Below are 141,114 nucleotides of genomic sequence, written 5' to 3'. Positions count from 1 at the left end.
TGCAATCTCCTCCCTGGCTTCCCAGAGAATCCTAGGATAAATCCCATCTGGCCCAGGGGACTTATCTATTTTCACACTTTCCAAAATTGCTAACACCTCCTCCTTGTGAACCTGAATCCCATCTAGCCTAGTAATTTGAATCTCAGTATTCTCCTCGACAACATTTTCTTTCTCTACTGTAAATACTGACGAAAAATATTCATTTAACGCTTCCCCTATCTCCTCTGATTCCACACACAACTTCCCACTACTATCCTTGATTGGCCCTAATCTCACTCTTGTCATTCTTTTATTCCTGATATACCGACAGAAAGCCTTAGGGTTTTCCTTGATCCTATCCGCCAATGACTTCTCGTGTCCTCACCTTGCTTTTCCTAGCTCTCCCTTCAGATCCTTCCTGGCTAGCTTGTAATTCTCAAGCGCCCTAACTGAGCCTTCACGTCTCATCCTAACATAAGCCTTCTTCTTCCTCTTGACAAGCGCTTCAACTTCTTTAGTAAACCACGGCTCCCTCGCTCAACAACTTCCTCCCTGCCAGACAGGTACATACTTATCAAGGACACGCAGTAGCTGCTCCTGGAATAAACTCCGCATTTCGATTGTGCCCATCCCCTGAAGTTTCCTTCCCCATCCTACACATCCTAAATCTTGCCTAATCGCATCATAATTTCCTATCGCCCAGCTATAATTCTTGCCCTGCGGTATATACTTGTCCCTGCCCATCGCTGAGGTAAACCTAACCGAATTGTGATCACTATCACCAAAGTGCTCACCTACATCTAAATCTAACAGCTGGCCGGGTTCATTACCCAGTACCAAATCCAATGTGGCATCGCCCCTGGTTGGCCTGTCTACATACTGTGTCAGAAAACCCTCCTGCACACACTGGACAAAAACTGACCCATCTAAAGTACTCGAACTATAGTATTTCCAGTCAATATTTGGAAAGTTAAAGTCCCCCATAACAACTGCCCTGTTACTCTCGCTCCTGTCGAGAATCATCTTCACTACCCTTTCCTCTACATCTCTGGAACTATTCGGAGGTCCATAGGAAACTCCCAACAGGGTGACCTCTCCTCTCCCGTTTCTAACCTCGGCCCATACTACCTCAGTAGACGTGTCCTTAAAGGTCCTTTCTGCCTCCGTGATACTCTCCTTGATTAACAATGCCACCCCCTCCTTTTACCATATTTTCTGTTCTTACTGAAACATCTAAATCCCAGAACCTGCAACATCCATTCCTGCCCCTGCTCTACCCATGTCTCCAAAATGGCCACAACATCGAGATCCCAGGTACCAACCCATGCTGCAAGCTCACCCACCTTATTCTGGATGCTCCTGGCGTTGAAGTAGACAAACTTTAAACCAAGTTCTTGCTTGCCAGTGCCCTCTTGCGTCCTTGTAACCTTATCCTTGACCTCACTACTCTCAACATATTGTGCACTGGAACTACAATTTAGGTTCCCATTCCCCTGCTGAATTAGTTTAAACCCCCTGAAGAGCAGTAGCAAAGCTTTCCCCCAGGATATTGGTACCCCTCTGGTTCAGGTGAAGACCATCCTGTTTGTAGAGGTCCCACCTACCCCAGAAAGAGCCCCAATTATCCAGGAAACCAAAACCCTCCCTCCTGCACCATCCCTGCAGCCACGTGTTCAACTCCTCTCTCTCCCTATTCCTCGCTTCGCTGTCACGTGGCACTGGCAACAACCCAGAGATAACAACTCTGTTTGTTCTCGCTCTAAGCTTCCACCCTAGCTCCCTAAATTTCTGTCTTAAATCCCCATCTCTCTTGCTACCTATGTCGTTGGTGCCTATGTGGACCACGACTTGGGGCTGCTCCCCCTCCCCATTAAGGATCCCAAAAACACGATCCGAGACATCACGAACCCTGGCACCTGGGAGGCAACATGCCAACCGTGAGTCTCTCTCGTTCCCACAGAACCTCCTTTCTGTTCCCCTAACTATGGAGTCCCCAATGACTAATGTTCTGCTCCTCTTCCCCCTTCCCTTCTGAGCAACAGGGACAGACTCTGTGCCAGATATCTGTACCCCATTGCTTACCCCTGGTAAGTCGTCCCCCGCAACAGTATCCAAAAAGGTATACCTGTTGTTGAGGGAAACGGCCACAGGGGATCCCTGCACTGCCTGCTGGTTCCCTCTCCTTCCCCTGACGGTAACCCATCTACCTACTTCTTTTACCTGAGGTGTGACTACCTCCCCATAACTCCTCTCAATAACCTCCTCTGTTACAGACAGAGCAAGTAAGTAGTCTCAGTTGCAGACAGAGCAAGTAAGTAGTCTCAGTTACAGACAGAGCAAGTCAGTAATCTCAGTTACAGACAGAGCAAGTAAGTAGTGTCAGTTACAGTCAGAGCAAGTAAGTAGTCACAGTTACAGACACAGCAAGTAAGTAATCTCAGTTACAGACAGAGCAAGTAAGTAGTCTCAGTTACAGACAGAGCAAGTAAGCAGTCTCAGTTACAGGGATAGCAAGTAATTAATCTCAGTTACAGACAGAGCAAGTAAGTAGTCTTTGTTGCAGACAAAGCAAGTAAGTAGTCTCAGTTACAGAGCTAGCAAGTAAGTAGTCTCAGTTGCAGACAGAGCAAGTAAGTAGTCTCAGTTACAGACATAGCAAGTAATTAGTCTCAGTTACAGACAGAGCAAGTAAGTAGACTCAGTTACAGACAGAACATGCAAGTAGTCTCAGTTGCAGACAGAGCAAGTAAGTACTCTCAGCTACAGACAGCGCAAGTAAGTAGTCTCAGCTACAGACAGAGCAAGTAAGCAGTCTCAGTTACAGACAGAGCAAGTATCTAGGCTCAGTTACAGACAAAGCAAGTCAGTAGTCTCAGTTACAGACAGAGCAAGTAAGTAGTCTCAGTTACAGACAGAGCAATAATTAGACTCAGTTACAGAGATAACAAGTAAGTACTCTCAGTTACAGACAGAGCAAGTAAGTAGTCTAAGTTACAGAAAGAGCAAGTAAGTAGTCTCAGTTACAGACAGAGCAGGTAAGTAGTCTCAGTTACAGAAATAGCAAGTAAGTAGTCACAGTTACAGACAGAGCAAGTAAGTAGTCTCAGTTACAGACAGAGCAAGTAAGAAGTCTCAGTTACAGTCAGAGCAAGTGAGTAGTCTAAGTTACAGTCAGAGTAAGTAAGTAGTCTCAGTTACAGTCAGAGCAAGAAATTAGACTCAGTTACAGGCAGAGCAAGTAAGTAATCTCAGTTACCGCCAGAGCAATTAAGCAGTCTCAGTTACAGTCAGAGCAAGTAAGTAGGCTCAGTTCCAGTCAGAGCCAGTACGTAGTCTCAGTTGCAGTCAGAGCAAGTAAGTAGACTCAGTTACAGGCAGAGCACGTAAGTAATCTCAGTTACAGACAGAGCAAGTAAGTAATCTCAGTTACAGTCAGAGCAAGTAAGTAATCTCAGTTACAGTCAGAGCAAGTACGTAGTCTCAGTTACAGTCAGAGCAAGTAAGTAGACACAGTTACAGGCAGAGCAAGTAAGTAGGCTCAGTTCCAGTCAGAGCAAGTAAGTAGTCTCAGTTGCAGTCAGATCAAGTAAGTAGACTCAGTTACAGGCAGAGCACGTAAGTAATCTCAGTTACAGACAGAGCAAGTAAGTAATCTCAGTTACAGTCAGAGCAAGTAAGTAATCTCAGTTACAGTCAGAGCAAGTAAGTAGTCTCAGTTACAGTCAGAGCAAGTAAGTAGACACAGTTACAGGCAGAGCAAGTAAGTAATCTCAGTTACAGACAGAGCAAGTAAGTAATCTCAGTTACAGTCAGAGCAAGTAAGTAATCTCAGTTACAGTCAGAGCAAGTACGTAGTCTCAGTTACAGTCAGAGCAAGTAAGTAGACAAAGTTACAGGCAGAGCAAGTAAATAATATCAGTTACAGACAGAGCAAGTAAGTGGTCTCAGTTACAGTCAGAGCAAGTAAGTTGGCTCAGTTACAGAGATAACAAGTAAGCAGTCCCAGTTACAGACAGAGCAAGTAAGTTGTCTCAGTTACAGACAGAGCAAGTAAGTAGTCTCAGTTACAGACAGAGCAGGTATGTAGTCTCAGTTACAGACATAGCAAGCATGTAGTCTCAGTTACAGAACGAGCAAGTAAGTAGTCTCAGTTACAGACAGAGCAAGTAAGTAGTCTCAGTTACAGTCAGAACAAGTAAGTCGTCTCAGATAAAGACAGAGCACGTAATGAGTCTCAGTTACAGGGATAGCAAGTAAATAGTCTCAGTTACAGACAGAGCAAGTAAGTAATCTCAGTTACAGACAGAGCAATTAAGTAGTCTCAGTTACAGCCAGAGCAAGTAAGTAGTCTCAGTTTCAGACAGAGCAATTAAGTAGTCTCAGTTACAGACATAGCAGGTAAGAAGTCTCAGTTACAGAAATAGCAAGTAAGAAGTCTCAGTTACAGACATAGCAAGTAAGAAGTCTCAGTTATAGACATATCAAGTAAGTAGTCTCAGTTCCACACAGAGCAAGTAAGTATTCTCAGTTACAGACAGAGAAAGTAAGTCGTCTCAGTTGCAGTGATAGCAAGTAAGTAGTCTCAGTTTCAGACAGAGCAAGTAAGTAGGCTCAGTTTCAGACAGAGCAAGTAAGTAGTCTCAGCTTCAGACAGAGCAAGTGAGTAGTCTCAGTTACAGACAGAGCAAGTAAGCAGTCTCTGTTACAGGGATAGCAAGTAATTAATCTCAGTTACAGACAGAGCAAGTAAGTAGTCTTTGTTACAGACAAAGCAAGTAAGTAGTCTCAGTTACAGAGCTAGCAAGTAAGTAGTCTCAGTTGCAGACAAAGCAAGTAAGAAGTCTCAGTTACAGAGATAGCAAGTAATTAGTCTCAGTTACAGACGGAGCACGTAAGTAGACTCAGTTACAGACAGAACATGCAAGTAGTCTCAGTTACAGACAGAGCAAGTAAGTACTCTCAGCTACAGACAGCGCAAGTAAGTAGTCTCAGCTACAGACAGAGCAAGTAAGCAGTCTCAGTTACAGACAGAGCAAGTATCTAGTCTCAGTTACAAACAAAGCAAGTCAGTAGTCTCAGTTACAGACAGAGCAAGTAAGTAGTCTCAGTTACAGACAGAGCAATAATTAGACTCAGTTACAGAGATAACAAGTAAGTACTCTCAGTTACAGACAGAGCAAGTAAGTAGTCTAAGTTACAGAAAGAGCAAGTAAGTAGTCTCAGTTACAGACAGAGCAGGTAAGTAGTCTCAGTTACAGAAATAGCAAGTAAGTAGTCACAGTTACAGACAGAGCAAGTAAGTAGTCTCAGTTACAGACAGAGCAAGTAAGAAGTCTCAGTTACAGTCAGAGCAAGTGAGTAGTCTAAGTTACAGTCAGAGTAAGTAAGTAGTCTCAGTTACAGTCAGAGCAAGAAATTAGACTCAGTTACAGGCAGAGCAAGTAAGTAATCTCAGTTACCGCCAGAGCAATTAAGCAGTCTCAGTTACAGTCAGAGCAAGTAAGTAGGCTCAGTTCCAGTCAGAGCAAGTAAGTAGTCTCAGTTGCAGTCAGAGCAAGTAAGTAGACTCAGTTACAGGCAGAGCACGTAAGTAATCTCAGTTACAGACAGAGCAAGTAAGTAATCTCAGTTACAGTCAGAGCAAGTAAGTAATCTCAGTTACAGTCAGAGCAAGTACGTAGTCTCAGTTACAGTCAGAGCAAGTAAGTAGACACAGTTACAGGCAGAGCAAGTAAGTAGGCTCAGTTCCAGTCAGAGCAAGTAAGTAGTCTCAGTTGCAGTCAGAGCAAGTAAGTAGATTCAGTTACAGGCAGAGCACGTAAGTAATCTCAGTTACAGACAGAGCAAGTAAGTAATCTCAGTTACAGTCAGAGCAAGTAAGTAATCTCAGTTACAGTCAGAGCAAGTAAGTAGTCTCAGTTACAGTCAGAGCAAGTAAGTAGACACAGTTACAGGCAGAGCAAGTAAGTAATCTCAGTTACAGACAGAGCAAGTAAGTAATCTCAGTTACAGTCAGAGCAAGTAAGTAATCTCAGTTACAGTCAGAGCAAGTACGTAGTCTCAGTTACAGTCAGAGCAAGTAAGTAGACACAGTTGCAGGCAGAGCAAGTAAATAATATCAGTTACAGACAGAGCAAGTAAGTGGTCTCAGTTACAGTCAGAGCAAGTAAGTTGGCTCAGTTACAGAGATAACAAGTAAGCAGTCCCAGTTACAGACAGAGCAAGTAAGTAGTCTCAGTTACAGACAGAGCAAGTAAGTAGTCTCAGTTACAGACAGAGCAGGTATGTAGTCTCAGTTACAGACATAGCAAGCATGTAGTCTCAGTTACAGAACGAGCAAGTAAGTAGTCTCAGTTACAGACAGAGCAAGTAAGTAGTCTCAGTTACAGTCAGAACAAGTAAGTCGTCTCAGATAAAGACAGAGCAAGTAATGAGTCTCAGTTACAGGGATAGCAAGTAAATAGTCTCAGTTACAGACAGAGCAAGTAAGTAATCTCAGTTACAGACAGAGCAATTAAGTAGTCTCAGTTACAGCCAGAGCAAGTAAGTAGTCTCAGTTTCAGACAGAGCAATTAAGTAGTCTCAGTTACAGACATAGCAAGTAAGAAGTCTCAGTTACAGAAATAGCAAGTAAGAAGTCTCAGTTACAGACATAGCAAATAAGAAGTCTCAGTTATAGACATATCAAGTAAGTAGTCTCAGTTCCAGACAGAGCAAGTAAGTAGTCTCAGTTACAGACAGAGAAAGTAAGTAGTCTCAGTTGCAGTGATAGCAAGTAAGTAGTCTCAGTTTCAGACAGAGCAAGTAAGTAGGCTCAGTTTCAGACAGAGCAAGTAAGTAGTCTCAGCTTCAGACAGAGCAAGTGAGTAGTCTCAGTTACAGACAGAGCAAGTAAGCAGTCTCTGTTACAGGGATAGCAAGTAATTAATCTCAGTTACAGACAGAGCAAGTAAGTAGTCTTTGTTACAGACAAAGCAAGTAAGTAGTCTCAGTTACAGAGCTAGCAAGTAAGTAGTCTCAGTTGCAGACAAAGCATGTAAGAAGTCTCAGTTACAGACATAGCAAGTAATTAGTCTCAGTTACAGACAGAGCAAGTAAGTACTCTCAGCTACAGACAGCGCAAGTAAGTAGTCTCAGCTACAGACAGAGCAAGTAAGCAGTCTCAGTTACAGACAGAGCAAGTATCTAGTCTCAGTTACAAACAAAGCAAGTCAGTAGTCTCAGTTACAGACAGAGCAAGTAAGTAGTCTCAGTTACAGACAGAGCAATAATTAGACTCAGTTACAGAGATAACAAGTAAGTACTCTCAGTTACAGACAGAGCAAGTAAGTAGTCTAAGTTACAGAAAGAGCAAGTAAGTAGTCTCAGTTACAGACAGAGCAGGTAAGTAGTCTCAGTTACAGAAATAGCAAGTAAGTAGTCACAGTTACAGACAGAGCAAGTGAGTAGTCTCAGTTACAGACAGAGCAAGTAAGAAGTCTCAGTTACAGTCAGAGCAAGTGAGTAGTCTAAGTTACAGTCAGAGTAAGTAACTAGTCTCAGTTACAGTCAGAGCAAGAAATTAGACTCAGTTACAGGCAGAGCAAGTAAGTAATCTCAGTTACCGCCAGAGCAATTAAGCAGTCTCAGTTACAGTCAGAGCAAGTAAGTAGGCTCAGTTCCAGTCAGAGCAAGTAAGTAGTCTCAGTTGCAGTCAGAGCAAGTAAGTAGACTCAGTTACAGGCAGAGCACGTAAGTAATCTCAGTTACAGACAGAGCAAGTAAGTAATCTCAGTTACAGTCAGAGCAAGTAAGTAATCTCAGTTACAGTCAGAGCAAGTACGTAGTCTCAGTTACAGTCAGAGCAAGTAAGTAGACACAGTTACAGGCAGAGCAAGTAAGTAATCTCAGTTACAGACAGAGCAAGTAAGTAGTCTCAGTTACAGTCAGAGCAAGTAAGTTGGCTCAGTTACAGAGATAACAAGTAAGCAGTCCCAGTTACAGAAATAGCAAGTAAGACGTCTCAGTTACAGACATAGCAAGTAAGAAGTCTCAGTTACAGCCAGAGCAAGTAAGTAGTCTCAGTTTCAGACAGAGCAATTAAGTAGTCTCAGTTACAGACATAGCAAGTAAGAAGTCTCAGTTACAGAAATAGCAAGTAAGACGTCTCAGTTACAGACATAGCAAGTAAGAAGTCTCAGTTATAGACATATCAAGTAAGTAGTCTCAGTTCCAGACAGGGCAAGTAAGTAGTCTCAGTTACAGACAGAGAAAGTAAGTAGTCTCAGTTGCAGTGATAGCAAGTAAGTAGTCTCAGTTTCAGACGGAGCAGGTAAGTAGGCTCAGTTTCAGACAGAGCAAGTAAGTAGTCTCAGTTACAGTCAGAGCAAGTACGTAGTCTCAGTTACAGTCAGAGCAAGTAAGTAGACACAGTTACAGGCAGAGCAATTAAATAATCTCAGTTACAGACAGAGCAAGTAAGTGGTCTCAGTTACAGTCAGAGCAAGTAAGTTGGCTCAGTTACAGAGATAACAAGTAAGCAGTCCCAGTTACAGACAGAGCAAGTAAGTAGTCTCAGTTACAGACAGAGCAAGTAAGTAGTCTCAGTTACAGACAGAGCAAGTAAGTGGTCTCAGTTACAGACAGAGCAATTAACTAGTCTCAGTTACAGACAGAGCAAGTAAGTAGTCTCAGTTACAGATAGAGCAAGTAAGTAGTCTCAGTTACAGACATAGCAAATAGGTAGTCTCAGTTACAGAGGTAGCAAGTAAGTAGTCTCAGTTACAGATAGAGCAAGTAAGTAGTCTCAGTTACAGACATAGCAAATAGGTAGTCTCAGTTACAGAGGTAGCAAGTAAGTAGTCTCAGTTACAGACATAGCAAATAGGTAGTCTCAGTTACAGAGGTAGCAAGTAAGTAGTCTCAGATAAAGACATAGCAAGTAAGTAGTCTCAGTTACAGACAGAGCCAGTAAGTAGTCTCAGTTACAGACAGAGCAAGTAAGTAGTCTCAGTTACTGACAGAGCAATTAACTCGTCTCAGTTACAGACAGAGCAAGAAAGTAGTCTCAGTTACAGACAGAGCAAGTAAGTAGTCTCAGATTCAGACAGAGCAAGTAAGTAGTCTCAGTTTCAGACAGAGCAAGTAAGTTGTCTCAGTTGCAGACAGAGCAAGTAAGTAGTCTCAGTTACAGACAGAGCAAGTAGCTTCAGTTACAGACATAGCAAGTAAGTCGTCTCAGTTACAGACAGAGCATGTAAGCAGTCTCAGTTTCAGGGATACCAAGTAAGTAATCTCAGTAACAGACAGAGCAATTAAGTAGTCTCATTTACAGTGAGAGCAAGTAAGTAAGCTCAGTTACAGAGATAACAAGTAAGTAGTCTCAGTTTCAGACAGAGCAAGTAAGCAGTCTCAGTTACAGACAGAGCAAGTAAGTAGTCTCAGTTAGAGACAGAGCAATAATTAGACTCAGTTACAGAGATCACAAGTAAGTACTCTCAGTTACAGACAGAGCAAGTAAGTAGTCTAAGTTACAGAAAGAGCAAGTAAGTAGTCTCAGTTACAGACAGAGCAGGTAAGTAGTCTCAGTTACAGAAATAGCAAGTTAGTAGTCACAGTTACAGACAGAGCAAGTAAGTAGTCTCAGTTACAGACAGAGCAAGTAAGAAGTCTCAGTTACAGACAGAGCAAGTGAGTAGTCTAAGTTACAGTCAGAGTAAGTAAGTAGTCTCAGTTACAGTCAGAGCAAGAAATTAGATTCAGTTACAGGCAGAGCAAGTAAGTAATCTCAGTTACCGCCAGAGCAATTAAGCAGTCTCAGTTACAGTCAGAGCAAGTTAGTAGGCTCAGTTCCAGTCAGAGCAAGTAAGTAGTCTCAGTTGCAGTCAGAGCAAGTAAGTAGACTCAGTTACAGGCAGAGCACGTAAGTAATCTCAGTTACAGACAGAGCAAGTAAGTAATCTCAGTTACAGTCAGAGCAAGTAAGTAATCTCAGTTACAGTCAGAGCAAGTACGTAGTCTCAGTTACAGTCAGAGCAAGTAAGTAGACACAGTTACAGGCAGAGCAAGTAAGTAATCTCAGTTACAGACAGAGCAAGTAAGTAGTCTCAGTTACAGTCAGAGCAAGTAAGTTGGCTCAGTTACAGAGATAACAAGTAAGCAGTCCCAGTTACAGACAGAGCAAGTAAGTAGTCTCAGTTACAGACAGAGCAAGTAAGTAGTCTCAGTTACAGACAGAGCAGGTATGTAGTCTCAGTTACAGACATAGCAAGCATGTAGTCTCAGTTACAGAACGAGCAAGTAAGTAGTCTCAGTTACAGACAGAGCAAGTAAGTAGTCTCAGTTACAGTCAGAACAAGTAAGTCGCCTCAGATAAAGACAGAGCAAGTAATGAGTCTCAGTTACAGGGATAGCAAGTAAATAGTCTCAGTTACAGACAGAGCAAGTAAGTAATCTCAGTTACAGACAGAGCAATTAAGTAGTCTCAGTTACAGCTAGAGCAAGTAAGTAGTCTCAGTTCCAGACAGAGCAATTAAGTAGTCTCAGTTACAGACATAGCAAATAAGAAGTCTCAGTTACAGAAATAGCAAGTAAGAAGTCTCAGTTACAGACATAGCAAGTAAGAAGTCTCAGTTATAGACATATCAAGTAAGTAGTCTCAGTTCCAGACAGAGCAAGTAAGTAGTCTCAGTTACAGACAGAGAAAGTAAGTAGTCTCAGTTGCAGTGATAGCAAGTAAGTAGTCTCAGTTTCAGACAGAGCAAGTAAGTAGGCTCAGTTTCAGACAGAGCAAGTAAGTAGTCTCAGCTTCAGACAGAGCAAGTAAGTAGTCTCAGTTACAGACAGAGCAAGTAAGCAGTCTCTGTTTCAGACAGAGCTAGTAAGTAGTCTTAGTTACAGACAGATCAAGTAAGTAGTCTCAGTTACAGAGTTAGCAAGTAAGTAGTCTCAGTTGCAGACAGAGCAAGTAAGTAGTCTCAGTTACAGACAGAGCAAGTAAGTAGTCTCAGTTACAGACAGAGCAATTAAGTAGTCTCAGTTACAGACAGAGCAAGTAAGTAGACTCATTTAAGGACACAGCAAGTCAGCAGCCTCAGTTACAGAGATAGCAAGTAAGTAGTCTCAGTTATAGACATATCAAGTAAGTAGTCTCAGTTACAGACAGAGCAAGTAAGTAGTCTCAGTTACAGACAGAGAAAGTAAGTAGGCTCAGTTGCAGTGATAGCAAGTAAGTAGTATCAGTTTCAGACAGAGGAAGTAAGTAGGCTCAGTTTCAGACAGAACAAGTAAGTATTCTCAGTTTCAGACGGAGCAAGTAAGTAGTCTCAGTTACAGACAGAGCAAGTAAGTAGTCTCAGTGTCAGTCAGAGCAAGTACGTAGTCTTAGTTACAGACATAGCAAGTAAGTAGTCTCAGTTACAGACAGAGCAAGTAAGCAGTCTCTGTTTCAGACAGAGCAAGTAAGTAGTCTTAGTTACAGACAGAGCAAGTAAGTAGTCTCAGTTACAGAGTTAGCAAGTAAGTAGTCTCAGTTGCAGACAGAGCAAGTAAGTAGTCTCAGTTACAGACAGAGCAAGTAAGTAGTCTCAGTTACAGACAGAGCAATTAAGTAGTCTCAGTTACAGACAGAGCAAGTAAGTAGACTCATTTAAGGACACAGCAAGTCAGCAGCCTCAGTTACAGAGATAGCAAGTAAGTAGTCTCAGTTATAGACATATCAAGTAAGTAGTCTCAGTTACAGACAGAGCAAGTAAGTAGTCTCAGTTACAGACAGAGAAAGTAAGTAGTCTCAGTTGCAGTGATAGCAAGTAAGTAGTATCAGTTTCAGACAGAGGAAGTAAGTAGGCTCAGTTTCAGACAGAACAAGTAAGTATTCTCAGTTTCAGACGGAGCAAGTAAGTAGTCTCAGTTACAGACAGAGCAAATAAGTAGTCTCAGTGTCAGACAGAGCAAGTACGTAGTCTTAGTTACAGACATAGCAAGTAAGTAGTCTCAGTTACAGACGGAGCAAGTAAGTAGTCCCAGTTACAGACAGAGCAATTAAGCAGTCTCAGTTGCAGACAGAGCAAGTAAGTAGTATCATTTACGGACACAGCAAGTCAGTCGCCTCAGTTACAGAGATAGCAAGTAAGTCTCAGTCACAGACAGAGCAAGTAATTAGACTCAGTTACAGGCGAAGCAAGTAAGTAGTCTCAGTTGCAGAGGTAGAAAGTAAGTTGTCTCAGTCACAGACAGAGCAAGTAAGTAGTCACAGTTACAGACAGAGCAAGTAAGTAGTCTCAGTTACAGGGATAGCAAGTAAGTAGTCTCAGTTACAGACAGAGCAAATAGGTAATCTCAGTTGCAGACAGAGCAAGTAAGGTGCCTCAGTTGCAGAGATAGCAATTAAGTATTCTCAGTTACAGGCAGAGCAAGTAATTAGTCTCAGTTGCAGACAGAGCAATTCCGTTGTCTCAGTTACAGAGATAGCAAGTAAGTAGTCTCAGTTACAGACAGAGCAGGTAAGTAGTCTCAGTTAGAGACATTGCAAGTAAGTAGTCGCAATTACAGACAGAGCAATTAAGTAGTCTCAGTTGCAGACAGAGCAATTAAGAAGTCTCAGCTACAGACAGAGCATGTCAGTAGTCTCAGTTACAGACAGAGCAAGTAAGTAGTCTCAGCTGCAGAGAGAGCAATTAAGTTGTCTGAGTTACAGACAGAGCAAGTAATTAGTCTCAGCTACAGACAGAGCAAGTATGTAGTCTTAGTTACAGACAGAGCAAGTAAGTAGTCTCAGTTACAGAGAGAGCACGTAAGTAGTCTCAGTTGTAGACAGAGTAAGTAAGTAGTCTCAGTTACAGACCGAGCAAGCAAGTAGTCTCAGTTGCAGACATTGCAAGTAAGTAGTCTCAGTTACAGACACAGCAAGTAAGTACTCTCAGTTACAGACAGAGCAAGTAAGTAGTCTGAGTTACAGACAGTGCAATTAAGTAGACTCAGTTACAGACAGAGCAAGTAAGTAGACGCAGTGGCAGAGATAGCAATTAAGCAGTCTCAGTTAAAGACAGAGAAAGTAAGTAGTCTCAGTTAAAGGCAGAGCAATTACGTAGTCTCAGTTACAGAGATAGCAAGTAAGTAGTCTCAGTTACAGGCAGAGCAGGTAAGTAGTCTCAGTTCGAGACATAGCAAGTAATTAGTCTCAGTTACAGACAGAGCAATTAAGTCGTCTCAGTTGCAGACAGAGCAAGTAAGTAGTCTCAGCTACAGACAGAGCAAGTAAGTAGTCTCAGTTACAGAGAGACCAAGTAATTAGTCTCAGCTACAGACAGAGCAAGTAAGTAGTCTCAGTTACAGACAGAGCAAGTAAGTAGTCTCATTTACAGATGAGCAAGGAAGTTTTCTCAGTTACAGACAGAGTAAGTAAGTAGTATCAGTTACAGACAGAGCAAGTAAGTAGTCTTAGTTACAGACATAGCAAGTAAGTAGTCTCAGTTACAGAGATAGCAAGTAAGTAATCAAAGTTGCAGACAGAGCAAATCAGTAGTCTCAGTTTCAGACAGAGCAAGTAAGTAGGCTCAGTTTCAGACAGAGCAAGTAAGTGGTCTCAGTTTCAGACAGTTCAAGTAAGTAGTCTCAGTTACAGACAGAGCAAGTAAGTAGTCTCAGTTTCAGACAGAGCAAGTAAGTAATCTTAGTTACAGACATAGCAAGTAAGTAGTCTCAGTTACAGAGATAGCAAGTAAGTAGTCTCAGTTGCAGACATAGCAAGTAAGTAGTCTCAGTTACAGACATAGCAGTAAGTAGTCTCAGTTACAGACAGAGCAACTAAGTAGTCTCAGTTACAGACAGAGCAATTAAGTAGTCTCTGTTACAGACAGAGCAAGTAAGCAGTCTCATTTACGGACACAGCAAGTCAGTAGCCTCAGTTAAAGAGATAGCAAATAAGTAGTCTCTGTCACAGACATCGCAAGTAAGTAGTCTCCGTTACAGACAGAGCAAGTAAGTAGTCTCAGTTAAAGACAGAGCAGGTAAGTAGTCTCAGTTACAGACAGAGCAAGTAAGTAGTCTCAGTTACAGTCAGAGCAAGTAAGTCGTCTCAGTTACAGGCAGAGCAAGTAAGTAGTCTCACTTACAGGCATAGCAAGTAAGTAGTCTCAGTTATAGACATATCAAGTAAGTAGTCTCAGTTAAAGACAGAGCAAGTAAGTAGTCTCAGTTACAGACACAGAAAGAAAGTCGTCTCAGCTACAGACAGAGCAAGTAAGCAGTCTCAGTTACAGGGATAACAAGTAAGTAGTCTCAGTTACAGACAGATCAAGTAAGTAGACTCAGTTACAGACACAGCAAGAAAGTCGTCTCAATTACAGACAGAGCAAGTAAGCAGTCTCAGTTACAGGGATAGCAAGTAAGTAGTCTCAGTTACAGACAGAGCAGGTAAGTAGTCTCCGTTAGAGACATAGCAAGTAAGTAGACTCAGTTACAGACACAGCAAGAACGTCGTCTCAGTTACAGACAGAGCAAGTAAGCAGTCTCAGTTACAGGGATAGCAAGTAAGTAGTCTCAGTTACAGACAGAGCAGGTAAGTAGTCTCCGTGAGAGACATAGCAAGTAAGTTGTCTCAGTTACAGACAGAGCAATTAAGTATTCTCAGTTGCAGACAGAGCAAGTAAGCAGTCTCAGTTACAGACAGAGCATGTAAGTTGTCTCAGTTACAGACAGAGCAAGAAAGTAGTCTCAGCGACAGACAGAGCAAGTAAGTAGTCTCAGTGACAGACAGAGCAAGCAAGTAGTCTCAGTTGCAGACATAGCAAGTTAGTAGTCTCAGTTACAGACACAGCAAGTCAGTACACTCAGTTACAGACAGAGCAAGTAAGTAGTCTCAGTTACAGACAGAGCAATTAAGTAGACTCAGTTACAGACATAGCAAGTAAGTAGTCTCAGTTACAGACAGAGCAATTAAGTAGTCTCAGTTACAGTCAGAGCCAGTAAGTAGGCTCAGTTACAGAGATAACAAGTAAGTAGTTTCAGTTACAGACAGCGGAAGTAAGTAGTCTCAGTTACAGACAGAGCAAGTAAGTAGTCTCAGTTACAGACAGAGCAGGTATGTACTATCAGTTACTGACAGAGCAGGTAAGTAGTCTCAGTTACAGACAGAGCACGTAAGTAGTCTCAGTTACAGTCAGAGCAGGTAAGTAGGCTCAGTTACAGACAGAGCAAGTAAGTAGTCTCAGTTACAGACACAGCAAGGAATTCGTCTCAGTTACAGACAGTGCAAGGAAGCATTCTCAGTTACAGGGATAGGAAGTAAGTAGTCTCAGTTACAGACAGAGCAAGTAAGTAGACTCAGTTACAGACATAGCAATTAAGTAGTCTCAGTTACAGACCTTGCAATTAAGTAGTCTCAGTTACAGACAGAGCAAGTAAGTAGTCTCAGTTACAGTCAGATCAAGTAAGTCGTCTCAGTTACAGACAGAGCAAGTAAGTAGTCTCAGTTACAGAGATAGCACGTAAGTAGTCTCAGTTACAGACAGATCAAGTAAGTAATCTCAGTTACCGACAGAGCAATAAAGTAGTCTCAGTTACAGACATAGCAAGTAAGTAGTCTCAGTTACAGACAGAGCAAGTAAGTAGCCTCAGTTACAGACATAGCAAGTAGTAGTCGCAGTTACAGAGATAGCAAGTAAGAAGTCTCAGTTACAGACATAGCAAGTAAGTCGTCTCAGTTACAGACAGAGCAAGTAAGTAGTCTCAGTTACAGGGATAGCAAGTAAGTAGTCTCAGTTATAGACATATCAAGTAAGTAGTCTCAGTTTCAGACAGAGCAAGTAATTAGGCTCAGTTTCAGACAGAGCACGCAAGTAGTCTCAGTTACAGACATAGCAAGTAAGTAGTCTCAGTTACAGACAGAGCAAGTAAGTAGTCTCAGTTACAGACAGAGCAAGTAAGTAGTCTCTGTTTCAGACAGAGTAAGTAAGTAGACCCAGTTACAGAGATAGCAAGTAAGTAGTCTCAGTTGCAGACAGAGCAAGTAAGTAGTCTCAGTTACAGACATAGCAACTAAGTAGTCTCAGTTACAGACAGGGCAAGTAAGTAGTCTCAGTTACAGACAGAGCAATTAAGTAGTCTCTGTTACAGACAGAGCAAGTAAGTAGTCTCAGTTACGGACACAGCAAGTCAGTAGCCTCAGTTACAGAGATAGAAAGTAATTTGTCTGAGTCACAGACAGAGCAAGTAAGTAGTCTCAGTTACAGACAGAGCAAGTAAGTAATCTCAGTTACAGACAGAGCAAGTAAGTAGTGTCAGTTACAGTCAGAGCAAGTAACTAGTCTCAGTTACAGACATAGCAAGTACGTAGTCTCAGTTACAGACAGAGTAAGTAAGTAGTATCAGTTACAGACAGAGCAAGTAAGTAGTCTTAGTTACAGACATAGCAAGTAAGTAGTCTCAGTTACAGAGATAGCAAGTAAGTAATCAAAGTTGCAGACAGAGCAAGTCAGTAGTCTCAGTTTCAGACAGAGCAAGTAAGTAGGCTCAGTTTCAGACAGAGCAAGTAAGTGGTCTCAGTTTCAGACAGTTCAAGTAAGTAGTCTCAGTTACAGACAGAGCAAGTAAGTAGTCTCAGTTTCAGACAGAGCAAGTAAGTAATCTTAGTTACAGACATAGCAAGTAAGTAGTCTCAGTTACAGAGATAGCAAGTAAGTAATCAAAGTTGCAGACAGAGCAAGTCAGTAGTCTCAGTTTTAGACAGAGCAAGTAAGTAGGCTCAGTTTCAGACAGAGCAAGTAAGTGGTCTCAGTTTCAGACAGTTCAAGTAAGTAGTCTCAGTTACAGACAGAGCAAGTAAGTAGTCTCAGTTTCAGACAGAGCAAGTAAGTAATCTTAGTTACAGACATAGCAAGTAAGTAGTCTCAGTTACAGAGATAGCAAGTAAGTAGTCTCAGTTGCAGACAGAGCAAGTAAGTAGTCTCAGTTACAGACATAGCAGTAAGTAGTCTCAGTTACAGACAGAGCAACTAAGTAGTCTCAGTTACAGACAGAGCAATTAAGTAGTCTCTGTTACAGACAGAGCAAGTAAGTAGTCTCATTTACGGACACAGCAAGTCAGTAGCCTCAGTTAAAGAGATAGCAAATAAGTAGTCTCTGTCACAGACATCGCAAGTAAGTAGTCTCCGTTACAGACAGAGCAAGTAAGTAGTCTCAGTTAAAGACAGAGCAGGTAAGTAGTCTCAGTTACAGACAGAGCAAGTAAGTAGTCTCAGTTACAGTCAGAGCAAGTAAGTCGTCTCAGTTACAGGCAGAGCAAGTAAGTAGTCTCACTTACAGGCATAGCAAGTAAGTAGTCTCAGTTATAGACATATCAAGTAAGTAGTCTCAGTTAAAGACAGAGCAAGTAAGTAGTCTCAGTTACAGACACAGAAAGAAAGTCGTCTCAGCTACAGACAGAGCAAGTAAGCAGTCTCAGTTACAGGGATAACAAGTAAGTAGTCTCAGTTACAGACAGATCAAGTAAGTAGACTCAGTTACAGACACAGCAAGAAAGTCGTCTCAATTACAGACAGAGCAAGTAAGCAGTCTCAGTTACAGGGATAGCAAGTAAGTAGTCTCAGTTACAGACAGAGCAGGTAAGTAGTCTCCGTTAGAGACATAGCAAGTAAGTAGACTCAGTTACAGACACAGCAAGAACGTCGTCTCAGTTACAGACAGAGCAAGTAAGCAGTCTCAGTTACAGGGATAGCAAGTAAGTAGTCTCAGTTACAGACAGAGCAGGTAATTAGTCTCCGTGAGAGACATAGCAAGTAAGTTGTCTCAGTTACAGACAGAGCAATTAAGTATTCTCAGTTGCAGACAGAGCAAGTAAGCAGTCTCAGTTACAGACAGAGCATGTAAGTTGTCTCAGTTACAGACAGAGCAAGAAAGTAGTCTCAGCGACAGACAGAGCAAGTAAGTAGTCTCAGTGACAGACAGAGCAAGTAATTAGTCTCAGCTACAGACAGAGCAAGTAAGTAGTCTCAGTTATAGACAGAGCAAGCAAGTAGTCTCAGTTGCAGACATAGCAAGTTAGTAGTCTCAGTTACAGACACAGCAAGTCAGTACACTCAGTTACAGACAGAGCAAGTAAGTAGTCTCAGTTACAGACAGAGCAATTAAGTAGACTCAGTTACAGACAGAGCAAGTGAGTAATCTCAGTTACAGACAGAGCAATTAAGTAGTCTCAGTTACAGTCAGAGCCAGTAAGTAGGCTCAGTTACAGAGATAACAAGTAAGTAGTTTCAGTTACAGACAGCGGAAGTAAGTAGTCTCAGTTACAGACAGAGCAAGTAAGTAGTCTCAGTTACAGACAGAGCAGGTATGTACTATCAGTTACTGACAGAGCAGGTAAGTAGTCTCAGTTACAGGCAGAGCACGTAAGTAGTCTCAGTTACAGTCAGAGCAGGTAAGTAGGCTCAGTTACAGACAGAGCAAGTAAGTAGTCTCAGTTACAGACACAGCAAGGAATTCGTCTCAGTTACAGACAGTGCAAGGAAGCATTCTCAGTTACAGGGATAGGAAGTAAGTAGTCTCAGTTACAGACAGAGCAAGTAAGTAGACTCAGTTACAGACATAGCAATTAAGTAGTCTCAGTTACAGACATTGCAATTAAGTAGTCTCAGTTACAGACAGAGCAAGTAAGTAGTCTCAGTTACAGTCAGATCAAGTAAGTCGTCTCAGTTACAGACAGAGCAAGTAAGTAGTCTCAGTTACAGAGATAGCACGTAAGTAGTCTCAGTTACAGACAGATCAAGTAAGTAATCTCAGTTACCGACAGAGCAATTAAGTAGTCTCAGTTACAGACATAGCAAGTAAGTAGTCTCAGTTACAGACAGAGCAAGTAAGTAGCCTCAGTTACAGACATAGCAAGTAGTAGTCGTAGTTACAGAGATAGCAAGTAAGAAGTCTCAGTTACAGACATAGCAAGTAAGTCGTCTCAGTTACAGACAGAGCAAGTAAGTAGTCTCAGTTACAGGGATAGCAAGTAAGTAGTCTCAGTTATAGACATATCAAGTAAGTAGTCTCAGTTTCAGACAGAGCAAGTAATTAGGCTCAGTTTCAGACAGAGCACGTAAGTAGTCTCAGTTACAGACATAGCAAGTAAGTAGTCTCAGTTACAGACAGAGCAAGTAAGTAGTCTCAGTTACAGACAGAGCAAGTAAGTAGTCTCAGTTTCAGACAGAGTAAGTAAGTAGACCCAGTTACAGAGATAGCAAGTAAGTAGTCTCAGTTGCAGACAGAGCAAGTAAGTAGTCTCAGTTACAGACATAGCAACTAAGTAGTCTCAGTTACAGACAGGGCAAGTAAGTAGTCTCAGTTACAGACAGAGCAATTAAGTAGTCTCAGTTACAGACAGAGCAAGTAAGTAGTCTCAGTTACGGACACAGCAAGTCAGTAGCCTCAGTTACAGAGATAGCAAGTAAGTAGTCTCAGTCAGAGAAAGAGCAAGTACGTAGTCTCAGTTCCAGGCAGAGCAAGTAAGTAGTCTCAGTTACAGAGATAGAAAGTAATTTGTCTGAGTCACAGACAGAGCAAGTAAGTAGTCTCAGTTACTGACAAAGCAATTAACTCGTCTCAGTTACGGACAGAGCAAGAAGGTAGTCTCAGTTACAGACCGAACAAGTAAGTAGTCTCAGTTTCAGACAGAGCACGTAAGTAGTCTCAGTTTCAGACAGAGCAAGTAAGTAGTCTCAGTGGCAGACAGAGCAAGTAAGTAGTCTCAGTTACAGACATAGCAAGTAAGTAGTCTCAGTTACAGACAGAGCAAGTAAGTACTCTCAGTTACAGACAGAGCAAGTAAGTAGTCTCAGTTTCAGACAGAGTAAGTAAGTAGTCTCAGTTTCAGAAAGAGCAAGTAAGTAGTCTCAGTTTCAGACATAGCAAGTAAGTAGTCTCAGGTACAGACATAGCAAGTAAGTAGACCCAGTTACAGAGATAGCAAGAAGGTAGTCTCAGTTACAGACATAGCAACTAAGTAGTCTCAGTTACAGACAGGGCAAGTAAGTAGTCTCAGCGGCAGACAGAGCAAGTAAGTAGTCTCAGTTACAGACATAGCAAGTAAGTAGTCTCAGTTACAGACAGAGCAAGTAAGTAGTCTCAGTTACAGACAGAGCAAGTAAGTAGTCTCAGTTTCAGACAGAGTAAGTAAGTAGTCTCAGTTTCAGACAGAGCAAGTAAGTAGTCTCAGTTTCAGACATAGCAAGTAAGTAGTCTCAGGTACAGACACAGCAAGTAAGTAGACCCAGTTACAGAGATAGCAAGTAAGTAGTCTCAGTTGCAGACAGAGCAAGTAAGTAGTCTCAGTTACAGACATAGCAACTAAGTAGTCTCAGTTACAGACAGGGCCAGTAAGTAGTCTCAGTTACAGACAGAGCAATTAAGTAGTCTCAGTTACAGACAGAGCAAGTAAGTAGTCTCAGTTAAGGACACAGCAAGTCAGTAGCCTCAGTTACAGAGATAGCAAGTAAGTAGTCTCAGTCAGAGAAAGAGCAAGTACGTAGTCTCAGTTCCAGGCAGAGCAAGTAAGTAGTCTCAGTTACAGAGATAGAAAGTAATTTGTCTGAGTCACAGACAGAGCAAGTAAGTAGTCTCAGTTACTGACAGAGCAATTAACTCGTCTCAGTTACGGACAGAGCAAGAAGGTAGTCTCAGTTACAGACCGAGCAAGTAAGTAGTCTCAGTTTCAGACAGAGCACGTAAGTAGTCTCAGTTTCAGACAGAGCAAGTAAGTAGTCTCAGTGGCAGACAGAGCAAGTAAGTAGTCTCAGTTACAGACATAGCAAGTAAGTAGTCTCAGTTACAGACAGAGCAAGTAAGTAGTCTCAGTTACAGACAGAGCAAGTAAGTAGTCTCAGTTTCAGTCAGAGTAAGTAAGTAGTCTCAGTTTCAGACAGAGCAAGTAAGTAGTCTCAGTTTCAGACATAGCAAGTAAGTAGTCACAGGTACAGACATAGCAAGTAAGTAGACCCAGTTACAGAGATAGCAAGTAAGTAGTCTCAGTTGCAGACAGAGCAAGTAAGTAGTCTCAGTTACAGACATAGCAACTAAGTAGTCTCAGTTACAGACAGGGCAAGTAAGTAGTCTCAGTTACAGACAGAGCAATTAAGTAGTCTCAGTTACAGACAGAGCAAGTAAGTAGTCTCAGATACGGACACAGCAAGTCAGTAGCCTCAGTTACAGAGATAGCAAGTAAGTAGTCTCAGTCAGAGAAAGAGCAAGTACGTAGTCTCAGTTCCAGGCAGAGCAAGTAAGTAGTCTCAGTTACAGAGATAGAAATTAATTTGTCTGAGTCACAGACAGAGCAAGTAAGTAGTCTCAGTTACAGACAGAGCAAGTAAGCAGTCTCAGTTACAGGGATAGCAAGTAAGTAGTCTCAGTTACAGACAGAGCAAGTAAGTAATCTCAGTTGCAGACAGAGCAAGTCAGTAGTCTCAGTTACAGAGATAGCAATTAAGTAGTCTCTGTTGCAGACGTAGCATGTAAGTAGTCTCAGTTACAGACAGAGCAAGTAATTAGTCTCAGTTACAGACAGAGCAATTAAGTAGTCTCAGTTGCAGACAGAGGAATTAAGTAGTCTCAGTTGCAGACAGAGCAGATAAGTAGTCTCAGTTACAGACAGAGCATGTAAGTAGTCTCAGTTACAGACAGTGCAAGTAAGTGGTCTCAGCTGCAGACAGAGCAAGTAAGTGGTCTCAGTTACAGACAGAGCAAGTAATTAGTCTCAGCTACAGACAGAGCAACTAAGTAGTCTCAGTTACAGACAGAGCAAGTAAGTAGTCTCAGTTACAGACAGAGTTAGTAAGTAGTCTCAGTTACAGACAGAGCAAGCAAGTAGTCTCAGTTGCAGACGTAGCAAGTAAGTAGTGTCAGTTACAGATACAGCAAGTCAGTAATCTCAGTTACAGAGAGAGCAAGTAAGTAGTCTCAGGTACAGACAGAGCAATTAAGTAGACTCAGTTACAGACAGAGCAAGTAAGTAATCTCAGTTACAGACAGAGCAAGTAAGTGATCTCAGTTGCAGACAGAGCAAGTAAGTAGTCTCAGTTACAGAGATAGCAATTAAGTAGTCTCAGTTACAGACAGAGCAAGTAAGTTGTCTCTGTTACAGACAGAGCAATTACGTAGTCTCAGTTACAGAGATAGCATGTCAGTAGTCTCAGTTAAAGACAGAGCAGGTAAGTAGTCTCAGTTACAGACAGAGCAAGTAAGTAGTCTCAGCAACAGACAGAGCAAGTAAGTAGTCTCAGTTACAGACAGAGCAAGTAATTAGTTTCAGCTACAGACAGAGCAAGTATGTATTCTCAGTTACAGACAGAGCAAGTAAGTAGTCTCATTTACAGACAGAGCAAGTAAGTAGTCGCAGTTACAGACAGAGCAATCAAGTAGTCTCAGTTGCAGACATAGCAAGTAAGTAGCCTCAGTTACAGACACATCAAATCAGTACTCTCAGTTACAGACAGAGCAAGTAAGTAGTCTCAGTTACAGACAGAGCAATTAAGTAGACTCAGTTACAGACAGAGCAAGTAAGTAATCTCAGTTACAGACAGAGCAATTAAGTAGTCTCAGTTACAGTCAGAGCCAGTAAGTAGGCTCAGTAACAGAGATAGCAATTAAGTAGTCTCAGTTACAGACACAGCAAGGAAGTTCAATCAGTTACAGACAGAGCAATTATGTAGTCTCAGTTACAGAGATAGCAGGTAAGTAGTCTCAGTTACAGACACAGCAAGTCATTACTCTCAGTAACAGACAGAGCAAGTAAGTAGTCTCAGTTACAGACAGAGCAATTAAGTAGTCTCAGTTACAGAGAGAGCATGTAACTTGTCTCAGTTACAGACAGAGCATGTAATTAGTCTCAGCTACAGACAGAGCAAGCAAGTAGTCTCAGTTACAGACAGAGCAAGTCATTACTCTCAGTTACAGACAGAGCAAGTAATAAGTCTCAGCTACAGACAGAGCAAGCAAGTAGTCTCTGTTACAGACAGAGCAAGTAAGTAGTCTCAGTCACAGACATCGCAAGTAAGTAGTCTCCGTTACAGACAGAGCAAGTAAGTAGTCTCAGTTAAAGACAGAGCAGGTAAGTAGTCTCAGTTACAGACAGAGCAAGTAAGTAGTCTCAGTTACAGTCAGAGCAAGTAATTCGTCTCAGTTACAGGCAGAGCAAGTAAGTAGTCTCAGTTACAGGCATAGCAAGTAAGTAGTCTCAGTTATAGACAGAGCAAGTAAGTAGTCTCAGTTACAGACAGAGAAAGTAAGTAGTCTCAGTTGCAGTGATAGCAAGTAAGGAATATCAGTTTCAGACAGAGGAAGTAAGTAGGCTCAGTTTCAGACAGAACAAGTAAGTAGTCTCAGTTACAGACACAGCAAGAAAGTCGTCTCAGTTACAGACAGAGCAAGTAAGCAGTCTCAGTTACAGGGATAACAAGTAAGTATTCTCAGTTACAGACTGAGCAAGTAAGTAGACTCAGTTACAGACACAGCAAGAAAGTCGTCTCAGTTACAGACAGAGCAAGTAAGCAGTCTCAGTAACAGGGATAGCAAGTAAGTAGTCGCAGTAACAGACAGAGCAAGTAAGTAATCTCAGTTACAGACAGAGCAAGTAAGTAATCTCAGTTACAGACAGAGCAATTAAGTAGTCTCAGTTGCTGTCCGAACAAGTAAGTAGTGTCATTTACAGACATAGCAAGTAAGTAGTCTCAGTTACAGACATAGAAAGTAAGTAGTCTCAGTTACAGACAGAGCTAGTAAGTAGTCTCAGCTACAGACAGAGCAAGTAAGTAGTCTCAGTTACAGTCAGAGCAAGTAAGTCGTCTCAGTTACAGACAGAGCAAGTTAGCTGTCTCAGTTACAGGGATAGCAAGTAAGTAGTCTCTGTTACAGAGATAGCAAGTAAGTAGTGTCAGTTACAGACAGAGCAGGCAAGTAGTCTCCGTTAGAGACATAGCAAATAAGTAGTCTCAGTTACAGACAGAGCATTTAAGTATTCTCAGTAGCAGACAGAGCAAGTAAGCAGTCTCAGTTACAGACAGAGCATGTAAGTTGTCTCAGTTACAGACAGAGCAAGAAAGTAGTCTCAGCTACAGACAGAGCAAGTAAGTAGTCTCAGTGATAGACAGAGCAAGTAATTAGTCTCAGCTACAGACAGAGCAAGTAAGTCGTCTCAGTTACAGACAGAGCAAGCAAGTAGTCTCAGTTGCAGACATAGCAAGTTAGTAGTCTCAGTTACAGACACAGCAAGTCAGTACACTCAGTAACAGACAGAGCAAGTAAGTAGTCTCAGTTGCAGTGATAGCAAGTAAGGAATATCAGTTTCAGACAGAGGAAGTAAGTAGGCTCAGTTTCAGACAGAACAAGTAAGTAGTCTCAGTTACAGACACAGCAAGAAACTCGTCTCAGTTACAGACAGAGCAAGTAAGCAGTCTCAGTTACAGGGATAACAAGTAAGTAGTCTCAGTTACAGACAGAGCAAGTAAGTAGACTCAGTTACAGACACAGCAAGAAAGTCGTCTCAGTTACAGACAGAGCAAGTAAGCAGTCTCAGTTACAGGGATAGCAAGTAAGTAGTCTCAGTTACAGACAGAGCAAGTAAGTAATCTCAGTTACAGACAGAGCAAGTAAGTAGTCTCAGTTACAGACAGAGCAATTAAGTAGTCTCAGTTACAGACAGAGCAAGTAAGTAGTCTCAGTTACAGGGATAGCAAGTAAGTAGTCTCAGGTACAGACAGAGCAAGTAAGTAATCTCAGTTGCAGACAGAGCAAGTCAGTAGTCTCAGTTACAGAGATAGCAATTAAGTACTCTCTGTTGCAGACAGAGCATGTAAGTAATCTCAGTTACAGACAGAGCAAGTAATTAGTCTCAGTTACAGACAGAGCAATTAAGTAGTCTCAGTTGCAGACAGAGCAATTAAGTAGTCTCAGTTGCAGACAGAGCAGATAAGTAGTCTCAGTTACAGACAGAGCATGTAAGGAGTCTCAGTTACAGACAGAGCAAGTAAGTTGTCTCAGCTACAGACAGAGCAAGTAAGTGGTCTCAGTTACAGACAGAGCAAGTAATTAGTCTCAGCTACAGACAGAGCAAGTAAGTAGTCTCAGTTACAGACAGAGCAAGTAAGTGGTCTCAGTTACAGACAGAGCAAGTAAGTAGTCTCAGTTACAGACAGAGCAAGCAAGTAGTCTCAGTAGCAGACGTAGCAAGTAAGTAGTGTCAGTTACAGATACAGCAAGTCAGTAATCTCAGTTACAGACAGAGCAAGTAAGTAGTCTCAGTTACAGACAGAGCAATTAAGTAGACTCAGTTACAGACAGAGCAAGTAAGTAATCTCAGTTACAGACAGAGCAAGTAAGTAATCTCAGTTGCAGACAGAGCAAGTAAGTAGTCTCAGTTACAGAGATAGCAATTAAGTAGTCTCAGTTACAGACAGAGCAAGTAAGTAGTCTCAGTTACAGACAGAGCAATTAAGTACTCTCTGTTGCAGACAGAGCATGTAAGTAGTCTCAGTTACAGACAGAGCAAGTAATTAGTCTCAGTTACAGACAGAGCAATTAAGTAGTCTCAGTTGCAGACAGAGCAATTAAGTAGTCTCAGTAGCAGACGTAGCAAGTAAGTAGTGTCAGTTACAGATACAGCAAGTCAGTAATCTCAGTTACAGACAGAGCAAGTAAGTAGTCTCAGTTACAGACAGAGCAATTAAGTAGACTCAGTTACAGACAGAGCAAGTAAGTAATCTCAGTTACAGACAGAGCATGTAAGGAGTCTCAGTTACAGACAGAGCAAGTAAGTTGTCTCAGCTACAGACAGAGCAAGTAAGTGGTCTCAGTTACAGACAGAGCAAGTAATTAGTCTCAGCTACAGACAGAGCAAGTAAGTAGTCTCAGTTACAGACAGAGCAAGTAAGTGGTCTCAGTTACAGACAGAGCAAGTAAGTAGTCTCAGTTACAGACAGAGCAAGCAAGTAGTCTCAGTAGCAGACGTAGCAAGTAAGCAGTGTCAGTTACAGATGCAGCAAGTCAGTAATCTCAGTTACAGACAGAGCAAGTAAGTAGTCTCAGTTACAGACAGAGCAATTAAGTAGACTCAGTTACAGACAGAGCAAGTAAGTAATCTCAGTTACAGACAGAGCAAGTAAGTAATCTCAGTTACAGACAGAGCAATTACGTAGTCTCAGTTACAGAGATAGCAAGTAAGTAGTCTCAGTTAAAGACAGAGCAGGTAAGTAGTCTCAGTTACAGACAGAGCAAGTAAGTAGTCTCAGCAACAGACAGAGCAAGTAAGTAGTCTCAGTTACAGACAGAGCAAGTAATTAGTTTCAGCTACAGACAGAGCAAGTAAGTATTCTCAGTTACAGACAGAGCAAGTAAGTAGTCTCATTTACAGACAGAGCAAGTAAGTAGTCTCAGTTACAGACAGAGCAATCAAGTAGTCTCAGTTGCAGACATAGCAAGTAAGTAGCCTCAGTTACAGACACAGCAAGTCAGTACTCTCAGTTACAGACAGAGCAAGTAAGTAGTCTCAGTTACAGACAGAGCAATTAAGTAGACTCAGTTACAGACAGAGCAAGTAAGTAATCTCAGTTACAGACAGAGCAATTACGTAGTCTCAGTTACAGTCAGAGCCAGTAAGTAGGCTCAGTAACTGAGATAGCAATTAAGTAGTCTCAGTTACAGACACAGCAAGGATGTTCAATCAGTTACAGACAGAGCAATTATGTAGTCTCAGTTACAGAGATAGCAGGTAAGTAGTCTCAGTTACAGACACAGCAAGTCATTACTCTCAGTTACAGACAGAGCAAGTATGTAGTCTCAGTTACAGACAGAGCAATTAAGTAGTCTCAGTTACAGAGAGAGCATGTAAGTTGTCTCAGTTACAGACAGAGCAAGTAATTAGTCTCAGCTACAGACAGAGCAAGCAAGTAGTCTCAGTTACAGACAGAGCAAGTAAGTTGTCTCATTTACAGACAGAGCAAGTAATTAGTCTCAGCTACAGACAGAACAAGTAAGTAGTCTCAGTTACAGACAGAGCAAGTAGGTTGTCTCATTTACAGACAGAGCAAGGAAGTAGTCTCAGTTACAGACAGAGCAAGTAGGTTGTCTCATTTACAGACAGAGCAAGTAAGTAATCTCAGTTACAGACAGAGCACGTAAGTAGTCTTAGTTACAGTCAGAGCAAGTGATTAGGCTCAGTTACAGACAGAGCAAGGAAGTAGTCTCAGTTACAGACACAGCAAGTAAGTCGTCTCAGTTACAGACAGAGCAAGGAAGCAGTCTCAGTTACAGGGATAGCAAGTAAGTAGTCTCAGTTACACACAGAGCAAGTAAGTAATCTCAGTTACAGACAGAGCAAGTACGTCGTCTCAGTTGCTGACATAGCAGTGAAGTAGTCTCAGTTACAGACATAGCAAGTAAGTAGTCTCAGTTACAGACAGAGCAAGTAAGTAGTCTCAGTTACAGACAGAGCAAGTAAGTAGTCTCAGTAACAGTCAGAGCAAGTAAGTCGTCTCAGTTACAGACAGAGCAAGTAAGTAGTCTCAGTTACAGGGATAGCAGGTAAGTAGTCTCAGTTACAGACAGAGCAAGTAAGTAAACTCAGTTACAGACAGAGCAATTAAGTAGTCTCAGTTACAGACAGAGCAAGTAAGTAGTCTCAGTTACAGACAGAGCAAGTAAGTAGCCTCAGTTACAGGGATAGCAAGTACGTAGTCTCAGTTACAGAGATAGCAAGTAAGAACTCTCAGTTACAGACAAAGCAAGTAAGTAGTCCAGTTATAGACATATCAAGTAAGTAGTCTCAGTTACAGATAGAGCAGGTAAGTAGTCTCAGTTACAGACATAGCAAGTAAGTAGTCTCAGTTACAGAGATAGCAGGTAAGAAGTCTCAGTTCCAGACATAGCAAGTAAGTAGTCTCAGTTATAGACATATCAAGTAAGTAGTCACAGTTTGAGACAGAGCAAGTAAGTAGGCTCAGTTTTAGACAGAGCAAGTAAGTAGTCTCAGTTTCAGACAGAGCAACTAAGTAGTCTCAGTTGCAGACAGAGCAAGTAAGTAGTCTCAGTTACAGACACAGCAATTAAGTAGTCTCAGTTACAGACAGGGCAAGTAAGTAGTCTCAGTTACAGACAGAGCAATTAAGTAGTCTCAGTTACAGACAGAGCAAGTAAGTAGTCTCAGTTACGGACACAGCACGTTAGGAGCATCAGTTACAGAGAGAGCAAGTAAGTAGTCTCAGTCACAGACAGAGCAAGTAAGCAGTCTCAGTTCCAGGCAGAGCAAGTAAGTAGTCTCAGTTGCAGAGATAGAAAGTAATTTTTCTCAGTCACAGACAGAGCAAGTAAGTAGTCTCAGTTACAGACAGAGCAAGTAAGTAGTCTCAGTAACAGTCAGAGCAAGTAAGTCGTCTCAGTTACAGACAGAGCAAGTAAGTAGTCTCAGTTACAGGGATAGCAGGTAAGTAGTCTCAGTTACAGACAGAGCAAGTAAGTAAACTCAGTTACAGACAGAGCAATTAAGTAGTCTCAGTTACAGACAGAGCAAGTAAGTAGTCTCAGTTACAGACAGAGCAAGTAAGTAGCCTCAGTTACAGGGATAGCAAGTACGTAGTCTCAGTTACAGAGATAGCAAGTAAGAACTCTCAGTTACAGACAAAGCAAGTAAGTAGTCCAGTTATAGACATATCAAGTAAGTAGTCTCAGTTACAGATAGAGCAGGTAAGTAGTCTCAGTTACAGACATAGCAAGTAAGTAGTCCAGTTATAGACATATCAAGTAAGTAGTCTCAGTTACAGATAGAGCAGGTAAGTAGTCTCAGTTACAGACATAGCAAGTAAGTAGTCTCAGTTAAAGAGATAGCAGGTAAGAAGTCTCAGTTCCAGACATAGCAAGTAAGTAGTCTCAGTTATAGACATATCAAGTAAGTAGTCACAGTTTGAGACAGAGCAAGTAAGTAGGCTCAGTTTTAGACAGAGCAAGTAAGTAGTCTCAGTTTCAGACAGAGCAAGTAAGTAGTCTCAGTTGCAGACAGAGCAAGTAAGTAGTCTCAGTTACAGACACAGCAATTAAGTAGTCTCAGTTACAGACAGGGCAAGTAAGTAGTCTCAGTTCCAGACAGAGCCATTAAGTAGTCTCAGTTACAGACAGAGCAAGTAAGTAGTCTCAGTTACGGACACAGCACGTTAGGAGCATCAGTTACAGAGAGAGCAAGTAAGTAGTCTCAGTCACAGACAGAGCAAGTAAGCAGTCTCAGTTACAGGCAGAGCAAGTAAGTAGTCTCAGTTACAGAGATAGAAAGTAATTTGTCTCAGTCACAGACAGAGCAAGTAAGTAGTCTCAGTTACAGACAGAGCAAGTAAGTAGTCTCAGTTACAGGGATAGCAAGTAAGTAGTCTCAGTTACAGACAGAGCAAGTAAGTAATCTCAGTTGCAGACAGAGGAAGTCAGTAGTCTCAGTTACAGAGATAGCAATTAAGTAGACTCTGTTGCAGACAGAGCAAGTAAGTAGTCTCAGTTACAGACAGAGCAAGTAATTATTCTCAGTTACAGTCAGAGCAATTAAGTAGTCTCAGTTGCAGACAGAGCAATTAAGTAGTCTCAGTTGCAGACAGAGCAGGTAAGTAGTCTCAGTTACAGACAGAGCATGTAAGTAGTCTCAGTTACAGACAGAGCAAATAAGTGGCCTCAGCTACAGACAGAGCAATTAAGTGGTCTCAGTTACAGACAGAGCAAGTAATTAGTCTCAGCTACAGACAGAGCAAGTAAGTTGTCTCAGTTACAGACAGAGCAAGTAAGTAGTCTCAATTACAGACCGAGCAAGTAAGTAGTCTCAGTTACAGACAGAGCAAGCAAGTAGTCTCAGTTGCAGACGTAGCAAGTAAGTAGTCTCAGTTACAGACACAGCAAGTCAGTACTCTCAGTTACAGACAGAGCAAGTAAGTAGTCTCAGTTACAGACAGAGCAATTAAGTAGTCTCAGTTACAGACAGAGCAAGTAAGTAGTCTCAGTTACAGACAGAGTTAGTAAGTAGTCTCAGTTACAGACAGAGCAAGCAAGTAGTCTCAGTTGCAGACGTAGCAAGTAAGTAGTCTCAGTTACAGACACAGCAATTCAGTACTCTCAGTTACAGACAGAGCAAGTAAGTAGTCTCAGTTACAGACAGAGCAATTAAGTAGACTCAGTTACAGACAGAACAAGTAAGTAATCTTAATTACAGACAGAGCAAGTAAGTAATCTCAGTTGCAGACAGAGCAAGTAAGTAGTCTCAGTTACAGAGATAGCAATTAATTAGTCTCAGTTACAGACAGAGCAAGTAAGTAGTCTCAGTTACAGTCAGAGCAATTACGTAACGTCAGTTACAGAGATAGCAAGTATGTAGTCTCAGTTAAAGACAGAGCAGGTAAGTAGTCTCAGTTGCAGACAGAGCAATGAAGTAGTCTCAGTTACAGACAGAGCAAGTAAGTACTCTCAGTTACAGACAGAGCAGGTAAGTAGTCTCCGTTAGAGACATAGCAAATAAGTAGTCTCAGTAACAGACAGAGCAATTAAGTATTCTCAGTTGCATGCAGAGCAAGTAAGCAGTCTCAGTTACAGACAGAGCATGTAAGTTGTCTCAGTTACAGACAGAGCAAGAAAGTAGTCTCAGCTACAGACAGAGCAAGTAAGCAGTCTCAGTGACAGACAGAGCAAGTAATTAGTCTCAGCTACAGACAGAGCAAGTAAGTAGTCTCAGTTACAGACAGAGCAAGCAAGTAGTCTCAGTTGCAGACATAGCAAGTTAGTAGTCTCAGTTACAGACACAGCAAGTCAGTACACTCAGTTACAGACAGAGCAAGTAAGTAGACTCAGTTACAGACAGAGCAATTAAGTAGACTCAGTTACAGACAGAGCAAGTAAGTAACCTCAGTTACAGACAGAACAATTAAGTAGTCTCAGTTACAGTCAGAGCCAGTAAGTAGGCTCAGTTACAGAGACAACAAGTAAGTAGTTTCAGTTACAGACAGCGGAAGTAAGTAGTCTCAGTTACAGACAGAGCAAGCAAGTAGTCTCAGTTACAGACAGAGCAAGTATGTACTATCAGTTACAGACAGAGCAGGTAAGTAGTCTCAGTTACAGACAGAGCAAGTAAGTAGTCTCAGTTACAGTCAGAGCAATTACGTAATGTCAGTTACAGAGATAGCAAGTATGTAGTCTCAGTTAAAGACAGAGCAGGTAAGTAGTCTCAGTTGCAGACAGAGCAAGTAAGTAGTCTCAGTTACAGACACAGCAAGTAAGTAGTCTCAGTTACAGACAGAGCAGGTAAGTAGTCTCCGTTAGAGACATAGCAAATAAGTAGTCTCAGTTACAGACAGAGCAATTAAGTATTCTCAGTTGCATGCAGAGCAAGTAAGCAGTCTCAGTTACAGACAGAGCATGTAAGTTGTCTCAGTTACAGACAGAGCAAGAAAGTAGTCTCAGCTACAGACAGAGCAAGTAAGCAGTCTCAGTGACAGACAGAGCAAGTAATTAGTCTCAGCTACAGACAGAGCAAGTAAGTAGTCTCAGTTACAGACAGAGCAAGCAAGTAGTCCCAGTTGCAGACATAGCAAGTTAGTAGTCTCAGTTACAGACACAGCAAGTCAGTACACTCAGTTACAGACAGAGCAAGTAAGTAGACTCAGTTACAGACAGAGCAATTAAGTAGACTCAGTTACAGACAGAGCAAGTAAGTAACCTCAGTTACAGACAGAGCAATTAAGTAGTCTCAGTTACAGTCAGAGCCAGTAAGTAGGCTCAGTTACAGAGACAACAAGTAAGTAGTTTCAGTTACAGACAGCGGAAGTAAGTAGTCTCAGTTACAGACAGAGCAAGTAAGTAGTCTCAGTTACAGACAGAGCAAGTATGTACTATCAGTTACAGACAGAGCAGGTAAGTAGTCTCAGTTACAGACAGAGCACGTAAGTAGTCTCAGTTACAGTCAGAGCAGGTAAGTAGGCTCAGTTACAGACAGGGCAAGTAAGTAGTCTCAGTTACAGACACAGCAAGGAATTCGTCTCAGTTACAGACAGAGCAAGTAAGTTGTCTCAGTTACAGACAGAGCAAGTAAGTAGTCTCAATTACAGACCGAGCAAGTAAGTAGTCTCAGTTACAGACAGAGCAAGCAAGTAGTCTCAGTTGCAGACGTAGCAAGTAAGTAGTCTCAGTTACAGACACAGCAAGTCAGTACTCTCAGTTACAGACAGAGCAAGTAAGTAGTCTCAGTTACAGACAGAGCAATTAAGTAGTCTCAGTTACAGACAGAGCAAGTAAGTAGTCTCAGTTACAGACAGAGTTAGTAAGTAGTCTCAGTTACAGACAGAGCAAGCAAGTAGTCTCAGTTGCAGACGTAGCAAGTAAGTAGTCTCAGTTACAGACACAGCAATTCAGTACTCTCAGTTACAGACAGAGCAAGTAAGTAGTCTCAGTTACAGACAGAGCAATTAAGTAGACTCAGTTACAGACAGAACAAGTAAGTAATCTTAATTACAGACAGAGCAAGTAAGTAATCTCAGTTGCAGACAGAGCAAGTAAGTAGTCTCAGTTACAGAGATAGCAATTAATTAGTCTCAGTTACAGACAGAGCAAGTAAGTAGTCTCAGTTACAGTCAGAGCAATTACGTAACGTCAGTTACAGAGATAGCAAGTATGTAGTCTCAGTTAAAGACAGAGCAGGTAAGTAGTCTCAGTTGCAGACAGAGCAATGAAGTAGTCTCAGTTACAGACAGAGCAAGTAAGTACTCTCAGTTACAGACAGAGCAGGTAAGTAGTCTCCGTTAGAGACATAGCAAATAAGTAGTCTCAGTAACAGACAGAGCAATTAAGTATTCTCAGTTGCATGCAGAGCAAGTAAGCAGTCTCAGTTACAGACAGAGCATGTAAGTTGTCTCAGTTACAGACAGAGCAAGAAAGTAGTCTCAGCTACAGACAGAGCAAGTAAGCAGTCTCAGTGACAGACAGAGCAAGTAATTAGTCTCAGCTACAGACAGAGCAAGTAAGTAGTCTCAGTTACAGACAGAGCAAGCAAGTAGTCTCAGTTGCAGACATAGCAAGTTAGTAGTCTCAGTTACAGACACAGCAAGTCAGTACACTCAGTTACAGACAGAGCAAGTAAGTAGACTCAGTTACAGACAGAGCAATTAAGTAGACTCAGTTACAGACAGAGCAAGTAAGTAACCTCAGTTACAGACAGAACAATTAAGTAGTCTCAGTTACAGTCAGAGCCAGTAAGTAGGCTCAGTTACAGAGACAACAAGTAAGTAGTTTCAGTTACAGACAGCGGAAGTAAGTAGTCTCAGTTACAGACAGAGCAAGCAAGTAGTCTCAGTTACAGACAGAGCAAGTATGTACTATCAGTTACAGACAGAGCAGGTAAGTAGTCTCAGTTACAGACAGAGCAAGTAAGTAGTCTCAGTTACAGTCAGAGCAATTACGTAATGTCAGTTACAGAGATAGCAAGTATGTAGTCTCAGTTAAAGACAGAGCAGGTAAGTAGTCTCAGTTGCAGACAGAGCAAGTAAGTAGTCTCAGTTACAGACACAGCAAGTAAGTAGTCTCAGTTACAGACAGAGCAGGTAAGTAGTCTCCGTTAGAGACATAGCAAATAAGTAGTCTCAGTTACAGACAGAGCAATTAAGTATTCTCAGTTGCATGCAGAGCAAGTAAGCAGTCTCAGTTACAGACAGAGCATGTAAGTTGTCTCAGTTACAGACAGAGCAAGAAAGTAGTCTCAGCTACAGACAGAGCAAGTAAGCAGTCTCAGTGACAGACAGAGCAAGTAATTAGTCTCAGCTACAGACAGAGCAAGTAAGTAGTCTCAGTTACAGACAGAGCAAGCAAGTAGTCCCAGTTGCAGACATAGCAAGTTAGTAGTCTCAGTTACAGACACAGCAAGTCAGTACACTCAGTTACAGACAGAGCAAGTAAGTAGACTCAGTTACAGACAGAGCAATTAAGTAGACTCAGTTACAGACAGAGCAAGTAAGTAACCTCAGTTACAGACAGAGCAATTAAGTAGTCTCAGTTACAGTCAGAGCCAGTAAGTAGGCTCAGTTACAGAGACAACAAGTAAGTAGTTTCAGTTACAGACAGCGGAAGTAAGTAGTCTCAGTTACAGACAGAGCAAGTAAGTAGTCTCAGTTACAGACAGAGCAAGTATGTACTATCAGTTACAGACAGAGCAGGTAAGTAGTCTCAGTTACAGACAGAGCACGTAAGTAGTCTCAGTTACAGTCAGAGCAGGTAAGTAGGCTCAGTTACAGACAGGGCAAGTAAGTAGTCTCAGTTACAGACACAGCAAGGAATTCGTCTCAGTTACAGACAGTGCAAGGAAGCAGTCTCAGGTACAGGGATAGGAAGTAAGTAGTCTCAGTTACAGACAGAGCAAGTAAGTAGACTCAGTTACAGACAGAGCAATTAAGTAGTCTCAGTTACAGACAGAGCAATTAAGTAGTCTCAGTTACAGACAGAGCAAGTAAGTAGTCTCAGTTACAGTCAGAGCAAGTAAGTCGTCTCAGTTACAGACAGAGCAAGTAAGTAGTCTCAGTTACAGAGATAGCACGTAAGTAGTCTCAGTTACAGACAGATGAAGTAAGTAATCTCAGTTACAGACAGAGCAATTAAGTAGTCTCAGTTACAGACATAGCAAGTAAGTAGACTCAGTTACAGACACAGCAAGTAAGTCGCCTCAGTTACAGACATAGCAAGTAAGTAGTCGCAGTTACAGAGATAGCATGTAAGAAGTCTCAGTTACAGACATAGCAAGTAAGTCGTCTCAGTTACAGACAGAGCAAGTAAGTAGTCTCAGTTACAGACAGAGCAAGTATGTACTATCAGTTACAGACAGAGCAGGTAAGTAGTCTCAGTTACAGACAGAGCACGTAAGTAGTCTCAGTTACAGTCAGAGCAGGTAAGTAGGCTCAGTTACAGACAGGGCAAGTAAGTAGTCTCAGTTACAGACACAGCAAGGAATTCGTCTCAGTTACAGACAGTGCAAGGAAGCAGTCTCAGTTACAGGGATAGGAAGTAAGTAGTCTCAGTTACAGACAGAGCAAGTAAGTAGACTCAGTTACAGACAGAGCAATTAAGTAGTCTCAGTTACAGACAGAGCAATTAATTAGTCTCAGTTACAGACAGAGCAAGTAAGTAGTCTCAGTTACAGTCAGAGCAAGTAAGTCGTCTCAGTTACAGACAGAGCAAGTAAGTAGTCTCAGTTACAGAGATAGCACGTAAGTAGTCTCAGTTACAGACAGATGAAGTAAGTAATCTCAGTTACAGACAGAGCAATTAAGTAGTCTCAGTTACAGACATAGCAAGTAAGTAGACTCAGTTACAGTCACAGCAAGTAAGTCGCCTCAGTTACAGACATAGCAAGTAAGTAGTCGCAGTTACAGAGATAGCAAGTAAGAAGTCTCAGTTACAGACATAGCAAGTAAGTCGTCTCAGTTACAGACAGAGCAAGTAAGTAGTCTCAGTTACAGACAGAGCAAGTATGTACTATCAGTTACAGACAGAGCAGGTAAGTAGTCTCAGTTACAGACAGAGCACGTAAGTAGTCTCAGTTACAGTCAGAGCAGGTAAGTAGGCTCAGTTACAGACACAGCAAGGAATTCGTCTCAGTTCCAGACAGTGCAAGGAAGCAGTCTCAGTTACAGGGATAGGAAGTAAGTAGTCTCAGTTACAGACAGAGCAAGTAAGTAGACTCAGTTACAGACAGAGCAATTAAGTAGTCTCAGTTACAGACAGAGCAATTAATTAGTCTCAGTTACAGACAGAGCAAGTAAGTAGTCTCAGTTACAGTCAGAGCAAGTAAGTCGTCTCAGTTACAGACAGAGCAAGTAAGTAGTCTCAGTTACAGAGATAGCACGTAAGTAGTCTCAGTTACAGACAGATGAAGTAAGTAATCTCAGTTACAGACAGAGCAATTAAGTAGTCTCAGTTACAGACATAGCAAGTAAGTAGACTCAGTTACAGACACAGCAAGTAAGTCGCCTCAGTTACAGACATAGCAAGTAAGAAGTCTCAGTTACAGACATAGCAAGTAAGTCGTCTCAGTTACAGACAGAGCAAGTAAGTAGTCTCAGTTACAGGGATAGCAAGTAAGTAGTCTCAGTTATAGACATATCAAGTAAGTAGTCTCAGTTTCAGACAGAGCAAGTAATTAGGCTTTCTTTCAGACAGAGCACGTAAGTAGTCTCAGTTTCAGACAGAGCAAGTAAGTTATCTCAGTGGCAGACAGAGCAAGTAAGTAGTCTCAGTTACAGACATAGCAAGTAAGTAGTCCAGTTACAGACAGAGCAAGTAAGTAGTCTCAGTTACAGTCAGAGCAAGTAAGTAGTCTCAGTTTCAGACAGAGTAAGTAAGTAGTCTCAGTTTCAGACAGAGCAAGTAAGTAGTCTCAGTTTCAGACATAGCAAGTAAGTAGTCTCAGGTACAGACATAGCAAGTAAGTAGTCCCTGTTACAGAGATAGCAAGTAAGTAGTCTCAGTTGCAGACAGAGTAAGTAAGTCGTCTCAGTTACAGACATAGCAACTAAGTAGTCTCAGGTACAGACATAGCAAGTAAGTAGTCCCAGTTACAGAGATAGCAAGTAAGTAGTCTCAGTTGCAGACAGAGCAAGTAAGTCGTCTCAGTTACAGACATGGTAACTAAGTAGTCTCAGTTACAGAGATAGCAAGTAAGTAGTCTCAGTCACAGAAAGAGCAAGTACGTAGTCTCAGTTCCAGGCAGAGCAAGTAAGTAGTCTCAGTTACAGAGATAGCAATTAAGTAGTCTCTCTTGCAGACAGAGCAAGTAAGTAGTCTCAGTTACAGACAGAGCAAGTAAGTAGTCTCAGTTACAGGGATAGCAAGTAAGTAGTCTCAGTTACAGACAGAGCAAGTAAGTAATCTCAGTTGCAGACAGAGCAAGTCAGTAGTCTCAGTTACAGAGATAGCAATTAAGTACTCTCTGTTGCAGACAGAGCATGTAAGTAGTCTCAGTTACAGACAGAGCAAGTAATTAGTCTCAGTTACAGACAGAGCAATTAAGTAGTCTCAGTTGCAGACAGAGCAATTAAGTAGTCTCAGTTGCAGACAGAGCAGATAAGTCGTCTCAGTTACAGACAGAGCATGTAAGGAGTCTCAGTTACAGACAGAGCAAGTAAGTGGTCTAGGCTACAGACAGAGCAAGTAAGTGGTCTCAGTTACATACAGAGCAAGTAATTAGTCTCAGCTACAGACAGAGCAAGTAAGTAGTCTCAGTTACAGACAGAGCAATTAAGTAGTCTCAGTTACAGACAGAGCAAGTAAGTAGTCTCAGTTACAGACAGAGCAAGTAAGTAGTCTCAGTTACAGGGATAGCAAGTAAGTAGTCTCAGTTATAGACCTATCAAGTAAGTAGTCTCAGTTTCAGACAGAGCAAGTAATTAGGCTCACTTTCAGACAGAGCACGTAAGTAGTCTCAGTTTCAGACAGAGCAAGTAAGTAGTCTCAGTGGCAGACAGAGCAAGTAAGTAGTCTCAGTTACAGACATAGCAAATAAGTAGTCCAGTTACAGACAGAGCAAGTAAGTAGTCTCAGTTACAGTCAGAGCAAGTAAGTAGTCTCAGTTTCAGACAGAGTAAGTAAGTAGTCTCAGTTTCAGACAGAGCAAGTAAGTAGTCTCAGTTTCAGACATAGCAAGTAAGTAGTCTCAGGTACAGACATAGCAAGTAAGTAGTCCCAGTTACAGAGATAGCAAGTAAGTAGTCTCAGTTGCAGACAGAGCAAGTAAGTCGTCTCAGTTACAGACATAGCAACTAAGTAGTCTCAGGTACAGACATAGCAAATAAGTAGTCCCAGTTACAGAGATAGCAAGTAAGTAGTCTCAGTTGCAGACAGAGCAAGTAAGTCGTCTCAGTTACAGACATAGCAACTAAGTAGTCTCAGTTACAGAGATAGCAAGTAAGTAGTCTCAGTCACAGAAAGAGCAAGTACGTAGTCTCAGTTCCAGGCAGAGCAAGTAAGTAGTCTCAGTTACAGAGATAGCAATTAAGTAGTCTCTGTTGCAGACGGAGCAAGTAAGCAGTCTCAGTTACAGACAGAGCAAGTAAGTAGTCTCAGTTACAGGGATAGCAAGTAAGTAGTCTCAGTTACAGACAGAGCAAGTAAGTAATCTCAGTTGCAGACAGAGCAAGTCAGTAGTCTCAGTTACAGAGATAGCAATTAAGTACTCTCTGTTGCAGACAGAGCATGTAAGTAGTCTCAGTTACAGACAGAGCAAGTAATTAGTCTCAGTTACAGACCGAGCAGTTAAGTAGTCTCAGTTGCAGACAGAGCAATTAAGTAGTCTCAGGTGCAGACAGAGCAGATAAGTCGTCTCAGTTACAGACAGAGCATGTAAGGAGTCTCAGTTACAGACAGAGCAAGTAAGTCGTCTCAGCTACAGACAGAGCAAGTAAGTGGTCTCAGTTACAGACAGAGCAAGTAATTAGTCTCAGCTACAGACAGAGCAAGTAAGTAGTCTCAGTTACAGACAGAGCAAGTAAGTAGTCTCTGTTACAGACAGAGCAAGTAATTTGTCTCAGTTACAGACAGAGTTAGTAAGTAGTCTCAGTTACAGACAGAGCAAGCAAGTAGTCTCAGTAGCAGACGTAGCAAGTAAGTAGTGTCAGTTACAGATACAGCAAGTCAGTAATCGCAGTTACAGACAGAGCAAGTAAGTAGTCTCAGTTACAGACAGAGCAATTAAGTAGACTCAGTTACAGACAGAGCAAGTAAGTAATCTCAGTTACAGACAGAGCAAGTAAGTAATCTCAGTTGCAGACAGAGCAAGTAAGTTGTCTCAGTTACAGAGATAGCAATTAAGTAGTCTCAGTTACAGACAGAGCAAGTAAGTAGTCTCAGTTACAGACAGAGCAATTACGTAGTCTCAGTTACAGAGATTGCAAGTAAGTAGTCTCAGTTAAAGACAGAGCAGATAAGTAGTCTCAGTTCCAGACAGAGCAAGTAAGTAGTCTCAGTTTCAGACAGAGCAAGTAAGTAGTCTCAGTTTCAGACATAGCAAGTAAGTAGTCTCAGGTACAGACATAGCAAGTAAGTAGTCCCAGTTACAGAGATAGCAAGTAAGTAGTCTCAGTTGCAGACAGAGCAAGTAAGTCGTCTCAGTTACAGACATAGCAACTAAGTAGTCTCAGGTACAGACATAGCAAATAAGTAGTCCCAGTTACAGAGATAGCAAGTAAGTAGTCTCAGTTGCAGACAGAGCAAGTAAGTCGTCTCAGTTACAGACATAGCAACTAAGTAGTCTCAGTTACAGAGATAGCAAGTAAGTAGTCTCAGTCACAGAAAGAGCAAGTACGTAGTCTCAGTTCCAGGCAGAGCAAGTAAGTAGTCTCAGTTACAGAGATAGCAATTAAGTAGTCTCTGTTGCAGACGGAGCAAGTAAGTAGTCTCAGTTACAGACAGAGCAAGTAAGTAGTCTCAGTTACAGGGATAGCAAGTAAGTAGTCTCAGTTACAGACAGAGCAAGTAAGTAATCTCAGTTGCAGACAGAGCAAGTCAGTAGTCTCAGTTACAGAGATAGCAATTAAGTACTCTCTGTTGCAGACAGAGCATGTAAGTAGTCTCAGTTACAGACAGAGCAAGTAATTAGTCTCAGTTACAGACCGAGCAGTTAAGTAGTCTCAGTTGCAGACAGAGCAATTAAGTAGTCTCAGTTGCAGACAGAGCAGATAAGTCGTCTCAGTTACAGACAGAGCATGTAAGGAGTCTCAGTTACAGACAGAGCAAGTAAGTCGTCTCAGCTACAGACAGAGCAAGTAAGTGGTCTCAGTTACAGACAGAGCAAGTAATTAGTCTCAGCTACAGACAGAGCAAGTAAGTAGTCTCAGTTACAGACAGAGCAAGTAAGTAGTCTCTGTTACAGACAGAGCAAGTAATTAGTCTCAGTTACAGACAGAGTTAGTAAGTAGTCTCAGTTACAGACAGAGCAAGCAAGTAGTCTCAGTAGCAGACGTAGCAAGTAAGTAGTGTCAGTTACAGATACAGCAAGTCAGTAATCTCAGTTACAGACAGAGCAAGTAAGTAGTCTCAGTTACAGACAGAGCAATTAAGTAGACTCAGTTACAGACAGAGCAAGTAAGTAATCTCAGTTACAGACAGAGCAAGTAAGTAATCTCAGTTGCAGACAGAGCAAGTAAGTTGTCTCAGTTACAGAGATAGCAATTAAGTAGTCTCAGTTACAGACAGAGCAAGTAAGTAGTCTCAGTTACAGACAGAGCAATTACGTAGTCTCAGTTACAGAGATAGCAAGTAAGTAGTCTCAGTTAAAGACAGAGCAGGTAAGTAGTCTCAGTTCCAGACAGAGCAAGTAAGTAGTCTCAGCAACAGACAGAGCAAGTAAGTAGTCTCAGTTACAGACAGAGCAAGTAATTAGTTTCAGCTACAGACAGAGCAAGTAAGTATTCTCAGTTACAGACAGAGCAAGTAACTAGTCTCATTTACAGACAGAGCAAGTAAGTAGTCTCAGTTACAGACAGAGCAATTAAGTAGACTCAGTTACAGACAGAGCAAGTAAGTAATCTCAGTTACAGACAGAGCAATTAAGTAGTCTCAGTTACAGTCAGAGCCAGTAAGTAGGCTCAGTAACAGAGATAGCAATTAAGTAGTCTCAGTTACAGACACAGCAAGGAAGTTCAATCAGTTACAGACAGAGCAATTATGTAGTCTCAGTTACAGAGATAGCAGGTAAGTAGTCTCAGTTACAGACACAGCAAGTCATTACTCTCAGTTACAGACAGAGCAAGTATGTAGTCTCAGTTACAGACAGAGCAATTAAGTAGTCTCAGTTACAGAGAGAGCATGTAAGTTGTCTCAGTTCCAGACAGAGCAAGTAATTAGTCTCAGCTACAGACAGAGCAAGCAAGTAGTCTCAGTTACAGACAGTGCAAGGAAGCAGTCTCAGGTACAGGGATAGGAAGTAAGTAGTCTCAGTTACAGACAGAGCAAGTAAGTAGACTCAGTTACAGACAGAGCAATTAAGTAGTCTCAGTTACAGACAGAGCAATTAAGTAGTCTCAGTTACAGACAGAGCAAGTAAGTAGTCTCAGTTACAGTCAGAGCAAGTAAGTCGTCTCAGTTACAGACAGAGCAAGTAAGTAGTCTCAGTTACAGAGATAGCACGTAAGTAGTCTCACTTACAGACAGATGAAGTAAGTAATCTCAGTTACAGACAGAGCAATTAAGTAGACTCAGTTACAGACATAGCAAGTAAGTAGACTCAGTTACAGACAAAGCAAGTAAGTCGCCTCAGTTTCAGACATAGCATGTAAGTAGTCGCAGTTACAGAGATAGCAAGTAAGAAGTCTCAGTTACAGACATAGCAAGTAAGTCGTCTCAGTTACAGACAGAGCAAGTAAGTAGTCTCAGTTACAGACAGAGCAAGTATGTACTATCAGTTACAGACAGAGCAGGTAAGTAGTCTCAGTTACAGACAGAGCACGTAAGTAGTCTCAGTTACAGTCAGAGCAGGTAAGTAGGCTCAGTTACAGACAGGGCAAGTAAGTAGTCTCAGTTACAGACACAGCAAGGAATTCGTCTCAGTTACAGACAGTGCAAGGAAGCAGTCTCAGTTACAGGGATAGGAAGTAAGTAGTCTCAGTTACAGACAGAGCAAGTAAGTAGACTCAGTTACAGACAGAGCAATTAAGTAGTCTCAGTTACAGACAGAGCAATTAAGTAGTCTCAGTTACAGACAGAGCAAGTAAGTAGTCTCAGTTACAGTCAGAGCAAGTAAGTCGTCTCAGTTACAGACAGAGCAAGTAAGTAGTCTCAGTTACAGAGATAGCACGTAAGTAGTCTCAGTTACAGACAGATGAAGTAAGTAATCTCAGTTACAGACAGAGCAATTAAGTAGTCTCAGTTACAGACATAGCAAGTAAGTAGACTCAGTTACAGACACAGCAAGTAAGTCGCCTCAGTTACAGACATAGCAAGTAAGTAGTCGCAGTTACAGAGATAGCAAGTAAGTCGTCTCAGTTACAGACAGAGCAAGTAAGTAGTCTCAGTTACAGGGATAGCAAGTAAGTAGTCTCAGTTATAGACATATGAAGTAAGTAGTCTCAGTTTCAGACAGAGCAAGTAATTAGGCTTTCTTTCAGACAGAGCACGTAAGTAGTCTCAGTTTCAGACAGAGCAAGTAAGTTATCTCTGTGGCAGACAGAGCAAGTAAGTAGTCTCAGTTACAGACATAGCAAGTAAGTAGTCCAGTTACAGACAGAGCAAGTAAGTAGTCTCAGTTACAGTCAGAGCAAGTAAGTAGTCTCAGTTTCAGACAGAGTAAGTAAGTAGTCTCAGTTTCAGACAGAGCAAGTAAGTAGTCTCAGTTTCAGACATAGCAAGTAAGTAGTCTCAGGTACAGACATAGCAAGTAAGTAGTCCCAGTTACAGAGATAGCAAGTAAGTAGTCTCAGTTGCAGACAGAGCAAGTAAGTCGTCTCAGTTACAGACATAGCAACTAAGTAGTCTCAGGTACAGACATAGCAAGTAATTAGTCCCAGTTACAGAGATAGCAAGTAAGTAGTCTCAGTTGCAGACAGAGCAAGTAAGTCGTCTCAGTTACAGACATGGTAACTAAGTAGTCTCAGTTACAGAGATAGCAAGTAAGTAGTCTCAGTCACAGAAAGAGCAAGTACGTAGTCTCAGTTCCAGGCAGAGCAAGTAAGTAGTCTCAGTTACAGAGATAGCAATTAAGTAGTCTCTGTTGCAGACAGAGCAAGTAAGTAGTCTCAGTTACAGACAGAGCAAGTAAGTAGTCTCAGTTACAGGGATAGCAAGTAAGTAGTCTCAGTTACAGACAGAGCAAGTAAGTAATCTCAGTTGCAGACAGAGCAAGTCAGTAGTCTCAGTTACAGAGATAGCAATTAAGTACTCTCAGTTGCAGACAGAGCATGTAATTAGTCTCAGTTACAGACAGAGCAATTAAGTAGTCTCAGTTGCAGACAGAGCAATTAAGTAGTCTCAGTTGCAGACAGAGCAGATAAGTCGTCTCAGTTACAGACAGAGCATGTAAGGAATCTCAGTTACAGACAGAGCAAGTAAGTGGTCTCAGCTACAGACAGAGCAAGTAAGTGGTCTCAGTTACAGACAGAGCAAGTAATTAGTCTCAGCTACAGACAGAGCAAGTAAGTAGTCTCAGTTACAGACAGAGCAAGTAAGTAGTCTCAGTTACAGACAGAGCAAGTAAGTAGTCTCAGTTACAGACAGAGCAAGTAAGTAGTCTCAGTTACAGGGATAGCAAGTAAGTAGTCTCAGTTATAGACATATCAAGTAAGTAGTCTCAGTTTCAGACAGAGCAAGTAATTAGGCTCACTTTAAGACAGAGCACGTAAGTAGTCTCAGTTTCAGACAGAGCAAGTAAGTAGTCTCAGTGGCAGACAGAGCAAGTAAGTAGTCTCAGTTACAGACATAGCAAGTAAGTAGTCCAGTTACAGACAGAGCAAGTAAGTAGTCTCAGTTACAGTCAGAGCAAGTAAGTAGTCTCAGTTTCAGACAGAGTAAGTAAGTAGTCTCAGTTTCAGACAGAGCAAGTAAGTAGTCTCAGTTTCAGACATAGCAAGTAAGTAGTCTCAGGTACAGACATAGCAAGTAAGTAGTCCCAGTTACAGAGATAGCAAGTAAGTCGTCTCAGTTGCAGACAGAGCAAGTAAGTCGTCTCAGTTACAGACATAGCAAGTAAGTAGTCTCAGGTACAGACATAGCAAGTAAGTAGTCCCAGTTACAGAGATAGCAAGTAAGTCGTCTCAGTTGCAGACAGAGCAAGTAAGTCGTCTCAGTTACAGACATAGCAACTAAGTAGTCTCAGTTACAGACATAGCAAGTAAGTAGACTCAGTTACAGACACAGCAAGTAATTCGCTTCAGTTACAGACATAGCAAGTAAGTAGTCGCAGTTACAGAGATAGCAAGTAAGTCGTCTCAGTTACAGACAGAGCAAGTAAGTAGTCTCAGTTACAGGGATAGCAAGTAAGTAGTCTCAGTTCTAGACATATCAAGTAAGTAGTCTCAGTTTCAGACAGAGCAAGTAATTAGGCTTTCTTTCAGACAGACCACGTAAGTAGTCTCAGTTTCAGACAGAGCAAGTAAGTTATCTCAGTGGCAGACAGAGCAAGTAAGTTGTCTCAGTTACAGACATAGCAAGTAAGTAGTCCAGTTACAGACAGAGCAAGTAAGTAGTCTCAGTTACAGTCAGAGCAAGTAAGTAGTCTCAGTTTCAGACAGAGTAAGTAAGTAGTCTCAGTTTCAGACAGAGCAAGTAAGTAGTCTCAGTTTCAGACATAGCAAGTAAGTAGTCTCAGGTACAGACATAGCAAGTAAGTAGTCCCAGTTACAGAGATAGCAAGTAAGTAGTCTCAGTTGCAGACAGAGCAAGTAAGTCGTCTCAGTTACAGACATAGCAACTAAGTAGTCTCAGGTACAGACATAGCAAGTAAGTAGTCCCAGTTACAGAGATAGCAAGTAAGTAGTCTCAGTTGCAGACAGAGCAAGTAAGTCGTCTCAGTTACAGACATGGTAACTAAGTAGTCTCAGTTACAGAGATAGCAAGTAAGTAGTCTCAGTCACAGAAAGAGCAAGTACGTAGTCTCAGTTCCAGGCAGAGCAAGTAAGTAGTCTCAGTTACAGAGATAGCAATTAAGTAGTCTCTGTTGCAGACAGAGCAAGTAAGTAGTCTCAGTTACAGACAGAGCAAGTAAGTAGTCTCAGTTACAGGGATAGCAAGTAAGTAGTCTCAGTTACAGACAGAGCAAGTAAGTAATCTCAGTTGCAGACAGAGCAAGTCAGTAGTCTCAGTTACAGAGATAGCAATTAAGTACTCTCTGTTGCAGACAGAGCATGTAAGTAGTCTCAGTTACAGACAGAGCAAGTAATTAGTCTCAGTTACAGACAGAGCAATTAAGTAGTCTCAGTTGCAGACAGAGCAATTAAGTAGTCTCAGTTGCAGACAGAGCAGATAAGTCGTCTCAGTTACAGACAGAGCATGTAAGGAATCTCAGTTACAGACAGAGCAAGTAAGTGGTCTCAGCTACAGACAGAGCAAGTAAGTGGTCTCAGTTACAGACAGAGCAAGTAATTAGTCTCAGCTACAGACAGAGCAAGTAAGTAGTCTCAGTTACAGACAGAGCAAGTAAGTAGTCTCAGTTACAGACAGAGCAAGTAAGTAGTCTCAGTTACAGACAGAGCAAGTAAGTAGTCTCAGTTACAGGGATAGCAAGTAAGTAGTCTCAGTTATAGACATATCAAGTAAGTAGTCTCAGTTTCAGACAGAGCAAGTAATTAGGCTCACTTTCAGACAGAGCACGTAAGTAGTCTCAGTTTCAGACAGAGCAATTAAGTAGTCTCAGTGGCAGACAGAGCAAGTAAGTAGTCTCAGTTACAGACATAGCAAGTAAGTAGTCCAGTTACAGACAGAGCAAGTAAGTAGTCTCAGTTACAGTCAGAGCAAGTAAGTAGTCTCAGTTTCAGACAGAGTAAGTAAGTAGTCTCAGTTTCAGACAGAGCAAGTAAGTAGTCTCAGTTTCAGACATAGCAAGTAAGTAGTCTCAGGTACAGACATAGCAAGTAAGTAGTCCCAGTTACAGAGATAGCAAGTAAGTCGTCTCAGTTGCAGACAGAGCAAGTAAGTCGTCTCAGTTACAGACATAGCAAGTAAGTAGTCTCAGGTACAGACATAGCAAGTAAGTAGTCCCAGTTACAGAGATAGCAAGTAAGTCGTCTCAGTTGCAGACAGAGCAAGTAAGTCGTCTCAGTTACAGGGATAGCAAGTAAGTCGTCTCAGTTACAGACAGAGCAAGTAAGTAGTCTCAGTTACAGGGATAGCAAGTAAGTAGTCTCAGTTATAGACATATCAAGTAAGTAGTCTCTGTTGCAGACGGAGCAAGTAAGTAGTCTCAGTTACAGACAGAGCAAGTAAGTAGTCTCAGTTACAGGGATAGCAAGTAAGTAGTCTCAGTTACAGACAGAGCAAGTAAGTAATCTCAGTTGCAGACAGAGCAGTCAGTAGTCTCAGTTACAGAGATAGCAATTAAGTACTCTCTGTTGCAGACAGAGCATGTAAGTAGTCTCAGTTACAGACAGAGCAAGTAATTAGTCTCAGTTACAGACAGAGCAATTAAGTAGTCTCAGTTGCAGACAGAGCAATTAAGTAGTCTCAGTTGCAGACAGAGCAGATAAGTCGTCTCAGTTACAGACAGAGCATGTAAGGAATCTCAGTTACTGACAGAGCAAGTAAGTGGTCTCAGCTACAGACAGAGCAAGTAAGTGGTCTCAGTTACAGACAGAGCAAGTAATTAGTCTCAGCTACAGACAGAGCAAGTAAGTAGTCTCAGTTACAGACAGAGCAAGTAAGTAGTCTCAGTTACAGACAGAGCAAGTAAGTAGTCTCAGTTACAGACAGAGCAAGTAAGTAGTCTCAGTTACAGGGATAGCAAGTAAGTAGTCTCAGTTATAGACATATCAAGTAAGTAGTCTCAGTTTCAGACAGAGCAAGTAATTAGGCTCACTTTAAGACAGAGCACGTAAGTAGTCTCAGTTTCAGACAGAGCAAGTAAGTAGTCTCAGTGGCAGACAGAGCAAGTAAGTAGTCTCAGTTACAGACATAGCAAGTAAGTAGACCAGTTACAGACAGAGCAAGTAAGTAGTCTCAGTTACAGTCAGAGCAAGTAAGTAGTCTCAGTTTCAGACAGAGTAAGTAAGTAGTCTCAGTTTCAGACAGAGCAAGTAAGTAGTCTCAGTTTCAGACATAGCAAGTAAGTAGTCTCAGGTACAGACATAGCAAGTAAGTAGTCCCAGTTACAGAGATAGCAAGTAAGTCGTCTCAGTTGCAGACAGAGCAAGTAAGTCGTCTCAGTTACAGACATAGCAAGTAAGTAGTCTCAGGTACAGACATAGCAAGTAAGTAGTCCCAGTTACAGAGATAGCAAGTAAGTCGTCTCAGTTGCAGACAGAGCAAGTAAGTCGTCTCAGTTACAGACATAGCAACTAAGTAGTCTCAGTTACAGACATAGCAAGTAAGTAGACTCAGTTACAGACACAGCAAGTAAGTCGCCTCAGTTACAGACATAGCAAGTAAGTAGTCGCAGTTACAGAGATAGCAAGTAAGTCGTCTCAGTTACAGACAGAGCAAGTAAGTAGTCTCAGTTACAGGGATAGCAAGTAAGTAGTCTCAGTTATAGACATATCAAGTAAGTAGTCTCAGTTTCAGACAGAGCAAGTAATTAGGCTTTCTTTCAGACAGAGCACGTAAGTAGTCTCAGTTTCAGACAGAGCAAGTAAGTTATCTCAGTGGCAGACAGAGCAAGTAAGTTGTCTCAGTTACAGACATAGCAAGTAAGTAGTCCAGTTACAGACAGAGCAAGTAAGTAGTCTCAGTTACAGTCAGAGCAAGTAAGTAGTCTCAGTTTCAGACAGAGTAAGTAAGTAGTCTCAGTTTCAGACAGAGCAAGTAAGTAGTCTCAGTTTCAGACATAGCAAGTAAGTAGTCTCAGGTACAGACATAGCAAGTAAGTAGTCCCAGTTACAGAGATAGCAAGTAAGTAGTCTCAGTTGCAGACAGAGCAAGTAAGTCGTCTCAGTTACAGACATAGCAACTAAGTAGTCTCAGGTACAGACATAGCAAGTAAGTAGTCCCAGTTACAGAGATAGCAAGTAAGTAGTCTCAGTTGCAGACAGAGCAAGTAAGTCGTCTCAGTTACAGACATGGTAACTAAGTAGTCTCAGTTACAGAGATAGCAAGTAAGTAGTCTCAGTCACAGAAAGAGCAAGTACGTAGTCTCAGTTCCAGGCAGAGCAAGTAAGTAGTCTCAGTTACAGAGATAGCAATTAAGTAGTCTCTGTTGCAGACAGAGCAAGTAAGTAGTCTCAGTTACAGACAGAGCAAGTAAGTAGTCTCAGTTACAGGGATAGCAAGTAAGTAGTCTCAGTTACAGACAGAGCAAGTAAGTAATCTCAGTTGCAGACAGAGCAAGTCAGTAGTCTCAGTTACAGAGATAGCAATTAAGTACTCTCTGTTGCAGACAGAGCATGTAAGTAGTCTCAGTTACAGACAGAGCAAGTAATTAGTCTCAGTTACAGACAGAGCAATTAAGTAGTCTCAGTTGCAGACAGAGCAATTAAGTAGTCTCAGTTGCAGACAGAGCAGATAAGTCGGCTCAGTTACAGACAGAGCATGTAAGGAATCTCAGTTACAGACAGAGCAAGTAAGTGGTCTCAGCTACAGACAGAGCAAGTAAGTGGTCTCAGTTACAGACAGAGCAAGTAATTAGTCTCAGCTACAGACAGAGCAAGTAAGTAGTCTCAGTTACAGACAGAGCAAGTAAGTAGTCTCAGTTACAGACAGAGCAAGTAAGTAGTCTCAGTTACAGACAGAGCAAGTAAGTATTCTCAGTTACAGGGATAGCAAGTAAGTAGTCTCAGTTATAGACATATCAAGTAAGTAGTCTCAGTTTCAGACAGAGCAAGTAATTAGGCTCACTTTCAGACAGAGCACGTAAGTAGTCTCAGTTTCAGACAGAGCAAGTAAGTAGTCTCAGTGGCAGACAGAGCAAGTAAGTAGTCTCAGTTACAGACATAGCAAGTAAGTAGTCCAGTTACAGACAGAGCAAGTAAGAAGTCTCAGTTACAGTCAGAGCAAGGAAGTAGTCTCAGTTTCAGACAGAGTAAGTAAGTAGTCTCAGTTTCAAACAGAGCAAGTAAGTAGTCTCAGTTTCAGACATAGCAAGTAAGTAGTCTCAGGTACAGACATAGCAAGTAAGTAGTCCCAGTTACAGAGATAGCAAGTAAGTCGTCTCAGTTGCAGACAGAGCAAGTAAGTCGTCTCAGTTACAGACATAGCAACTAAGTAGTCTCAGGTACAGACATAGCAAGTAAGTAGTCCCAGTTACAGAGATAGCAAGTAAGTAGTCTCAGTTGCAGACAGAGCAAGTAAGTCGTCTCAGTTACAGACATAGCAACTAAGTATTCTCAGTTACAGAGATAGCAAGTAAGTAGTCTCAGTCACAGAAAGCGCAAGTACGTAGTCTCAGTTCCAGGCAGAGCAAGTAAGTAGTCTCAGTTACAGAGATAGCAATTAAGTAGTCTCTGTTGCAGACGGAGCAAGTAAGTAGTCTCAGTTACAGACAGAGCAAGTAAGTAGTCTCAGTTACAGTGATAGCAAGTAAGTAGTCTCAGTTACAGACAGAGCAAGTAAGTAATCTCAGTTGCAGACAGAGCAAGTCAGTAGTCTCAGTTACAGAGATAGCAATTAAGTACTCTCTGTTGCAGACAGAGCATGTAAGTAGTCTCAGTTACAGACAGAGCAAGTAATTAGTCTCAGTTACAGACCGAGCAATTAAGTAGTCTCAGTTGCAGACAGAGCAATTAAGTAGTCTCAGGTGCAGACAGAGCAAGTAAGTGGTCTCAGCTACAGACAGAGCAAGTAAGTGGTCTCAGTTACAGACAGAGCAAGTAATTAGTCTCAGTTACAGACAGAGCAAGTAAGTAGTCTCAGTTACAGACAGAGCAAGTAAGTAGTCTCAGTTACAGACAGAGCAAGTAAGTAGTCTCAGTTACAGACAGAGTTAGTAAGTAGTCTCAGTTACAGACAGAGCAAGCAAGTAGTCTCAGTAGCAGACGTAGCAAGTAAGTAGTGTCAGTTACAGATACAGCAAGTCAGTAATCTCAGTTACAGACAGAGCAAGTAAGTAGTCTCAGTTACAGACAGAGCAATTAAGTAGACTCAGTTGCAGACAGAGCAAGTAAGTAATCTCAGTTACAGACAGAGCAAGTAAGTAATCTCAGTTGCAGACAGAGCAAGTAAGTTGTCTCAGTTACAGACAGAGCAATTACGTAGTCTCAGTTACAGAGATAGCAAGTAAGTAGTCTCAGTTAAAGACAGAGCAGGTAAGTAGTCTCAGTTACAGACAGAGCAAGTAAGTAGTCTCAGCAACAGACAGAGCAAGTAAGTAGTCTCAGTTACAGACAGAGCAAGTAATTAGTTTCAGCTACAGACAGAGCAAGTAAGTATTCTCAGTTACAGATAGAGCAATCAAGTAGTCTCAGTTGCAGACATAGCAAGTAAGTAGCCTCAGTTACAGACACAGCAAGTCAGTACTCTCAGTTACAGACAGAGCAAGTAAGTAGTCTCAGTTACAGACAGAGCAATTAAGTAGACTCAGTTACAGACAGAGCAAGTAAGTAATCTCAGTTACAGACAGAGCAATTAAGTAGTCTCAGTTACAGTCAGAGCCAGTAAGTAGGCTCAGTAACAGAGATAGCAATTAAGTAGTCTCAGTTACAGACACAGCAAGGAAGTTCAATCAGTTACAGACAGTGCAATTATGTAGTCTCAGTTACAGAGATAGCAGGTAAGTAGTCTCAGTTACAGACACAGCAAGTCATTACTCTCAGTTACAGACAGAGCAAGTATGTAGTCTCAGTTACAGACAGAGCAATTAAGTAGTCTCAGTTACAGAGAGAGCATGTAAGTTGTCTCAGTTCCAGACAGAGCAAGTAATTAGTCTCAGCTACAGACAGAGCAAGCAAGTAGTCTCAGTTACAGACAGAGCAAGTAAGTTGTCTCATTTACAGACAGAGCAAGTAATTAGTCTCAGCTACAGACAGAACAAGTAAGTAGTCTCAGTTACAGACAGAGCAAGTAGGTTGTCTCATTTACAGACAGAGCAAGGAAGTAGTCTCAGTTACAGACAGAGCAAGTAGGTTGTCTCATTTACAGACAGAGCAAGTAAGTAATCTCAGTTACAGACAGAGCAGGTAGGTAGTCTCAGTTACAGACAGAGCACGTAAGTAGTCTTAGTTACAGTCAGAGCAAGTGATTAGGCTCAGTTGCAGACAGAGCAAGGAAGTAGTCTCAGTTACAGACACAGCAAGTAAGTCGTCTCAGTTACAGACAGAGCAAGGAAGCAGTCTCAGTTACAGGGATAGCAAGTAAGTAGTCTCAGTTACACACAGAGCAAGTAAGTAATCTCAGTTACAGACAGAGCAAGTACGTCGTCTCAGTTACAGACATAGCAAGTAAGTAGTCTCAGTTACAGACAGAGCAAGTAAGTAGTCTCAGTTACAGTCAGAGCAAGTAAGTCGTCTCAGTTACAGACAGAGCAAGTAAGTAGTCTCAGTTACAGGGATAGCAGGTAAGTAGTCTCAGTTACAGACAGAGCAAGTAAGTAAACTCAGTTACAGACAGAGCAATTAAGTAGTCTCAGTAACAGACAGAGCAAGAAAGTAGTCTCAGTTACAGACAGAGCAAGTAAGTAGCCTCAGTTACAGGGATAGCAAGTACGTAGTCTCAGTTACAGAGATAGCAAGTAAGAACTCTCAGTTACAGACAAAGCAACTAAGTAGTCCAGTTATAGACATATCAAGTAAGTAGTCTCAGTTACAGATAGAGCAGGTAAGTAGTCTCAGTTACAGACATAGCAAGTAAGTAGTCTCAGTTACAGAGATAGCAGGTAAGAAGTCTCAGTTCCAGACATAGCAAGTAAGTAGTCTCAGTTATAGACATATCAAGTAAGTAGTCACAGTTTCAGACAGAGCAAGTAAGTAGGCTCAGTTTTAGACAGAGCAAGTAAGTAGTCTCAGTTTCAGACAGAGCAAGTAAGTAGTCTCAGTTGCAGACAGAGCAAGTAAGTAGTCTCAGTTACAGACACAGCAATTAAGTAGTCTCAGTTACAGACAGGGCAAGTAAGTAGTCTCAGTTACAGACAGAGCAATTAAGTAGTCTCAGTTACAGACAGAGCAAGTAAGTAGTCTCAGTTACGGACACAGCAAGTTAGGAGCATCAGTTACAGAGATAGCAAGTAAGTAGTCTCAGTCACAGACAGAGCAAGTAAGCATTCTCAGTTACAGGCAGAGCAAGTAAGTAGTCTCAGTTACAGAGATAGAAAGAAATTTTTCTCAGTCACAGACAGAGCAAGTAAGTAGTCTCAGTTACAGACAGAGCAAGTAAGTAGTCTCAGTTACAGGGATAGCAAGTAAGTAGTCTCAGTTACAGACAGAGTAAGTAAGTAATCTCAGTTGCAGACAGAGGAAGTCAGTAGTCTCAGTTACAGAGATAGCAATTAAGTAGACTCTGTTGCAGACAGAGCAAGTAAGTAGTCTCAGTTACAGACAGAGCAAGTAATTAGTCTCAGTTACAGACAGAGCAATTAAGTAGTCTCAGTTGCAGACAGAGCAATTAAGTAGTCTCAGTTGCAGACAGAGCAGGTAAGTAGTCTCAGTTACAGACAGAGCATGTAAGTAGTTTCAGTTACAGACAGAGCAAATAAGTGGCCTCAGCTACAGACAGAGCAATTAAGTGGTCTCAGTTACAGACAGAGCAAGTAATTAGTCTCAGCTACAGACAGAGCAAATAAGTAGTCTCAGTTACAGACAGAGCAAGTAAGTAGTCTCAATTACAGACCGAACAAGTAAGTAGTCTCAGTTACAGACAGAGCAAGCAAGTAGTCTCAGTTGCAGACGCAGCAAGTAAGTAGTCTCAGTTACAGACACAGCAAGTCAGTACTCTCAGTTACAGACAGAGCAAGTAAGTAGTCTCAGTTACAGACAGAGCAATTAAGTAGTCTCAGTTACAGACAGAGCAAGTAAGTAGTCTCAGTTACAGACAGAGTTAGTAAGTAGTCTCAGTTACAGACAGAGCAAGCAAGTAGTCTCAGTTGCAGACGTAGCAAGTGAGTAGTCTCAGTTACAGACACAGCAATTCAGTACTCTCAGTTACAGACAGAGCAAGTAAGTAGTCTCAGTTGCAGACAGAGCAATTAAGTAGACTCAGTTACAGACAGAACAAGTAAGTAATCTTAATTACAGACAGAGCAAGTAAGTAATCTCAGTTGCAGACAGAGCAAGTAAGTAGTCTCAGTTACAGAGATAGCAATTAATTAGTCTCAGTTACAGACAGAGCAAGTAAGTAGTCTCAGTTACAGTCAGAGCAATTACGTAATCTCAGTTACAGAGATAGCAAGTATGTAGTCTCACTTAAATACAGAGCAGGTAAGTAGTCTCAGTTGCAGACAGAGCAAGTAAGTAGTCTCAGTTACAGACAGAGCATGTAAGTAGTCTCATTTACAGACAGAGCAAGTAAGTAGTCACAGTGACAGATAGAGCAATTAAGTAGTCTCAGTTACAGACAGAGCAATTAAGTAGACTCAGTTGCAGACAGAGCAAGTAAGTTATCTCAGTTACAGACAGAGCAATTAAGTAGTCTCAGTTACAGTCAGAGCCAGTAAGTAGGCTCAGCTACAGAGATAGCAAGTAAGTAGTCTCAGTTAAAGACAGAGCAAGTAAGTAGTCTCAGTTACACACAGAGCAAGTAAGTAATCTCAGTTACAGACAGAGCAAGTACGTCGTCTCAGTTGCTGACATAGCAAGTAAGTAGTCTCAGTTACAGACATAGCAAGTAAGTAGTCTCAGTTACAGACAGAGCAGGTAAGTAGTCTCAGTTACAGACAGAGCAAGTAAGTAGTCTCAGTTACAGTCAGAGCAAGTAAGTCGTCTCAGTTACAGACAGAGCTAGTAAGTAGTCTCAGTTACAGGGATAGCAGGTAAGTAGTCTCAGTTACAGACAGAGCAAGTAAGTAAACTCAGTTACAGACAGAGCAATTAAGTAGTCTCAGTTACAGACAGAGCAAGTAAGTAGTCTCAGTTACAGACAGAGCAAGTAAGTAGCCTCAGTTACAGGGATAGCAAGTACGTAGTCTCAGTTACAGAGATAGCAAGTAAGAACTCTCAGTTACAGACAAAGCAAGTAAGTAGTCCAGTTATAGACATATCAAGTAAGTAGTCTCAGTTACAGATAGAGCAGGTAAGTAGTCTCAGTTACAGACATAGCAAGTAAGTAGTCTCAGTTAAAGAGGTAGCAGGTAAGAAGTCTCAGTTCCAGACATAGCAAGTAAGTAGTCTCAGTTATAGACATATCAAGTAAGTAGTCACAGTTTCAGACAGAGCAAGTAAGTAGGCTCAGTTTTAGACAGAGCAAGTAAGTAGTCTCAGTTTCAGACAGAGCAAGTAAGTAGTCTCAGTTGCAGACAGAGCAAGTAAGTAGTCTCAGTTACAGACACAGCAATTAAGTAGTCTCAGTTACAGACAGGGCAAGTAAGTAGTCTCAGTTACAGACAGAGCAATTAAGTAGCCTCAGTTACAGACAGAGCAAGTAAGTAGTCTCAGTTACGGACACAGCAAGTTAGGAGCATCAGTTACAGAGATAGCAAGTAAGTAGTCTCAGTCACAGACAGAGCAAGTAAGCAGTCTCAGTTACAGGCAGAGCAAGTAAGTAGTCTCAGTTACAGAGATAGAAAGTAATTTGTCTCAGTCACAGACAGAGCAAGTAAGTAGTCTCAGTTACAGACAGAGCAAGTAAGTAGTCTCAGTTACAGGGATAGCAAGTAAGTAGGCTCAGTTACAGACAGAGCAAGTAAGTAATCTCAGTTGCAGACAGAGGAAGTCAGTAGTCTCAGTTACAGAGATAGCAATTAAGTAGACTCTGTTGCAGACAGAGCAAGTAAGTAGTCTCAGTTACAGACAGAGCAAGTAATTAGTCTCAGTTACAGACAGAGCAATTAAGTAGTCTCAGTTGCAGACAGATCAATTAAGTAGTCTCAGTTGCAGACAGAGCAGGTAAGTAGTCTCAGTTACAGACAGAGCATGTAAGTAGTTTCAGTTACAGACAGAGCAAATAAGTGGCCTCAGCTACAGACAGAGCAATTAAGTGGTCTCAGTTACAGACAGAGCAAGTAATTAGTCTCAGCAACAGACAGAGCAAGTAAGTAGTCTCAGTTACAGACAGAGCAAGTAAGTAGTCTCAATTACAGACCGAACAAGTAAGTAGTCTCAGTTACAGACAGAGCAAGCAAGTAGTCTCAGTTGCAGACGCAGCAAGTAAGTAGTCTCAGTTACAGACACAGCAAGTCAGTACTCTCAGTTACAGACAGAGCAAGTAAGTAGTCTCAGTTACAGACAGAGCAATTAAGTAGTCTCAGTTGCAGACAGAGCAAGTAAGTAGTCTCAGTTACAGACAGAGTTAGTAAGTAGTCTCAGTTACAGACAGAGGAAGCAAGTAGTCTCAGTTGCAGACGTAGCAAGTGAGTAGTCTCAGTTACAGACACAGCAATTCAGTACTCTCAGTTACTGACAGAGCAAGTAAGTAGTCTCAGTTACAGACAGAGCAATTAAGTAGACTCAGTTACAGACAGAACAAGTAAGTAATCTTAATTACAGACAGAGCAAGTAAGTAATCTCAGTAGCAGACAGAGCAAGTAAGTAGTCTCAGTTACAGAGATAGCAATTAATTAGTCTCAGTTACAGACAGAGCAAGTAAGTAGTCTCAGTTACAGTCAGAGCAATTACGTAATCTCAGTTACAGAGATAGCAAGTATGTAGTCTCAGTTAAATACAGAGCAGGTAAGTAGTCTCAGTTGCAGACAGAGCAAGTAAGTAGTCTCAGTTACAGACAGAGCATGTAAGTAGTCTCATTTACAGACAGAGCAAGTAAGTAGTCACAGTGACAGATAGAGCAATTAAGTAGTCTCAGTTACAGACAGAGCAATTAAGTAGACTCAGTTGCAGACAGAGCAAGTAAGTTATCTCAGTTACAGACAGAGCAATTAAGTAGTCTCAGTTACAGTCAGAGCCAGTAAGTAGGCTCAGCTACAGAGATAGCAAGTAAGTAGTCTCAGTTAAAGACAGAGCAAGTAAGTAGTCTCAGTTACACACAGAGCAAGTAAGTAATCTCAGTTACAGACAGAGCAAGTACGTCGTCTCAGTTGCTGACATAGCAAGTAAGTAGTCTCAGTTACAGACATAGCAAGTAAGTAGTCTCAGTTACAGACAGAGCAGGTAAGTAGTCTCAGTTACAGACAGAGCAAGTAAGTCGTCTCAGTTACAGACAGAGCAAGTAAGTAGTCTCAGTTACAGGGATAGCAGGTAAGTAGTCTCAGTTACAGACAGAGCAAGTAAGTAAACTCAGTTACAGACAGAGCAATTAAGTAGTCTCAGTTACAGACAGAGCAAGTAAGTAGTCTCAGTTACAGACAGAGCAAGTAAGTAGCCTCAGTTACAGGGATAGCAAGTACGTAGTCTCAGTTACAGAGATAGCAAGTAAGAACTCTCAGTTACAGACAAAGCAAGTAAGTAGTCCAGTTATAGACATATCAAGTAAGTAGTCTCAGTTACAGATAGAGCAGGTAAGTAGTCTCAGTTACAGACATAGCAAGTAAGTAGTCTCAGTTAAAGAGATAGCAGGTAAGAAGTCTCAGTTCCAGACATAGCAAGTAAGTAGTCTCAGTTATAGACATATCAAGTAAGTAGTCACAGTTTCAGACAGAGCAAGTAAGTAGGCTCAGTTTTAGACAGAGCAAGTAAGTAGTCTCAGTTTCAGACAGAGCAAGTAAGTAGTCTCAGTTGCAGACAGAGCAAGTAAGTAGTCTCAGTTACAGACACAGCAATTAAGTAGTCTCAGTTACAGACAGGGCAAGTAAGTAGTCTCAGTTACAGACAGAGCAATTAAGTAGTCTCAGTTACAGACAGAGCAAGTAAGTAGTCTCAGTTAAGGACACAGCAAGTTAGGAGCATCAGTTACAGAGATAGCAAGTAAGTAGTCTCAGTCACAGACAGAGCAAGTAAGCAGTCTCAGTTACAGGCAGAGCAAGTAAGTAGTCTCAGTTACAGAGATAGAAAGTAATTTGTCTCAGTCACAGACAGAGCAAGTAAGTAGTCTCAGTTACAGACAGAGCAAGTAAGTAGTCTCAGTTACAGACAGAGCAAGTAAGTAGGCTCAGTTACAGACAGAGCAAGTAAGTAATCTCAGTTGCAGACAGAGGAAGTCAGTAGTCTCAGTTACAGAGATAGCAATTAAGTAGACTCTGTTGCAGACAGAGCAAGTAAGTAGTCTCAGTTACAGACAGAGCAAGTAATTATTCTCAGTTACAGACAGAGCAATTAAGTAGTCTCAGTTGCAGACAGAGCAATTAAGTAGTCTCAGTTGCAGACAGAGCAGGTAAGTAGTCTCAGTTACAGACAGAGCATGTAAGTAGTTTCAGTTACAGACAGAGCAAATAAGTGGCCTCAGCTACAGACAGAGCAATTAAGTGGTCTCAGTTACAGACAGAGCAAGTAATTAGTCTCAGCAACAGACAGAGCAAGTAAGTAGTCTCAGTTACAGACAGAGCAAGTAAGTAGTCTCAATTACAGACCGAACAAGTAAGTAGTCTCAGTTACAGACAGAGCAAGCAAGTAGTCTCAGTTGCAGACGCAGCAAGTAAGTAGTCTCAGTTACAGACACAGCAATTAAGTAGTCTCAGTTACAGAGAGAGCATGTAAGTTGTCTCAGTTACAGACAGAGCAAGTAATTAGTCTCAGCTACAGACAGAGCAAGCAAGTAGTCTCAGTTACAGACAGAGCAAGTAAGTTGTCTCATTTACAGACAGAGCAAGTAATTAGTCTCAGCTACAGACAGAGCAAGTAAATAGTCTCAGTTACAGACAGAGCAAGTAGGTTGTCTCATTTACAGACAGAGCAAGGAAGTAGTCTCAGTTACAGACACAGCAATTAAGTAGTCTCAGTTACAGACAGGGCAAGTAAGTAGTCTCAGTTACAGACAGAGCAATTAAGTAGTCTCAGTTACAGACAGAGCAAGTAAGTAGTCTCAGTTACGGACACAGCAAGTTAGGAGCATCAGTTACAGAGATAGCAAGTAAGTAGTCTCAGTCACAGACAGAGCAAGTAAGCAGTCTCAGTTACAGGCAGAGCAAGTAAGTAGTCTCAGTTACAGAGATAGAAAGTAATTTGTCTCAGTCACAGACAGAGCAAGTAAGTAGTCTCAGTTACAGACAGAGCAAGTAAGTAGTCTCAGTTACAGGGATAGCAAGTAAGTAGTCTCAGTTACAGACAGAGCAAGTAAGTAATCTCAGTTGCAGACAGAGGAAGTCAGTAGTCTCAGTTACAGAGATAGCAATTAAGTAGACTCTGTTGCAGACAGAGCAAGTAAGTAGTCTCAGTTACAGACAGAGCAGGTAAGTAGTCTCAGTTACAGACAGAGCAAGTAAGTAGTCTCAGTTACAGACAGAGCATGTAAGTAGTCTCATTTACAGACAGAGCAAGTAAGTAGTCACAGTGACAGATAGAGCAATTAAGTAGTCTCAGTTACAGACAGAGCAATTAAGTAGACTCAGTTGCAGACAGAGCAAGTAAGTTATCTCAGTTACAGACAGAGCAATTAAGTAGTCTCAGTTACAGTCAGAGCCAGTAAGTAGGCTCAGCTACAGAGATAGCAAGTAAGTAGTCTCAGTTAAAGACAGAGCAAGTAATTAGTCTCAGCAACAGACAGAGCAAGTAAGTAGTCTCAGTTACAGACAGAGCAAGTAAGTAGTCTCAATTACAGACCGAACAAGTAAGTAGTCTCAGTTACAGACAGAGCAAGCAAGTAGTCTCAGTTGCAGACGCAGCAAGTAAGTAGTCTCAGTTACAGACACAGCAATTAAGTAGTCTCAGTTACAGAGAGAGCATGTAAGTTGTCTCAGTTACAGACAGAGCAAGTAATTAGTCTCAGCTACAGACAGAGCAAGCAAGTAGTCTCAGTTACAGACAGAGCAAGTAAGTTGTCTCATTTACAGACAGAGCAAGTAATTAGTCTCAGCTACAGACAGAGCAAGTAAGTAGTCTCAGTTACAGACAGAGCAAGTAGGTTGTCTCATTTACAGACAGAGCAAGGAAGTAGTCTCAGTTACAGACACAGCAATTAAGTAGTCTCAGTTACAGACAGGGCAAGTAAGTAGTCTCAGTTACAGACAGAGCAATTAAGTAGTCTCAGTTACAGACAGAGCAAGTAAGTAGTCTCAGTTACGGACACAGCAAGTTAGGAGCATCAGTTACAGAGATAGCAAGTAAGTAGTCTCAGTCACAGACAGAGCAAGTAAGCAGTCTCAGTTACAGGCAGAGCAAGTAAGTAGTCTCAGTTACAGAGATAGAAAGTAATTTGTCTCAGTCACAGACAGAGCAAGTAAGTAGTCTCAGTTACAGACAGAGCAAGTAAGTAGTCTCAGTTACAGGGATAGCAAGTAAGTAGTCTCAGTTACAGACAGAGCAAGTAAGTAATCTCAGTTGCAGACAGAGGAAGTCAGTAGTCTCAGTTACAGAGATAGCAATTAAGTAGACTCTGTTGCAGACAGAGCAAGTAAGTAGTCTCAGTTACAGACAGAGCAGGTAAGTAGTCTCAGTTACAGACAGAGCAAGTAAGTAGTCTCAGTTACAGACAGAGCATGTAAGTAGTCTCATTTACAGACAGAGCAAGTAAGTAGTCACAGTGACAGATAGAGCAATTAAGTAGTCTCAGTTACAGACAGAGCAATTAAGTAGACTCAGTTGCAGACAGAGCAAGTAAGTTATCTCAGTTACAGACAGAGCAATTAAGTAGTCTCAGTTACAGTCAGAGCCAGTAAGTAGGCTCAGCTACAGAGATAGCAAGTAAGTAGTCTCAGTTAAAGACAGAGCAAGTAAGTAGTCTCAGTTACACACAGAGCAAGTAAGTAATCTCAGTTACAGACAGAGCAAGTACGTCGTCTCAGTTGCTGACATAGCAAGTAAGTAGTCTCAGTTACAGACATAGCAAGTAAGTAGTCTCAGTTACAGACAGAGCAGGTAAGTAGTCTCAGTTACAGACAGAGCAAGTAAGTAGTCTCAGTTACAGTCAGAGCAAGTAAGTCGTCTCAGTTACAGACAGAGCAAGTAAGTAGTCTCAGTTACAGGGATAGCAGGTAAGTAGTCTCAGTTACAGACAGAGCAAGTAAGTAAACTCAGTTACAGACAGAGCAATTAAGTAGTCTCAGTTACAGACAGAGCAAGTAAGTAGTCTCAGTTACAGACAGAGCAAGTAAGTAGCCTCAGTTACAGGGATAGCAAGTACGTAGTCTCAGTTACAGAGATAGCAAGTAAGAACTCTCAGTTACAGACAAAGCAAGTAAGTAGTCCAGTTATAGACATATCAAGTAAGTAGTCTCAGTTAAAGAGATAGCAGGTAAGAAGTCTCAGTTCCAGACATAGCAAGTAAGTAGTCTCAGTTATAGACATATCAAGTAAGTAGTCACAGTTTCAGACAGAGCAAGTAAGTAGGCTCAGTTTTAGACAGAGCAAGTAAGTAGTCTCAGTTTCAGACAGAGCAAGTAAGTAGTCTCAGTTGCAGACAGAGCAAGTAAGTAGTCTCAGTTACAGACACAGCAATTAAGTAGACTCAGTTACAGACAGGGCAAGTAAGTAGTCTCAGTTACAGACAGAGCAATTAAGTAGTCTCAGTTACAGACAGAGCAAGTAAGTAGTCTCAGTTACGGACACAGCAAGTTAGGAGCATCAGTTACAGAGATAGCAAGTAAGTAGTCTCAGTCACAGACAGAGCAAGTAAGCAGTCTCAGTTACAGGCAGAGCAAGTAAGTAGTCTCAGTTACAGAGATAGAAAGTAATTTGTCTCAGTCACAGACAGAGCAAGTAAGTAGTCTCAGTTACAGACAGAGCAAGTAAGTAGTCTCAGTTACAGACAGAGCAAGTAAGTAGGCTCAGTTACAGACAGAGCAAGTAAGTAATCTCAGTTGCAGACAGAGGAAGTCAGTAGTCTCAGTTACAGAGATAGCAATTAAGTAGACTCTGTTGCAGACAGAGCAAGTATGTAGTCTCAGTTACAGACAGAGCAAGTAATTATTCTCAGTTACAGACAGAGCAATTAAGTAGTCTCAGTTGCAGACAGAGCAATTAAGTAGTCTCAGTTGCAGACAGAGCAGGTAAGTAGTCTCAGTTACAGACAGAGCATGTAAGTAGTTTCAGTTACAGACAGAGCAAATAAGTGGCCTCAGCTACAGACAGAGCAATTAAGTGGTCTCAGTTACAGACAGAGCAAGTAATTAGTCTCAGCAACAGACAGAGCAAGTAAGTAGTCTCAGTTACAGACAGAGCAAGTAAGTAGTCTCAATTACAGACCGAACAAGTAAGTAGTCTCAGTTACAGACAGAGCAAGCAAGTATTCTCAGTTGCAGACGCAGCAAGTAAGTAGTCTCAGTTACAGACACAGCAATTAAGTAGTCTCAGTTACAGAGAGAGCATGTAAGTTGTCTCAGTTACAGACAGAGCAAGTAATTAGTCTCAGCTACAGACAGAGCAAGCAAGTAGTCTCAGTTACAGACAGAGCAAGTAAGTTGTCTCATTTACAGACAGAGCAAGTAATTAGTCTCAGCTACAGACAGAGCAAGTAAGTAGTCTCAGTTACAGACAGAGCAAGTAGGTTGTCTCATTTACAGACAGAGCAAGGAAGTAGTCTCAGTTACAGACACAGCAATTAAGTAGTCTCAGTTACAGACAGGGCAAGTAAGTAGTCTCAGTTACAGACAGAGCAATTAAGTAGTCTCAGTTACAGACAGAGCAAGTAAGTAGTCTCAGTTACGGACACAGCAAGTTAGGAGCATCAGTTACAGAGATAGCAAGTAAGTAGTCTCAGTCACAGACAGAGCAAGTAAGCAGTCTCAGTTACAGGCAGAGCAAGTAAGTAGTCTCAGTTACAGAGATAGAAAGTAATTTGTCTCAGTCACAGACAGAGCAAGTAAGTAGTCTCAGTTACAGACAGAGCAAGTAAGTAGTCTCAGTTACAGGGATAGCAAGTAAGTAGTCTCAGTTACAGACAGAGCAAGTAAGTAATCTCAGTTGCAGACAGAGGAAGTCAGTAGTCTCAGTTACAGAGATAGCAATTAAGTAGACTCTGTTGCAGACAGAGCAAGTAAGTAGTCTCAGTTACAGACAGAGCAAGTAATTAGTCTCAGTTACAGACAGAGCAATTAAGTAGTCTCAGTTGCAGACAGAGCAATTAAGTAGTCTCAGTTGCAGACAGAGCAGGTAAGTAGTCTCAGTTACAGACAGAGCATGTAAGTAGTTTCAGTTACAGACAGAGCAAATAAGTGGCCTCAGCTACAGACAGAGCAATTAAGTGGTCTCAGTTACAGACAGAGCAAGTAATTAGTCTCAGCTACAGACAGAGCAAGTAAGTAGTCTCAGTTACAGACAGAGCAAATAAGTAGTCTCAATTAAAGACTGAACAAGTAAGTAGTCTCAGTTACAGACAGAGCAAGCAAGTTGTCTCAGTTGCAGACGTAGCAAGTAAGTAGTCTCAGTTACAGACACAGCAAGTCAGTACTCTCAGTTACAGACAGAGCAAGTAATTAGTCTCAGCTACAGACAGAGCAAGCAAGTAGTCTCAGTTACAGACAGAGCAAGTAAGTTGTCTCATTTACAGACAGAGCAAGTAATTAGTCTCAGCTACAGACAGAGCAAGTAAGTAGTCTCAGTTACAGACAGAGCAAGTAGGTTGTCTCATTTACAGACAGAGCAAGGAAGTAGTCTCAGTTACAGACACAGCAATTAAGTAGTCTCAGTTACAGACAGGGCAAGTAAGTAGTCTCAGTTACAGACAGAGCAATTAAGTAGTCTCAGGTACAGACAGAGCAAGTAAGTAGTCTCAGTTACGGACACAGCAAGTTAGGAGCATCAGTTACAGAGATAGCAAGTAAGTAGTCTCAGTCACAGACAGAGCAAGTAAGCAGTCTCAGTTACAGGCAGAGCAAGTAAGTAGTCTCAGTTACAGAGATAGAAAGTAATTTGTCTCAGTCACAGACAGAGCAAGTAAGTAGTCTCAGTTACAGACAGAGCAAGTAAGTAGTCTCAGTTACAGGGATAGCAAGTAAGTAGTCTCAGTTACAGACAGAGCAAGTAAGTAATCTCAGTTGCAGACAGAGGAAGTCAGTAGTCTCAGTTACAGAGATAGCAATTAAGTAGACTCTGTTGCAGACAGAGCAAGTAAGTAGTCTCAGTTACAGACAGAGCAAGTAATTAGTCTCAGTTACAGACAGAGCAATTAAGTAGTCTCAGTTGCAGACAGAGCAATTAAGTAGTCTCAGTTGCAGACAGAGCAGGTAAGTAGTCTCAGTTACAGACAGAGCATGTAAGTAGTTTCAGTTACAGACAGAGCAAATAAGTGGCCTCAGCTACAGACAGAGCAATTAAGTGGTCTCAGTTACAGACAGAGCAAGTAATTAGTCTCAGCTACAGACAGAGCAAGTAAGTAGTCTCAGTTACAGACAGAGCAAATAAGTAGTCTCAATTAAAGACTGAACAAGTAAGTAGTCTCAGTTACAGACAGAGCAAGCAAGTTGTCTCAGTTGCAGACGTAGCAAGTAAGTAGTCTCAGTTACAGACACAGCAAGTCAGTACTCTCAGTTACAGACAGAGCAAGTAAGTAGTCTCAGTTACAGACAGAGCAATTAAGTAGTCTCAGTTACAGACAGAGCAAGTAAGTAGTCTCAGTTACAGACAGAGTTAGTAAGTAGTCTCAGTTACAGACAGAGCAAGCAAGTAGTCTCTGTTGCAGACGTAGCAAGTGAGTAGTCTCAGTTACAGACACAGCAATTCAGTACTCTCAGTTACAGACAGAGCAAGTAAGTAGTCTCAGTTACAGACAGAGCAATTATGTAGACTCAGTTACAGACAGAACAAGTAAGTAATCTTAATTACAGACAGAGCAAGCAAGTAGTCTCAGTTGCAGACGTAGCAAGTGAGTAGTCTCAGTTACAGACACAGCAATTCAGTACTCTCAGTTACTGACAGAGCAAGTAAGTAGTCTCAGTTACAGACAGAGCAATTAAGTAGACTCAGTTACAGACAGAACAAGTAAGTAATCTTAATTACAGACAGAGCAAGTAAGTAATCTCAGTAGCAGACAGAGCAAGTAAGTAGTCTCAGTTACAGAGATAGCAATTAATTAGTCTCAGTTACAGACAGAGCAAGTAAGTAGTCTCAGTTACAGTCAGAGCAATTACGTAATCTCAGTTACAGAGATAGCAAGTATGTAGTCTCAGTTAAATACAGAGCAGGTAAGTAGTCTCAGTTACAGACAGAGCATGTAAGTAGTCTCATTTACAGACAGAGCAAGTAAGTAGTCACAGTGACAGATAGAGCAATTAAGTAGTCTCAGTTACAGACAGAGCAATTAAGTAGACTCACTTGCAGACAGAGCAAGTAAGTTATCTCAGTTACAGACAGAGCAATTAAGTAGTCTCAGTTACAGTCAGAGCCAGTAAGTAGGCTCAGCTACAGAGATAGCAAGTAAGTAGTCTCAGTTAAAGACAGAGCAGGTAAGTAGTCTCAGTTACATACAGAGCAATTAAGTAGACACAGTTAGAGACAGAGCAAGTAAGTAATCTCAGTTCCAGACAGAGCAATTAAGTAGTCTCAGTTACAGTCAGAGCCAGTAAATAGGCTCAGTAACAGAGATAGCAATTAAGTAGTCTCAGTTACAGACACAGCAAGGAGGTTCAATCAGTTATAGACAGAGCAATTATTTAGTCTCAGTTACAGAGATAGCAGGTAAGTAGTCTCAGTTACAGACACAGCAAGTCATTACTCTCAGTTACAGACAGAGCAAGTAAGTAGTCTCAGTTACAGACAGAGCAATTAAGTAGTCTCAGTTACAGAGAGAGCATGTAAGTTGTCTCAGTTACAGACAGAGCAAGTAATTAGTCTCAGCTACAGACAGAGCAAGCAAGTAGTCTCAGTTACAGACAGAGCAAGTAAGTTGTCTCATTTACAGACAGAGCAAGTAATTAGTCTCAGCTACAGACAGAGCAAGTAAGTAGTCTCAGTTACAGACAGAGCAAGTAGGTTGTCTCATTTACAGACAGAGCAAGGAAGTAATCTCAGTTACAGACACAGCAATTAAGTAGTCTCAGTTACAGACAGGGCAAGTAAGTAGTCTCAGTTACAGACAGAGCAATTAAGTAGTCTCAGTTACAGACAGAGCAAGTAAGTAGTCTCAGTTACGGACACAGCAAGTTAGGAGCATCAGTTACAGAGATAGCAAGTAAGTAATCTCAGTCACAGACAGAGCAAGTAAGCAGTCTCAGTTACAGGCAGAGCAAGTAAGTAGTCTCAGTTACAGAGATAGAAAGTAATTTGTCTCAGTCACAGACAGAGCAAGTAAGTAGTCTCAGTTACAGACAGAGCAAGTAAGTAGTCTCAGTTACAGGGATAGCAAGTAAGTAGTCTCAGTTACAGACAGAGCAAGTAAGTAATCTCAGTTGCAGACAGAGGAAGTCAGTAGTCTCAGTTACAGAGATAGCAATTAAGTAGACTCTGTTGCAGACAGAGCAAGTAAGTAGTCTCAGTTACAGACAGAGCAAGTAATTAGTCTCAGTTACAGACAGAGCAATTAAGTAGTCTCAGTTGCAGACAGAGCAATTAAGTAGTCTCAGTTGCAGACAGAGCAGGTAAGTAGTCTCAGTTACAGACAGAGCATGTAAGTAGTTTCAGTTACAGACAGAGCAAATAAGTGGCCTCAGCTACAGACAGAGCAATTAAGTGGTCTCAGTTACAGACAGAGCAAGTAATTAGTCTCAGCTACAGACAGAGCAAGTAAGTAGTCTCAGTTACAGACAGAGCAAGTAAGTAGTCTCAATTACAGACTGAACAAGTAAGTAGTCTCAGTTACAGACAGAGCAAGCAAGTAGTCTCAGTTGCAGACGTAGCAAGTAAGTAGTCTCAGTTACAGACACAGCAAGTTAGTACTCTCAGTTACAGACAGAGCAAGTAAGTAGTCTCAGTTACAGACAGAGCAATTAAGTAGTCTCAGTTACAGACAGAGCAAGTAAGTAGTCTCAGTTACAGACAGAGTTAGTAAGTAGTCTCAGTTACAGACAGAGCAAGCAAGTAGTCTCAGTTGCAGACGTAGCAAGTGAGTTGTCTCAGTTACAGACACAGCAATTCAGTACTCTCAGTTACAGACAGAGCAAGTAAGTAGTCTCAGTTACAGACAGAGCAATTATGTAGACTCAGTTACAGACAGAACAAGTAAGTAATCTTAATTACAGACAGAGCAAGTAAGTAATCTCAGTAGCAGACAGAGCAAGTAAGTAGTCTCAGTTACAGAGATAGCAATTAATTAGTCTCAGTTACAGACAGAGCAAGTAAGTAGTCTCAGTTACAGTCAAAGCAATTACGTAATCTCAGTTACAGAGATAGCAAGTATGTAGTCTCAGTTAAATACAGAGCAGGTAAGTAGTCTCAGTTGCAGACAGAGCAAGTAAGTAGTCTCAGTTACAGACAGAGCATGTAAGTAGTCTCATTTACAGACAGAGCAAGTAAGTAGTCACAGTGACAGATAGAGCAATTAAGTAGTCTCAGTTACAGACAGAGCAATTAAGTAGACTCAGTTGCAGACAGAGCAAGTAAGTTATCTCAGTTACAGACAGAGCAATTAAGTAGTCTCAGTTACAGTCAGAGCCAGTAAGTAGGCTCAGCTACAGAGATAGCAAGTAAGTAGTCTCAGTTAAAGACAGAGCAGGTAAGTAGTCTCAGTTACATACAGAGCAATTAAGTAGACTCAGTTAGAGACAGAGCAAGTAAGTAATCTCAGTTCCAGACAGAGCAATTAAGTAGTCTCAGTTACAGTCAGAGCCAGTAAGTAGGCTCAGTAACAGAGATAGCAATTAAGTAGTCTCAGTTACAGAGAGAGCATGTAAGTTGTCTCAGTTACAGAGATAGCAGGTAAGTAGTCTCAGTTACAGACACAGCAAGTCATTACTCTCAGTTACAGACAGAGCAAGTAAGTAGTCTCAGTTACAGACAGAGCAATTAAGTAGTCTCAGTTACAGAGAGAGCATGTAAGTTGTCTCAGTTACAGACAGAGCAAGTAATTAGTCTCAGCTACAGACAGAGCAAGCAAGTAGTCTCAGTTACAGACAGATCAAGTAACTTGTCTCATTTACAGACAGAGCAAGTAATTAGTCTCAGCTACAGACAGAGCAAGTAAGTAGTCTCAGTTACAGACAGAGCAAGTAGGTTGTCTCATTTACAGACAGAGCAAGGAAGTAGTCTCAGTTACAGACAGAGCAAGTAGGTTGTCTCATTTACAGACAGAGCAAGTAAGTAATCTCAGTTACAGACAGAGCAGGTAGGTAGTCTCAGTTACAGACAGAGCACGTAATTAGTCTCAGTTACAGTCAGAGCAAGTAATTAGGCTCAGTTACAGACAGAGCAAGGAAGTAGTCTCAGTTACAGACACAGCAGGTAAGTCGTCTCAGTTACAGACAGAGCAAGGAAGCAGTCTCAGTTACAGGGATAGCAAGTAAGTAGTCTCAGTTACAGAAAGAGCAAGTAAGTAATCTCAGTTACAGACAGAGCAAGTACGTCGTCTCAGTTGCTGACATAGCAAGTAAGTAGTCTCAGTTACAGACATAGCTAGTAAGTAGTCTCAGTTACAGACAGAGCAAGTAAGTAGTCTCAGTTACAGACAGAGCAAGTAATTAGTCTCAGTTACAGTCAGAGCAAGTAAGTCGTCTCAGTTACAGACAGAGCAAGTAAGTAGTCTCAGTTACAGGGATAGCAGGTAAGTAGTCTCAGTTACAGACAGAGCAAGTAAGTAAACTCAGTTACAGACAGAGCAATTAAGTAGTCTCAGTTACAGACAGAGCAAGTAAGTATTCTCAGTTACAGACAGAGCAAGTAAGTTGCCTCAGTTACAGGGATAGCAAGTACGTAGTCTCAGTTACAGAGATAGCAAGTAAGATCTCTCAGTTACAGACAAAGCAAGTAAGTCGTCCAGTTATAGACATATCAAGTCAGTAGTCTCAGTTACAGATAGAGCAGGTAAGTAGTCTCAGTTACAGACATAGCAAGTAAGTAGTCTCAGTTACAGAGATAGCAGGTAAGAAGTCTCAGTTCCAGACAAAGCAAGTAAGTAGTCTCAGTTATAGACATATCAAGTAAGTAGTCACAGTTTCAGACAGAGCAAGTAAGTAGGCTCAGTTTTAGACAGAGCAAGTAAGTAGTCTCAGTTTCAGACAGAGCAAGTAAGTAGTCTCAGTTGCAGACAGAGCAAGTAAGTAGTCTCAGTTACAGACACAGCAATTAAGTAGTCTCAGTTACAGACAGGGCAAGTAAGTAGTCTCAGTTACAGACAGAGCAATTAAGTAGTCTAAGTTACAGACAGAGCAAGTAAGTAGTCTCGGTTACGACACAGCAAGTTAGGAGTCTCAGTTACAGAGATAGCAAGTAAGTAGTCTCAGTCACAGACAGAGCAAGTAAGCAGTCTCAGTAACAGGCAGAGCAAGTAAGTAGTCTCAGTTACAGAGATAGAAAGTAATTTGTCTCAGTCACAGACAGAGCAAGTAAGTAGTCTCAGTTACAGACAGAGCAAGTAAGTAGTCTCAGTTACAGGGATAGCAATTAAGTATTCTCAGTTACAGACAGAGCAAGTAAGTAATCTCAGTTGCAGACAGAGGAAGTCAGTAGTCTCAGTTACAGAGATAGCAATTAAGTAGTCTCTGTTGCAGACAGAGCAAGTAAGTAGTCTCAGTTACAGACAGAGCAAGTAAGTAGTCTCAGTTACAGACACAGCAATTCAGTACTCTCAGTTACAGACAGAGCAAGTAAGTAGTCTCAGTTACAGACAGAGCAATTAAGTAGACTCAGTTACACACAGAACAAGTAAGTAATCTTAATTACAGACAGAGCAAGTAAGTAATCTCAGTTGCAGACAGAGCAAGTAAGTAGTCTCAATTACAGAGATAGCAATTAATTAGTCTCAGTTACAGACAGAGCAAGTAAGTAGTCTCAGTTACAGACAGAGCAATTAAGTAGTCTCAGTTACAGAGAGAGCATGTAAGTTGTCTCAGTTACAGACAGAGCAAGTAATTAGTCTCAGCTACAGACAGAGCAAGCAAGTAGTCTCAGTTACAGACAGAGCAAGTAAGTTGTCTCATTTACAGACAGAGCAAGTAATTGGTCTCAGCTACAGACAGAGCAAGTAAGTAGTCTCGGTTACAGACAGAGCAAGTAGGTTGTCTCATTTACAGACAGAGCAAGGAAGTAGTCTCAGTTACAGACAGAGCAAGTAGGTTGTCTCATTTACAGACAGAGCAAGTAAGTAATCTCTGTTACAGACAGAGCAGGTAGGTAGTCTCAGTTACAGACAGAGCACGTAAGTAGTCTCAGTTACAGTCAGAGCAAGTAATTAGGCTCAGTTACAGACAGAGCAAGGAAGTAGTCTCAGTTACAGACACAGCAAGTAAGTCGTCTCAGTTACAGACAGAGCAAGGAAGCAGTCTCAGTTACAGACATAGCAGTAAGTAGTCTCAGTTACAGACAGAGCAAGTAAGTAGTCTCAGTTACAGACGGAGCAAGTAAGTAGTCTCAGTTACTGTCAGAGCAAGTAAGTCGTCTCAGTTACAGACAGAGCAAGTAAGTAGTCTCAGTTACAGGGATAGCAGGTAAGTAGTCTCAGTTACAGACAGAGCAAGTAAGTAAACTCAGTTACAGACAGAGCAATTAAGTAGTCTCAGTTACAGAAAGAGCAAGTAAGTAGTCTCAGTTACAGACAGAGCAGGTAAGTTGCCTCAGTTACAGGGATAGCAAGTACGTAGTCTCAGTTACAGAGATAGCAAGTAAGAACTCTCAGTTACAGACAAAGCAAGTAAGTAGTCCAGTTATAGACATATCAAGTAAGTAGTCTCAGTTACAGATAGAGCAGGTAAGTAGTCTCAGTTACAGACATAGCAAGTAAGTAGTCTCAGTTACAGAGATAGCAGGTAAGAAGTCTCAGTTCCAGACATAGCAAGTAAGTAGTCTCAGTTATAGACATATCAAGTAAGTAGTCACAGTTTCAGACAGAGCAAGTAAGTAGGCTCAGTTTTAGACAGAGCAAGTAAGTAGTCTCAGTTTCAGACAGAGCTAGTAAGTAGTCTCAGTTGCAGACAGAGCAAGTAAGTAGTCTCAGTTACAGACACAGCAATTAAGTAGTCTCAGTTAAAGACAGGGCAAGTAAGTAGTCTCAGTTACAGACAGAGCAAGTAAGTAGTCTCAGTTACAGACACAGCAATTCAGTACTCTCAGTTACAGACAGAGCAAGTAAGTTGTCTCAGTTACAGACAGAGCAATTAAGTAGACTCAGTTACACACAGAACAAGTAAGTAATCTTAATTACAGACAGAGCAAGTAAGTAATCTTAATTACAGACAGAGCAAGTAAGTAGTCTCAATTACAGAGATAGCAATTAATTAGTCTCAGTTACAGACAGAGCAAGTAAGTAGTCTCAGTTACAGACAGAGCAATTACGTAATCTCAGTTACAGAGATAGCAAGTATGTAGTCTCAGTTAAAGACAGAGCAGGTAAGTAGTCTCAGTTGCAGACAGAGCAAGTAAGTAGTCTCAGTTACAGACAGAGCATGTAAGTATTCTCATTTGCAGACAGAGCAAGTAAGTAGTCACAGTGACAGACAGAGCAATTAAGTAGTCTCAGTTACAGACAGAGCAATTAAGTAGACTCAGTTACAGACAGAGCAAGTAAGTAATCTCAGTTACAGACAGAGCAATTAAGTAGTCTCAGTTACAGTCAGAGCCAGTAAGTAGGCTCAGCTACAGAGATAGCAAGTAAGTAGTCTCAGTTAAAGACAGAGCAGGTAAGTAGTCTCTGTTGCAGACAGAGCAAGTAAGTAGTCTCAGTTACACACAGAGCATGTAAGTAGTCTCAGTTACAGACAGAGCATGTATGTAGTCGCAGCTACAGACAGAGCAAGTAATTAGTCTCAGTTACAGACAGAGCAAGTAATTAGTCTTAGTAACAGACATAGCAAGTAAGTAGTCTCAGTAACAGACAGAACAAGTAAGTAGTCTCATTTACAGACAGAGCAAGTAAGAGGTCTCAGTTACAGACAGAGTAAGTAAGTAGTCTCAGTTACAGACAGAGCAAGCAAGTAGTCTCAGTTGCAGACATAGTTAGTAAGGACTCTCAGTTACAGACACAGCAAGTCAGTACTCTCAGTTACAGACAGAGCAAGTAAGTAGTCTCAGTTACAGACAGAGCAATTAATTAGACTCAGTTACAGACAGAACACGTAAGTAGTCTCAGTTACAGACAGTGCAAGCAAGTAGTCTCAGTTACAGAGATAACAAGTAAGTAGTCTCAGTTACAGACAGAGCAAGTAAGTAGTCTCAGTTACAGACAGAGCAGGTAAGTAGTCTCAGTTACAGACAGAGCACGTAAGTAGTCTCAGTTACAGTCAGAGCAAGTAAGTAGGCTCAGTTACAGACAGAGCAAGTAAGTAGTCTCAGTTACAGACAGAGCAAGTAAGTAGTCTCAGTTACAGACATAGCATGTAATTACTCTCAGTTACGGACATAGCAATTAAGTAGTCTCAGTTACAGACAGAGCAAGTAAGTAGTCTCAGTTACAGACAGAGCAAGTAAGTAGTCTCAGATTCAGACAGAGCAAGTAAGTAGTCTCAGTTTCAGACAGAGCAAGTAAGTAGTCTCAGTTGCAGACAGAGGAAGTAAGTAGTCTCAGTTGCAGACAGAGCAAGTAAGTAGTCTCAGTTACTGAGATAGCAAGTAAGTAGCTTCAGTTATAGACATAGCAGGTAAGTAGTCACAGTTAAGACATAGCAAGTAAGTAGTCTCAGTTACAGACAGAGCAAGTAAGTAGTCTCAGTTACAGACAGAGCAGGTAAGTTGCCTCAGTTACAGGGATAGCAAGTACGTAGTCTCAGTTACAGAGAGAGAAAGTAAGTAGTCTCAGTTACAGACAGAGCAAGTAAGTAGTCTCAGCTACAGACAGAGCAAGTAAGTAGTCTCAGTTACAGACAGAGCAGGAAAGTAGTCTCAGTTACAGACAGAGCAAGTAAGTAGTCTCAGTTACAGACAGAGCAAGTAAGTAGTCTCAGTTGCATTCAGAGCAAGTAAGTAGTCTCAGATACAGACAGAGCAAGTAAGTCGTCTCAGTTACAGACAGAGCAAGCAACTAGTCTCAGTTACAGACACAGCACGTCATTAGTCTCAGTTACAGACAGAGCAATTAAGTACTCTCAGTTACAGACAGAGCAAGTAAGTAGACTCAGTTACAGTCAGAGCAAGTAAGTCGTCTCAGTTACAGACAGAGCAAGTAAGTAGTCTCAGTTACAGGGATAGCAAGTAAGTAGTCTCAGTAACAGACAGAGCAAGTAAGTTATCTCAGTTACAGACAGAGCAATTAAGTAGTCTCAGTTTCAGACAAAGCAAGTAAGTCGGCTCAGTTACAGACATAGCAAGTAAGTAGTCTCAGTTACAGTCAGAGCAAGTAAGTAGGTTCGGTTGCAGACAGAGCAAGTAAGTAGTCTCAGTTGCAGACACAGCAAGTAAGTAATCTCAGTTACAGACAGAGCAAGTAAGCAGTCTCAGTTACAGGGATAGCAAGTAAGTAGTCTCAGTTACAGACAGAGCAAGTAAGTAATCTCAGTTACAGACATAGCAAGTAAGTAGTCTCAGTTACAGAGATAGCAGGTAAGAAGTCTCAGTTCCAGACATAGCAAGTAAGTAGTCTCAGTTATAGACATATCAAGTAAGTAGTCACAGTTTCAGACAGAGCAAGTAAGTAGGCTCAGTTTTAGACAGAGCAAGTAAGTAGTCTCAGTTTCAGACAGAGCTAGTAAGTAGTCTCAGTTGCAGACAGAGCAAGTAAGTAGTCTCAGTTACAGACACAGCAATTAAGTAGTCTCAGTTACAGACAGGGCAAGTAAGTAGTCTCAGTTACAGACAGAGCAAGTAAGTAGTCTCAGTTACAGACACAGCAATTCAGTACTCTCAGTTACAGACAGAGCAAGTAAGTAGTCTCAGTTACAGACAGAGCAATTAAGTAGACTCAGTTACACACAGAACAAGTAAGTAATCTTAATTACAGACAGAGCAAGTAAGTAATCTTAATTACAGACAGAGCAAGTAAGTAGTCTCAATTACAGAGATAGCAATTAATTAGTCTCAGTTACAGACAGAGCAAGTAAGTAGTCTCAGTTACAGACAGAGCAATTACGTAATCTCAGTTACAGAGATAGCAAGTATGTAGTCTCAGTTAAAGACAGAGCAGGTAAGTAGTCTCAGTTGCAGACAGAGCAAGTAAGTAGTCTCAGTTACAGACAGAGCATGTAAGTATTCTCATTTGCAGACAGAGCAAGTAAGTAGTCACAGTGACAGACAGAGCAATTAAGTAGTCTCAGTTACAGACAGAGCAATTAAGTAGACTCAGTTACAGACAGAGCAAGTAAGTAATCTCAGTTACAGACAGAGCAATTAAGTAGTCTCAGTTACAGTCAGAGCCAGTAAGTAGGCTCAGCTACAGAGATAGCAAGTAAGTAGTCTCAGTTAAAGACAGAGCAGGTAAGTAGTCTCTGTTGCAGACAGAGCAAGTAAGTAGTCTCAGTTACACACAGAGCATGTAAGTAGTCTCAGTTACAGACAGAGCATGTATGTAGTCGCAGCTACAGACAGAGCAAGTAATTAGTCTCAGTTACAGACAGAGCAAGTAATTAGTCTTAGTAACAGACATAGCAAGTAAGTAGTCTCAGTAACAGACAGAACAAGTAAGTAGTCTCATTTACAGACAGAGCAAGTAAGAGGTCTCAGTTACAGACAGAGTAAGTAAGTAGTCTCAGTTACAGACAGAGCAAGCAAGTAGTCTCAGTTGCAGACATAGTTAGTAAGGACTCTCAGTTACAGACACAGCAAGTCAGTACTCTCAGTTACAGACAGAGCAAGTAAGTAGTCTCAGTTACAGACAGAGCAATTAATTAGACTCAGTTACAGACAGAACACGTAAGTAGTCTCAGTTACAGAGAGAGCAAGCAAGTAGTCTCAGTTACAGAGATAACAAGTAAGTAGTCTCAGTTACAGACAGAGCAAGTAAGTAGTCTCAGTTACAGACAGAGCAGGTAAGTAGTCTCAGTTACAGACAGAGCACGTAAGTAGTCTCAGTTACAGTCAGAGCAAGTAAGTAGGCTCAGTTACAGACAGAGCAAGTAAGTAGTCTCAGTTACAGACATAGCATGTAATTACTCTCAGTTACGGACATAGCAATTAAGTAGTCTCAGTTACAGACAGAGCAAGTAAGTAGTCTCAGTTACAGACAGAGCAAGTAAGTAGTCTCAGATTCAGACAGAGCAAGTAAGTAGTCTCAGTTTCAGACAGAGCAAGTAAGTAGTCTCAGTTGCAGACAGAGGAAGTAAGTAGTCTCAGTTGCAGACAGAGCAAGTAAGTAGTCTCAGTTACTGAGATAGCAAGTAAGTAGCTTCAGTTATAGACATAGCAGGTAAGTAGTCACAGTTAAGACATAGCAAGTAAGTAGTCTCAGTTACAGACAGAGCAAGTAAGTAGTCTCAGTTACAGACAGAGCAGGTAAGTTGCCTCAGTTACAGGGATAGCAAGTACGTAGTCTCAGTTACAGAGAGAGAAAGTAAGTAGTCTCAGTTACAGACAGAGCAAGTAAGTAGTCTCAGCTACAGACAGAGCAAGTAAGTAGTCTCAGTTACAGACAGAGCAGGAAAGTAGTCTCAGTTACAGACAGAGCAAGTAAGTAGTCTCAGTTACAGACAGAGCAAGTAAGTAGTCTCAGTTGCATTCAGAGCAAGTAAGTAGTCTCAGATACAGACAGAGCAAGTAAGTCGTCTCAGTTACAGACAGAGCAAGCAACTAGTCTCAGTTACAGACACAGCACGTCATTAGTCTCAGTTACAGACAGAGCAATTAAGTACTCTCAGTTACAGACAGAGCAAGTAAGTAGACTCAGTTACAGTCAGAGCAAGTAAGTCGTCTCAGTTACAGACAGAGCAAGTAAGTAGTCTCAGTTACAGGGATAGCAAGTAAGTAGTCTCAGTTACAGACAGAGCAAGTAAGTTATCTCAGTTACAGACAGAGCAATTAAGTAGTCTCAGTTTCAGACAAAGCAAGTAAGTCGGCTCAGTTACAGACAGAGCAAGTAAGTAGTCTCAGTTACAGACAGAGCACGTAAGTAGTCTCAGTTACAGTCAGAGCAAGTAAGTAGGTTCGGTTGCAGACAGAGCAAGTAAGTAGTCTCAGTTGCAGACACAGCAAGTAAGTAATCTCAGTTACAGACAGAGCAAGTAAGCAGTCTCAGTTACAGGGATAGCAAGTAAGTAGTCTCAGTTACAGACAGAGCAAGTAAGTAATCTCAGTTACAGACAGAGCAAGTAAGTAGTCTCAGTTACAGACAGAGCAATTAAGTAGTCCCAGTTACAGACAGAGCAAGTACGTAGTCTCAGTTACAGACAGAGCAAGTAAGCAGTCGCAGTTACAGACGGAGAAAGTAAGTAGTCTCTGTTACAGACAGAGCACGTAAGTAGTCTCAGTTACAGACAGAGCAAGTAAGTAGTCTCAGTTTCAGACAGAGCAAGTAAGTAGTCTCAGTTGCAGACAGAGGAAGTAAGTAGTTTCAGTTGCAGACAGAGCAAGTAAGTAGTCTCAGTTACAGAGATAGCAAGTATGTAGCTTCCGTTACAGACATAGCAAGTAAGCAGTCTCAGTTAAGACATAGCAAGAAAGTAGTCTCAGTTACAGACAGAGCAAGTAAGTAGTCTCAGCTACAGACAGAGCAAGTAAGTAGTCTCAGTTACAGACAGAGAAAGAAAGTAGTCTCAGTTACAGACAGAGCAAGGAAGTAGTCTCAGTTACAGACAGAGCAAGTAAGTAGTCTCAGTTACAGACAGAGCAAGTAAGTAGTCTCAGTTACAGACAGAGCAAGTAAGTAGTCTCAGTTGCAGACAGAGCAAGTAAGTAGTCTCAGTTACAGACAGAGCAATTAAGTAGTCTCAGTTACAGAGAGAGCATGTAAGTTGTCTCAGTTACAGACAGAGCAAGTAATTAGTCTCAGCTACAGACAGAGCAAGCAAGTAGTCTCAGTTACAGACAGAGCAAGTAAGTTGTCTCATTTACAGACAGAGCAAGTAATTGGTCTCAGCTACAGACAGAGCAAGTAAGTAGTCTCGGTTACAGACAGAGCAAGTAGGTTGTCTCATTTACAGACAGAGCAAGGAAGTAGTCTCAGTTACAGACAGAGCAAGTAGGTTGTCTCATTTACAGACAGAGCAAGTAAGTAATCTCAGTTACAGACAGAGCAGGTAGGTAGTCTCAGTTACAGACAGAGCACGTAAGTAGTCTCAGTTACAGTCAGAGCAAGTAATTAGGCTCAGTTACAGACAGAGCAAGGAAGTAGTCTCAGTTACAGACACAGCAAGTAAGTCGTCTCAGTTACAGACAGAGCAAGGAAGCAGTCTCAGTTACAGACATAGCAGTAAGTAGTCTCAGTTACAGACAGAGCAAGTAAGTAGTCTCAGTTACAGACAGAGCAAGTAAGTAGTCTCAGTTACTGTCAGAGCAAGTAAGTCGTCTCAGTTACAGACAGAGCAAGTAAGTAGTCTCAGTTACAGGGATAGCAGGTAAGTAGTCTCAGTTACAGACAGAGCAAGTAAGTAAACTCAGTTACAGACAGAGCAATTAAGTAGTCTCAGTTACAGACAGAGCAAGTAAGTAGTCTCAGTTACAGACAGAGCAGGTAAGTTGCCTCAGTTACAGGGATAGCAAGTACGTAGTCTCAGTTACAGAGATAGCAAGTAAGAACTCTCAGTTACAGACAAAGCAAGTAAGTAGTCCAGTTATAGACATATCAAGTAAGTAGTCTCAGTTACAGATAGAGCAGGTAAGTAGTCTCAGTTACAGACATAGCAAGTAAGTAGTCTCAGTTACAGAGATAGCAGGTAAGAAGTCTCAGTTCCAGACATTGCAAGTAAGTAGTCTCAGTTATAGACATATCAAGTAAGTAGTCACAGTTTCAGACAGAGCAAGTAAGTAGGCTCAGTTTTAGACAGAGCAAGTAAGTAGTCTCAGTTTCAGACAGAGCAAGTAAGTAGTCTCAGTTGCAGACAGAGCAAGTAAGAAGTCTCAGTTACAGACACAGCAATTAAGTAGTCTCAGTTACAGACAGGGCAAGTAAGTAGTCTCAGTTACAGACAGAGCAATTAAGTAGTCTCAGTTACAGACAGAGCATGTAAGTAGTCTCAGTTACGGACACAGCAAGTTAGGAGCATCAGTTACAGAGATAGCAAGTAAGTAGTCTCAGTCACAGACAGAGCAAGTAAGCAGTCTCAGTTACAGGCAGAGCAAGTAAGTAGTCTCAGTTACAGAGATAGAAAGTAATTTGTCTCAGTCACAGACAGAGCAAGTAAGTAGTCTCAGTTACAGACAGAGCAAGTAAGTAGTCTCAGTTACAGGGATAGCAAGTAAGTAGTCTCAGTTACAGACAGAGCAAGTAAGTAATCTCAGTTGCAGACAGAGGAAGTCAGTAGTCTCAGTTACAGAGATAGCAATTAAGTAGACTCTGTTGCAGACAGAGCAAGTAAGTAGTCTCAGCTACAGACAGAGCAAGTAATTAGTCTCAGTTACAGACAGAGCAATTAAGTAGTCTCAGTTGCAGACAGAGCAATTAAGTAGTCTCAGTTGCAGACAGAGCAGGTAAGTAGTCTCAGTTACAGACAGAGCATGTAAGTAGTTTCAGTTACAGACAGAGCAAATAAGTGGCCTCAGCTACAGACAGAGCAATTAAGTGGTCTCAGTTACAGACAGAGCAAGTAATTAGTCTCAGCTACAGACAGAGCAAGCAAGTAGTCTCAGTTACAGACAGAGCAAGTAAGTTGTCTCATTTACAGACAGATCAAGTAATTGTTCTCAGCTACAGACAGAGCAAGTAAGTAGTCTCGGTTACAGACAGAGCAAGTAGGTTGTCTCATTTACAGACAGAGCAAGGAAGTAGTCTCAGTTACAGACAGAGCAAGTAGGTTGTCTCATTTACAGACAGAGCAAGTAAGTAATCTCAGTTACAGACAGAGCAGGTAGGTAGTCTCAGTTACAGACAGAGCACGTAAGTAGTCTCAGTTACAGTCAGAGCAAGTAATTAGGCTCAGTTACAGACAGAGCAAGGAAGTAGTCTCAGTTACAGACACAGCAAGTAAGTCGTCTCAGTTACAGACAGAGCAAGGAAGCAGTCTCAGTTACAGACATAGCAGTAAGTAGTCTCAGTTACAGACAGAGCAAGTAAGTAGTCTCAGTTACAGACAGAGCAAGTAAGTAGTCTCAGTTACTGTCAGAGCAAGTAAGTCGTCTCAGTTACAGACAGAGCAAGTAAGTAGTCTCAGTTACAGGGATAGCAGGTAAGTAGTCTCAGTTACAGACAGAGCAAGTAAGTAATCTCAGTTACAGACAGAGCAATTAAGTAGTCTCAGTTACAGACAGAGCAAGTAAGTAGTCTCAGTTACAGACAGAGCAGGTAAGTTGCCTCAGTTACAGGGATAGCAAGTACGTAGTCTCAGTTACAGAGATAGCAAGTAAGAACTCTCAGTTACAGACAAAGCAAGTAAGTAGTCCAGTTATAGACATATCAAGTAAGTAGTCTCAGTTACAGATAGAGCAGGTAAGTAGTCTCAGTTACAGACATAGCAAGTAAGTAGTCTCAGTTACAGAGATAGCAGGTAAGAAGTCTCAGTTCCAGACATTGCAAGTAAGTAGTCTCAGTTATAGACATATCAAGTAAGTAGTCACAGTTTCAGACAGAGCAAGTAAGTAGGCTCAGTTTTAGACAGAGCAAGTAAGTAGTCTCAGTTTCAGACAGAGCAAGTAAGTAGTCTCAGTTGCAGACAGAGCAAGTAAGTAGTCTCAGTTACAGACACAGCAATTAAGTAGTCTCAGTTACAGACAGGGCAAGTAAGTAGTCTCAGTTACAGACAGAGCAATTAAGTAGTCTCAGTTACAGACAGAGCATGTAAGTAGTCTCAGTTACGGACACAGCAAGTTAGGAGCATCAGTTACAGAGATAGCAAGTAAGTAGTCTCAGTCACAGACAGAGCAGGTAAGCAGTCTCAGTTACAGGCAGAGCAAGTAAGTAGTCTCAGTTACAGAGATAGAAAGTAATTTGTCTCAGTCACAGACAGAGCAAGTAAGTAGTCTCAGTTACAGACAGAGCAAGTAAGTAGTCTCAGTTACAGGGATAGCAAGTAAGTAGTCTCAGTTACAGACAGAGCAAGTAAGTAATCTCAGTTGCAGACAGAGGAAGTCAGTAGTCTCAGTTACAGAGATAGCAATTAAGTAGACTCTGTTGGAGACAGAGCAAGTAAGTAGTCTCAGTTACAGACAGAGCAAGTAATTAGTCTCAGTTACAGACAGAGCAATTAAGTAGTCTCAGTTGCAGACAGAGCAATTAAGTAGTCTCAGTTGCAGACAGAGCAGGTAAGTAGTCTCAGTTACAGACAGAGCATGTAAGTAGTTTCAGTTACAGACAGAGCAAATAAGTGGCCTCAGCTACAGACAGAGCAATTAAGTGGTCTCAGTTACAGACAGAGCAAGTAATTAGTCTCAGCTACAGACAGAGCAAGTAAGTAGTCTCAGTTACAGACAGAGCAAGTAAGTAGTCTCAATTACAGACCGAGCAAGTAAGTAGTCTCAGTTACAGACAGAGCAAGCAAGTAGTCTCAGTTGCAGACGTAGCAAGTAAGTAGTCTCAGTTACAGACACAGCAAGTCAGTACTCTCAGTTACAGACAGAGCAAGTAAGTAGTCTCAGTTACAGACAGAGCAATTAAGTAGTCTCAGTTACAGACAGAGCAAGTAAGTAGTCTCAGTTACAGACAGAGTTAGTAAGTAGTCTCAGTTACAGACAGAGCAAGCAAGTAGTCTCAGTTGCAGACGTAGCAAGTAAGTAGTCTCATTTACAGACACAGCAATTCAGTACTCTCAGTTACAGACAGAGCAAGTAAGTAGTCTCAGTTACAGACAGAGCAATTAAGTAGACTCAGTTACAGAGATAGCTAGTAGTAGTCTCAGTCGCAGACAGAGCAAGTAAGCAGTCTCAGTAACAGGCAGAGCAAATAAGTAGTCTCAGTTACAGAGATAGAAAGTAATTTGACTCAGTCAAAGACAGAGCAAGTAAGTAGTCTCAGTTGCAGACAGAGCAAGTAAGTAGTCTCAGTTACAGGGATAGCAAGTAAGTAGTCTCAGTTACAGACAGAGCAAGTAAGTAATCTCAGTTGCAGACAGAGGAAGTCAGTAGTCTCAGTTACAGAGATAGCAATTAAGTAGTCTCTGTTGCAGACAGAGCAAGTAAGTAGTCTCAGTTACAGACAGAGCAAGTAATTAGTCTCAGTTACAGACAGAGCAATTAAGTAGTCTCAGTTGCAGACAGAGCAATTAAGTAGTCTCAGTTGCAGACAGAGCAGGTAAGTAGTCTCAGTTACAGACAGAGCAAGTAAGTGGCCTCAGCTACAGACAGAGCAATTAAGTGGTCTCAGTTACAGACAGAGCAAGTAATTAGTCTCAGCTACAGACAGAGCAAGTAAGTAGTCTCAGTTACAGACAGAGCAAGTAAGTAGTCTCAGTTACAGACCGAGCAAGTAAGTATTCTCAGTTACAGACAGAGCAAGCAAGTAGTCTCAGTTGCAGACGTAGCAAGTAAGTAGTCTCAGTTACAGTCACAGCAAGTCAGTACTCTCAGTTACAGACAGAGCAAGTAAGTAGTCTCAGTTACAGACAGAGCAATTAAGTAGTCTCAGTTACAGACAGAGCAAGTAAGTAGTCTCAGTTACAGACAGAGTTAGTAAGTAGTCTCAGTTACAGACAGAGCAAGCAAGTAGTCTCAGTTGCAGACGTAGCAAGTAAGTAGTCTCAGTTACAGACACAGCAATTCAGTACTCTCAGTTACAGACAGAGCAAGTAAGTAGTCTCAGTTACAGACAGAGCAATTAAGTAGACTCAGTTACAGACAGAACAAGTAAGTAATCTTAATTACAGACAGAGCAAGTAAGTAATCTCAGTTGCAGACAGAGCAAGTAAGTAGTCTCAATTACAGAGATAGCAATTAATTAGTCTCAGTTACAGACAGAGCAAGTAAGTAGTCTCAGTTACAGACAGAGCAATTACGTAATCTCAGTTACAGAGATAGCAAGTATGTAGTCTCAGTTAAAGACAGAGCAGGTAAGTAGTCTCAGTTGCAGACAGAGCAAGTAAGTAGTCTCAGTTACAGACAGAGCATGTAAGTATTCTCATTTACAGACAGAGCAAGTAAGTAGTCACAGTGACAGACAGAGCAATTAAGTAGTCTCAGTTACTGTCAGAGCAAGTAAGTAGTCTCAGTTACAGACAGAGCAAGTAAGTAAACTCAGTTACAGACAGAGCAATTAAGTAGTCTCAGTTACAGACAGAGCAAGTAAGTAGTCTCAATTACAGACAGTGCAGGTAAGTTGCCTCAGTTACAGGGATAGCAAGTACGTAGTCTCAGTTACAGAGATAGCAAGTAAGAACTCTCAGTTACAGACAAAGCAGTTAAGTAGTCCAGTTATAGACATATCAAGTAAGTCGTCTCAGTTACAGATAGAGCAGGTAAGTAGTCTCAGTTACAGACATAGCAAGTAAGTAGTCTCAGTTACAGAGATAGCAGGGAAGAAGTCTCAGTTCCAGACATAGCAAGTAAGTAGTCTCAGTTATAGACATATCAAGTAAGTAGTCACAGTTTCAGACAGAGCAAGTAAGTAGGCTCAGTTTTAGACAGAGCAAGTAAGTAGTCTCAGTTTCAGACAGAGCAAGTAAGTAGTCTCAGTTGCAGACAGAGCAAGTAAGTAGTCTCAGTTACAGACACAGCAATTAAGTAGTCTCAGTTACAGACAGGGCAAGTAAGCAGTCTCAGTTAAGACATAGCAAGAAAGTAGTCTCAGTTACAGACAGAGCAAGTAAGTAGTCTCAGCTACAGACAGAGCAAGTAAGTAGTCTCAGTTACAGAGATAGCAAGTATGTAGCTTCCGTTACAGACATAGCAAGTAAACAGTCTCAGTTAAGACATAGCAAGAAAGTAGTCTCAGTTACAGACAGAGCAAGTAAGTAGTCTCTGTTGCAGACAGAGCAATTAAGTAGTCTCAGTTACAGAGATAGCAAGTATGTAGCTTCCGTTACAGACATAGCAAGTAAGCAGTCTCAGTTAAGACATAGCAAGAAAGTAGTCTCAGTTACAGACAGAGCAAGTAAGTAGTCTCAGCTACAGACAGAGCAAGTAAGTAGTCTCAGTTACAGACAGAGAAAGAAAGTAGTCTCAGTTACAGACAGAGCAAGGAAGTAGTCTCAGTTACAGACAGAGCAAGTAAGTAGTCTCAGTTACAGACAGAGCAAGTAATAGTCTCAGTTACAGACAGAGCAAGTAAGTAGTCTCAGTTGCAGACAGAGCAAGTAAGTAGTCTCAGTTACAGACAGAGCAATTAAGTAGTCTCAGTTACAGAGAGAGCATGTAAGTTGTCTCAGTTACAGACAGAGCAAGTAATTAGTCTCAGCTACAGAGAGAGCAAGCACGTAGTCTCAGTTACAGACAGAGCAAGTAAGTTGTCTCATTTACAGACAGAGCAAGTAATTGGTCTCAGCTACAGACAGAGCAAGTAAGTAGTCTCGGTTACAGACAGAGCAAGTAGGTTGTCTCATTTACAGACAGAGCAAGGAAGTAGTCTCAGTTACAGACAGAGCAAGTAGGTTGTCTCATTTACAGACAGAGCAAGTAAGTAATCTCAGTTACAGACAGAGCAGGTAGGTAGTCTCAGTTGCAGACAGAGCACGTAAGTAGTCTCAGTTACAGTCAGAGCAAGTAATTAGGCTCAGTTACAGACAGAGCAAGGAAGTAGTCTCAGTTACAGACACAGCAAGTAAGTCGTCTCAGTTACAGACAGAGCAAGGAAGCAGTCTCAGTTACAGACATAGCAGTAAGTAGTCTCAGTTACAGACAGAGCAAGTAAGTAGTCTCAGTTACAGACAGAGCAAGTAAGTAGTCTCAGTTACTGTCAGAGCAAGTAAGTCGTCTCAGTTACAGACAGAGCAAGTAAGTAGTCTCAGTTACAGGGATAGCAGGTAAGTAGTCTCAGTTACAGACAGAGCAAGTAAGTAAACTCAGTTACAGACAGAGCAATTAAGTAGCCTCAGTTACAGACAGAGCAAGCAAGTAGTCTCAGTTACAGACAGAGCAGGTAAGTTGCCTCAGTTACAGGGATAGCAAGTACGTAGTCTCAGTTACAGAGATAGCAAGTAAGAACTCTCAGTTACAGACAAAGCAAGTAAGTAGTCCAGTTATAGACATATCAAGTAAGTAGTCTCAGTTACAGATAGAGCAGGTAAGCAGTCTCAGTTACAGACATAGCAAGTAAGTAGTCTCAGTTACAGAGATAGCAGGTAAGAAGTCTCAGTTCCAGACATAGCAAGTAAGTAGTCTCAGTTATAGACATATCAAGTAAGTAGTCACAGTTTCAGACAGAGCAAGTAAGTAGGCTCAGTTTTAGACAGAGCAAGTAAGTAGTCTCAGTTTCAGACAGAGCAAGTAAGTAGTCTCAGTTGCAGACAGAGCAAGTAAGTAGTCTCAGTTACAGACACAGCAATTAAGTAGTCTCAGTTACAGACAGAGCAATTAAGTAGCCTCAGTTACAGACAGAGCAAGTAAGTAGTCTCAGTTACGGACACAGCAAGTTAGGATCATCAGTTACAGAGATAGCAAGTAAGTAGGCTCAGTCACAGACAGAGCAAGTAAGCAGTCTCAGTTACAGGCAGAGCAAGTAAGTAGTCTCAGTTACAGAGATAGAAAGTAATTTGTCTCAGTCACAGACAGAGCAAGTAAGTAGTCTCAGTTACAGACAGAGCAAGTAAGTAGTCTCAGTTACAGGGATAGCAAGTAAGTAGTCTCAGTTACAGACAGAGCAAGTAAGTAATCTCAGTTGCAGACAGAGGAAGTCAGTAGTCTCAGTTACAGAGATAGCAATTAAGTAGACTCTGTTGCAGACAGAGCAAGTAAGTAGTCTCAGTTACAGACAGAGCAAGTAATTAGTCTCAGTTACAGACAGAGCAATTAAGTAGTCTCAGTTGCAGACAGAGCAATTAAGTAGTCTCAGTTGCAGACAGAGCAGGTAAGTAGTCTCAGTTACAGACAGAGCATGTAAGTAGTTTCAGTTACAGACAGAGCAAATAAGTGGCCTCAGCTACAGACAGAGCAATTAAGTGGTCTCAGTTACAGACAGAGCAAGTAATTAGTCTCAGCTACAGACAGAGCAAGTAAGTAGTCTCAGTTACAGACAGAGCAAGTAAGTAGTCTCAATTACAGACCGAGCAAGTAAGTAGTCTCAGTTACAGACAGAGCAAGCAAGTAGTCTCAGTTGCAGACGTAGCAAGTAAGTAGTCTCAGTTACAGACACAGCAAGTCAGTACTCTCAGTTACAGACAGAGCAAGTAAGTAGTCTCAGTTACAGACAGAGCAATTAAGTAGTCTCAGTTACAGACAGAGCAAGTAAGTAGTCTCAGTTACAGACAGAGTTAATAAGTAGTCTCAGTTACAGACAGAGCAAGCAAGTAGTCTCAGTTGCAGACGTAGCAAGTAAGTAGTCTCAGTTACAGACACAGCAATTCAGTACTCTCAGTTACAGACAGAGCAAGTAAGTAGTCTCAGTTACAGACAGAGCAACTAAGTAGACTCAGTTACAGACAGAACAAGTAAGTAATCTTAATTACAGACAGAGCAAGTAAGTAATCTCAGTTGCAGACAGAGCAAGTAAGTAGTCTCAATTACAGAGATAGCAATTAATTAGTCTCAGTTACAGACAGAGCAAGTAAGTAGTCTCAGTTACAGACAGAGCAATTACGTAATCTCAGTTACAGAGATAGCAAGTATGTAGTCTCAGTTAAAGACAGAGCAGGTAAGTAGTCTCAGTTGCAGACAGAGCAAGTAAGTAGTCTCAGTTACAGACAGAGCATGTAAGTATTCTCATTTACAGACAGAGCAAGTAAGTAGTCACAGTGACAGACAGAGCAATTAAGTAGTCTCAGTTACAGACAGAGCAATTAAGTAGACTCAGTTACAGACAGAGCAAGTAAGTAATCTCAGTTGCAGACAGAGCAAGGAAGCAGTCTCAGTTACAGACATAGCAAGTAAGTAGTCTCAGTTACAGACAGAGCAAGTAAGTAGTCTCAGTTACTGACAGAGCAAGTAAGTAGTCTCAGTTACTGTCAGAGCAAGTAAGTCGTCTCAGTTACAGACAGAGCAAGTAAGTAGTCTCAGTTACAGGGATAGCAGGTAAGTAGTCTCAGTTACAGACAGAGCAAGGAAGTAAACTCAGTTACAGACAGAGCAATTAAGTAGTCTCAGTTACAGACAGAGCAAGTAAGTAGTCTCAGTTACAGACAGAGCAGGTAAGTTGCCTCAGTTACAGGGATAGCAAGTACGTAGTCTCAGTTACAGAGATAGCAAGGAAGAACTCTCAGTTACAGACAAAGCAAGTAAGTAGTCCAGTTATAGACATATCAAGTAAGTAGTCTCAGTTACAGATAGAGCAGGTAAGTAGTCTCAGTTACAGACATAGCAAGTAAGTAGTCTCAGTTACAGAGATAGCAGGGAAGAAGTCTCAGTTCCAGACATAGCAAGTAAGTAGTCTCAGTTATAGACATATCAAGTAAGTAGTCACAGTTTCAGACTGAGCAAGTAAGTAGGCTCAGTTTTAGACAGAGCAAGTAAGTAGTCTCAGTTTCAGACAGAGCAAGTAAGTAGTCTCAGTTGCAGACAGAGCAAGTAAGTAGTCTCAGTTACAGACACAGCAATTAAGTAGTCTCAGTTACAGACAGGGCAAGTAAGTAGTCTCAGTTACAGAAAGAGCAATTAAGTAGTCTCAGTTACAGACAGAGCAAGTAATTAGTCTCAGTTACGGACACAGCAAGTTAGGAGCATCAGTTACAGAGATAGCAAGTAAGTAGTCTCAGTCACAGACAGAGCAAGTAAGCAGTCTCAGTTACAGGCAGAGCAAGTAAGTAGTCTCAGTTACAGACAGAGCAAGTAAGTGGCCTCAGCTACAGACAGAGCAAGTAAGTAGTCTCAGTTACAGACAGAGAGAGAAAGTAGTCTCAGTTACAGACAGAGCAAGGAAGTAGTCTCAGTTACAGACAGAGCAAGTAAGTAGTCTCAGTTACAGACAGAGCAAGTAAGTAGTCTCAGTTACAGACAGAGCAAGTAAGTAGTCTCAGTTGCAGACAGAGCAAGTAAGTAGTCTCAGTTACAGAAAGAGCAAGTAAGTAGTCTCAGTTACAGACAGAGCAGGTAAGTTGCCTCAGTTACAGGGATAGCAAGTACGTAGTCTCAGTTACAGAGATAGCAAGTAAGAACTCTCAGTTACAGACAAAGCAAGTAAGTAGTCCAGTTATAGACATATCAAGTAAGTAGTCTCAGTTACAGATAGAGCAGGTAAGTAGTCTCAGTTACAGACATAGCAAGTAAGTAGTCTCAGTTACAGAGATAGCAGGTAAGAAGTCTCAGTTCCAGACATAGCAAGTAAGTAGTCTCAGTTATAGACATATCAAGTAAGTAGTCACAGTTTCAGACAGAGCAAGTAAGTAGGCTCAGTTTTAGACAGAGCAAGTAAGTAGTCTCAGTTTCAGACAGAGCAAGTAAGTAGTCTCAGTTGCAGACAGAGCAAGTAAGTAGTCTCAGTTACAGACACAGCAATTAAGTAGTCTCAGTTACAGACAGAGCAAGTAAGTAGTCTCAGTTACAGAAAGAGCAATTAAGTAGTCTCAGTTACAGACAGAGCAAATAAGTAGTCTCAGTTACGGACACAGCAAGTTAGGAGCATCAGTTACAGAGATAGCAAGTAAGTAGTCTCAGTCACAGACAGAGCAAGTAAGCAGTCTCAGTTACAGGCAGAGCAAGTAAGTAGTCTCAGTTACAGACAGAGCAAGTAAGTGGCCTCAGCTACAGACAGAGCAATTAAGTGGTCTCAGTTACAGACAGAGCAAGTAACTAGTCTCAGCTACAGACAGAGCAAGTAAGTAGTCTCAGTTACAGACAGAGCAAGTAAGTAGTCTCAGTTACAGACCGAGCAAGTAAGTATTCTCAGTTACAGACAGAGCAAGCAAGTAGTCTCAGTTGCAGACGTAGCAAGTAAGTAGTCTCAGTTACAGTCACAGCAAGTCAGTACTCTCAGTTACAGACAGAGCAAGTAAGTAGTCTCAGTTACAGACAGAGCAATTAAGTAGTCTCAGTTACAGACAGAGCAAGTAAGTAGTCTCAGTTACAGACAGAGTTAGTAAGTAGTCTCAGTTACAGACAGAGCCAGCAAGTAGTCTCAGTTGCAGACGTAGCAAGTAAGTAGTCTCAGTTACAGACACAGCAATTCAGTACTCTCAGTTACAGACAGAGCAAGTAAGTAGTCTCAGTTACTGACAGAGCAATTAAGTAGACTCAGTTACAGACAGAACAAGTAAGTAATCTTAATTACAGACAGAGCAAGTAACTAGTCTCAGCTACAGACAGAGCAAGTAAGTAGTCTCAGTTACAGACAGAGCAATTACGTAATCTCAGTTACAGAGATAGCAAGTATGTAGTCTCAGTTAAAGACAGAGCAGGTAAGTAGTCTCAGTTGCAGACAGAGCAAGTAAGTAGTCTCAGTAACAGACAGAGCATGTAAGTATTCTCATTTACAGACAGAGCAAGTAAGTAGTCACAGTGACAGACAGAGCAATTAAGTAGTCTCAGTTACAGACAGAGCAATTAAGTAGACTCAGTTACAGACAGAGCAAGTAAGTAATCTCAGTTACAGACAGAGCAAGGAAGCAGTCTCAGTTACAGACATAGCAAGTAAGTAGTCTCAGTTACAGACAGAGCAAGTAAGTAGTCTCAGTTACAGACAGAGCAAGTAAGTAGTCTCAGTTACTGTCAGAGCAAGTAAGTCGTCTCAGTTACAGACTGAGCAAGTAAGTAGTCTCAGTTACAGGGATAGCAGGTAAGTAGTCTCAGTTACAGACAGAACAAGTAAGTAAACTCAGTTACAGACAGAGCAATTAAGTAGTCTCAGTTACAGACAGAGCAAGTAAGTAGTCTCAGTTACAGACAGAGCAAGTAAGTTGCCTCAGTTACAGGGATAGCAAGTACGTAGTCTCAGTTACAGAGATAGCAAGTAAGAACTCTCAGTTACAGACAAAGCAAGTAAGTAGTCCAGTTATAGACATATCAAGTAAGTAGTCTCAGTTACAGATAGAGCAGGTAAGTAGTCTCAGTTACAGACATAGCAAGTAAGTAGTCTCAGTTACAGAGATAGCAGGTAAGAAGTCTCAGTTCCAGACATAGCAAGTAAGTAGTCTCAGTTATAGACATATCAAGTAAGTAGTCACAGTTTCAGACAGAGCAAGTAAGTTGGCTCAGTTTTAGACAGAGCAAGTAAGTAGTCTCAGTTTCAGACAGAGCAAGTAAGTAGTCTCAGTTGCAGACAGAGCAAGTAAGTAGTCTCAGTTACAGACACAGCAATTAAGTAGTCTCAGTTACAGACAGGGCAAGTAAGTAGTCTCAGTTACAGACAGAGCAATTAAGTAGTCTCAGTTACAGACAGAGCAAGTAAGTAGTCTCAGTTACGGACACAGCAAGTTAGGAGCATCAGTTACAGAGATAGCAAGTAAGTAGTCTCAGTCACAGGCAGAGCAAGTAAGCAGTCTCAGTTACAGGCAGAGCAAGTAAGTAGTCTCAGTTACAGAGATAGAAAGTAATTTGTCTCAGTCACAGACAGAGCAAGTAAGTAGTCTCAGTTACAGACAGAGCAAGTAAGTAGTCTCAGTTACAGGGATAGCAAGTAAGTAGTCTCAGTTACAGACAGAGCAAGTAAGTAATCTCAGTTGCAGACAGAGGAAGTCAGTAGTCTCAGTTACAGAGATAGCAATTAAGTAGACTCTGTTGCAGACAGAGCAAGTAAGTAGTCTCAGTTACAGACAGAGCAAGTAATTAGTCTCAGTTACAGACAGAGCAATTAAGTAGTCTCAGTTGCAGACAGAGCAATTAAGTAGTCTCAGTTGCAGACAGAGCAGGTAAGTAGTCTCAGTTACAGACAGAGCATGTAAGGAGTTTCAGTTACAGACAGAGCAAATAAGTGGCCTCAGCTACAGACAGAGCAATTAAGTGGTCTCAGTTACAGACAGAGCAAGTAATTAGTCTCAGCTACAGACAGAGCAAGTAAGTAGTCTCAGTTACAGACAGAGCAAGTAAGTAGTCTCAATTACAGACCGAGCAAGTAAGTAGTCTCAGTTACAGACAGAGCAAGCAAGTAGTCTCAGTTGCAGACGTAGCAAGTAAGTAGTCTCAGTTACAGACACAGCAAGTCAGTACTCTCAGTTACAGACAGAGCAAGTAAGTAGTCTCAGTTACAGACAGAGCAATTAAGTAGTCTCAGTTACAGACAGAGCAAGTAAGCAGTCTCAGTTACAGACAGAGTTAGTAAGTAGTCTCAGTTACAGACAGAGCAAGCAAGTAGTCTCAGTTGCAGACGTAGCAAGTAAGTAGTCTCAGTTACAGACACAGCAATTCAGTACTCTCAGTTACAGACAGAGCAAGTAAGTCGTCTCAGTTACAGACAGAGCAATTAAGTAGACTCAGTTACAGAGATAGCTAGTAAGTAGTCTCAGTCACAGACAGAGCAAGTAAGCAGTCTCAGTAATAGGCAGAGCAAATAAGTAGTCTCAGTTACAGAGATAGAAAGTAATTTGTCTCAGTCACAGACAGAGCAAGTAAGTAGTCTCAGTTACAGACAGAGCAATAAGTAGTCTCAGTTACAGGGATAGCAAGTAAGTAGTCTCAGTTACAGACAGAGCAAGTAAGTAATCTCAGTTGCAGACAGAGGAAGTCAGTAGTCTCAGTTACAGAGATAGCAATTAAGTAGTCTCTGTTGCAGACAGAGCAAGTAAGTAGTCTCAGTTACAGACAGAGCAAGTAAGTAGTCTCAGTTACAGACAGAGCAATTAAGTAGTCTCAGTTGCAGACAGAGCAGGTAAGTAGTCTCAGTTACAGACAGAGCAAGTAAGTGTCCTCAGCTACAGACAGAGCAATTAAGTGGTCTCAGTTACAGACAGAGCAAGTAATTAGTCTCAGCTACAGACAGAGCAAGTAAGTAGTCTCAGTTACAGACAGAGCAAGTAAGTAGTCTCAGTTACAGACCGAGCAAGTAAGTATTCTCAGTTACAGACAGAGCAAGCAAGTAGTCTCAGTTGCAGACGTAGCAAGTAAGTAGTCACAGTTACAGTCACAGATAGTCAGTACTCTCAGTTACAGACAGAGCAAGTAAGTAGTCTCAGTTACAGACAGAGCAATTAAGTAGTCTCAGTTACAGACAGAGCAAGTAAGTAGTCTCAGTTACAGACAGAGTTATTAAGTAGTCTCAGTTACAGACAGAGCAAGCAAGTAGTCTCAGTTACAGACAGAGCAAGTAAGTAGTCTCAGTTACAGACAGAGCAATTAAGTAGACTCAGTTACAGACAGAACAAGTAAGTAATCTTAATTACAGACAGAGCAAGTAAGTAATCTCAGTTGCAGACAGAGCAAGTAAGTAGTCTCAATTACAGAGATAGCAATTAATTAGTCTCAGTTACAGACAGAGCAAGTAAGTAGTCTCAGTTACAGACAGAGCAATTACGTAATCTCAGTTACAGAGATAGCAAGTATGTAGTCTCAGTTAAAGACAGAGCAGTTAAGTAGTCTCAGTTGCAGACAGAGCAAGTAAGTAGTCTCAGTTACAGACAGAGCATGTAAGTATTCTCATTTACAGACAGAGCAAGTAAGTAGTCACAGTGACAGACAGAGCAATTAAGTAGTCTCAGTTACAGACAGAGCAATTAAGTAGACTCAGTTACAGACAGAGCAAGTAAGTAATCTCAGTTACAGACAGAGCAATTAAGTAGTCTCAGTTACAGTCAGAGCCAGTAAGTCGGCTCAGCTACAGAGATAGCAAGTAAGTAGTCTCAGTTAAAGACAGAGCAGGTAAGTAGTCTCAGTTGCAGACAGAGCAAGTAAGTAGTCTCAGTTACACACAGAGCATGTAAGTAGTCTCAGTTACAGACAGAGCATGTATGTAGTCTCAGCTACAGACAGAGCAAGTAAGTAGTCTCAGTTACAGACAGAGCAAGTAATTAGTCTCAGTTACAGGCATAGCAAGTAAGTAGTCTCAGTAACAGACAGAGCAAGTAAGTAGTCTCATTTACAGACAGAGCAAGTAAGTAGTCTCAGTTACAGACAGAGTAAGTAAGTAGTCTCAGTTGCAGACATAGTTAGTAAGGAGTCTCAGTTACAGACACAGCAAGTCAGTACTCTCAGTTACAGACAGAGCAAGTAAGTAGTCTCAGTTACAGACAGAGCAATTAATTAGACTCAGTTACAGACAGAGCAAGTAAGTAGTCTCAGTTACAGACAGAGCAAGCAAGTAGTCTCAGTTACAGAGCTAACAAGTAAGTAGTCTCAGTTGCAGACAGAGCAAGTAAGTAGTCTCAGTTACAGACAGAGCAAGTAAGTAGTCTCAGTTACAGACAGAGCAGGTAAGTAGTCTCAGTTACAGACAGAGCACGTAAGTAGTCTCAGTTACAGTCAGAGCAAGTAAGTAGTCTCAGTTACAGACAGAGCAAGTAAGTCGTCTCAGTTGCAGACATAGCATGTAATTACTCTCAGTTACAGACAGAGCAAGTAAGTAATCTCAGTTACAGACAGAGCAATTAAGTAGTCTCGGTTACAGACAGAGCAAGCAAGTAGTCTCAGTTACAGAGATAGCAAGTAAGTAGTCTCAGTTACAGACAGAGCAAGTAAGTAATCTCAGTTACAGACAGAGCAAGTAAGTAGTCTCAGTTACAGACAGAGCAATTAAGTAGTCTCAGTTAAAGACAGAGCAAGTAAGTAGTCTCAGTTACAGACAGAGCAAGTAAGCAGTCGCAGTTACAGACAGAGAAAGTAAGTAGTCTCTGTTACAGACAGAGCACTTAAGTAGTCTCAGTTACAGACAGAGCAAGTAAGTAGTCTCAGTTTCAGACAGAGCAAGTACGTAGTCTCAGTTGCAGACAGAGGAAGTAAGTAGTTTCAGTTGCAGACAGAGCAAGTAAGTAGTCTCAGTAACAAAGATAGCACGTATGTAGCTTCCGTTACAGACATAGCAAGTAAGCAGTCTCAGTTAAGACATAGCAAGAAAGTAGTCTCTGTTACAGACAGAGCAAGTAAGTAGTCTCAGCTACAGACAGAGCAAGTAAGTAGTCTAAGTTACAGACAGAGAAAGAAAGTAGTCTCAGTTACAGACAGAGCAAGGAAGTAGTCTCAGTTACAGACTGAGCAAGTAAGTAGTCTCAGTTACAGTCAGAGCAAGTACGTAGGCTCAGTTACAGATAGAGAAAGTAAGTAGTCTCAGTTACAGGGATGGCAAATAAGTAATCTCAGGAACAGACAGAGCAAGTAAGTAATCTCAGTTACAGACAGAGCAATTAAGTAGTCTCAGTTACATTCAGAGCAAGTAAGTAGTCTCAGTTACAGACAGAGCAAGTAATAGTCTCAGTTACAGTGATAGCAAGTAAGTAGTCTCAGTTACTGACAGAGCAAGTAAGTAGTCTCAGCTACAGACAGATCAAGTAAGTAGTCTCAGTTACAGACAGAGCAATTAAGTAGTCTCAGTTACAGACAGAGCAATTACGTAGTCTCAGTTACAGAGATAGTCAGTAAGTAGTCTCAGTTACAGACAGAGCAGGTAAGTAGTCTCAGTTAGAGACATAGCTAGTCAGTAGTCTCAGTTACAGACAGAGAAATTCAGTAGTCTCAGTTGCAGACAGAGCAGTTAAGTGTCTCAGTTACAGACAGAGCATGTAGGTAGTCTCAGTTGCAGACAGAGGAAGTAAGTAGTCTCAGTTGCAGACAGAGCAAGTAAGTAATCTCAGTTACAGAGATAGCAAGTAAGTAGCTTCAGTTACAGACATAGCAAGTAAGTAGTCTCAGTTAAGACATAGCAAGTAAGTATTCTCAGTTACAGACAGAGCAAGTAAGTAGTCTCTGTTACAGGGAAAGCAAGTAAGTAGTCTCAGCTACAGGCAGAGAAAGTAAGTAGTCTCAGTTACAGACAGAGCAAGTAAGTAGTCTCAGCTACAGACAGAGCAAGTAAGTAGTCTCAGTTACAGACAGAGCAAGAAAGTAGTCTCAGCCACAGACAGAGCAAGTACGTAGGCTCAGTTACAGATAGAGAAAGTAAGTCGTCTCAGTTACAGGGATGGCAAATAAGTAATCTCAGGAACAGACAGAGCAAGTAAGTAATCTCAGTTACAGACAGAGCAATTAAGTAGTCTCAGTTACATTCAGAGCAAGTAAGTAGTCTCAGTTACAGACAGAGCAAGTAAGTAGTCTCATTTACAGAAAGAGCAATTACGTAGTCTCAGTTACAGAGATAGCAAGTAAGTAGTCTCAGTTACAGACAGAGCAATTAAGTAGTCTCAGTTGCAGACAGAGCAGGTAAGTGTCTCAGTTACAGACAGAGCATGTAGGTAGTCTCAGTTGCAGACAGAGGAAGTAAGTAGTCTCAGTTGCAGACAGAGCAAGTCAGTAGTCTCAGTTACAGAGATAGCAAGTAAGTAGCTTCAGTTACAGACATTGCAAGTAAGTAGTCTCAGTTAAGACATAGCAAGAAAGGATTCTCACTTACAGACAGAGCAATTAAGTAGTCTCAGTTACAGACAGAGCAAGTAAGTAGTCTCAGTTACAGACAGAGTTAGTAAGTAGTCTCAGTTACAGACAGAGCAAGCAAGTAGTCTCAGTTGCAGACGTAGCAAGTAAGTAGTCTCAGTTACAGACACAGCAATTCAGTAGTCTCAGTTACAGACAGAGCAAGTAAGTACTCTCAGTTACAGACAGAGCAATCAAGTAGACTCAGTTACAGACAGAGCAAGTAAGTAATCTTAATTACAGAAAGAGCCAGTAAGTAATCTCAGTTGCAGACAGAACAAGTAAGTAGTCTCAGTTACAGAGATAGCAATTAAGTAGTCTCAGTTACAGACAGAGCAAGTAAGTAGTCTCAGTTACAGACAGAGCAATTACGTAATCTCAGTTACAGAGATAGCAAGTATGTAGTCTCAGTTAAAGACAGAGCAGGTAAGTAGTCTCAGTTGCAGACAGAGCAAGTAAGTAGTCTCAGTTACAGACAGAGCATGTAAGTAGACTCATTTACAGACAGAGCAAGTAAGTAGTCACAGTGACAGACAGAGCAATTAAGTAGTCTCAGTTACAGACAGAGCCATTAAGTAGACTCAGTTACAGACAGAGCAAGTAAGTAATCTCTGTTACAGACAGAGCAGTTAGGTATTCTCAGTTACAGACAGAGCAAGTAAGTAGACTCAGTTACAGACAGAGCAAGTAAGTTATCTCAGTTACAGACACAACAATTAAGTAGTTACAGTCACAGACAGGGCAAGTAATTAGTCTCAGTTACAGGCAGAGCAGGTAAGTAGTGTCAGTTACAGTCAGAGCAAGTTCGTAGTCTCAGTTACCGTCAGAGAATGTAAGTGGACTCAGTAAGAGGCAGAGCAAGTAAGTAATCTCAGTTACAGACAGAGCAATATAGTCGTCTCAGTAACAGTCAGAGCAAGTACGTAGGCTCAGTTGCAGATAGAGAAAGTCAGTAGTCTCAGTTACAGGGATGGCAAATAAGTAATCTCAGGAACAGACAGAGCAAGTAAGTAATCTCAGTTACAGACAGAGCAATTAAGTAGTCTCAGTTATATTCAGAGCAAGTAAGTAGTCTCAGTTACAGACAGAGCAAGTAATAGTCTCAGTTACAGTGATAGCAAGTAAGTAGTCTCAGTTACTGACAGAGCAAGTAAGTAGTCTCAGTTACAGACAGAGCAATTAAGTAGCCTCAGTTACAGACAGAGCAAGTAAGCAGTCTCAGTTACATTAAGAGCAATTACGTAGTCTCAGTTACAGAGATAGCAAGTAAGTAGTCTCAGTTACAGACAGAGCAATTAAGTAGTCTCAGTTGCAGACAGAGCAGGTAAGTGTCTCAGTTACAGACAGAGCATGTAGGTAGTCTCAGTTGCAGACAGAGGAAGTAAGTAGTCTCAGTTGCAGACAGAGCAAGTAAGTAGTCTCAGTTACAGAGATAGCAAGTAAGTAGCTTCAGTTACAGACATTGCAAGTAAGTAGTCTCAGTTAAGACATAGCAAGAAAGGATTCTCACTTACAGACAGAGCAATTAAGTAGTCTCAGTTACAGACAGAGCAAGTAAGTAGTCTCAGTTACAGACAGAGTTAGTAAGTAGTCTCAGTTACAGACAGAGCAAGCAAGTAGTCTCAGTTGCAGACGTAGCAAGTAAGTAGTCTCAGTTACAGACACAGCAATTCAGTACTCTCAGTTACAGACAGAGCAAGTAAGTAGTCTCAGTTACAGACAGAGCAATCAAGTAGACTCAGTTACAGACAGAACAAGTAAGTAATCTTAATTACAGACAGAGCCAGTAAGTAATCTCAGTTGCAGACAGAACAAGTAAGTAGTCTCAGTTACAGAGATAGCAATTAAGTAGTCTCAGTTACAGACAGAGCAAGTAAGTAGTCTCAGTTACAGACAGAGCAATTACGTAATCTCAGTTACAGAGATAGCAAGTATGTAGTCTCAGTTAAAGACAGAGCAGGTAAGTAGTCTCAGTTGCAGACAGAGCAAGTAAGTAGTCTCAGTTACAGACAGAGCATGTAAGTAGACTCATTTACAGACAGAGCAAGTAAGTAGTCACAGTGACAGACAGAGCAATTAAGTAGTCTCAGTTACAGACAGAGCCATTAAGTAGACTCAGTTACAGACAGAGCAAGTAAGTAATCTCAGTTACAGACAGAGCAGTTAGGTAGTCTCAGTTACAGACAGAGCAAGTAAGTAGACTCAGTTACAGACAGAGCAAGTAAGTTATCTCAGTTACAGACACAACAATTAAGTACTTACAGTCACAGACAGGGCAAGTAATTAGTCTCAGTTACACGCAGAGCAGGTAAGTAGTGTCAGTTACAGTCAGAGCAAGTTCGTAGTCTCAGTTACCGTCAGAGAATGTAAGTGGACTCAGTTAGAGGCAGAGCAAGTAAGTAATCTCAGTTACAGACAGAGCAATATAGTAGTCTCAGTAACAGTCAGAGCAAGTACGTAGGCTCAGTTGCAGATAGAGAAAGTCAGTAGTCTCAGTTACAGGGATGGCAAATAAGTAATCTCAGGAACAGACAGAGCAAGTAAGTAATCTCAGTTACAGACAGAGCAATTAAGTAGTCTCAGTTATATTCAGAGCAAGTAAGTAGTCTCAGTTACAGACAGAGCAAGTAATAGTCTCAGTTACAGTGATAGCAAGTAAGTAGTCTCAGTTACTGACAGAGCAAGTAAGTAGTCTCAGTTACAGACAGAGCAATTAAGTAGCCTCAGTTACAGACAGAGCAAGTAAGCAGTCTCAGTTACATTAAGAGCAATTACGTAGTCTCAGTTACAGAGATAGCAAGTAAGCAGTCTCAGTTACAGACAGAGAAACTAAGTAGTCTCAGTTGCAGACAGAGCAGGTAAGTGTCTCTGTTACAGACAGAGCATGCAGGTAGTCTCAGTTGCAGACAGAGGAAGTTACTAGTCTCGGTTGCAGACAGAGGAAGTAAGTAGTCTCAGTTACAGAGATAGCAAGTAAGTAGCTTCAGTTACAGACATAGCAAGTAAGTAGTCTCAGTTAAGACATAGCAAGTAAGTATTCTCAGTTACAGACAGAATAGGTAAGTAGTCTCAGTTACAGGGATAGCAAGTAAGTAGTCTCAGCTGCAGACAGAGCAAGCAAGTAGTCTCAGCTACAGACAGAGCAAGTAAGTAGTCTCAGTTACAGACAGAGCAAGAAAGTAGTCTCAGCCACAGACAGAGCAAGTACGTAGGCTCAGTTACAGATCGAGAGAGTAAGTAGTCTCAGTTACAGGGATGGCAAATCAGTAATCTCAGGAACAGACAGAGCAAGTAAGTAATCTCAGTTACAGACAGAGCAATTAAGTAGTCTCAGTTACATTCAGAGCAAGTAAGTAGTCTCAGTTACAGACAGAGCAAGTAAGTAGTCTCAGTTACAGAAAGAGCAATTACGTAGTCTCAGTTACAGAGATAGCAAGTAAGTAGTCTCAGTTACAGACAGAGCAATTAAGTAGTCTCAGTTGCAGACAGAGCAGGTAAGTTTCTCAGTTACAGACAGAGCATGTAGGTAGTCTCAGTTGCAGACAGAGGAAGTAAGTAGTTTCAGTTGCAGACAGAGCAAGTAAGTAGTCTCAGTTACAGAGATAGCAAGTAAGTAGCTTCAGTTACAGACATTGCAAGTAAGTAGTCTCAGTTAAGACATAGCAAGTAAGTATTCTCAGTTACAGACAGAGCAAGTAAGTAGTCTCAGTTACAGGGATAGCAAGTAAGTAGTCTCAGCTACAGACAGAGAAAGCAAGTAGTCTCAGTTGCAGACAGAGCAAGTAAGTAGTCTCAGCTACAGACAGAGCAAGTAAGTAGTCTCAGTTACAGACAGAGCAAGAAAGTAGTCTCAGCTACAGACAGAGCAATTAAGTATTCTCAGTTGCAGACAGAGCAAGTAAGTAGTCTCAGTTACAGACAGAGCAAGTAAGTAGTCTCAGTTACAGACAGAGCAAGTATCTAGTCTCAGCTACAGACAGAGCAAGTAAGTCGTCTCAGTTACAGACAGAGCAAGTAACTAGTCTCAGTTACAGACACAGCACGTCAGTAGTCTCAGTTACAGACAGAGAAATTAAGTAGTCTCAGTTACAGACAGAGCAAGTAACTAGACTCAGTAACAGTCAGAGCAAGTAACTCGTCTCAGTTACAGAGAGAGCAAGTGAGTAGTCTCAGTTACCGGGATAGCAAGTAAGTAGTCTCAGTTACAGACAGAGCAAGTCAGTAATCTCAGTTACAGACAGAGCAATTAAATAGTCTCAGTTACAGACAGAGCAAGTAAGTAGTCTCAGTTACAGACAGAGCAAGCAAATAGTCTCAGTTACAGAGATAGCAAGTAAGAAGTCTCAGTTACAGTGATAGCAAGTAAGTAGTCTCAGTTTCAGACAAAGCAAGTAAGTAGGCTCAGTTACAGACAGAGCAAGTAAGAAGTCTCAGTTGCAGACAGAGCAAGTAAGTAGTCTCAGTTTCAGACAGAGCAAGTAAGTAGTCTCAGTTTCAGACATAGCAAGTCAGTAGTCTCAGTTACAGACATAGCAGGTAAGTAGTCTCAGTTACAGACAGAGCACGTAAGTATTCTCAGTTACAGTCAGAGCAAGTAACTAGGATCAGTTACAGACAGAGCAAGTAAGTAGTCTCAGTTACAGACACAGCAATTAAGTTGTCTTAGTTACAGTCAGAGCAAGTAAGCAGGCTCAGTTACAAAGGTAGCAAGTAAGTAGTCTCAGTCACAGGCAGAGCAAGTAATTTGTCTCAGTTACAGGCAGAGCAAGTAAGTTTTCTCAGTTACAGTCAGAGCAAGAAAGTAGTCTCAGTTACAGTCAGAGCAAGTAAGTGGACTCAGTTACAGGCAGAGCAAGTAAGTAATCGCAGTTACAGACCGAGCAATTAAGTAGTCTCAGTTACAGTCAGATCAAGTAAGTAGTCTCATTTACTGAAAGAGCAGGTAAGTACTCTCAGTTACAGTCAGAGCAAGTAAGTAGACGCAGTAACAGGCTGGGCAATTCAGTAATCTCCGTTACAGACAGAGCAATTAAATAGTCTCTGTTACAGTCAGAGCTGGTAAGTATTCTCAGTTACAGACAGAGCATGTAAGTAGTCTCAGTTACAGACAGAGCAAGTAAGTAGTCTCAGCTACAGACAGAGCAAGTAAGTAGTCTCAGTTACAGACATAGCACCTAAGTAGTCTCAGTTACGGACAGAGCAAGTAAGTAATCTCAGTTACAGACAGAGCAAGTAAGTAGACTCAGTTACAGACAGAGCAAGTAAGTAATCTCAGTTGCAGACACAGCAATTAAGTAGTCTCAGTTACAGTCAGAGCAAGGAAGTAGGCTCAGTTACAGAGATAGCAAGTAAGTAGTCTCAGGTACAGACAGAGCAAGTAAGTAGTCTCAGTTACAGACAGAGATAGTAAGTAGTCTCAGTTACAGTCAGAGCATGTAAGTAGTCTCAGTTACAGTCAAAGCAAGTAAGTAGACTCAGTTACAGGCTGAGCAAGTCAGTAATCTCTGTTACAGACAGAGCAATTAAATAGTCTCAGTTACAGTCAGAGCAGGTAAGTAGTCTCAGTTACAGACAGAGCATGTAAGTAGTCGCAGCTACAGACAGAGCAAGTAAGTAGTCTCTGTGACCGACATAGCAAGTAAGTAGTCTCAGTTAAGACATAGCAAGTAAGTATTCTCACTTACAGACTGAGCAATTAAGTAGTCTCAGTTACAGACAGAGCAAGTAAGTAGTCTCAGTTACAGACAGAGTTAGTAAGTAGTCTCAGTTACAGACAGAGCAAGCAAGTAGTCTCAGTTGCAGACGTAGCAAGTAAGTAGTCTCAGTTACAGACACAGCAATTCAGTACTCTCAGTTACAGACAGAGCAAGTATGTAGTCTCAGTTACAGACAGAGCAATCAAGTAGACTCAGTTACAGACAGAGCCAGTAAGTAATCTCAGTTGCAGACAGAACAAGTAAGTAGTCTCAGTTACAGAGATAGCAATTAAGTAGTCTCAGTTACAGACAGAGCAAGTAAGTAGTCTCAGTTACAGACGGAGCAATTACGTAATCTCAGTTACAGAGATAGCAAGTATGTAGTCTCAGTTAAAGACAGAGCAGGTAAGTAGTCTCAGTTGCAGTCAGAGCAAGTAAGTAGTCTCAGTTACAGACAGAGCATGTAAGTAGACTCATTTACAGACAGAGCAAGTAAGTAGTCACAGTGACAGACAGAGCAATTAAGTAGTCTCAGTTACAGACAGAGCCATTAGGTAGTCTCAGTTACAGACAGAGCAAGTAAGTAGACTCAGTTACAGACAGAGCAAGTAAGTTATCTCAGTTACAGGCAGAGCAGGCAAGTAGTGTCAGTTACAGTCAGAGCAAGTTCGTAGTCTCAGTTACCGTCAGAGAATGTAAGTGGACTCAGTTAGAGGCAGAGCAAGTAAGTAATCTCAGTTACAGACAGAGCAATATAGTAGTCTCAGTTACAGTCAGAGCAAGTACGTAGGCTCAGTTGCAGATAGAGAAAGTAAGTAGTCTCCGTTACAGGGATGGCAAATAAGTAATCTCAGGAACAGACAGAGCAAGTAAGTAATCTCAGTTACAGACAGAGCAATTAAGTAGTCTCAGTTACATTCAGAGCAAGTAAGTAGTCTCAGTTACAGACAGAGCAAGTAATAGTCTCAGTTACAGTGATCGCAAGTAAGTCGTCTCAGTTACTGACAGAGCAAGTAAGTAGTCTCAGCGACAGACAGAGCAAGTAAGTAGTCTCAGTTACAGACAGAGCAATTAAGTAGCCTCAGTTACAGACAGAGCAAGTAAGTAGTCTCAGTTACATTAAGAGCAATTACGTAGTCTCAGTTACAGAGATAGCAAGTAAGCAGTCTCAGTTACAGAAAGAGCAGGTAAGTAGTCTCAGTTAGAGACATAGCTAGTAAGTAGTCTCAGTTACAGATAGAGAAATTAAGTAGTCTCAGTTGCAGACAGAGCAGGTAAGTGTCTCTGTTACAGACAGAGCATGTAGGTAGTCTCAGTTGCAGACAGAGGAAGTTACTAGTCTCGGTTGCAGACAGAGGAAGTAAGTAGTCTCAGTTACAGAGATAGCAAGTAAGTAGCTTCAGTTACAGACATAGCAAGTAAGTAGTCTCAGTTGAGATATAGCAAGTAAGTATTCTCAGTTACAGACAGAACAAGTAAGTTGTCTCAGTTACAGGGATAGCAAGTAAGTAGTCTCAGCTGCAGACAGAGAAAGTAAGTAGTCTCAGTTACAGACAGAGCAAGTAAGTAGTCTCAGCTACAGACAGAGCAAGTAAGTAGTCTCAGTTACAGACAGAGCAAGAAAGTAGTCTCAGCCACAGACAGAGCAAGTACGTAGGCTCAGTTACAGATAGAGAGAGTAAGTAGTCTCAGTTACAGGGATGGCAAATCAGTAATCTCAGGAACAGACAGAGCAAGTAAGTAATCTCAGTTACAGACAGAGCAAGTAAGTAGTCTCAGTTACAGAAAGAGCAATTACGTCGTCTCAGTTACAGAGATAGCAAGTAAGTAGTCTCAGTCACAGACAGAGCAATTAAGTAGTCTCAGTTGCAGACAGAGCAGGTAGGTTTCTCAGTTACAGACAGAGCATGAAGGTAGTCTCAGTTGCAGACAGAGGAAGTAAGTAGTTTCAGTTGCAGACAGAGCAAGTAAGTAGTCTCAGTTACAGAGATAGCAAGTAAGTAGCTTCAGTTACAGACATTGCAAGTAAGTAGTCTCAGTTAAGACATAGCAAGTAAGTATTCTCAGTTACAGACAGATCAAGTAAGTAGTCTCAGTTACATTCAGAGCAAGTAAGTAGTCACAGTTACAGACAGAGCAAGTAAGTAGTCTCAGTTACAGAAAGAGCAATTACGTCGTCTCAGTTACAGAGATAGCAAGTAAGTAGTCTCAGTTACAGACAGAGCAATTAAGTAGTCTCAGTTGCAGACAGAGCAGGTAGGTTTCTCAGTTACAGACAGAGCATGAAGGTAGTCTCAGTTGCAGACAGAGGAAGTAAGTAGTTTCAGTTGCAGACAGAGCAAGTAAGTAGTCTCAGTTACAGAGATAGCAAGTAAGTAGCTTCAGTTACAGACATTGCAAGTAAGTAGTCTCAGTTAAGACATAGCAAGTAAGTATTCTCAGTTACAGACAGAGCAAGTAAGTAGTCTCAGTTACAGGGATAGCAAGTAAGTAGTCTCAGCTACAGACAGAGAAAGTAAGTAGTCTCAGTTGCAGACAGAGCAAGTAAGTAGTCTCAGCTACAGACAGAGCAAGTAAGTAGTCTCAGTTACAGACAGAGCAAGAAAGTAGTCTCAGCTACAGACAGAGCAATTAAGTATTCTCAGTTGCAGACAGAGCAAGTAAGTAGTCTCAGTTACAGACAGAGCAAGTAAGTAGTCTCAGTTACAGACAGAGCAAGTATCTAGTCTCAGCTACAGACAGAGCAAGTAAGTCGTCTCAGTTACAGACAGAGCAAGTAACTAGTCTCAGTTACAGACAAAGCACGTCAGTAGTCTCAGTTACAGACAGAGAAATTAAGTAGTCTCAGTTACAGACAGAGCAAGTAACTAGACTCAGTAACAGTCAGAGCAAGTAAGTCGTCTCAGTTACAGAGAGAGCAAGTGAGTAGTCTCAGTTACAGACAGAGCAAGTAAGAAGTCTCAGTTACAGTGATAGCAAGTAAGTAGTCTCAGTTTCAGACAAAGCAAGTAAGTAGGCTCAGTTACAGACAGAGCAAGTAAGTAGTCTCAGTTGCAGAAAGAGCAAGTAAGTACTCTCAGTTACAGACTTAGCAAGTAGGTAGTCTCAGTTACAGACAGAGCAAGTCAGTAGTCTCAGTTACAGACAGAGCAAGTAAGTAGTCTCAGTTTCATACAAAGTAAGTAAGTAGTCTCAGTTTCAGACATAGCAAGTCAGTAGTCTCAGTAACAGACATAGCAGGTAAGGAGTCTCAGTTACAGACAGAGCACGTAAGTATTCTCAGTTACAGTCAGAGCAAGTAACTAGGATCAGTTACAGACAGAGCAAGTAAGTAGTCTCAGTTACAGACACAGCAATTAAGTTATCTCAGTTACAGTCAGAGCAAGTAAGCAGGCTCAGTTACAAAGGTAGCAAGTAAGTAGTCTCAGTCACAGGCAGAGCAAGTAATTTGTCTCAGTTACAGGCAGAGCAAGTAAGTTTTCTCAGTTACAGTCAGAGCAAGAAAGTAGTCTCAGTTACAGTCAGAGCAAGTAAGTGGACTCAGTTACAGGCAGAGCAAGTAAGTAATCGCAGTTACAGACCGAGCAATTAAGTAGTCTCAGTTACAGTCAGATCAAGTAAGTAGTCTCATTTACTGAAAGAGCAGGTAAGTAGTCGCAGTTACAGACAGAGCAAGTAAGTAGTCTCAGCTACAGACAGAGCAATTAAATAGTCTCAGTTACAGTCAGAGCAGGTAAGTAGTCTCAGTTACAGACAGAGCATGTAAGTAGTCGCAGTTACAGACAGAGCAAGTAAGTAGTCTCAGCTACAGGCAGAGCAAGTAAGTAGTCTCTGTGACCGACATAGCACGTAAGTAGACTCAGTAACAGACAGAGCAAGTAGGTAGTCTCAATTACAGAGAGAGCAAGTAAGTAGTCTCAGTCACAGGCAGAGCAAGTAATTTGTCTCAGTTACAGGCAGAGCAAGTAAGTTTTCTCAGTTACAGTCAGAGCAAGAAAGTAGTCTCAGTTACAGTCAGAGCAAGTAAGTGGACTCAGTTACAGGCAGAGCAAGTAAGTAATCGCAGTTACAGACCGAGCAATTAAGTAGTCTCAGTTACAGTCAGATCAAGTAAGTAGTCTCATTTACTGAAAGAGCAGGTAAGTAGTCGCAGTTACAGACAGAGCAAGTAAGTAGTCTCAGCTACAGACAGAGCAATTAAATAGTCTCAGTTACAGTCAGAGCAGGTAAGTAGTCTCAGTTACAGACAGAGCATGTAAGTAGTCGCAGTTACAGACAGAGCAAGTAAGTAGTCTCAGCTACAGACAGAGCAAGTAAGTAGTCTCTGTGACCGACATAGCACGTAAGTAGACTCAGTTACAGACAGAGCAAGTAGGTAGTCTCAATTACAGAGAGAGCAAGTAAGTAGTCTCAGTTTCAGACAGAGCAAGTAAGTAGTCTCAGTTGCAGACAGAGCAAGTAAGTTGTCTCAGTTACAGACGGAGCAAGTAAGTAGTCTCAATTACAGCCAGAGCGAGTAAGTAGTCTCAGTTACGGACACAGCAATTAAGTACTCTCAGTCACAGACAGAGCAAATAATTAGTCTCAGTTACCGGCAGAGCAAGTAAGTAGTCTCAGTTACAGTCAGAGCAAGTAAGTAGTCTCAGTTACAGTCAGAGCAAGTAAGTGGACTCAGTTACAGGTGGAGCAAGTAAGTAACCTCAGTTACAGACAGAGGAATTAAGTAGTCTCAATTACAGTCAGAGCAAGTAAGTAGTCTCTGTTACTGAAAGAGCAACTAAGTAGTCTCAGTTACAGTCAGAGCAAGTAAGTAGACTCAGTTACAGGCAGAGCAAGTCAGTAATCTCAGTTACAGACAGAGCAATTAAATAGTCCCAGTTAAAGTCAGAGCAGGTAAGTAGTCTCAGTTACAGACAGAGCATGTAAGTAGTCTCAGTTACATACAGAGCAAGTAAATAGTCTCAGCTACAGACAGAGCAAGTAACTAGTCTCAGTTACAGACATAGCACGTAAGTAGTCTCAGTTGCAGACAGAGCAAGTAAGTAGTCTCATTTACAGACAGAGCAAGTAAGTAGTCTCAGTTTCAGACAGAGCAAGTAAGTAATCTCAGTTACAGACATAGCAAGTAAATAGTCTCAGTTACAGAGAAAGCAATTAAGTAGTCTCAGTTACAGAGATAGCAAGTAAGTAGTCTCAGTTTCAGACAGAGCAAGTAATTAGTCTCAGTTGCAGACGGAGCAAGTAAGTAGTCTCAGTTACAGCCAGAGCAAGTAAGTAGTCTCAGTTACAGTCAGAGCAAGTAAGTAGTCTCAGTTACAGTCAGAGCAAGTAAGTGGACTCAGTTACAGACAGAGCAATTAAGTCGTCTCAGTTACAGTCAGAGCAAGTACGTAGGCTCAGTTACAGATAGAGCAAGTAAGTAGTCTCAGTTACAGACAGAGCAAGTAAGTAATCTCAGTTACAGACACAGCAATTAAGTAGTCTCAGTTACAGTCAGAGCAAGTAAGTAGACTCAGTTTCAGAGATAGCAAGTAAGTAGTCTCAGTTACAGACAGAGCAAGTAAGTAGTCTCAGTTACAGACAGAGCAAGTAAGTAGTCTCAGTTACAGACAGAGCAAGTAAGTAGTCTCAGTTACAGACAGAGCAGGTAAGTAGTCTCAGTTACAGACATAGCAAGTAAGTAGTCTCAGTTCCAGACAGATCGAGGAAGTAGTCTCAGTTACTGAAAGAGCAAGTAAGTAGTCTCAGTTACAGACAGAGCAAGTAAGTAATCACAGTTACAGTCCAAGCAAGTAAGTAGTCTCAGTTACAGTCAGAGCATGTAAGTAGTCTCAGTTACAGTCAGAGCAAGTAAGTAGACTCAGTTACGGGCAGAGCAAGTCAGTAATCTCAGTTACTGCAGAGTAATTAAACAGTCTCAGTTACAGTCAGAGCAAGTACGTAGGCTCAATTACAATGATAACAATAAGTCGTCTCAGTTACAGAGAGAGTTAGTAAGTAGTCTCAGTTACAGACAGAGCAATTAAGTAGTCTCAGTTACAGACATAGCAAGTAAGTAGTCTCAGTTACAGAGATAGCAAGTAAGTCGTCTCAGTTACAGACATAGCAAGCATATCGTCTCAGTTACAGACATAGCAAGTAAGTAGTCTCTGTTCCAGACAGAGCTAGTAAGTAGTCTCAGTTTCAGACAGAGCAAGTAAGTAGCCTCAGTTTCAGACAGAGCAAGTCAGTAATCTCAGTTACAGACAGAGCTATTAAATAGTCTCAGTTTCAGTCAGAGCAGGTAAGTAGTCTCAGTTACAGACAGAGCGTGTAAGTAGCCTCAGTTATAGACAGAGCAAGTAAGTAGTCTCAGCTACAGACAGGGTAAGTAAGTAGTCTCAGTTAGACACATAGCACGTAAGTAGTTTCAGTTACAGACAGAGCAAGTAAGTAGTTTCAGTTTCAGACAGAGCGAGTAATTAGTCTCAGCTGCAGACAGAGCAAGTAAGTAGTCTCAGTTTCAGACAGAGCAAGTATGTAGTCTCAGTTACAGACATAGCAAGTAAAAGTCTCAGTTACAGACATAGCAAGTAATTAGTCTCAGTTACAGAGATAGCAAGTAAGTAGACTCAGTTACAGACAGAGGAAGTAAGTAGTCTCTGTTTCAGACAGAGCAAGTGAGGAGTCTCAGTTACAGACGGAGCCAGTAAGTAGTCTCAGTTACAGCCAGAGCAAGGAAGTAGTCTCCGTTACGGACACAGCAATTAGGTAGTCTCAGTTACAGTCAGAGCAAGTAAGTAGTCTCAGTTACTGAAAGAGCAAGTAAGTAGTCTCAGTTACGGACACAGCAATTAAGTAGTCTCAGTTACAGTCAGAGCTAGTAAGTAGTCTCAGTTACTGAAAGAGCAAGTAATTAGTCTCAGTTACAGTCAGAGCAAGTAAGTAGACTCAGTTACAGGCAGAGCAAGTAAGTAGTCTCAGTTACTGAAAGAGCAAGTAAGTAGTCTCAGTTACAGACAGAGCAAGTAAGTAATCACAGTTACAGTCAGAGCAATTAAATAGGCTCATTTACAGTCAGAGCTGGCAAGTAGTCTCGGTTACAGACAGAGCATGTAAGTAGTCTCAGTTACAGACAGAGCAAGTAAGTCGTCTCAGCTACAGACAGAGCAAGTAAGTAGTCTCAGTTACAGACATAGCATGTAAGTAGTCTCAGTTACAGACAGAGCAAGTAAGTAGTCTCAGTTACAGACAGAGCAAGTAAGTAGTCTCAGCTTCAGACAGAGCAAGTAATTAGTCTTAGTTGCAGAGAGAGCAAGTAAGTCGTCTCAGTTTCAGACAGAGCAAGTAAGTAGTCTCAGGTTCATACATAGCAAGTAGGTAATCTCAGTTACAGACATAGCAAGTAAGTAGTCTCAGTTACAGAGATAGCAATTAAGTAGTCTCAGTTACAGAGATAGAAAGTAAGTAGTCTCAGTTTCAGACAGAGCAAGTAGGTAATCTCACTTACAGACATAGCAAGTACGTAGGCTCAGTTACAGATAGAGCAAGTAAGTAGTCTCAGTTACAGACAGAGCAAGTAAGTAATATCATTTACAGACACAGCAATTAAGTAGTCTCAGTTACAGTCAGAGCAAGTAAGTAGGCTCAGTTACAGAGATAGCCAGTAAGTAGTCTCAGTTCCAGACAGAGCAAGTAAGTAGTCTCAGTTACAGACAGAGCAGGTAAGTAGTCTCAGTTGCAGACAGAGCAAGTAAGTAGTCTCAGTTACAGACAGAGCAAGTAAGTAGTCTCAGTTACAGTCAGAGCAAGTAAGTGGACTCAGTTACAGACAGAGCAATTAAGTAGTCTCAGTTACAATCAGAGCAAGTACGTAGGCTCAGTTACAGATAGAGCAAGTAAGTAGTCTCAGTTACAGTCAGAGCAAGTAAGTAGGCTCAGTTTCAGAGATAGCAAGTAAGTAGTCTCAGTTACAGACAGAGCAAGTAAGTAGTCTCAGTTACAGACAGAGCAAGTAAGTAGTATCAGTTACAGACAGAGCAGGTAAGTAGTCTCAGTTACAGACATAGCAAGTAAGTAGTCTCAGTTACAGACAGAGCAAGTAAGTAGCCTCAGTTACTGAAAGAGCAAGTAAGTAGTCTCAGTTACAGACAGAGCAAGTAAGTAATCACAGTTACAGTCAGAGCAAGTAAGTAGTCTCAGTTACAGTCAGAGCATGTAAGTAGACTCAGTTACGGGCAGAGCAAGTCAGTAATCTCAGTTACTGCAGAGCAATTAAACAGTCTCAGTTACAGTCAGAGCAAGTACGGAGGCTCAATTACAATGATAACAATAAGTCGTCTCAGTTACAGAGAGAGTTAGTAAGTAGTCTCAGTTACAGACAGAGCAATTAAGTAGTCTCAGTTACAGACATAGCAAGTAAGTAGTCTCAGTTACAGAGATAGCAAGTAAGTCGTCTCAGTTACAGACATAGCAAGCAAATCGTCTCAGTTACAGACATAGCATGTAAGTAGTCTCTGTTACAGACAGAGCTAGTACTTAGTCTCAGTTTCAGACAGAGCAAGTAAGTAGCCTCAGTTTCAGACAGAGCAAGTCAGTTATTTCAGTTGCAGACAGAGCTATTAAATAGTCTCAGTTTCATTCAGAGCAGGTAAGTGGTCTCAGTTACAGACAGAGCCTGTAAGTAGCCTCAGTTACAGACAGAGCAAGTCAGTAGTCTCAGCTACAGACAGAGTAAGTAAGTAGTCTCAGTTACACACATAGCACGTAAGTAGTCTCAGTTACAGACAGAGCAATTAAGTAGTCTCAGTTACAGACAGAGCAAGTAAGTAGTCTCAGTTTCAGACAGAGCGAGTAATTAGTCTCAGTTGCAGACAGAGCAAGTAAGTAGTCTCAGTTTCAGACAGAGCAAGTATGTAGTCTCAGTTTCAACATAGCAAGTAAGTAGTCTCAGTTACAGACATAGCAATTAATTAGTCTCAGTTACAGAGATAGCAAGTAAGTAGTCTCAGTTACAGACGGAGCCAGTAAGTAGTCTCAGTTACAGCCAGAGCAAGTAAGTAGTCTCAGTTACGGACACAGCAATTAGGTAGTCTCAGTTACAGACAGAGCATGTAAGTATTCTCAGCTAAAGACAGAGCAAGTAAGTAGTCTCAGTTACAGACATAGCACGTAAGTAGTCTCAGTTACAGACAGAGCAAGTAAGCAGTCTCAGTTACAGACAGAGCAAGTAAGTAGTCTAAGTTTCAGACAGAGCAAGTAATTAGTCTCAGTTGCAGACATAGCAAGTAAGTAGTCTCAGTTACAGACGGAGCCAGTAAGTAGTCTCAGTTACAGCCAGAGCAATTAAGTAGTCTCAGTTACGGACACAGCAATTAGGTAGTCTCAGTTACAGTCAGAGCAAGTAAGTAGTCTCAGTTACTGAAAGAGCAAGTAAGTAGTCTCAGTTACGGACACAGCAATTAAGTAGTCTCAGTTACAGTCAGAGCAAGTAAGTAGTCTCGGTTCCTGAAAGAGCAGGCAAGTAGTCTCAGTTACAGACAGAGCATGTAAGTAGTCTCAGTTACAGACAGAGCAAGTAAGTCGTCTCAGCTGCAGACAGAGCAAGTAAGTAGTCTCAGTTACAGACATAGCACGTAAGTAGTCTCAGTTACAGACAGAGCAAGTAAGTAGTCTCAGTTACAGACAGAGCAAGTAAGTAGTCTCAGTTACAGACAGAGCAAGTAAGTAGTCTCAGTTACAGACAGAGCAAGTAAGTCGTCTCAGTTTCAGACAGAGCAAGTAAGTAGTCTCAGTTTCATGCATAGCAAGTAGGTAATATCAGTTACAGACATTGCAAGTCAGTAGTCTCAGTTACAGAGATAGCAATTAAGTAGTCTCAGTTACAGAGCTAGCAAGTAAGTAGTCTCAGTTTCAGACAGAGCAAGTAAGTAGTCTCAGTTACAGACGGAGCAAGTAAGTAGTCTCAGTTACAGCCAGAGCAATTAAGTAGTCTCAGTTACAGTCAGAGCAAGTAAGTAGTCTCAGTTACAGTCAGAGCAAGTACGTAGGCTCAGTTACAGATAGAGCAAGTAAGTAGTCTCAGTTACAGACAGAGCAAGTAAGTAATCTCAGTTACAGACACAGCAATTAAGTAGTCTCAGTTACAGTCAGAGCAAGTAAGTAGGCTCAGTAACAGAGATAGCAAGTAAGTAGTCTCAGTTCCAGACAGAGCAAGTAAGTAGTCTCAGTTACAGACAGAGCAGGTAAGTAGTCTCAGTTATAGACATAGCAATAATTAGTCTCAGTTACAGACAGAGCAAGTAAGTAGTCTCAGTTACTGAAAGAGCAAGTAAGTAGTCTCAGTTACAGACAGAGCAGTTAAGTAATCTCAGTTACTGTCAGAGCAAGTAAGTAGTCTCAGTTACAGTCAGAGGATGTAAGTAGTCTCAGTTACAGTCAGAGCAAGTAAGTAGACTCAGTTACAGGCAGAGCAAGTCAGTAATCTCAGTTACAGACAGAGCAATTAAATAGTCTCAGTTACAGTCAGAGCAAGTACGTAGGCTCAATTACAATGATAACAAGTAAGTAGGCTCAGTTACAAAGGTAGCAAGTAAGTAGTCTCAGTCACAGACAGAGCAAGTAATTAGTCTCAGTTGCAGGCACAGCAAGTAAGTAGTCTCAGTTACAGTCAGAGCAAGTAAGTAGTCTCAGTTACAGTCAGAGCAAGTAAGTGGACTCAGTTACAGGCAGAGCAAGTAACTAATCACAGTTACAGACAGAGCAATTAAATAGTCTCTGTTACAGTCAGAGCAGGTAAGTAGTCTCAGTTACAGACAGAGCATGTAAGTAGTCTCAGTTACAGACAGAGCAAGTAAGTATTCTCAGCTACAGTCAGAGCAAGTAAGCAGGCTCAGTTACAGAGATAGCAAGTAAGTAGTCTCAGTTACAGACAGAGCAGGTAAGTAGTCTCAGTTGCAGACAGAGCAAGTAAGTAGTCTCAGTTACAGACAGAGCAAGTAAGTAGTCTCAGTTACAGTCAGAGCAAGTAAGTGGACTCAGTTACAGACAGAGCAATTAAGTAGTCTCAGTTACAGTCAGAGCAAGTCCGTAGGCTCAGTTACAGATAGAGCAAGTAAGTAGTCTCAGTTACAGTCAGAGCAAGTAAGTAGGCTCAGTTTCAGAGATAGCAAGTAAGTAGTCTCTGTTACAGACAGAGCAAGTAAGTAGTCTCAGTTACAGACAGAGCAAGTAAGTAGTCTCAGTTACAGACAGAACAAGTAAGTAGTCTCAGTTACAGACAGAGCAGGTAAGTAGTCTCAGTTACAGACATAGCAAGTAAGTAGTCTCAGTTACAGACAGAGCAAGTAAGTAGTCTCAGTTACTGAAAGAGCAAGTAAGTAGTCTCAGTTACAGACAGAGCAAGTAAGTAATCACAGTTACAGTCAGAGCAAGTAAGTCGTCTCAGTTACAGTCAGAGCATGTAAGTAGTCTGAGTTACAGTCAGAGCAAGTAAGTAGACTCAGTTACGGGCAGAGCAAGTCAGTAATCTCAGTTACTGCAGAGCAATTAAACAGTCTCAGTTACAGTCAGAGCAAGTACGTAGGCTCAATTACAATGATAACAATAAGTCGTCTCAGTTACAGAGAGAGTTAGTAAGTAGTCTCAGTTACAGACAGAGCAATTAAGTAGTCTCAGTTACAGACATAGCAAGTAAGTAGTCTCAGTTACAGAGATAGCAAGTAAGTCGTCTCAGTTACAGACATAGCAAGCAAATCGTCTCAGTTACAGACATAGCATGGAAGTAGTCTCAGTTACAGACAGAGCTAGTAAGTAGTCTCAGTTTCAGACAGAGCAAGTAAGTAGCCTCAGTTTCAGACAGAGCAAGTCAGTAATCTCAGTTACAGACAGAGCTATTAAATAGTCTCAGTTTCATTCAGAGCAGGTAAGTGGTCTTAGTTACAGACAGAGCCTGTAAGTAGTTTCAGTTATAGACAGAGCAAGTAAGTAGTCTCAGCTACAGACAGAGTAAGTAAGTAGTCTCAGTTACACACATAGCACGTAAGTAGTCTCAGTTACAGACAGAGCAATTAAGTAGTCTCAGTTACAGACAGAGCAAGTAAGTAGTCTCAGTTTCAGACAGAGCGAGTAATTAGTCTCAGTTGCAGACAGAGCAAGTAAGTAGTCTCAGTTTCAGACAGAGAAAGTATGTAGTCTCAGTTTCAACATAGCAAGTAAGTAGTCTCAGTTACAGACATAGCAATTAATTAGTCTCAGTTACAGAGATAGCAAGTAAGTAGTCTCAGTTACAGACAGAGCATGTAAGTATTCTCAGCTAAAGACAGAGCAAGTAAGTAGTCTCAGTTACAGACATAGCACGTAAGTAGTCTCAGTTACAGACAGAGCAAGTAAGCAGTCTCAGTTACAGACAGAGCAAGTAAGTAGTCTAAGTTTCAGACAGAGCAAGTAATTAGTCTCAGTTGCAGACATAGCAAGTAAGTAGTCTCAGTTACAGACGGAGCCAGTAAGTAGACTCAGTTACAGCCAGAGCAATTAAGTAGTCTCAGTTACGGACACAGCAATTAGGTAGTCTCAGTTACAGTCAGAGCAAGTAAGTAGTCTCAGTTACTGAAAGAGCAAGTAAGTAGTCTCAGTTACGGACACAGCAATTAAGTAGTCTCAGTTACAGTCAGAGCAAGTAAGTAGTCTCGGTTCCTGAAAGAGCAAGTAAGTAGTCTCAGTTACAGTCAGAGCAAGTCAGTAATCTCAGTTACAGACAGAGCAATTAAATAGTCTCATTTACAGTCAGAGCAGGCAAGTAGTCTCAGTTACAGACAGAGCATGTAAGTAGTCTCAGTTGCAGACAGAGCAAGTAAGTCGTCTCAGCTGCAGACAGAGCAAGTAAGTAGTCTCAGTTACAGACATAGCACGTAAGTAGTCTCAGTTACAGACAGAGCAAGTAAGTAGTCTCAGTTACAGACAGAGCAAGTAAGTAGTCTCAGTTACAGACAGAGCAAGTAAGTAGTCTCAGTTACAGACAGAGAAAGTAAGTCGTCTCAGTTTCAGACAGAGCAAGTAAGTAGTCTCAGTTTCATACATAGCAAGTAAGTAATATCAGTTACAGACATTGCAAGTAATTAGTCTCAGTTACAGAGATAGCAATTAAGTAGTCTCAGTTACAGAGATAGCAAGTAAGTAGTCTCAGTTTCAGACAGAGCAAGTAAGTAGTCGCAGTTACAGACGGAGCAAGTAAGTAGTCTCAGTTACAGCCAGAGCAATTAAGTAGTCTCAGTTACAGTCAGAGCAAGTAAGTAGTCTCAGTTACAGTCAGAGCAAGTACGTAGGCTCAGTTACAGATAGAGCAAGTAAGTAGTCTCAGTTACAGACAGAGCAAGTAAGTAATCTCAGTTACAGACACAGCAATTAAGTAGTCTCAGTTACAGTCAGAGCAAGTAAGTAGGCTCAGTAACAGAGATAGCAAGTAAGTACTCTCAGTTCCAGACAGAGCAAGTAAGTAGTCTCAGTTACAGACAGAGCAGGTAAGTAGTCTCAGTTATAGACATAGCAATAATTAGTCTCAGTTACAGACAGAGCAAGTAAGTAGTCTCAGTTACTGAAAGAGCAAGTAAGTAGTCTCAGTTACAGACAGAGCAGTTAAGTAATCTCAGTTACTGTCAGAGCAAGTAAGTAGTCTCAGTTACAGTCAGAGGATGTAAGTAGTCTCAGTTACAGTCAGAGCAAGTAAGTAGACTCAGTTACAGGCAGAGCAAGTCAGTAATCTCAGTTACAGACAGAGCAATTAAATAGTCTCAGTTAGAGTCAGAGCAAGTACGTAGGCTCAATTACAATGATAACAAGTAAGTAGGCTCAGTTACAAAGGTAGCAAGTAAGTAGTCTCAGTCACAGACAGAGCAAGTAATTAGTCTCAGTTGCAGGCACAGCAAGTAAGTAGTCTCAGTTACAGTCAGAGCAAGTAAGTAGTCTCAGTTACAGTCAGAGCAAGTAAGTGGACTCAGATACAGGCAGAGCAAGTAACTAATCACAGTTACAGACAGAGCAATTAAATAGTCTCTGTTACAGTCAGAGCAGGTAAGTAGTCTCAGTTACAGACAGAGCATGTAAGTAGTCTCAGTTACAGTCAGAGCAAGTAAGTATTCTCAGCTACAGTCAGAGCAAGTAAGCAGGCTCAGTTACAGAGATAGCAAGTAAGTAGTCTCAGTTACAGTCAGAGCAAGTACGTAGACTCAGTTACAGACATAGCACGTAAGTAGTCTCAGTTACAGACAGAGCAAGTAAGCAGTCTCAGTTACAGACAGAGCAAGAAAGTAGTCTCAGTTTCAGACAGAGCAAGTAAGTATTGTCAGTTTCAGACATAGCAAGGAAGTAGTCTCAGTTACAGACATAGCAAGTAAGTAGTCTCAGTTACAGAGATAGCAATTAAGTAGTCTCAGTTACAGTCAGAGCAAGTAAGTAGTCTCAGTGTCAGACAGAGCAAGTAAGTAGTCTCAGTTACAGACGGAGCAAGTAAGTAGTCTCAGTTACAGCCAGAGCAAGTAATTAGTCTCAGTTCCGAACACAGCAAGTCAGTAGCCTCAGATACAGAGATAAAAGTAAGTAGTCACAGTCACAGACAGAGCAAGTAATTAGTCTCAGTTACAGGCAGAGCAAGTAAGTAGTCTCAGTTACAGTCAGAGCAAGTAAGTAGTCTCAGTTACAGTCAGAGCATGTAAGTAGTCTCAGTTACAGTCAGAGCAAGTAAGTAGACTCAGTTACAGGCTGAGCAAGTCAGTAATCTCTGTTACAGACAGAGCAATTAAATAGTCTCAGTTACAGTCAGAGTAGGTAAGTAGCCTCAGTTACAGACAGAGCATGTAAGTAGTCTCAGTTACAGACAGAGCAAGTAAGTATTCTCAGCTACAGTCAGAGCAAGTAAGCAGGCTCAGTTACAGAGATAGCAAGTAAGTAGTCTCAGTTACAGTCAGAGCAAGTACGTAGACTCAGTTACAGACATAGCACGTAAGTAGTCTCAGTTACAGACAGAGCAAGTAAGCAGTCTCAGTTACAGACAGAGCAAGTAAGTAGTCTCAGTTTCAGACAGAGCAAGTAATTAGTCTCAGTTGCAGACAGAGCAAGTAAGTAGTCTCAGTTTCAGACAGAGCAAGTAAGTATTCTCAGTTTCAGACATAGCAAGTAAGTAGTCTCAGTTACAGACATAGCAAGTAAGTAGTCTCAGTTACAGAGATAGCAATTAAGTAGTCTCAGTTACAGTCAGAGCAAGTAAGTAGTCTCAGTGTCAGACAGAGCAAGTAAGTAGTCTCAGTTACAGTCAGAGCAAGTAAGTAGTCTCAGTGTCAGACAGAGCAAGTAAGTAGTCTCAGTTACAGACAGAGCAAGTAAGTAATCTCAGTTACAGACACAGCAATTAAGTAGTCTCAGTTACAGTCAGAGCAAGTAAGTAGGCTCAGTAACAGAGATAGCAAGTAAGTACTCTCAGTTCCAGACAGAGCAAGTAAGTAGTCTCAGTTACAGACAGAGCAGGTAAGTAGTCTCAGTTATAGACATAGCAATAATTAGTCTCAGTTACAGACAGAGCAAGTAAGTAGTCTCAGTTACTGAAAGAGCAAGTAAGTAGTCTCAGTTACAGACAGAGCAGTTAAGTAATCTCAGTTACTGTCAGAGCAAGTAAGTAGTCTCAGTTACAGTCAGAGGATGTAAGTAGTCTCAGTTACAGTCAGAGCAAGTAAGTAGACTCAGTTACAGGCAGAGCAAGTCAGTAATCTCAGTTACAGACAGAGCAATTAAATAGTCTCAGTTAGAGTCAGAGCAAGTACGTAGGCTCAATTACAATGATAACAAGTAAGTAGGCTCAGTTACAAAGGTAGCAAGTAAGTAGTCTCAGTCACAGACAGAGCAAGTAATTAGTCTCAGTTGCAGGCACAGCAAGTAAGTAGTCTCAGTTACAGTCAGAGCAAGTAAGTAGTCTCAGTTACAGTCAGAGCAAGTAAGTGGACTCAGATACAGGCAGAGCAAGTAACTAATCACAGTTACAGACAGAGCAATTAAATAGTCTCTGTTACAGTCAGAGCAGGTAAGTAGTCTCAGTTACAGACAGAGCATGTAAGTAGTCTCAGTTACAGTCAGAGCAAGTAAGTATTCTCAGCTACAGTCAGAGCAAGTAAGCAGGCTCAGTTACAGAGATAGCAAGTAAGTAGTCTCAGTTACAGTCAGAGCAAGTACGTAGACTCAGTTACAGACATAGCACGTAAGTAGTCTCAGTTACAGACAGAGCAAGTAAGCAGTCTCAGTTACAGACAGAGCAAGTAAGTAGTCTCAGTTTCAGACAGAGCAAGTAAGTATTCTCAGTTTCAGACATAGCAAGGAAGTAGTCTCAGTTACAGACATAGCAAGTAAGTAGTCTCAGTTACAGAGATAGCAATTAAGTAGTCTCAGTTACAGTCAGAGCAAGTAAGTAGTCTCAGTGTCAGACAGAGCAAGTAAGTAGTCTCAGTTACAGACGGAGCAAGTAAGTAGTCTCAGTTACAGCCAGAGCAAGTAATTAGTCTCAGTTCCGAACACAGCAAGTCAGTAGCCTCAGATACAGAGATAAAAGTAAGTAGTCACAGTCACAGACAGAGCAAGTAATTAGTCTCAGTTACAGGCAGAGCAAGTAAGTAGTCTCAGTTACAGTCAGAGCAAGTAAGTAGTCTCAGTTACAGTCAGAGCATGTAAGTAGTCTCAGTTACAGTCAGAGCAAGTAAGTAGACTCAGTTACAGGCTGAGCAAGTCAGTAATCTCTGTTACAGACAGAGCAATTAAATAGTCTCAGTTACAGTCAGAGTAGGTAAGTAGCCTCAGTTACAGACAGAGCATGTAAGTAGTCTCAGTTACAGACAGAGCAAGTAAGTATTCTCAGCTACAGTCAGAGCAAGTACGCAGGCTCAGTTACAGAGATAGCAAGTAAGTAGTCTCAGTTACAGTCAGAGCAAGTACGTAGACTCAGTTACAGACATAGCACGTAAGTAGTCTCAGTTACAGACAGAGCAAGTAAGCAGTCTCAGTTACAGACAGAGCAAGTAAGTAGTCTCAGTTTCAGACAGAGCAAGTAATTAGTCTCAGTTGCAGACAGAGCAAGTAAGTAGTCTCAGTTTCAGACAGAGCAAGTAAGTATTCTCAGTTTCAGACATAGCAAGTAAGTAGTCTCAGTTACAGACATAGCAAGTAAGTAGTCTCAGTTACAGAGATAGCAATTAAGTAGTCTCAGTTACAGTCAGAGCAAGTAAGTAGTCTCAGTGTCAGACAGAGCAAGTAAGTAGTCTCAGTTACAGACGGAGCAAGTAAGTAGTCTCAGTTACAGCCAGAGCAAGTAATTAGTCTCAGTTCCGAACACAGCAAGTCAGTAGCCTCAGATACAGAGATAAAAGTAAGTAGTCACAGTCACAGACAGAGCAAGTAATTAGTCTCAGTTACAGGCAGAGCAAGTAAGTAGTCTCAGTTACAGTCAGAGCAAGTAAGTAGTCTCAGTTACAGTCAGAGCATGTAAGTAGTCTCAGTTACAGTCAGAGCAAGTAAGTAGACTCAGTTACAGGCTGAGCAAGTCAGTAATCTCTGTTACAGACAGAGCAATTAAAAAGTCTCAGTTACAGTCAGAGTAGGTAAGTAGCCTCTGTTACAGACAGAGCATGTAAGTAGTCTCAGTTACAGACAGAGCAAGTAAGTAGTCTCAGCTACAGACAGAGTAAGTAAGTAGTCTCAGTTACCGACATGGCACGTAATTAGACTCAGTTACAGACAGAGCAAGTAGGTATTCTCAATTACAGACAGAGCAAGTAAGTAGTCACAGTTTCAGAAAGTGCTAGTAATTAGTCTCAGTTGCAGACAGAGCAAGTAAGTTGTCTCAGTTACAGACGGAGCAAGTAAGTAGTCTCAGTTACTGCCATTGCAAGTAAGTAGTCTCAGTTACGGAAACAGCAATTAAGTAGTCTCAGTCACAGACAGAGCAAATAATTAGTCTCAGTTACCTGCAGAGCAAGTAAGTAATCTCAGTTACATTCAGAGCAAGTAAGTAGTCTCAGTTACAGTCAGAGCAAGTAAGTGGACTCAGTTACAGGTTGAGCAAGTAAGTAATCTCAGTTACATACAGAGCAATTAAGTAGTCTCAGTTACAGTCAGAGCAAGTTAGTAGTCTCTGTTACTGAAAGAGCAAGTCAGTAGTCTCAGTTACAGTCAGAGCAAGTAAGTAGACTCAGTTACAGACAGAGCAAGTAAGTAGTCTCAGTTACAGACAGAGCAAGTAAGCAGTCTCAGTTTCAGACAGAGCAAGTAATTAGTCTCAGTTGCAGACAGAGCAAGTAAGTAGTCTCAGTTTCAGACAGAGCAAGTAAGTAGTCTCAGTTACAGTCAGAGCAAGTAAGTAGACTCAGTTACAGGCAGAGCAAGTCAGTAATCTCAGTTACAGACAGAGCAATTAAATAGTCTCAGTTACAGTCAGAGCAAGTACGTAGGCTCAATTACAATGATAACAAGTAAGTAGGCTCAGTTATTAAGGTAGCAAGTAAGTAGTCTCAGTCACAGACAGAGCAAGTAATTAGTCTCAGTTGCAGGCACAGCAAGTAAGTAGTCTCAGTTACAGTCAGAGCAAGTAAGTAGTCTCAGTTACAGTCAGAGCAAGTAAGTGGACTCAGTTACAGGCAGAGCAAGTAACTAATCACAGTGACAGACAGAGCAATTAAATAGTCTCTGTTACAGTCAGAGCAGGTAAGTAGTCTCAGTTACAGACAGAGCATGTAAGTAGTCTCAGTTACAGACATAGCACGTAAGTAGTCTCAGTTACAGACAGAGCAAGTAAGCAGTCTCAGTTACAGACAGAGCAAGTAAGTAGTCTCAGTTTCAGACAGAGCAAGTAATTAGTCTCAGTTGCAGACAGAGCAAGTAAGTAGTCTCAGTTTCAGACAGAGCAAGTAAGTATTCTCAGTTTCAGACATAGCAAGTAAGTAGTCTCAGTTACAGACATAGCAAGTAAGTAGTCTCAGTTACAGAGATAGCAAGTAAGTAGTCTCAGTTACAGTCAGAGCAAGTAAGTAGTCTCAGTGTCAGACAGAGCAAGTAAGTAGTCTCAGTTACAGACGGAGCAAGTAAGTAGTCTCAGTTACAGCCGGAGCAAGTAATTAGTCTCAGTTCCGAACACAGCAAGTCAGTAGCCTCAGATACAGAGATAAAAGTAAGTAGTCACAGTCACAGACAGAGCAAGTAATTAGTCTCAGTTACAGGCAGAGCAAGTAAGTAGTCTCAGTTACAGTCAGAGCATGTAACTAGTCTCAGTTACAGTCAGAGCAAGTAAGTAGACTCAGTTACAGGCTGAGCAAGTCAGTAATCTCTGTTACAGACAGAGCAATTAAATAGTCTCAGTTACAGTCAGAGGAGGTAAGTAGCCTCAGTTACAGACAGAGCATGTAAGTAGTCTCAGTTACAGACAGAGCAAGTAAGTAGTCTCAGCTACAGACAGAGCAAGTAAGTAGTCGCAGTTACCGACATGGCACGTAAGTAGACTCAGTTACAGACAGAGCAAGTAGGTATTCTCAACTACAGACAGAGCAAGTAAGTAGTCTCAGTTTCAGACAGTGCTAGTAATTAGTCTCAGTTGCAGACAGAGCAAGTAAGTTGTCTCAGTTACAGACGGAGCAAGTAAGTAGTCTCAGTTACAGCCATTGCAAGTAAGTTGTCTCAGTTACGGACACAGCAATTAAGTAGTCTCAGTCACAGACAGAGCAAATAATTAGTCTCAGTTACCTGCAGAGCAAGTAAGTAGTCTCAGTTACAGTCAGAGCAAGTAAGTAGTCTCAGTTACAGTCAGAGCAAGTAAGTGGACTCAGTTACAGGTTGAGCAAGTAAGTAATCTCTGTTACTGACAGAGCAAGACAGTAGTCTCAGTTACAGTCAGAGCAAGTAAGTAGACTCAGTTACAGACAGAGCAAGTAAGTAGTCTCTGTTACAGACAGAGCAAGTAAGCAGTCTCAGTTTCAGACAGAGCAAGTAATTAGTCTCAGTTTCAGACAGAGCAAGTAAGTAGTCTCAGTTTCAGACAAAGCAAGTAAGTAATCTCAGTTACAGACATAGCAAGTAAGAAGTCTCAGTTCCAGAGATAGCAATTAAGTAGTCTCAGTTACAGTCAGAGCAAGTAAGTAGTCTCAGTTACAGTCAGAGCAAGTAAGTGGACTCAGTTACAGACAGAGCAATTAAGTAGTCTCAGTTACAGTCAGAGCAAGTACGTAGGCTCAGTTACAGATAGAGCAAGTAAGTAGTCTCAGTTACAGACTGAGCAAGTAAGTAATCTCAGTTACAGACACAGCAATTAAGTAGTCTCAGTTACCGTCAGAGCAAGTAAGTAGGCTCAGTTACAGAGATAGCAAATAAATAGTCTCAGTTGCAGACAGAGCAAGTAAGTAGTCTCAGTTACAGACAGAGCAAGTAAGTAGTCTCAGTTACAGACAGAGCAAGTAAGTAGTCTCAGTTACAGACAGAGCAGGTAAGTAGTCTCAGTTACAGACATAGCTAGCAAGTAGTCTCAGTTACAGACAGAGCAAGTAAGTAGTCTCAGTTACAGACAGAGCAAGTAAGTAGTCTCAGCTTCAGACAGAGCAAGTAATTAGTCTCAGTTGCAGACAGATCAAGTAAGTAGTCTCAGTTTCAGACAGAGCAAGTAAGTAGTCTCAGTTTCATACATAGCAAGTAGGTAATCTCAGTTACAGACATAGCAAGTAAGTAGTATCAGTTACAGAGATAGCAATTAAGTAGTCTCAGTTACAGAGATAGCAAGTAAGTAGTCTCAGTTTCAGACAGAGCAAGTAAGTAGTCTCAGTTACAGACGGAGCAAGTAAGTAGTCTCAGTTACAGACAGAGCAAGTAAGTAGTATCAGTTACAGAGACAGCAATTAAGTAGTGTCAGTTTCAGACAGAGCGAGTAATTAGTCTCAGATGCAGACAGAGCAAGTAAGTAGTCTCAGTTTCAGACAGAGCAAGTATGTAGTCTCAGTTTCAACATAGCAAGTAAGTAGTCTCAGTTACAGACATAGCAATTAATTAGTCTCAGTTACAGAGATAGCAAGTAAGTAGTCTCAGTTACAGACGGAGCCAGTAAGTAGTCTCAGTTACAGCCAGAGCAAGTAAGTAGTCTCAGTTACGGACACAGCAATTAGGTAGTCTCAGTTACAGACAGAGCATGTAAGTATTCTCAGCTAAAGACAGAGCAAGTAAGTAGTCTCAGTTACAGACATAGCACGTAAGTAGTCTCAGTTACAGACAGAGCAAGTAAGCAGTCTCAGTTACAGACAGAGCAAGTAAGTAGTCTAAGTTTCAGACAGAGCAAGTAATTAGTCTCAGTTGCAGACATAGCAAGTAGGTAGTCTCAGTTACAGACGGAGCCAGTAAGTAGTCTCAGTTACAGCCATAGCAATTAAGTAGTCTCAGTTACGGACACAGCAATTAGGTAGTCTCAGTTACAGTCAGAGCAAGTAAGTAGTCTCAGTTACTGAAAGAGCAAGTAAGTAGTCTCAGTTACGGACACAGCAATTAAGTAGTCTCAGTTACAGTCAGAGCAAGTAAGTAGACTCGGTTCCTGAAAGAGCAAGTAAGTAGTCTCAGTTACAGTCAGAGCAAGTCAGTAATCTCAGTTACAGACAGAGCAATTAAATAGTCTCATTTACAGTCAGAGCAGGCAAGTAGTCTCAGTTACAGACAGAGCATGTAAGTAGTCTCAGTTACAGACAGAGCAAGTAATTCGTCTCAGCTGCATACAGAGCAAGTAAGTAGTCTCAGTTACAGACATAGCACGTAAGTAGTCTCAGTTACAGACAGAGCAAGTAAGTAGTCTCAGTTACAGACAGAGCAAGTAAGTAGTCTCAGTTGCAGACAAAGCAAGTAAGTAGTCTCAGTTACAGACAGAGCAAGTAAGTCGTCTCAGTTTCAGACAGAGCAAGTAAGTAGTCTCAGTTTCATACATAGCAAGTAGGTAATATCAGTTACAGACAATGCAAGTAAGTAGTCTCAGTTACAGAGATAGCAATTAAGTAGTCTCAGTTACAGAGATAGCAAGTAAGTAGTCTCAGTTTCAGACAGAGCAAGTAAGTAGTCTCAGTTACAGACGGAGCAAGTAAGTAGTCTCAGTTACAGCCAGAGCAATTAAGTAGTCTCAGTTACAGTCAGAGCAAGTAAGTAGTCTCAGTTACAGTCAGAGCAAGTACGTAGGCTCAGTTACAGATAGAGCAAGTAAGTAGTCTCAGTTACAGACAGAGCAAGTAAGTAATCTCAGTTACAGACACAGCAATTAACTAGTCTCAGTTACAGTCAGAGCAAGTAAGTAGGCTCAGTTACAGAGATAGCAAGTAAGTAGTCTCAGTTCCAGACAGAGCAAGTAAGTAGTCTCAGTTACAGACAGAGCAGGGAAGTAGTCTCAGTTATAGACATAGCAATAATTAGTCTCAGTTACAGACAGAGCAAGTAAGTAGTCTCAGTTACTGAAAGAGCAAGTAAGTAGTCTCAGTTACAGACAGAGCAGTTAAGTAATCTCAGTTACTGTCAGAGCAAGTAAGTAGTCTCAGTTACAGTCAGAGGATGTAAGTAGTCTCAGTTACAGTCAGAGCAAGTAAGTAGACTCAGTTACAGGCAGAGCAAGTAAGTAGTCTCAGTTACAGTCAGAGCAAGTAACTAATCACAGTTACAGACAGAGCAATTAAATAGTCTCTGTTACAGTCAGAGCATGTAAGTAGTCTCAGTTACAGACAGAGCAAGTAAGTATTCTCAGCTACAGTCAGAGCAAGTAAGCAGGCTCAGTTACAGAGATAGCAAGTAGTAGTCTCAGTTACAGTCAGAGCAAGTACGTAGACTCAGTTACAGACAGAGCAAGAAAGCAGTCTCAGTTACAGACAGAGCAAGTAAGTAGTCTCAGTTTCAGACAGAGCAAGTAATTAGTCTCAGTTGCAGACAGAGCAAGTAAGTAGTCTCAGTTTCAGACAGAGCAAGTAAGTATTCTCAGTTTCAGACATAGCAAGTAAGTAGTCTCAGTTACAGACATAGCATGTAATTAGTCTCAGTTACAGAGATAGCAAGTAAGTAGTCTCAGTTACAGTCAGAGCAAGTAAGTAGTCTCAGTGTCAGACAGAGCAAGTAAGTAGTCTCAGTTACAGACGGAGCAAATAAGTAGTCTCATTTACAGCCAGAGCAAGTAAGTAGTCTCAGTTCCGAACACAGCAAGTCAGTAGCCTCAGATACAGAGATAAAAGTAAGTAGTCACAGTCACAGACAGAGCAAGTAAGTAGTCTCAGTTACAGACAGAGCAAGTAAGTAGTCTCAGCTACAGACAGAGCAAGTAAGTAGTCTCAGTTACCGACATGGCACGTAAGTAGACTCAGTTACAGACAGAGCAAGTAGGTATTCTCAATTACAGACAGAGCAAGTAAGTAGTCTCAGTTTCAGACAGTGCTAGTAATTAGTCTCAGTTGCAGACAGAGCAAGTAAGTTGTCTCAGTTACAGACGGAGCAAGTAAGTAGTCTCAGTTACAGCCATTGCAAGTAAGTAGTCTCAGTTACGGACACAGCAATTAAGTAGTCTCAGTCACAGACAGAGCAAATAATTAGTCTCAGTTACCTGCAGAGCAAGTAAGTAGTCTCGGTTACAGTCAGAGAAAGTAAGTAGTCTCAGTTACAGTCAGAGCAAGTAAGTGGACTCAGTTACAGGTTGAGCAAGTAAGTAATCTCAGTTACATACAGAGCAATTAAGTAGTCTCAGTTCCAGTCAGAGCAAGTAAGTAGTCTCTGTTACTGAAAGAGCAAGTCAGCAGTCTCAGTTACAGTCAGAGCAAGTAAGTAGACTCAGTTACAGACAGAGCAAGTAAGTAGTCTCAGTTACAGACAGAGCAAGTAAGCAGTCTCAGTTTCAGACAGAGCAAGTAATTCGTCTCAGTTGCAGACAGAGCAAGTAAGTAGTCTCAGTTTCAGACAGAGCAAGTAAGTAGTCTCAGTTTCAGACAAAGCAAGTAAGTAATCTCAGTTACAGACATAGCAAGTAAGAAGTCTCAGTTCCAGAGATAGCAATTAAGTAGTCTCAGCTACAGAGATAGCAACTAAGTAGTCTCAGTTACAGTCAGAGCAAGTAAGTAGTCTCAGTTACAGTCAGAGCAAGTAAGTGGACTCAGTTACAGACAGAGCAATTAAGTAGTCTCAGTTACAGTCAGAGCAAGTACGTAGGCTCAGTTACAGATAGAGCAAGTAAGTAGTCTCAGTTACAGACTGAGCAAGTAAGTAATCTCAGTTACAGACACAGCAATTAAGTAGTCTCAGTTACAGTCAGAGCAAGTAAGTAGGCTCAGTTACAGAGATAGCAAGTAAGTAGTCTCAGTTGCAGACAGAGCAAGTAAGTAGTCTCAGTTACAGACAGCGCAAGTAAGTAGTCTCAGTTACAGACAGAGCAAGTAAGTAGTCTCAGTTACAGACAGAGCAGGTAAGTAGTCTCAGTTACAGACATAGCTAGCAGGTAGTCTCAGTTACAGACAGAGCAAGTAAGTAGTCTCAGTTACAGACAGAGCAAGTACGTAGTCTCAGCTTCAGACAGAGCAAGTAATTAGTCTCAGTTGCAGACAGAGCAAGTAAGTAGTCTCAGTTTCAGACAGAGCAAGTAAGTAGTCTCAGTTTCATACATAGCAAGTAGGTAATCTTAGTTACAGACATAGCAAGTAAGTAGTATCAGTTACAGAGATAGCAATTAAGTAGTCTCAGTTACAGAGATAGCAAGTAAGTAGTCTCAGTTTCAGACAGAGCAAGTAAGTAGTCTCAGTTACAGACGGAGCAAGTAAGTAGTCTCAGTTACAGCCAGAGCAAGTACGGAGGCTCAGTTACAGATAGAGCAGGTAAGTAGTCTCAGTTACAGACAGAGCAAGTCAGTAATCTCAGTTACAGACACAGCAATTAAGTAGTCTCAGTTACAGTCATAGCAAGTAAGTAGGCTCAGTTACAGAGATAGCAAGTAAGTAGTCTCAGTTCCAGACAGAGCAAGTAAGTAGCCTCAGTTACAGACAGAGCAGGTAAGTAGTCTCAGTTACAGACATAGCAAGTCAGTAGTCTCAGTTACAGACAGAGCAAGTAAGTAGTCTCAGTTACGGAAAGAGCAAGTAAGTAGTCTCAGTTACAGACAGAGCAAGTAACTAATCTCAGTGACAGTCAGAGGATGTAAGTGGTCTCAGTTACAGTCAGAGCAAGTAAGTAGACTCAGTTACAGGCAGAGCAAGTCAGTAATCTCAGTTACAGACAGAGCAATTAAATAGTCTCAGTTACAGTCAGAGCAAGTACGTCGGCTCAATTACAATGGTAACAAGTAAGTAGTCTCAGTTACAGAGAGAGTAAGTAAGTAGTCTCAGTTACAGACAGAGCAATTTAGTAGTCTCAGTTACAGCCATAGCAAGTAAGTAGTCTCAGTTACAGAGATAGCAAGTAAGTCGTCTCAGTTACAGACATAGCAAGTAAGTAGTCTCAGTTTCAGACAGAGCAAGTAAGTAGACTCAGTTGCAGGCAGAGCAAGTAAGTAGGCTCAGTTACAAAGGTAGCAAGTAAGTAGTCTCAGTCACAGACAGAGCAAGTAATTAGTCTCAGTTACAGGCAGAGCAAGTAAGTAGTCTCAGTTACAGTCAGAGCAAGTAAGTAGTCTCAGTTACAGTCAGAGCAAGTAAGTGGTCTCAGTTACAGACAGAGCAAGTAAGTAATCGCAGTTACAGACAGAGCAATTAAACAGTCTCAGTTACAGTCAGAGCAGGTAAGTAGTCTCAGTTACAGACAGAGCATGTAAGTAGTCTCAGTTACAGACAGAGCAAGTAAGTATTCTCAGCTGCTGTCAGAGCAAGTAAGCAGGCTCAGTTACAGAGATAGCAAGTAAGTAGTCCCAGTTACAGTCAGAGCAAGTAAGTGGACTCAGTTACAGTCAGAGCAAGTCAGTAATCTCAGTTACAGACAGAGCAATTAAATAGTCTCAGTTACAGTCAGAGCAGGTAAGTAGTCTCAGTTACAGACAGAGCATGTAAGTATTCTCAGCTAAAGACAGAGCAAGTAAGTAGTCTCAGTTACAGACATAGCACGTAAGTAGTCTCAGTTACAGACAGAGCAAGTAAGCAGTCTCAGTTACAGAGCAAGTAAGTAGTCTCAGTTTCAGACAGAGCAAGTAATTAGTCTCAGTTGCAGAAAGAGCAAGTAGGTAGTCTCAGTTTCAGACAGAGCAAGTAAGTAGTCTCAGTTACAGACGGAGCAAGTAAGTAGTCTCAGTTACAGACATAGCAAGTAAGTAGACGCTGTTACAGGCAGAACAAGTAAGTAATCTCAGTTACAGACAGAGCAAGTAAGTAGTCTCAGTTACAGACGGAGCAAGAAAGTAGTCTCAGTTACAGACATAGCAAGTAAGTAGACGCTGTTACAGGCAGAGCAAGTAAGTAATCTCAGTTGCAGACAGAGCAATTAATAAGTCTCAGTTACAGACAGAGCAAGTAAGTAGACTCAGTTTCAGAAATAGCAAGTAATTAGTCTCAGTTACAGTCAGAGCAAGTAAGTAGTCTCTGTTACTGAAAGAGCAAGTCAGCAGTCTCAGTTACAGCCAGAGCAAGTAAGTAGACTCAGTTACAGACAGAGCAAGTAAGTAGTCTCAGTTACAGACAGAGCAAGTAAGCAGTCTCAGTTTCAGACAGAGCAAGTAATTAGTCTCAGTTGCAGACAGAGCAAGTAAGTAGTCTCAGTTTCAGACAGAGCAAGTAAGTAGTCTCAGTTTCAGACAAAGCAAGTAAGTAATCTCAGTTACAGACATAGCAAGTAAGAAGTCTCAGTTCCAGAGATAGCAATTAAGTAGTCTCAGTTACAGAGATAGCAACTAAGTAGTCTCAGTTACAGTCAGAGCAAGTCAGTAGTTTCAGTTACAGTCAGAGCAAGTAAGTGGACTCAGTTACAGACAGAGCAATGAAGTAGTCTCAGTTACAGTCAGAGCAAGTACGTCGGCTCAGTTACAGATAGAGCAAGTAAGTAGTCTCAGTTACAGACTGAGCAAGTAAGTAATCTCAGTTACAGACACAGCAATTAAGTAGTCTCAGTTACAGTCAGAGCAAGTAAGTAGGCTCAGTTACAGAGATAACAAGTAAGTAGTCTCAGTTACATTCAGAGCAAGTAAGTAGTCTCAGTGTCAGACAGAGCAAGTAAGTAGTCTCAGTTACAGACGGAGCAAATAAGTAGTCTCATTTACAGCCAGAGCAAGTAAGTAGTCTCAGTTCCGAACACAGCAAGTCAGTAGCCTCAGATACAGAGATAAAAGTAAGTAGTCACAGTCACAGACAGAGCAAGTAATTAGTCTCAGTTACAGGCAGAGCAAGTAAGTAGTCTCAGTTACAGTCAGAGCAAGTAAGTAGTCTCAGTTACAGTCAGAGCATGTAAGTAGTCTCAGTTACAGTCAGAGCAAGTAAGTAGACTCAGTTACAGGCTGAGCAAGTCAGTCATCTCTGTTACAGACAGAGCAATTAAATAGTCTCAGTTACAGTCAGAGGAGGTAAGTAGCCTCAGTTACAGACAGAGCATGTAAGTAGTCTCAGTTACTGAAAGAGCAAGTAAGTAATCTCAGTTACAGACACAGCAATTAAGTAGTCTCAGTTCCAGTCAGAGCAAGTAAGTAGGCTCAGTTACAGACAGAGCAAGTAAGTAGTCTCAGTTGCAGACAGAGCAGGTAAGTAGTCTCAGTTACAGACATAGCAAGCAAGTAGTCTCCGTTACAGACAGAGCAAGTAAGTAGTCTCAGTTACTGAAAGAGCAAGTAAGTAGTCTCAGTTACAGACAGAGCAAGTAAGTAATCACAGTTACAGACAGAGCAAGTAAGTATTCTCAGTTACAGATAGAGCAAGTAAGTAGTCTCAGTTACAGACAGAGCAAGTAAGTAATCTCAGTTACAGACACAGCAATTAAGTAGTCTCAGTTACAGTCAGAGCGAGTAAGTAGGCTCAGTTACAGAGATAGCAAGTAAGTAGTCTCAGTTCCAGCCAGAGCAAGTAAGTAGTCTCAGTTACAGACAGAGCAGGTAAGTAGTCTCAGTTACAGACATAGCAAGTAAGTAGTCTCAGTTACAGACAGAGCAAGTAAGTAGTCTCAGTTACGGAAAGAGCAAGTAAGTAGTCTCAGTTACAGACAGAGCAAGTAAGTAATCACAGTTACAGACAGAGCAAGTAAGTAGTCTCAGTTTCAGACAGAGCAAGTAATTAGTCTCAGTTGCAGACAGAGCAAGTAAGTAGTCTCAGTTTCAGACAGAGCAAGTAAGTAGTCTCAGTTTCAGACATAGCAAGTAAGTAATCTCAGTTACAGTCAGAGCAAGTAAGTAGTCTCAGTTACAGTCAGAGCTAGTAAATGGACTCAGTTACAGACAGAGCAATTAAGTAGTCTCAGTTACAGTCAGAGCAAGTACGTAGGCTCAGTTACAGATAGAGCAAGTACGTAGTCTCAGTTACAGACTGAGCAAGTAAGTAATCTCAGTTACAGACACAGCAATTAAGTAGTCTCAGTTACAGTCAGAGCAAGTAAGAAGGCTCAGTTACAGAGATAGCAAGTAAGTCGTCTCAGTTACAGACAGAGCAAGTAAGTAGTCTCAGTTACAGACAGAGCAAGTAAGTAGTCTCAGTTACAGACAGAGCAAGTAAGTAGTCTCAGTTACATACAGAGCAGGTAAGTAGTCTCAGTTACAGACATAGCAAGCAAGTAGTCTCCGTTACAGACAGAGTAAGTAAGTAGTCTCAGTTACTGAAAGAGCAAGTAAGTAGTCTCAGTTACAGACCGAGCAAGTAAGTAATCACAGTTACAGACAGAGCAAGTAAGTAGTCTCAGTTACCGACATAGCACGTACGTAGACTCAGTTGCAGACAGAGCAAGTAGGTAGTCTCAATTACAGACAGAGCAAGTAAGTAGTCTCAGTTTCAGACAGAGCAAGTAATTAGTCTCAGTTGCTGACAGAGCAAGTAAATTGTCTCAGTTACAGACGGAGCAAGTAAGTAGTCTCAGTTACAGCCAGAGCAAGTAAGTAGTCTCAGTTACGGACACAGCAATTAAGTAGTCTCAGTTACAGACAGAGCAAGTAAGTAGTCTCAGTTACAGACAGAGCAGGTAAGTAGTCTCATTTACAGACATAGCAAGCAAGTAGTTTCAGTTACAGACAGAGCAAGTAAGTAATCACAGTTACAGACAGAGCAAGTAAGTAGTCTCAGTTACCGACATAGCACGTAAATAGACTCAGTTACAGACAGAGCAAGTAGGTAGTCTCAATTACAGACAGAGCAAGTAAGTAGTCTCAGTTACGGACACAGCAATTAAGTAGTCTCAGTTACCGGCAGAGCAAGTAAGTAGTCTCAGTTACAGACATAGCACGTAAGTAGTCTCAGTTGCAGGAAGAGCAAGTAAGTAGTCTCCGTTACAGACAGAGCAAGTAAGTAGTCTCAGTTTCAGACAGAGCAAGTAATTAGTCTCAGTTGCAGACAGAGCAAGTAAGTATTCACAGTTACAGACAGAGCAAGTAAGTAATCACAGTTACAGACAGAGCAAGTAAGTAGTCTCAGTTACCGAAATAGCACGTAAGTAGACTCAGTTACAGACAGAGCAAGTAGGTAGTCTCAAATACAGACAGTGCAAGTAATTAGTCTCAGTTACGGACACAGCAATTAAGTAGTCTCAGTTACCGGCAGAGCAAGTGGTTGTCTCAGTTACAGACATAGCACGTAAGTAGTCTCAGTTGCAGACAGAGCAAGTAAGTAGTCTCCGTTACAGACAGAGCAAGTAAGTAGTCTCAGTTACCGACATAGCCCGTAAGTAGACTCAGTTACAGACAGAGCAAGTAGGTAGTCTCAATTACAGACAGAGCAAGTAAGTAGTCTCAGTTTCAGACAGTGCAAGTAATTAGTCTCAGTTACGGACACAGCAATTAAGTAGTCTCAGTTACCGGCAGAGCAAGTAAGTAGTCTCAGTTACAGACATAGCACGTAAGTAGTCTCAGTTGCAGACAGAGCAAGTAAGTAATCACAGTTACAGACAGAGCAAGTAAGTAGTCTCAGTTACCGAAATAGCACGTAAGTAGACTCAGTTACAGACAGAGCAAGTAGGTAGTCTCAAATACAGACAGTGCAAGTAATTAGTCTCAGTTACGGACACAGCAATTAAGTAGTCTCAGTTACCGGCAGAGCAAGTGGTTGTCTCAGTTACAGACATAGCACGTAAGTAGTCTCAGTTGCAGACAGAGCAAGTAAGTAGTCTCCGTTACAGACAGAGCAAGTAAGTAGTCTCAGTGTCAGACAGAGCAAGTAATTAGTCTCAGTTGCAGACAGAGCAAGTAAGTAGTCTCAGTTACAGACAGAGCAAGTAAGTAATCACAGTTACAGACAGAGCAGGTAAGTAGTCTCAGTTACAGAAATAGCAAGCAAGTAGTCTCCGTTACAGACAGAGCAAGTAAGTAGTCTCATTACTGAAAAAGCAAGTAAGTAGTCTCAGTTACAGACAGAGCAAGTAAGTAATCACAGTTACAGACAGAGCAAGTAAGTAGTCTCAGTTACCGGCATAGCACGTAAGTAGACTCAGTTACAGACAGAGCAAGTAGGTAGTCTCAATTACAGACAGAGCAAGTAAGTAGTCTCAGTTACGGACACAGCAATTAAGTAGTCTCAGTTACCGGCAGAGCAAGTAAGTAGTCTCAGTTACAGACATAGCACGTAAGTAGTCTCAGATGCAGAAAGAGCAAGTAAGTAGTCTCGGTTACAGACAGAGCAAGTAAGTAGTCTCAGTTTCAGACAGAGCAAGTAATTAGTCTCAGTTGCAGACAGAGCAAGTAAGTATTCACAGTTACAGACAGAGCAAGTAAGTAATCACAGTTACAGACAGAGCAAGTAAGTAGTCTCAGTTACCGACATAGCACGTAAGTAGACTCAGTTACAGACAGAGCAAGTAGGTAGTCTCAATTACAGACAGAGCAAGTAAGTAGTCTCAGTTTCAGACAGTGCAAGTAATTAGTCTCAGTTACGGACACAGCAATTAAGTAGTCTCAGTTACCGGCAGAGCAAGTAAGTAGTCTCAGTTACACACGTAGCACGTAAGTAGTCTCAGTTGCAGACAGAGCAAGTAAGTAGTCTCCGTTACAGACAGAGCAAGTAAGTAGTCTCAGTTTCAGACAGAGCAAGTAATTAATCTCAGTTGCAGACAGAGCAAGTAAGTAGTCTCAGTTACAGACAGAGCAAGTAAGTAATCACAGTTACAGACAGAACAAGTAAGCCGTCTCAGTTAACGACATAGCACGTAAGTAGTCTCAGTTTCAGACAGTGCAAGTAATTAGTCTCAGTTACGGACACAGCAATTAAGTAGTCTCAGTTACCGGCAGAGCAAGTAAGTAGTCTCAGTTACAGTCAGAGCAAGTAAGTAGTCTCAGTGACAGACAGAGCAAGTAAGTAGTCTCAGTTGCAGACAGAGCAGGTAAGTAGTCTCAGTTACAGACATAGCAAGCAAGTAGTCTCCGTTACAGACAGAGCAAGTAAGTAGTCTCAGTTACTGAAAGAGCAAGTAAGTAGTCTCAGTTACAGACAGAGCAAGTAAGTAAACACAGTTACAGACAGAGCAAGTAAGTATTCTCAGTTACAGATAGAGCAAGTAAGTAGTCTCAGTTACAGACAGAGCAAGTAAGTAATCTCAGTTACAGACACAGCAATTAAGTAGTCTCAGTTACAGTCAGAGCAAGTAAGTAGGCTCAGTTACAGACAGAGCAAGTAAGTAGTCTCAGTTGCAGACAGAGCAGGTAAGTAGTCTCAGTTACAGACATAGCAAGCAAGTAGTCTCCGTTACAGACAGAGCAAGTAAGTAGTCTCAGTTACTGAAAGAGCAAGTAAGTAGTCTCAGTTACAGACAGAGCAAGTAAGGAATCACAGTTACAGACAGAGCAAGTAAGTATTCTCAGTTACAGATAGAGCAAGTAAGTAGTCTCAGTTACAGACAGAGCAAGTAAGTAATCTCAGTTACAGACACAGCAATTAAGTAGTCTCAGTTACAGTCAGAGCGAGTAAGTAGGCTCAGTTACAGATATAGCAAGTAAGTAGTCTCAGTTCCAGACAGAGCAAGTAAGTAGTCTCAGTTACAGACAGAGCAGGTAAGTAGTCTCAGTTACAGACATAGCAAGTAAGTAGTCTCAGTTACAGACAGAGCAAGTAAGTAGTCTCAGTTACGGAAAGAGCAAGTAAGTAGTCTCAGTTACAGACAGAGCAAGTAAGTAATCTCAGTTACAGTCAGAGCAAGTAAGTAGTCTCAGTTACAGTCAGAGGATGTAAGTAGTCTCAGTTACAGTCAGAGCAAGTAAGTAGACTCAGTTACAGGCAGAGCAAGTCAGTAATCTCAGTTACAGACAGAGCAATTAAATAGTCTCAGTTACAGTCAGAGCAAGTACGTAGGCTCAATTACAATGATAACAAGTAAGTAGTCTCAGTTGCAGAGAGAGTTAGTAAGCAGTCTCAGTTACAGACAGAGCAATTAAGTAGTCTCAGTTACAGACATAGCAAGTAAGTAGTCTCAGTTACAGAGATAGCAAGTAAGTCGTCTCAGTTACAGACATAGCAAGCAAGTCGTCTCAGTTACAGACATAGCAAGTAAGTAGTCTCAGTTACAGACAGAGCTAGTAAGTAGTCTCAGTTTCAGACAGAGCAAGTAAGTAGACTCAGTTACAGGCAGAGCAAGTAAGTAATCGCAGTTACAGGCAGAGCAAGTAAGTAGGCTCAGTTACAATGGTAGCAAGTAAGTAGTCTCAGTCACAGACAGAGCAAGTAATTCGTCTCAGTTACAGGCAGAGCAAGTAAGTAGTCCCAGTTACAGTCAGAGCAAGTAAGTAGTCTCAGTTACAGTCAGAGCAAGTAAGTGGACTCAGTTACAGGCAGAGCAAGTAAGTAATCGCAGTTACAGACAGTGCAATTAAACAGTCTCAGTTACAGTCAGAGCAGGTAAGTAGTCTCAGTTACAGACAGAGCATGTAAGTAGTCTCAGTTACAGACAGAGCAAGTAAGTATTCTCAGCTGCAGTCAGAGCAAGTAAGCAGGCTCAGTTACAGAGATAGCAAGAAAGTAGTCTCAGTTACAGTCTGAGCAAGTAAGTAGACTCAGTTACAGTCAGAGCAAGTCAGTAATCTCAGTTACAGACAGAGCAATTAAATAGTCTCAGTTACAGTCAGAGCATGTAAGTAGTCTCAGTTACAGACAGAGCATGTAAGTATTCTCAGCTAAAGACAGAGCAAGTAAGTAGGCTCAGTTACAGACATAGCACGTAAGTAGTCTCAGTTACAGACAGAGCAAGTAAGCAGTCTCAGTTACAGAGCAAGTAAGTAATCTCTGTTTCAGGCAGAGCAAATAATTAGTCTCAGTTGCAGGCAGAGCAAGTAAGTAGTCTCAGTTACAGACAGAGCAAGTAAGTAGTCTCAGTTTCAGACATAGCAAGTAAGTAGTCTCAGTTACAGACATAGCAAGTAAGTGGGCGCAGTTACAGGCAGAGCAATTAAGAAGTCTCAGTTACAGATAGAGCAAGTAATTAGTTTCCTTTACAGGGATGGCAAGTAAGTAGACTCAGGAATAGACAGAGCAAGTAAGTAATCTCAGTTACAGACAGAACAATTAAGTAGTCTCAGTTACAGTCAGAGCAGGTAAGTAGTCTCAGTTACAGACAGAGCATGTCAGTAGTCTCAGTTACAGACAGAGCAAGTAAGTAGTCTCAGCTACAGACAGAGCAAGTAAGTAGTCTCAGTTAAAGACATGGCACGTAAGTAGTCTCAGTTACAGACAGAGCAAGTAAGCAGACTCAGTTACAGACAGAGCAAGTCAGTAGTCTCAGTTTCAGACAGAGCAATTATTTAGTCTCAGTTGCAGACAGAGCAAGTAAGTAGTCTCAGTTTCATACAGAGCAAGTAAGTAGTCTCAGTTACAGACATAGCAAGTAAGTAGTCTCAGTTACAGAAATAGCAAGTAAGTAGTCTCAGTTACAGACAGAGCAAGTAAGTAGTCAAAGTTACAGTCAGAGCAAGTAAGTAGTCTCAATTTCAGACAGAGCAAGTAAGTAGTCACAGTTGCAGAAGGAGCAAGTAAGTATTCTCAGTTACAGCCAGAGCAAGTAGGAAGTCTCAGTTATGAACACAGCAAGTCAGTAGCCTCAGATACAGAGATAAAAGTAAGTAGTCACAATCACAGACAGAGCAAGTAATTAGTCTCAGGTACAGGCAGAGCAAGTAAGTAGTCTCAGTTACAGTCAGAGCAAGCAAGTAATCTCCGTTACAGACAGAGCAATTAAGATGTCTCAGATACAGTCAGAGCAAGTACGTAGGCTCAGTTACAGATCGAGCAAGTATATAGTTTCCGTTACAGGGATGGCAAATAAGTAGTCTCAGGAACAGACAGAGCAAGTAAGTAATCGCAGTTACAGACAGAGCTATTAAGTAGTCTCAGTTACATTCAGATCAAGTAAGTAGTCTCAGCTACAGACAGAGCAAGTAAGTAGTCTCAGTTGCAGACAGAGCAAGTAAGTAGTCTCAGTTACAGACAGAAGCAAGTAAGTAGACTCAGTTACAGACAGAGCAAGTAAGTAATGTCAGTTACATAAACAGCAATTAAGTAGTCTCAGTTACAGTCAGTGCAAACAAGTAGGCTCAGTTACAGAGATAGCAAGTAAGTAGTCTCAGTTACAGACAGAGCAAGTAAGTAGTCTCAGTTACAGACAGAGCAAGTAGGTAGTCTCAGTTACAGACAGAGCAATTAAGTAGTCTCAGTTACAGACATAGCAAGTAAGTAGTCTCAGTTACAGTCAGAGCAAGTAAGTAGTCTCAGTTACAGTCAGAGGATGTAAGTAGTCTCAGTTACAGTCAGAGCAAGTAAGTAGACTCAGTTACAGGCAGAGCAAGTCAGTAATCTCAGTTACAGACAGAGCAATTAAATAGTCTCAGTTACAGTCAGAGCAAGTACGTAGGCTCAATTACAATGATAACAAGTAAGTAGTCTCAGTTGCAGAGAGAGTTAGTAAGCAGTCTCAGTTACAGACAGAGCAATTAAGTAGTCTCAGTTACAGACATAGCAAGTAAGTAGTCTCAGTTACAGAGATAGCAAGTAAGTCGTCTCAGTTACAGACATAGCAAGCAAGTCGTCTCAGTTACAGACATAGCAAGTAAGTAGTCTCAGTTACAGACAGAGCTAGTAAGTAGTCTCAGTTTCAGACAGAGCAAGTAAGTAGACTCAGTTACAGGCAGAGCAAGTAAGTAATCGCAGTTACAGGCAGAGCAAGTAAGTAGGCTCAGTTACAATGGTAGCAAGTAAGTAGTCTCAGTCACAGACAGAGCAAGTAATTCGTCTCAGTTACAGGCAGAGCAAGTAAGTAGTCCCAGTTACAGTCAGAGCAAGTAAGTAGTCTCAGTTACAGTCAGAGCAAGTAAGTGGACTCAGTTACAGGCAGAGCAAGTAAGTAATCGCAGTTACAGACAGTGCAATTAAACAGTCTCAGTTACAGTCAGAGCAGGTAAGTAGTCTCAGTTACAGACAGAGCATGTAAGTAGTCTCAGTTACAGACAGAGCAAGTAAGTATTCTCAGCTGCAGTCAGAGCAAGTAAGCAGGCTCAGTTACAGAGATAGCAAGAAAGTAGTCTCAGTTACAGTCTGAGCAAGTAAGTAGACTCAGTTACAGTCAGAGCAAGTCAGTAATCTCAGTTACAGACAGAGCAATTAAATAGTCTCAGTTACAGTCAGAGCATGTAAGTAGTCTCAGTTACAGACAGAGCATGTAAGTATTCTCAGCTAAAGACAGAGCAAGTAAGTAGGCTCAGTTACAGACATAGCACGTAAGTAGTCTCAGTTACAGACAGAGCAAGTAAGCAGTCTCAGTTACAGAGCAAGTAAGTAATCTCTGTTTCAGGCAGAGCAAATAATTAGTCTCAGTTGCAGGCAGAGCAAGTAAGTAGTCTCAGTTACAGACAGAGCAAGTAAGTAGTCTCAGTTTCAGACATAGCAAGTAAGTAGTCTCAGTTACAGACATAGCAAGTAAGTGGGCGCAGTTACAGGCAGAGCAATTAAGAAGTCTCAGTTACAGATAGAGCAAGTAATTAGTTTCCTTTACAGGGATGGCAAGTAAGTAGACTCAGGAATAGACAGAGCAAGTAAGTAATCTCAGTTACAGACAGAACAATTAAGTAGTCTCAGTTACAGTCAGAGCAGGTAAGTAGTCTCAGTTACAGACAGAGCATGTCAGTAGTCTCAGTTACAGACAGAGCAAGTAAGTAGTCTCAGCTACAGACAGAGCAAGTAAGTAGTCTCAGTTAAAGACATGGCACGTAAGTAGTCTCAGTTACAGACAGAGCAAGTAAGCAGACTCAGTTACAGACAGAGCAAGTCAGTAGTCTCAGTTTCAGACAGAGCAATTATTTAGTCTCAGTTGCAGACAGAGCAAGTAAGTAGTCTCAGTTTCATACAGAGCAAGTAAGTAGTCTCAGTTACAGACATAGCAAGTAAGTAGTCTCAGTTACAGAAATAGCAAGTAAGTAGTCTCAGTTACAGACAGAGCAAGTAAGTAGTCAAAGTTACAGTCAGAGCAAGTAAGTAGTCTCAATTTCAGACAGAGCAAGTAAGTAGTCACAGTTGCAGAAGGAGCAAGTAAGTATTCTCAGTTACAGCCAGAGCAAGTAGGAAGTCTCAGTTATGAACACAGCAAGTCAGTAGCCTCAGATACAGAGATAAAAGTAAGTAGTCACAATCACAGACAGAGCAAGTAATTAGTCTCAGGTACAGGCAGAGCAAGTAAGTAGTCTCAGTTACAGTCAGAGCAAGTAAGTAGTCTTAGTTACAGTCAGAGCAAGTAAGTGGACTCAGTTACAGGCAGAGCAAGCAAGTAATCTCCGTTACAGACAGAGCAATTAAGATGTCTCAGATACAGTCAGAGCAAGTACGTAGGCTCAGTTACAGATCGAGCAAGTATATAGTTTCCGTTACAGGGATGGCAAATAAGTAGTCTCAGGAACAGACAGAGCAAGTAAGTAATCGCAGTTACAGACAGAGCTATTAAGTAGTCTCAGTTACATTCAGATCAAGTAAGTAGTCTCAGCTACAGACAGAGCAAGTAAGTAGTCTCAGTTGCAGACAGAGCAAGTAAGTAGTCTCAGTTACAGACAGAAGCAAGTAAGTAGACTCAGTTACAGACAGAGCAAGTAAGTAATGTCAGTTACATAAACAGCAATTAAGTAGTCTCAGTTACAGTCAGTGCAAACAAGTAGGCTCAGTTACAGAGATAGCAAGTAAGTAGTCTCAGTTACAGACAGAGCAAGTAAGTAGTCTCAGTTCCAGACAGAGCAAGTAGGTAGTCTCAGTTACAGACAGAGCAATTAAGTAGTCTCAGTTACAGACATAGCAAGTAAGTAGTCTCAGTTACAGACAGAGCAAGTGAGTAGTCTCAGTTGCTGAAAGGGCAAGTAAGTAGTCTCAGTTACAGACAGAGCAAGTAAGTGATCTCAGTTACAGTCAGAGCAAGTAAGTAGTCTCAGTTACAGTCAGAGAATGCAAGTAGTCTCAGTTACAGTGAGAGCAAGGCCGTAGAATCAGTTACAGGCAGAGCAAGTCAGTAATCTCAGTTACAGAAGGAGCATGTCAGTAATCTCAGTTACAGACAGAGCAAGTAAGTAGTCTCAGCTACAGACAGAGCAAGTAAGTAGTCTATGTTTCAGACAATGCATGTAAGTAGTCTCAGTTACAGACGGAGCAAGTAAGTAGTCACTGTTACAGCCAGAGCAAGTAAGTAGTCTCAGTTACGGACACAACAATTAAGTAGTCTCAGTTACAGTCAGAGCAAGTAAGTAGGCTCAGTTACAGAGATAGCAAGTAAGCAGTCTCAGTCACAGACAGAGCAAGTAATTGGTCTCAGTTACAGGCAGAACAAGTAAGTAGTCTCAGTTACAGTCAGATCAAGTAAGTAGACTCAGTTGCAGTCAGAGCAATTAAGTAGTCTCAGTTACAGTCAGAGCAAGTAAGTAGTCTCAGTTACTGAAAGAGCAAGTAAGTAGTCTCAGTTACAGTCAGAGCAACTAAGTAGACTCAGTTACAGGCAGAGCAAGTCAGTAATCTCAGTTACAGACAGAGCAATTAAATAGTCTCATTTACAGTCAGAGCAGGTAAGTAGTCTCAGTTACAGACAGAGCATGTCAGTAGTCTCAGTTACAGACAGAGCAAGTAAGTAGTCTCAGTTACAGACATAGCAAGTAAGTAGTCTCAGTTACAGACAAAGCAAGTGAGTAGTCTCAGTTACAGACAGAGCAAGTAAGTAGTCTCAGTTTAAGACAGAGCAAGTAACTAGTCTCAGTTACAGACACAGCAAGTCAGTAATCTCATTTACAGACAGAGCAAGTAAGTAGTCTCAGTTACAGACAGAGTAAGTAAGTAGTCTCAGCTACAGACAGAGCAAGTAAGTAGTCTCAGTTAAAGACATAGCACGTAAGTAGTCTCAGTTACAGACAGAGCAAGTAATTAGTCTCAGTTTCAGACATAGCAAGCAAGTAGTCTCCGTTACAGACAGAGCAAGTAAGTAGTCTCAGTTACTGAATGAGCAAGTAAGTAGTCTCAGTTACAGACAGAGCAAGTAAGTAATCACACTTACAGACAGAGCAAGTAAGTATTCTCAGTTACAGATAGAGCAAGTAAGTCGTCTCAGTTACAGACAGAGCAAGTAAGTAATCTCAGTTACAGACACAGCAATTAAGTAGTCTCAGTTACAGTCAGAGCAAGTAAGTAGGCTCAGTTACAGAGATAGCAAGTAAGTAGTCTCAGTTCCAGACAGAGCAAGTAAGTAGTCTCAGTTACAGACAGAGCAGGTAAGTAGTCTCAGTTACAGACATTGCAAGTAAGTAGTCTCAGTTACAGACAGAGCAAGTAAGTAGTCTCAGTTACGGAAAGAGCAAGTAAGAAGTCTCAGTTACAGACAGAGCAAGTAAGTAATCTCAGTTACAGTCAGAGCAAGTAAGTAGTCTCAGTTACAGTCAGAGGATGTAACTAGTCTCAATTACAGTCAGAGCAAGTAAGTAGACTCAGTTGCAGGCAGAGCAAGTCAGTAATCTCAGTTACAGACAGAGCAATTAAATAGTCTCAGTTACAGTCAGAGCAAGTACGTAGGCTCAATTACAATGATAACAAGTAAGTAGTCTCAGTTGCAGAGAGAGTTACTAAGCAGTCTCAGTTACAGACAGAGCAATTAAGTAGTCTCAGTTACAGACATAGCAAGTAAGTAGTCTCAGTTACAAAGATAGCAAGTAAGTCGTCTCAGTTACAGACATAGCAAGCAAGTCGTCTCAGTTACAGACATAGCAAGTAAGTAGTCTCAGTTACAGACAGAGCTAGTAAGTAGTCTCAGTTTCAGACAGAGCAAGTAAGTAGTCTCAGTTACAGACAGAGCAAGTAAGTAGTCTCAGTTACATACAGAAGCAAGTAAGTAGACTCAGTTACAGACAGAGCAAGTAAGTAATGTCAGTTACATAAACAGCAATTAAGTAGTCTCAGTTACAGTCAGTGCAAGCAAGTAGGCTCAGTTACAGAGATAGCAAGTAAGTAGTCTCAGTTACAGACAGAGCAAGTAAGTAGTCTCAGTTACAGACAGAGCAAGTAGGTAGTCTCAGTTACAGACAGAGCAGGTAAGTAGTCTCAGTTACAGACATAGCAAGTAAGTAGTCTCAGTTACAGACAGAGCAAGTGAGTAGTCTCAGTTACTGAAAGGGCAAGTAAGTAGTCTCAGTTACAGACAGAGCAAGTAAGATATCTCAGTTACAGTCAGAGCAAGTAAGTAGTCTCAGTTACAGTCAGAGAATGCAAGTAGTCTCAGTTACAGTCAGAGCAAGGCCGTAGAATCAGTTACAGGCAGAGCAAGTCAGTAATCTCAGTTACAGAAGGAGCATGTCAGTAATCTCAGTTACAGACAGAGCAAGTAAGTAGTCTCAGCTACAGACAGAGCAAGTAAGTAGTCTATGTTTCAGACAATGCAAGTAAGTAGTCTCAGTTACAGACGGAGCAAGTAAGTAGTCACTGTTACAGCCAGAGCAAGTAAGTAGTCTCAGTTACGGACACAACAATTAAGTAGTCTCAGTTACAGTCAGAGCAAGTAAGTAGGCTCAGTTACAGAGATAGCAAGTAAGCAGTCTCAGTCACAGACAGAGCAAGTAATTGGTCTCAGTTACAGGCAGAACAAGTAAGTAGTCTCAGTTACAGTCAGAGCAAGTAAGTTGACTCAGTTACCGTCAGAGCAATTAATTAGTCTCAGTTACTGAAAGAGCAAGTAAGTAGTCTCAGTTACAGTCAGAGCAAGTAAGTAGACTCAGTTACAGGCAGAGCAAGTCAGTAATCTCAGTTACAGACAGAGCAATTAAATAGTCTCAGTTACAGTCAGAGCAGGTAAGTAGTCTCAGTTACAGACAGAGCATGTCAGTAGTCTCAGTTACAGACAGAGCAAGTAAGTAGTCTCAGTTACAGACAAAGCAAGTAAGTAGTCACAGTTACAGACAGAGCAAGTAAGTAGTCTCAGTTTCAGACAGAGCAAGTATCTAGTCTCAGTTCCAGACACAGCAAGTCAGTAGTCACAGTTACAGACAGTGCAAGTAACTAATCTCAGTTACATAAACAGCAATTAAGTAGTCTCAGTTACAGTCAGTGCAAGCAAGTAGGCTCAGTTACAGAGATAGCAAGTAAGTAGTCTCAGTTACAGACAGAGCAAGTAAGTAGTCTCAGTTACAGACAGAGAAAGTAGGTAGTCTCAGTTACAGACAGAGCAGGTAAGTAGTCTCAGTTACAGACATAGCAAGTAAGTAGACTCAGTTACAGACAGAGCAAGTAAGTAGTCTCAGTTACTGAAAGGGCAAGTAAGTAGTCTCAGTTACAGACAGAGCAAGTAAGTGATCTCAGTTAAAGTCAGAGCAAGTAAGTAGTCTCAGTTACAGTCATAGCATGTAAGTAGTCTCAGTTACAGTCAGAGCAAGTACGTAGAATCAGTTACAGGCAGAGCAAGTCAGTAATCTCAGTTACAGAAGGAGCATGTCGGTAGTCTCAGTTCCAGACAGAGCAAGTAAGTAGTCTCAGCTACAGACAGAGCAAGTAAGTAGTCTATGTTACAGACATAGCACGTAAGTAATCTCAGTTACAGACAGAGCAAGTAAGTAGTCTCAGTTACGGACAGAGCAAGTAAGTAGTCTCAGTTAAAGACATAGCACGTAAGTAGTCTCAGTTACAGACAGAGCAAGTAATTAGTCTCAGTTTCAGACATAGCAAGCAAGTAGTCTCCGTTACAGACAGAGCAAGTAAGTAGTCTCAGTTACTGAATGAGCAAGTAAGTAGTCTCAGTTACAGACAGAGCCAGTAAGTAATCACAGTTACAGACAGAGCAAGTAAGTATTCTCAGTTACAGATAGAGCAAGTAAGTAGTCTCAGTTACAGACAGAGCAAGTAAGTAATCTCAGTTACAGACACAGCAATTAAGTAGTCTCAGTTACAGTCAGAGCAAGTAAGTAGGCTCAGTTACAGAGATAGCAAGTAAGTAGTCTCAGTTCCAGACAGAGCAAGTAAGTAGTCTCAGTTACAGACAGAGCAGGTAAGTAGTCTCAGTTACAGACATAGCAAGTAAGTAGTCTCAGTTACAGACAGAGCAAGTAAGTAGTCTCAGTTACGGAAAGAGCAAGTAAGTAGTCTCAGTTACAGACAGAGCAAGTAAGTAATCTCAGTTACAGTCAGAGCAAGTAAGTAGTCTCAGTTACAGTCAGAGGATGTAAGTAGTCTCAGTTACAGTCAGAGCAAGTAAGTAGACTCAGTTACAGGCAGAGCAAGTCAGTAATCTCAGTTACAGACAGAGCAATTAAATAGTCTCAGTTACAGTCAGAGCAAGTACGTAGGCTCAATTACAATGATAACAAGTAAGTAGTCTCAGTTGCAGAGAGAGTTACAAAGCAGTCTCAGTTACAGACAGAGCAATTAAGTAGTCTCAGTTACAGACATAGCAAGTAAGTAGTCTCAGTTACAGAGATAGCAAGTAAGTCGTCTCAGTTACAGACATAGCAAGCAAGTCGTCTCAGTTACAGACATAGC

Source organism: Heterodontus francisci, unplaced genomic scaffold (genome assembly GCF_036365525.1).
Source record: "Heterodontus francisci isolate sHetFra1 unplaced genomic scaffold, sHetFra1.hap1 HAP1_SCAFFOLD_91, whole genome shotgun sequence".
Lineage (NCBI taxonomy): Eukaryota > Metazoa > Chordata > Chondrichthyes > Heterodontiformes > Heterodontidae > Heterodontus > Heterodontus francisci.
Note: the sequence above shows the minus strand (reverse complement) of the source record.